The sequence below is a fragment of the Neltuma alba genome, unplaced genomic scaffold (assembly GCF_004799145.2).
Source record: "Neltuma alba isolate B1F8T4 unplaced genomic scaffold, ASM479914v2 tig00001301_pilon, whole genome shotgun sequence".
Lineage (NCBI taxonomy): Eukaryota > Viridiplantae > Streptophyta > Magnoliopsida > Fabales > Fabaceae > Neltuma > Neltuma alba.
The window spans coordinates 95772-238501 of record NW_021632408.1 but is presented as its reverse complement, the minus strand read 5'-3'; the positions used below and the strand labels follow the sequence as shown (position 1 = coordinate 238501).

The following is a 142730-nucleotide window of genomic DNA, read 5'->3' as shown; positions in this document are numbered from 1 at the left end:
GAATGCTGCTTTGAAAGAGATTGATAATCTACTTCATGCAAATGGGAAAAGTCTACATGAATTTCCTTCATTACCGTTACCAACAGAAACTGCAACAGTTGATCTACACAACCATCTCATACTGCAAGAATTGAGTTATGATAGACAAGCCTTATCAGAGGAAGCTAATACACTTTCCCAGAGTTTGAATGATGAGCAACTACTCATATATAATATCATATTGTCCGCAGTTAATCTATCTGACGGTGGGTTTTTCTTTGTGTATGGGTATGGTGGAACAGGCAAAACATTTCTTTGGAATGCATTGATAACAACATTACGTGCAAAAGGTGAAATTGTACTTCCAGTTGCATCAAGTGGAATAGCTGCAACATTATTACCATCTGGCAGAACAGCACATTCAAGGTTTGCAATCCCCATTCAAATCACAGAGTCTTCTGTATGTGGGATAAAGCAAAACTCAGCACTAGCAAATCTGATTAAGTCCACAAAGTTAATCATTTGGGATGAAGCACCGATGGTTCAGAGGTATTGTATTGAAGCATTTGATAGAACGTTGAAGGATATTATGCATTCTAATGCACCATTTGGTGGTAAATGCATTGTCATGGGTGGTGATTTTCGTCAAATTCTTCCAGTCATACCAAAAGGTACAAGAGCTACAATTGTTAATGCTTCAATTAATTCCTCATACTTATGGAATCATTGTAGAATTTTGAAGTTAACAAAGAACATGCGACTGACTTCAACTGCTATTCCCAGTCATAAAGAAAAGTTAGAATGGTTTTCAAATTGGTTGCTACATATTGGTGATGGAAAATTAGGTGAATCAAGTGATGGTGTTGCAGAAGTTGAAATCCCTAAAGAGTTGTTGCTCACAAATTATAACAACCCACTTCATGCGATTGTGGATAGTATATACACAAATCTCCTTCATAATTTAGCTTCTGGTGAATACTTCAATGATAGAGCAATCTTGGCCCCAACAATTGAAATGGTTGATCGAATAAATCACTACGTCTGTTCTTTGTTACCAGGAGAATCATTTGAGTTCCTCAGCTGTGATTATGTGTGCAGATCTGGTCAAGAAAGTGATACAATGGACAGCCTCTATACCACAGAATTCTTAAATAGTATTACATGCTCTGGAATGCCACCACACAAGTTACACTTGAAAGTAGGAGCACCAATTATGCTATTGCGAAACATAGATCAAGCTTCAGGTCTGTGTAATGGGACACGACTTCTAATATCTCATCTGGGACAAAGCGTGATTGAAGCCATAACATTGAATGGGTCAAAACCCAACCAAAAAGTTCTAATTCATCGAATGGATATGAATCCTTCTGAAAGTCGTTGGCCGTTTAAAATGCAAAGGAGGCATTCCCGATAATGTTATCATTTGCAATGACAATCAACAAAAGTCAAGGCCAATCATTAAGGCATGTTGGTCTATATTTGCCTAAGCCTGTTTTCAGTCATGGACAGCTATATGTTGCGTTATCCAGAGTAAAGAGCATGGATGGTTTAAGGATTGTTGTTGATGATAAAGATGGTTGTTTGAAGAGAACTACAACAAATGTTGTGTACAAAGAAATATTTACAAATGTAAATGGTACAAATATTTAGTCTGTAGTAAATTATTGATTGTCATCAATGCTATAAAATGTAATTATACATTTCCCGTGCATCGCACGGGCGAGTAAAATCTAGTTCCTAATAAAAGCTGTATTAAAACAGCAGTAGAAAAGTCGGCTTCCCATCATTTTTTGATAGAATATGACACGAACATCTCCAGTAAGCTGTTGGCAATGTGAATTGAAAATTATATTGACTAATAGAATATAATTAGCAAAATCCCTCATCATCCACATAAGTTTCTTAAGTAAACTTACAGACAAATAAATAATGTTCAATTTATACCAACACATGATTACTACAAATGAATACCAAAAGAAAAGGAAAAAATAAATTGAGAAATAAATGAAATGAAAAATGTAGGAATCAGTTAATAAGATCTTCATACACAGGCAACAGAGTTCTTTGACATGAATAGACTACCATTTTCAACTCACTAGCAGCCATGCCGATTACTAATTTTCTCTTTAACAATTTCTACTTTTTGTATCCTACTCAATTCAGATTCAGTTGATTTCTTGTTCATTTTAAGCAAATATATAGGGAAGAATTCCCTTTCTAAGGAAAAATTTAAAGAACAGCAAGTTGATCAGATGGCATGTGATTAATTAAAAAGAACAGGTCAAGCGTTACTTACTTGGACTGGTTTGTCAAAGTAATGGTCCAGACAAGATTTTTGGTATATTGCCGGATCCTCAGTGTCCATTTGGACTACAACACTAGCTTCCTCTAAATTTGATTCTTTTCCATCTTCATCACCTTCTACATAAGAGAGATAATAGCAAGGACTGTAGTTTTGCTGACATCCTTTCTTAATTCGTCTGCAGCTGCTCCTAATAATCTCCACTGATGGACAGTAGACTTGATTAGGAACCTATAAGAAAATAGGAATATAAGTAGAGAGATATCACTTGCTTTTCCAGAAGACGTCTCATTCAGGTATATTTAACGACCAAATTAGGAAGGGGGATTCAAAATACATGAACCAATCAGTATGCAAATTCTGATTCCATAGTGATGCTCATGCGGGGGACTAAATGTTTCTTCAAACTACCTTTGAAGCTTTGCTTCTTATTAACTTCATGTAATTTGGTTATGAAATATAAACAAACTTGTTCTGATAAACGAAAGATATATGTTTCTTCACCCTGTTTATATTTTTTATTAATCAAGTATCTGCCTTTCCTTGTACGCATATATCAATGGTTCTTTTAATAAACGGAAATATTGAACTCTAGTAAGTCTTCTAGTTCGAATCCTGGCCTCCGAAATTGAGATAAACAGACCTTCTGCATCTCTAAGATCACAAAGAAGATCGCTTCAACATTAAGTGTATCATAAAGCCGGATTCGCCTCAATTCTCTGCTACATGGTTGAGGCAAGCTCACAGTTACTGGTTCATTATGAATGCCTCTAGAAACAGATAGTATACTTTCCCAGTACCCTACATAACGACATTGGCTTGGTATTGACACCTGTTCCAACACCACAATAATGAGGTTAATTTCTCCTTCTTGGTGTTAACTTCAATTTCGTCTTGAGATGGAAGAATAGAAATTCAATAAGAAAAAACGAAAGAAAGAACAAAAAGCAGTAAATGGGAAACACGACACCTTCACATGGTAAAGAGACAGTAATGAAGACAGGCTGCTTATGTACTGAGAAAATGCATGAACCCACATTTTCTAAAATACTACAGTAATATGCTAAAGGAAATACTAACACATTATAATACCATGTTTGTACATTAAAATGAGGAAGAGAATAAATATTCTACCTCTTTTAAAGGAATATCAAGAGAAGAAATCTTGTACCTTGGAATTACATCCATATGCCTACTTATTATAGATTAAACGTTTTTTATTTTTACCCGGATATGATTAATGAAATGGTTGATTAACGATATGTTCATTCCTTGCAAATTCTAATTAGTCCTTAAGAACCTGTTTGCTTCAATTCCTAGGATTCCTAGGAATAACGTTGCCCATAGTAAGCATTTTTCAATGATTTTAATCCAATGTTGTCATTTTTTATTGACCATAACCATGGAAACAGCCTCTTCCATGGTAATCATTACTCCTTAAAAATTGGGAATTTAGTTTCGTAACCTTATGCATGTCAATCCTTATTAGTCCATTTTAGTCTCTATCAACCCATTATATACCATTCCTATCCTTTCCCACAACCTAATGGGCCATAAGTAAGTTCTGCCTTTTCACTAATTAAGGCTAGGAAACATGGAATTTTAACGTCATCACATATCACAGCCTGATTAGCTTACCATTCACCAAGTCATCATTGTTTTTAAAAATGATTAAGTGATACTATCGAAACTTGTGGGTTTCTGAAAACTTTGACAAGTGAACATTTCAAATTGTTGGGATTATACCTAACATGACTTACTCCTTCGTTATTGGTTGTCCGTCTATCAGCATACAATTGAAGAGCCTCATCTGTGGACATACCGCAGTAAACTAGGTATGAAGATACCATCAAGCCAGTTCTACCCTTCCCTGCCTGCATGATTTAAGTCATCTCGGTAAAAAGAAGAGGTGCTAGTGAAACAAAAACAAATAAATTTGTTGAGAACCAGTTTTGCACAAAATGTGAGCATTTGAATAATTCCAGTGAAGGAACTATTCTCAAACGTTTCTTTGCCACAGTTCACTAGTAAGAATGCAAAATGCATCCTCTAAATCCTGTTTTAGATATGCACAAAATAGTTGAACTGTATACTTATCGTTTTATAATTTGAGCTCAAGTCATCACTAAAGTACAACACCACAAATTATCCATAAAGAACATGCTGAAGCATCATTCATGAGAGTAGAATATCAATTTCTTAAGCTGTTCAACCAACTTGTATATCTATACTGGATTCAGACAAATAAAGATAAATATCCAAATCACACTAGGATGACTTGATTACTAACAATCCTAGTTGTACATTTGTCTGGGAATGAATTAAAAAACGTTCAATTGAAGAACCAATATAATAAGCTGTCAAAGATGATGCATTTAAAAAAAATCTCAAGATTCTAATAGTGAGTGTAAAATCTCATACCATGCAATGGATGACAGCAATATTTTTTGGGTCACTTGATAACCACGAATGCACACTTTCACAGAAGTTCTTGATCATTTCAAGAGGTGGTACATGGTTGTCATCAAAGGGATATACTTCCACACGACCATAAAAGTGTGATGGATCATAATTCTCTTCTATACATAGATTATATATCTGAAATATAAAAGAAATATGCTATTGAAATATGCTCAACAATGTATGGAGGGATAATGTGACAATATTTTATATTACATATGATCAAGCGTTAAAGAGGTGCACCTTATAGTGGTCATGGTGTCTCATATCCAGCACAGATTTGACCTGCCAGAGAGGATTTCTATACATTGCCCGCATACGTTCTGTAGGAAATGACACTGCTAGTAATTGATCTGTGATATATGACATGTCAAGATCATACCCAGCAATAAGCATTCTCCGCCGTTTCTTGGATACCAAATTACGAATATATAAATTTTCTGCGAGGTAATTGATCAAGTGATGATGTAAACTCAGGTTTTCAACTTTGGGTGGCCCCTCCTTTGTATGTTTCAACCCCATTAGGTTGTTAAGTTACAATCCTCAATGATGACAAGATACCTATGTGGGGGGAAAAAAATCGATTGAGATATCCAAAATATTGTACTAAAAATGCATAAATTCTAAGTTAAGGAAGTGACAAAGTGTTACCAACAATCAGAAAAAAGGAGGAATATAGGGTATTAAGAAAGATGGTTATGATATTTTAGGAAAAACGTGTCACATTTATTATAATTAACTAACTTACCTAACTTATCTAACTTTTTTAATCTAATCAAATTAGTTAAATGAGTCTTATATTAAGGATCGGAAGAATATATATATAATAACATGTCTTATTAAATATTTTCTCCCATTCTGAAAATAAGAGTTTTTGACGACTGATTCACATCAATTCTAAAAAAATTAGTTCTATTAATTATTTATAAAATAAAATTTTATTAAATACATGACAATGACCAGTTTTAAGGAAATAACAAATGGGAAAGACAGTGAAGATTTAAGTTTTTCATTTAAACCAAAACAAACTTCTCAGCCCCTGCATATAGTGCTGAAGGGATGGCATTATATAAATATATATATATATTATGGTTTGATTTTCTTAATAGAAATCATTTTTTATGCAAAACATGTTTTATCATATCGAGAAAATAAATTTGTTTAAATGTTGTTTTTAGAATAAGCTGCTTCAAAATGCATGTAATGTTATTTTAAAAAATGTCTGTCCGCCCCCTTGAAAATTTCATAAAGCACGTGTTTTACAGATATAAATTCTTTTTTGGTAAAAAAAATTCTTCTTGCGTTACTCACCAAAGTGAATTTTATATAATAAATAAAATATATATTAAGTTTTTAAAATAAATTCAACGTTGTGATTTTCATCACTCTTTTATTTTCCCCTACTATTAATATTAGTATTATACAGTTATAATATTATATTCATCACATCTCTATAAAACCCTGAGATAAATGCGGGCACAATACATACTTCGACAACACTCAAAAGCAGAGATTTTCAAAGACACCAAAGGTAAGAGAACAAGGTGCGCACATATGAAGTTAACGTAACATCACAGAGCCTTTCAGAACCTGAAAGGTGGAAAAGGTATCTGGGAAATAAAAGGAAACAAAAGGAATCTGCAGCATTTTACGAAAGTACTCAAAAGGCGTAACGTTAGAATGTTGTCTTGTTTTTACTTCGGCTTTAAATTTTGCCAAAAAGTGAAACGTGTTTCTCGATTCCACAATGGGACGATCAAACAAATAGCAATACAGATATATATATTCCTCCGATTCTTAATATAAGACCTATTTAACTAATTTAATTAGATTTAAAAAGTTAGATAAGTTAGTTAATTATAAGAAATATGATTTTTTTTTCTAAAACATCATAATCATCTTTCTTAATATCCTTTCTCCTTCACGTACTTGATTATAGCTGAGAAAGTATCCATAAAAGTAATTTAGAAAAAAATTAATTAATATGAGAAATAGATCTTATATTTAGGATCAAAATTAACTCAATAATTAGGTTTAATATTAAAGACAAGAGGAATATATATATATATATATATTTAAGTATTGGTGGTCACATCTGATGACACCTTTCTTTATTAATGAATTAAAATTTTTCACCTTTATGTTACTGTGTCTGCGACTGCAAACCAAAAAGTTGCTCAGATTCGATATTTTTATCTTCTTTTTTTTTGGCCAAACAAGATATTCTTATCATTTTGTAACTGCGTTTTAGCATGCATAAATATACAAAGAATATATTCATGTCACGCGTTGAAGTAAACTTAATTGATATTATATAATCCATCCTGTAATGAATGAATCGTTTCAACAAGTCGTGGTCAGCATAATTTAATTAAATTTAAGGGAGAGTTAGGATGGTTCTACTGCAGAAAAGAGTTTTTACTACACTAAACTACATCGGTTGGTAATATAAGGGACATAAAAAAAATCCCTTATTGAAAAATTAATTAATTATCAAATTAATAGTCTTCTAGAATAATGGATTGCATAAGAAAATATATAAATTACACATAAAAGACATTAAGTTGCGTAAAGAAAAGATGATTTGTACAAAATATTAGTTTGTACATAGAGGATATGTATTATACACGAAGGAAGTTAAATTACACATTAAAAAAAAATTAAGTTAGATAGGCTGCCTAGCTTTATCGATCCTACTTCATATATCTATGATTCTTCTCAAGAACTATTGGACGAACTGAAAAACCCATTTCTTCATTATTATTCTCCTTCCCTTTTCTTCGTGATCACATGCAAATAAATGGTTCTCGTTGTGATTCTCTTCTTTCTTTTATTTTTTTTGCTAGTAATTAAGTAAGCAAGGAATTAAATCAATAATGGCAGGTATTTTTTGTATAGACGTAGAAATTCCAGTTTGCAATAGTCTTTATTAATTATACCAAATTATTCCCCATCCAGAAATTAGAGCCATATTGAACTGAAGCCATTCAAGTTAAACTTGATAGGATAGCCAAAAGAGAGGTAAAAATCTAATGGGTTCTTATTGTAACTGCATTGAATTCCAATTCATTAATTAAAATAATAAAACATGGTTGATACAATTAAAATGATTGCTGACCTTATGGCCTAATGACATGGAAGCTGTCTTATAAGTGGAGGAGAATAACCTTACATTGTTAGTGACTACTCCGTTAGTTAAAAAAGAAGATATTAAGACGTGATTAACGTTTATGCGCTTTTGGGGCAGGATGTGATTAATCCTTAGGGTGGGTACCCGTTACAATTTGGAAGTTAGTGTTAGAGTCAAAAGTTGGGGAGGAGATAGAGAAAGGAGCAGGGAGACCTACGTGCGTTGCCTTTTAAATTGATTGAAAAACAGCGAAACAGCGTTGGAACTCAAAATATTTTGGAGTTTCCTTCTTAGTTACACAAAATTATACTACATTCGATCCTAATTATATGACCTAGTTTGTAAACTACAAACAAGATCTTATAATTATTTTGACTAAAATTTAGTAGTCTAATTTATTTCTTTGTTTTAAAAAAAGTTTAATATTTTATTCATAATTTTATAAAATATGAAATATGAAATGTTAAAATTTCAATCTTATCATTAAAATGAGAAGTGGATGAAAATGGAGGGAAAGGAAATCGGAAAGGGCCCTCTCCCAAACATTGGAGTTTCCTTCCCAGTTACACAAGATTATACTCCTCCGGTTCTAAATATAAGACCCTTATACTAGTGTGTATAAGGGTCTTACATTTAGAACCGGAGGAGTATATCATTATTATTATTCCGTGCATATCCCCATCATGTCTGATTGATCACTCACTCCATTATCATAGCTTCTCTCTTTTTCATTCATTCATTCATATTCACGTTGGCCCTCTGCGTCTTCAAATATGAATTGGAATTTTTTTGGCAGCGCTCGTAGTAATGATGACCATGACCATGATTGGAACCTTTTCTCTTTTTAACCTTTCATATTTATTCTTTGTGCCACTTTGTTCTTTATTCATCTCCAAAAAACTTGACACATCATTGATTGGAAGGTGATTCGTTGATGGAATTACGTTCTTATCAATGTCCACTCAATGTAAGAGTTAGCTGCAAGGCTGATTTAATCTTAAATATAACACCTCAATCTATTTTGTCTTTCCAAATTTATAACTTACTCTACAAAGTATTTCTATTGATTGATTACACATGCGTTTCCATTCAAGAATAATCATGAATAAAACAAATTAGTTTAGGAAAATCAACTCATATCTGTGACAAATAACTAATTTAATTAATTTTTTTTAATCTTTTCCAATTACTTAAATAACTCTTATATCAATGATCATATGGAGCACAAGTATAAGTATTACTTATTTAGATGTTCTGCTGCTACTCTAACTTCTCACAAAATTATCTCTCGTTTTGTTAATACTACTATATATATCGATATATAGTCTTTAATTTTATCTTATTCCGTTGATGAATGCGATTTGATTATTGATATTATTATTGTTAATTTTATCGTTGAAAATAATATATTTAGGGGAAAAAAATAACTATCGAGAAAATGATGAGGCCAGTTGTTAGCAGAGCTATTCTTATTTTTCATTATTCGAATATTACTTTTTTTTTTTGGGGGTGGTAAGCACACTTTTATTGTCCTAATTTTAGACAAGATTTTAGTTTGATATCTTAATTTTATAGAGTATATTTTTACTTTTAAAATCTTAACATCCTTATAAGGTATATTATTAAATGTTGGCATGTTAAATTTAACTTTAAAAAAATAAAAATGATTAGATTCAGAGATTATCATTTGTATAAGCTCGTTGTCAATAGTGTCAGTATTTTCTTTAATAAAAACTAATGATATTAGTATTAGAGAATTAAAAGAATATTTCATTAAAAAAATTGAATTGAAATAATTAAAATTCTATTTTATTTATTTATTTATTATTATTATTACATTAGCTAGCTTCAAATATCTCAAGTATAACCTAACATCATCTATGGTTGATCTCTTTTCTTATGATTTCATATGGTCGATATGTTAAAGCTTTTAATAACCCAAGATTTTAAATCTGGGGCGAATGATTTACTACATTGTGCCGTAAAATATAATTGTTTTTTTTTCCCCCTTTTTGCCTACAGATATAATTTTGCTCATTGAACACAGTCACGCAGGCACACAGAGAGAGAGAGAGTGAGAGCGCTCATGATGATGATATCCCTCTGCTTCCCTTACACACGCGCTCATGATGTGCGCGTGGGTAAAATTTTGGAGAAAATCAGAAGGGAAAAAAGGAGGAATAAACAGAAGGAAGGTCCATTTGTACAGGACTCATGATACAATATACAAATGGGGTGAATCTATCTTTTTTTCCCCAACAATGCCAACTCTATTTTTTTCTTTCTTTCTTCTTCATATATCATTCGGAGGAATGTGTCAAAAACTTAAGATGGAAACAGGTGGGATTTGTATTGGGTGTTACCGACACGAGGGCATTATCAAGGGAACCAGTTTCACTGCTAATAGAGCCGGGAAAACGGGCCTAGCCCGTCGGGCCGGCCTTTTTAGACCCTGAAATTATGAGGGTCGGGCTTAATATTTTTCTTTTAAAATGAGAAATAAGCCCTGGAGGGCCGAGGGCCCAGGGCCGGCCCTTTTAAGCCCTTTTATAATTTTTTTTTATTTTTTAAATTTTTTATATAATATTAATGTTATTAATTTTTTACATTGTTAATAATATTTTAAATATTTAGTTATTATTATCATTTTAAAATTAAATTTAGTTTTAGACAATAATTTATCCAGTTAAATTTTTAAAAAGTGGGTTAATTTGGACTTTAATAATGATTTGATTTATATTATATGCGTTGATATTTTTAAACTATATATATATTTGATAATAGAATATTTTTATACTTATATAACTTGTGATTCTATAATTTGAATTAGAAATTCATGAGTTTCAACAACAATGTTTCTCTCATTAAAGTAAAATAATAGTTAGATTGTAAAGTTTAAAAATAAAATTCTTATAAAGAAGAAAAACTTGATATTTTTGTTACGAAAGAAAAGCATACTTATGAAGAAAAATAATTAATTATAGTGATGATGAAGTTTCAAAAGATTAATGATAGTGTTTATTTATTGCACAATTGCATTATAGATAAAACTTTTAGATGTTGTTATCTTGTTAATGAATGTTTTAGATGTTCTTAGATGTTGATGAATATTTATATATGATAATATTTTATATTTGTGACTTAATTTTATTCATATTTATGTCTTTTATTAATAATTTATTGGTTTATTTTTATATTTTTATAAAAAAATATGATAAATATAAAAAATAGTATTTTTTCTTAAACGGGCCAAAAGCCCGCGGGCCGGCCCTGACCCTGTAGTTAAGGGCCGGGCCTAGCAAATTGGGGTATTTTTAAAATTTCAGCCCTGGAGGGCCGGCCCTTTTAAGCCCGCCAGCCCTGAAGGGCCGGCCCTGATTCCGGCTCTAACTGCTAAGCACAATAATAAGCACCAGGTATCGTTTCAATTAATAGCACCAGGCAGGGGTTCCATTCATTCAATTGCTACAGTGCTGCTAATAACTCAAACGAAGTCGTTTCACTGAGAAATAAATTATTACACTTTATATGCATCACGATTATTAGCAAAGGCACAGGTTTTTGAGGGGAAAACTTTCAGCCACAAATGGCTATCCTTAATCAGATTTTTTTCCCTGATATCTTTAATCAGAATTAATGGATATAAAAGTAAAACACAATGCGCGTTGAAATTCAACCGGTGTCCGCATGTAATTGCGTGTTTGGGATAGTGGTGGAATCCCTTATAAACACGTTTCATGTAAGTCGAGGCAAAACTCTTCTCACATGCTTGACTCATATTCTGTAAATCATTATTAAAAACTACTTATAAGATGTTCCAAATGAGCCCTAAGTCAGATGAAAATCAGCAATGTACCAATGCCAATGAGCAAGGCAAAAAACAATTTCACTGTCGGTAAATAGCTAACGTATAGCTTCCCTCTTTGCACCTACAAGTCTCAAAGCAAAGCTCGAAATCGTTATATGAAGTCCCAAAAAGAAACATCCAATAAATCTAAGTATAATTTATAACTAAGGGAAAACTTTTTCTTCTCGAGAAAATGCTACTTCATTCATTATTCTTCGAGAGGCCAACATCATCATCAAGGTACTGCAAGTTTTCCGACAAAAGTTAGATGACGTCGTCAAAAATTGAACTCTAAAACCCCTATAATCCCAAATCCTGCATCATAGAGTTCCAAGTTTCAGACTTGCCATAAAATTGGAGAGTCAATGCGCTGTCTAATGACAGCCACCACCGACAAGGCTCGCAGGTGATGAAGCTCACGGAAAATCCGCTCAACCAAGAAGAGAAATCGAGTCGCATGCAGCCTTTTCGCTATGAAAAAGAAATTTCAAATTTCAAATTTCAGAATTGAATGGTTAGGATTATTATGCAATTAGTAGCCAAGATTTCTCTCTTAATTATAAAAAGAGAGCGCTTTGGTGCTTATCAACTTCTTAGGAGGGAACTGGTTCCGTTATCAAGGGCGTTACATCCAGACCTCACACATTTATTATTAAGAAAATTTCAGTTGAGTCCCACAATGTGGCCTTAATAATTTTCAGTTAATTCAATCTCTCTGACACAAAATGAAATTAAATGAGTAGGTAAAAAAGCCACATTGTAACCTGAATTGAATTTTCAAAATCTTTTGGGACTGAAAATTTATCAAGTCCATATTGTGAGCCTTTGCTGAAATTTTCCCTTTGTAACTGAATTAATGTCTCCGTACAATATTCGAAGTACTTCTTTTTTTTTAAGGAGAATTACAATGAGATTGCAAACAAGGAAAATAATTAAAAAACAAATCTCAGAGGTTGTCATTCTCACTATAATTAAATAAGATAGTTTAAGAAAATTAACATATATTTATTGTAAATAGTTAATTTAATTAATTTTTTTGAACATCTCGTAATTAATTATATAAGGGGGGGGAGGAACGTAAACACGAAGCCCGAACAAAATTCGGCCGAAAAACCAAATAGTAGTAATAATAGTATTATTCTTTTAGCCGGAAAAAAGATAATACTAGTAATATTAATAGTAGGCCACCAATCTTCGTTTGGACAAGAAACAGGTGACGCAAGAATCGGGGGTTGACGCGCATAAGGGTGCTTGCAGGTTTTCCGTTTTGAACAGATACTGTGTCTGAGTCTCTGGGAGTGGTCTAGAGAGGTTCGATCAGCCCTCTATTGGACTCTGTCAAAGTTAAACCTTCAGCATGAGCAATCGGTTTGAATGATCTTCTTCTCAGACTTCATCTTCTATAATTCATCCTTACTTTTCCTTACTTTCATTATTTAATCCTGAGGATCGAGTTTTGATTCAGCTGACAAACAGACTGAAAATCCCCCACAGGGATTTCCATTGATTTTGTATCTTTTTTACTCTTAGAAGCCATATATATGCACATTCCATTTTGGATCGTATTTGATGGTGTGATTCTTAGACGTTTGGCTTGTTGAAAAAGATAAGTTTGACAAAATCTGGCAAATAACTGGAACTTATACAAGGAAAAATTCGTCTTGCCCCAGGTCATTTGATAATTCTGTACTTCCTTAGTCAAATTCTTTATCAGATACCATGTTAATGTGTATAACTATAATCCAGCTTCTACCTTTACGATGCTGTGGGTTTACTGAGTTGGGCTACTGTATCTCTCCAGTTCCGACAGTTCAGTCGGTTTATATGCTAGTGGCTACTGATGAAGCACATTATGATGTAAAGTTAGTTAAATTTGTATTACTCTCTGACCCCTGAATGATTGCCTGATATAATAAGAGCAGAATCTGAGAACCCAATATAGGTATTCTGACAGTAATATGTTTTATGTAAGGTAGGTTTAGGGAAATGGATCTGGTGCACATCTTTCGAGGAGGGTACCGTGTGTATTTTTTTTATTTATAAAGGGATGTAGAAAACCTGAAAAGATATATAATGGCGTGTCAATTAATAATGAAATAAGTTATGGGCATTGTGCACTTTTCGAAAGAAGTGCATCAAATCCAAATTCATTGGTATTTGATAAAATACTGCAAGTTTTCTACAGTTCTATGCCAACCTCAAATAAATACATATTTCTTGATTTTGATTTCTTTGTTCACTGGGCTGAGTTTTCGCTTCTTGGTAGTTTGTTTGGTTTATTTTATTAAGTGAATGTATTAGAAGTTTGACAATACGCCTTGCCCCCTTCATCTGAGGATAACAAGTATTTTCTTAACGAAAGGGTGTCAAATGCATGTATACGATTAACATGATTGCTTATGATGATGAGCTCATGGCATGGATGCTTATAGCAATTTTACTCGTTATGTTACCATCTGAAGATACTGACCCTTTTTGGGTTGTGATTTGAACTTACCATGGCTCTGCCCCTAATGAAAATGTTGCAAACTTGGAGTTTTGGGTCATGTGAAAATCACATTCAGGTCCAGATGATGCTCTTTTGCCTGGTTATGTTGATGTGATGCAGAATGTGGAATTTTGCATCAAGCTGCTTTGCTGGATGTGCGAGGCTGAAGAATGATTCTGCAAGTGTAAAGCAACCTCACACAGCTTCAGAATGCTCCGATGATGAGACATCTTCTGTTGTGGGCAGAGGGGAAGGGCTTGAATGCCCAATATGTTGGGAATCTTTCAACATTGTTGAAAATGTGCCCTATGTCTTATGGTGTGGCCATACCCTTTGTAAAAATTGCATCCTGGGGCTGCAATGGGCTGTTGTCAAAGTTCCGACGCTGCCAATTCAGCTTCCACTTTTTATCTCCTGTCCCTGGTGCAATCTTCTATCTTTCCGTTTGGTTTATAATGGAAATGTCAAATTCCCTCGCAAGAACTACTTCCTTCTTTGGATGGTTGAGAGCATAAATGGTGATAGAGTGAAGACACAATCAGCTTTCTGTGGGGATCATCATCTTCATCAGCAACCTCTATGGCCAATCAAAGACAATCGAACAATGGGAAGCCAAGTACGCCATGACAACCTGAGGAGGGGACGGCATGTTCCTCAGTCCCATACAGGGCCATCAGTTTCCAATCAATATAATGATTATGCTGATAATCACTTCACTATGGAAAGACTGCATAGTTCTGTTCTGAAGTCGCTGGTTTTTTTTGTCCACTTGACAGCTAAGTTCCCATTTGTGCTCATACTTCTTCTCATTACTTTGTATGCAATCCCAGCAAGTGCAGCCGTTTTGGCTTTGTACACACTTGTCACCATTCTGTTTGCTTTCCCATCACTTCTCATCCTGTACTTTGCATATCCTAGCTTAGATTGGCTTGTCAGGGAAATTACCACTTGAGATCACGAGGCAGTATATATGCTTCACTTAGTGGCTCTATCCAACAATTTCGGCATTGTAAATTACAGCTTCATCATTTTCTATTGCCATGTATAGTTCCTGCTCAATCTCAGTTTTTTGAGTCTTAATTTATAGCTTTTGCTTTGCTTGGATGGTGGATGAAGATTGTAACGTCAGTTGTCTGGTGGTGATGATGTTGTTTGCAAATGATTGTACTGACCTTCTTCAAGGATGTACGAGGTTTTTTTTTTTTACCAGAGGATGTACAAGGTTTCCCTGCTGAAGTGCAAATCTTTTGATATAATTATTCAACCTGTCTAAGGATTTAGTTGTTGATAAAGTACAATAATGTCGTGCAATTTAATAGCTGACTCCATCTAGTAGAATAAAGTTTATGGTTGTTGCATTCTACCGAATTTAAAATGCTCACGTGCTATTCTATGTGGACACGAATGAGCATATCTTACAGCCGTAGGTGTAGTAATTTTGTAGACTGCATTGCAAACAATTGGTTGTGTTATCTTTTGGGATACATTTGAACTGTAACTTCATCAGGTGTAAATGGAATAGTAAAATCCGCAATACACACAGATCTTCCATCCTCAACGCAACTTACTAGTATCTTCTATTCTTAATACAAGGGTTAAAATTAGTTAAGTTTATTATTTATAATACATGAGTGTTTATTTTTTTTAAAATATCTTTATATTAATCATGTGCATTAGAATGAAAATTGTTTTTTAATAGAAAAATGAAAATCATTTAACATGTGTAATCACTATGAGCCTATTTTAGGGAATGAACAAATATAATAGACAGTGTATTAAAACGATTATATTTAGAATTATATTAAATGTTTAATTAGCTTTTATATTGAGGATGAAATAATAATTATCTTTTTGGAGGGAAATGGAGCAAGAAGTTTAATATTTTTCCCGATAAGCTTCTTTCAACCGTTTTGTTCGAGAGTAGCCCCAATTTATCATGTAAGTTTCTCAAGTAATTTTCATTATTTTACTACTCATGTGCTTTATTTTTCATTTGATATAAGCATTCATAAATTATTACTACCTCCGGTCTTTAATATAAGACACCGTTTAACTTTTATTTTGATTCTAAATATAAGATCTCAATATACTTTTTCTCTAATATTTATGCATTTTTTCTAAGGGTATGTTTGGCTCAATGAGAGGAATGGGAGGGGAGGGATTTTAATGGAGGGAAGGGGAGGGAAGGGAAGTGGAAGGATTTTAATATTATCTTGTTTGGATTTATAAAAAAGAGGGGAGGGGAGGGAAAAATATTTTAATATGGACAATTTTGCTCTTATTTTATTTAAGGCGTGGGCATAATGGTCACAATATGACAAAATATAGACATAATGGTCATAATATGACAAAATATAGGCATAATAATCATAATATGACAAAATATTGCCTTTCCCTCCAAATCCTCTCAATTTGGAGGGGAGGTTGAGGAGGGGAGGGGAGGGGAAATTTTAAAAAATTTTCCATCCCCTCCTAAAATTTGTGTGTTGCCAAATAAGGGAAAATGATTAAAATCCCTCCCCTTCCCTCCCCTCCCTCCCTCCCTCCCAAATCCCTCATACCAAACACACCCTAAGACAGCTCTTCTAATAATGATAGTTCTAGCCAACACACTTGATTAGTAAGGATATTTTAGGAAAGATAACACCTATTTATTACAAATAACTAACTTAACTTGTTTTTTTTAATCCCCTCAAATTAGTCAACTAGTTCTTATAATTAAGATCGGAGGTGACCCTACTTTATTATTTACTATTTTATTATTTAATACGGACGAGGCATTTGACATGGATGGCTGTGTCTATGACTAAGATATCTTATTTATGTTGGGGTGTTGAAGAATATGGTGTAGTTATTTCTCTCGTTTTTATTCCCTTTCCTTCATATTTCTATTAGTTTTAAGGTTATTTTATTTTACACCAATAAGTTTTTTTTTATTTCATCAATTTATATTTGACTAGATGAAGCTCATTCTATTTTAAATTATTTACTGAATAAGTGATTTTTTTTAATTATCTTTCCTTCATGTTTCTATTACTTTAAAAAAAAATATCATGAAGATCATTAGATTACTTGAGTTTATAAAATTTATTTGTACATACAATCCTATACCGAATTTATGCTAATCAGGACTAAATTTTATCAACTTAAGTAATCTGACCTTAATTTTATTTTTATTGTAAATGAAATTCGGTAACTGGTATTATTTTCCTTAGCCGTTAAATTCGAGTAACTTGGATATGATGATAGCAAGTGAGCTTGAGGCCTAGTCTCGTGTAATCCACATCTTTTTCAAATGAAAGTCAATCCAAAGATATTAATTGGAAAACGAAACAGATTCCTTTATATTTTTATTTTGTATAACGTAAAAATATTTTTAAAATTATTAATTTTTATCTAAATACCTTCTAAGACTAAAAATTAAAAATAATGACAAAGGGGGTGTTGTTCTAGAAATTTCTCTCCTTCTCTGTTCGTTCTCTTCGCCTCCGCAATTAATCTAAGGCTCCCGCAAGATCCATGTAGGACAATCCAAGTCCAAAACGAGGTCCACGTGTCACAAGTATAACCGGCAATGTCTCCCATTTGGATCCTTCGTCCATGCACCCTGAACCATACTTTCTGGCGACGAAATTGCTGGCCTCGGGAAGATGGTAGCCATTGCCATTGCTTCTCCTAAATCTTCAGTTTTGCAGAATCCCATTTATTTCAATGAATCAAGTTCGAATTTCCTTGGTGGTTCTTCGAAGGGTCTTTGTTTACATCTAAAACCAACACAACACCGAAGGAATTTCACAAATTTGATTGTGGCTTCAGCTGGCACCAGCACCGCCGTCACAACACAAAATAGCGGAAACCCAAGTGGCAGATTTTACTTCAATTTCACTGGGTTTCCTTTCCCTTTGGGTCCTTTCCTCAATAGGCGCACTATAAGGACGGAGGTAAGCTAATCTTCATTGTACTGGTGAATTTGTGATCTCTTTCATTTCATATTCTCTGGGCATCTGTATGTTGAATTGGATTACTTATGTGTATCTATGATTATTCTTATTCAATCGCATGGGGGTGACACTAGTTTTATTCGTAACAGCTAACATTTTATAGTGTACTGAAGCTCACTCTTGAATCTTATGTTTTCTTGACTGTAATGAACGGCAACTCCTCCCCCTCCCCCCCCCCCCCCCCCCCAAAAAAAAAAAAAGAAATTGTTTCGGTTCTGAATATTCAACTAGAAATACATTTTAAATGTTGCGAACCTGTTGTGTTTTGCATGGCATGTGTATTGTAAAGCCAATAATAATATACTACCTCCAATGCTTAATATAATAACTCGTTTGATTTTTATTTTGATCCTGAATATAAAACCCAAATCTATTTTGTCTTTCATATTTATCTATTTTTTCTTCAAGATAGTCCTTATAACAATATTAGTTCTAGCTAATGTATTTAATTAGTAAGGATATTTTAAGAAATACAACACTTATTCATTACAAATAGCTAACTCAACTAATTTTCTTAATTTAGTTAAATTAGTCAACCAGCTCTTATATTAAAGACCAGAAGTAGTAGTTCATTCATACCACACGTACTATATGTTAGCTAGAAATTCTGTTTTAAAACTACTTATGCTTCCTTTTATTGCTATCTTGTTTTAGGCCGTGAAGGGATGCATATGGCTGTTTGAACAAGAGCAAGCCTTGGGCTTCAGCAGTGTTTCAACAAACATTAGGATGACTGTTATCAAACTCAAATCTGGAGGCTTATGGGTGCATGCACCGATTGCTCCAACTGATGAATGTATTAAGGTTTCATTTTCTTCACCAGCTCTCCTTACTTTGGATATGAAAACGTATAATAGCTTTTGCGACTGCAAATGCATGTACATGCCAATTCTGCTCTTCATTTTTCTGTAAAGCGGAAGATGTCCCCCTATATATTGAAGTTCACTTTTGTGTGGACCTTGGAGTATCGTTTAATTTGGAACTGGAACTAACTTGGTACGATGGGCTTCAGGGGCTGATTCCATATTTTCTCATATATTTAGTGCTGATCTTTTTTACAGCCCAAAACACATAGTGGAATAAGTGTAATCTGACTGACCTTTAATGAAATGATTAATAACTTTTACTGCAGGGAGAGATCTGTAATCTGAGTGTTCTTATTGACTAAAAATGAATAATTAATAAAATGATTAATAACACTTGAATGTTTTATTTCTGGCAGCTTCTAAAAGAGTTGGGGGCTCCCGTGGAATATATTGTTCTCCCTACTTTTGCTTATGAGCATAAAATATTTGTTGGTCCATTTTCTAGAAAGTTTCCACGTGCTCAAGTGTGGGTGGCACCAAGGCAATGGAGTTGGCCATTGAACTTGCCACTTGAATTTTTTGGGATTTTTCGTTCTAAGACATTGAAAGATGACGATTCATCTACCCCCTGGGCTGATGAAATAGAGCACAAAATTCTAAGCTCCCCAGAAGTTGGTAATAATCGCAGCATATCCTGTTACGAGAAAAAGAAAAAAAAATACAGTATATCATTATACTTCATCTCCAGGATTCCACATAGAAAGATCTCATTTGCTTGTAAATTATATCAGGAATTGGTCCGTATGTGGAGGTAGCTTTCTACCATAAGCGTTCAAGAACGCTATTGGTGACGGATGCTGTTATTTTTGTCCCCAGACAGCCACCAGAGTGTATAAGCAAAGAATCGCTGTTGGCATCCGCAAAAAATGGTTTGGCAGTAAAAATTCTTAGTAAAGGAAAGGAAGTTCCTGACGAACCAGTTATTGACAACAAAAGGAACCGTCAAAAAGGTTTATTTTTTTATTTCTGAAGTTCAGTCACAAATCATTTGTGGTCAAATTTAGCTTCATTGTTCTATACAATGTTATGTAGGATGGGAAAGAATGGTTCTACAAATCTTGTTTCTTGGTCCATCGAATCTCTTAGAGCCAAATGCTAGCTTTGAACAGATGTCACAGAAGTTGATTGTTTCGCCTATTGTGAAGACACTGGTATTCAGCAAAGTTCCGGAAAAGGTAATCCTGTTTATGTTGCATAATTTCTTGGGAAAATTACCCATAAGACCCAGTTAAAGAAATTAAATACAGATAGGTCTCCCGGATTTCATTTAATTGTGATAGGTCACAAGGAACTGAATATTTATAAGTTTGGCTTGTAAATGACACAACTTGACTTGTAAATATGAGAGTTTGAATTGTAACCATTAATTTGTAAATTTGACTAGTAAATGAAGACTTAAAAATACGAAAGTTTAACTTAGGACCTATTAGTATTCAATGAAATTTTAGGAAACTGTTTGTATTTAATTTTTTTAGCCGGAACTATGTATAATTTCCCCTCATTTCTTTTATGTTCTGAGATTTTGACCAAGCAGATGTTGATTGTTAATTTATCACCAAGCAACTATTCTTATCTGCATTGCTTTACTCTACATTTACATTGGTCGTGGTTACTTATATCCAAAAATTTATGCTTCATCCATTAAATCGGGCCTGAAAGTTGCCCAAACCCATCCAAGGGACAGATTACACAAGCTGGCTTACAGGCCTGTGGCCTGTTTTGACAGTAAAAATCCTGACACCAAATAATTGGAAGGTTGCATTTGTTTGTGAAACTGGATCAATAGTAGTTACTTTCTTGAGTCTCAGTTTGGTGATCTGATTATGAAATATGAATTTTCCATGTAGGTAAGTGACTGGGTTTATAGCATTTCTCGGGATTGGAGGTTCAAGAGAATAATCCCTGCCCATTTTGCTGCTCCAATAAATGCGAGTAGCTCTGATTTCCGGGCAGCATTCGCATTTCTGGATGAGCTTCTGGGCGAGCGATTTGTTAGTGAGCTTTCGCTCTCTTTCATATTCTCATCGATCATGGGAAAAGCTGCTAGCTATTTTCCTCCAGATGACATGAGGACCTTATCATCTTTAGACCAGTTCTTAGTTTCAGTCGGAGCTGTAAAGAAAACTGTCTCGGGCAGGAAGCAGTGAGACAGAATAGAACAACTTGTCCTGGTCACACTTTAAAATATGTACATATTTGTTAAAGTAGGAACCTTCTCAGGAAGATTTTGATGTCTTACATTTGAATAGGAAAAATGTTGTAAAATCCAGGAACGAATGGTTCCAATATCTGCATGATATCTGAACTTCATATAGGACAAAACTTAAGCTTGAAGTTTCTTCAATGTTTTTCCAAAGCAAAAATCGCTAGCAGAATTATGTTCAATTTAATTCTCAACTAACTGACCCCCCAGCTATAGAATATGGATAAGATGGTTGGCGTAGACAGGTTGTCTTTTACTATTATTTATTTGTTCTGCTTCGCAGCAGTGATTGTTTTGTATTGTATAACAATGAATTTGGTTTGGTTATCTGGAATCACTGAATTCATCTAATGTGTGGCTAAAAATTCTAATTAAATTAAGGGCCTATCTTGTTTAGCCTTAGCTTGTGTCAACAATGTTTAATTATCACTAACTGTTCTAACCAGCAGATTCATTCAGTCAAATTCCGCATCAATCCATCACGAACTAATTGATTTTGGTCAATTTTATTTGGTTAAAGTTACTGTTATTGGATATGCTCAACCTAACAAAGATTCAGCATATTTTGCATACCCAATTTGACCTTTTCAAAACCAAAAAGGGAAGAGAAGGACATTGAGTGTTGATTTTGTTGATCTTCAAGAGATAAACTGGAAACTTCCTAGTTGAAGGGTCACCCTACTTGATTAAGTTCTGCTACCTACTTATAATATTCACATATGCCAATAATAAACCACTATCTCTTATATTCACATAGCTTGTTCAATAATGTTTAATTATCACTAATTAAATTTTCAACTAGCAAGTACAGAATCTACATTTTTTTTTGGGGGGGGGGGACAATTCTTGCACTCTTATATATACATAAAGCTCATTCCTTTTTTCTTTTTTTTGCCAGGATACATAAAGCTCATTCATCGTTCTAGATTGAGACGAGAAATCCAAGGAGATTTGATGAATTATTAAATTGTGTATTTTTTGCTTTTTCCTTTTTGAATTGATGTCCTTCAGTTGCTTATGTGTGAGGTTGTTGTGAGAACCACAGCTTTGTTAGTGCCTAAAGATGTGCATTCATGCTTCCCTGCATTGATGCATCCAACTTTTTCCCCCTTTTCTTCTGTGGCCACAAATTAATCAACCAAGTTTGATTTGTCACATACACACACAAAATAAGGGACATTTTTTTTTTGGGGGGGGGGGTGTAAATGGTGGAGGCCAAATTCAGCTTCACAAAGTGGTTGAGATGGGACCATCTCCCTCTTTTCCCTCTTACACTGAATGCTTCCATTCAAATGGCCCCTCCCTCTTCACTTACCACAGCCAGCTTTTAACACCCATGTCATTTCCCTCTCTCTTTTGCTATATACTCCCTCCAGTATCTTCTACAAGAAGTAGACAGTGTTTATCATAAACCACTAAATGGGGTATTAATTATATTTTCCTAAGATTATCCCCATTTAAAATCTCATTAATTGCAACCCCTGTCACTTTGGCAAACTTGATTTTTCTTCACTTTTAGATAAAATTAATGGCTTAATCACTTTTTTTTTTTTAACTCTTGATGAGCTAGTTAGAGATGTCTTGTAATAAGAATGGGAGAGAGTATTTTTATTTTATCTGAACAAACCCTCTAAAGTAACTCTTAGAATACACAGGTACACACACCATTTCTAAAGTAAAAATAAAAGCATAAAGAGCTGACTTTTCTAAAATAAAACCCCCCTTCTTTTGACCAGTATAAAATAAAACCCCCTTAATTTCTTCAATGTTACTCATACTTTGAGTGGTGAGCACGCTTTGCTGCCATTAAAGAGGGTATTAATTAAATATATCTTTAAGAACTTTTTTTTTTTCATAGATATATCGTCACAATTCATGGTACGATATCACATTGATAATATTCCTAAAATATACCGACCAACTTCATTTTTATCAAGCTCTTGGCCTTGTTTGATTTAAAGATAAAAATCATAATTTATAAAATAAAGATTTTCTTGATTTCCTTGGCCAAAAACAATACACAAGCTACTCAAGCCTAGAACCTGATTTAAATATGACAGGTGGCACTATGATTGGAGCAATTTGTTGTTGACAAATATTTATTCACTTTAAATAAGTCTTAGATTCATATTTTGCCTACAAAAAAATAAATGTGGATGGCATGTTGTTAAATTTTGTCTTGAGGTGTTAATAAGGTTAGATCTGTGGCGGGAGAAGCAACAAACTTGGTCTTGAAGATATTGAAGGCAATTGTTATTAATGACAAAAGATTATCCATTCATAATTAATTAAGAAATTGCAAACTTTAGTGACCCACATATCTCAATTCGGTGATTATTTACCAATAATTATTTTGTTTATTAAGTCGGTAATAAACAATTAATACGAACTTAACGTGACCATGCATGCACATATAATTATATACGCTGGTGTACTTTTCTTCCTTTCTCGTTTCCTTTTCAACGGTGGTAGGCAGATTTTACCACTTCATTTTCTGGTACATAATGACCGAAGTGACATGTCATTAAATGCTATAATTAAACTATCATCACATATGCACCATTCATTAAACTATTCAACCAAACTTATGCCCTCATTTATTTTTAATTATTTTAGATGTTGAAACGATCTGTGAAGAACTTAAAAAAGTATTTTTTTAAAAAAAATGTTTTTAAAGGTATAACTCATCTCATATATTTACATACAATGCAAAATTAATTTTTTTTATGACAAATCCAAACAAACTTGGTTGAATAGCCACATAAATCAACGCATTTCGTGGCATTTTTTTTCTTTTTTGCTATATTTTTTCAATAAAGTTATCAAGAGTGATCAAACTTTTACATATGGCCTCAAAGTAAACCAAAAAAAAGAAAAGAAATTCAATTATGAGGTGATAGTTTTTTAAAATAGAGAATTATTTGTTTTTGATGATTTATTATGTGGAGTTAAGAGATGTACTTTTGAAGATTGGTATGATGTGAGGATTCGATTGAATGTGCAAACCAGAAAGGATGCACTTTTTCAATACATTGATTGGGAAATACTGAATACTTTTATCAAAAATGTGAATAACATTTTTGAAAAAAGGATCTCAAATTGAATTGTCTCAAAATAATGATTCCATGAATAATCTTTCCAATGAAATCAATTACCTTATCATTCTTTGGAATTTTCAACACTTACCCTCTAATCTCTGCCATAGCAAAATACCATATGGACATCCTATTTTATTTTTGAAATTTTTTGTTATATTCAAAATAAGGGATAATGCAGTTGGAAAAAAAACAAGATAAACAACTCGATTTTGTTTTTTATAAATTCCAAATTATATCATTAGGTATGAAAATAATGAAAAGTTTAAAAATCTAAATTTTTTTGCCAACCAAAAATCTATAATTTATAAGTAATCACATAATCTTTCAAATTAAAACTAGATTCATAGTCATATGCAAATCTGAAATCCCTTGCTGGGAAAAAATTGGAAACTAATTTCATATTTTTGACTAACTAATAAACCAAATACCTTAATAATCATTTTCAATAATAACTACTCATTACTTGTTTATTTTTGTCCCAAAATATAAATTCAAAATTCCTTGGTCAGTTTTGGGAGTGCGACCCACAACTCAATGCCCAAGGCTCACGCTTTGCACATTGCACCCCCTTCATCATCTCTCTCTTTGGATTCTGAAACCAACGCGAAGAGCAAAGCCCACTGAAATTGCCTGCACGTTCTCTGAAGCCAAATCTCTCACACAAATATAACAGTAAAAGGACTGTTCCCTCTACTCGTCTCCTCGAGCCGGCGTGTTATTCCGTTGCTTTTTCTCCGCTTTCTGGCTGAGCAGCCTTTACCAGAGCCCGGAATCATATGCAAAGGTGTGCTATTTGTACGTGTTGCTAAGCAAGGCGAAAGCCCAAAAGCTGTTTTTTTTTTTTTTTTTAAACCCTGCCTTTTGCTGAAATCTTTATCTGGGTTCCATTTCTCTTTCATCTACCCAAACGGGTTTGCGGAAAATTATGATTTTAGCGATTGGGATTGATCTTCTGAACTCTCTCTGAGTCCTATTTCTCTTGTGTTTGTTTGGTTTTGATTCGCTTTGTTTCCTTTTGGTTCATGGATTGAAATGTCTTTCGACATGGTTGTATACGGCGGTCCGTGAAGGTAGCTTAACCGTCACGCTTGCGATGGGTTTTTGATGTGGGTTTCTGCTGAATGATCAATAACGGGTAATTTTCAGTGCATTTTCTTTTTGCATGATGAGTTTTGCCTGGTGGCTCTACCATAATGAAGGTTTTGCACATATCAGTTACATGATAAAACCGTAAATTTAGTTTAGTAGTAACCAAGAGTCCTGCTTTTTATTCCGGCATTCCTAATCGATTTTGTCACTTCTCTTCGCCTTTGATGGTTTACCCAATTGTTGTATTTGATAAATACCTTTATATATTAGGGGCATTTAAATATTAGAAATGCCTGAGGACGATTATGATACATATGGTGCGACCATAATAGTAGTAGGCGATTCAAGGTTCGCAAAACATTACAATGCTGTTTACCGGGAATGTTCGGGAAACTGGATGTTTGGCTTAATCGCGGTTCTTGCACTATACTTTGATTCACTTTTTCCTTCGTTAAGGCTTTACTGCTGGCTCCTCCTTCACAAAAGTCACTTAGTGATCTGTCAGGTATCTTATTCATCGTAACAACCAAGAGATTTTGTTAATTTTGATTGAGTGGAAAAGAATGATATGCAAAACAAGATGAAAAGGCAGGCCAATTTGATGCTGTCTTATTTTGAATAATTGCTGGCCTAGGCCTTTCTTACAGTTGTTGCCTTGGCATTGCAGTCAAGATCCTATAAACTTTCCACTTAGAGACATTAACTATGAGATTCACATCAGAAGAGAGCACGAAAACAATTTTAATGTTTTTTCAGGGGGAAGAATTTCAAGAGAAGTCCATAAAATATTTTTCTTCCATGTTGTACTTTTAAAGATTCTGAACTGTTATTATTATTATTGCCAGGGCCAAGGTTTCTAATCTAAGGGTATGTTTGAATGTGTCATATTTGCATTCCTTTCCATCCCAACACTGGAAAAAAAAGATTAATTGTTTTGCTTTAACTTGTCTCCTACTACTGTAAGTTCTATTAAGGCTCTGTATTTTTGCTTCATTTAAAGTTATTGTTCTTTTTCTAATTTCAGGATTGTCTCTTTGTCCAGAGGTCTGTTCTTCACATCTCATCTCTTGTCTGATGGCTGAAAACGGTGTTGATTCACCAGTGACCCCAGAAATAACTAAGTCAAGTGGGGTTGAATTGAGAAGGCGCTCCACTGGAAAAGTAAGTTCTGGAAATAGTGAAGAAAAAGTTCTTCCTCGTTATCTCAGAGCTTCTACTGGTTCCTGTCATGATTTTTGTAAATATGGGAGGAAGCATGCATTTGAAGCTAATGAAAATCGATCCATACTCAAGAGAGTTGCAAGAAAACCAGGTCATCAGCAATCGCTAAGGAGTGTAGGTGTAGGTGGACGATGACATCAGTGGATGAGCTCAGAGCATCAACTGGTTCCAAGTCAACAAGGAAGTTATCTTCAGTCAAGCTCACAGCATCTGTTGATTCTGCACTGCAAATTCGTGGGACACTTGGGAAGCATGAGAATAAGCAGGAAATACTAACAAAACCAATTGAAAACTCAAAACAAGTAGTGAATGAATTTTCAGGAAACAAGAAGACAGCATTGATCAAGGTCAAACCATCAAACTCTCTGAAATCTCATACGGCTGATCTTTCCAAGACCGGGAGACAAGAAACTTCATCGGCATCAAAGAAAGTGGAAGCTTCATCAAAATCAAGTGCTGCCTTCAAAGCTAAAGAAATGAAGTTATCTTCAAAACCGAACTCTGTCACAGAGAAGACATTGTTTTTGAAGAATCCCTCTGAAGGTTTCAGTAGCCAAAGAAAAAGCGAGCTCAGAGTGGAGAAGAGAGTCGCCACCTCCAAAGTAGCTGGTAGAAAATTGAATACACCTTTAAGAGCTTCTTTGCCCCTCAAACCTTCCTTTCATAGAGTGGCAAGTATTAATGCAAGAAAGTACAAGAGCCTGAAAATTGGGCCTCATCTTAAGGATCATTCTGAAAACGGAAAAGACAAACCTAAGCAACACAGTGATGTTGAGGTTGAGCAGAAGATCAAAAAAGACAGACCTGTGCAACACAATGATGTTAAGGTTGAGGAGAAAACCAGAAAAGACAGACCTGTGCAACATGATGATGTTGAAGTTGAGGAGAAGACCATAAAAGACAGACGTGAGCAACATAGTGATGTTGAGGTCGAGGAGAAGACTTTGCATGTCATCAAGATCGCCGGAGAAAACAAAATTTTGCAATCCGATGAAAATGCAAGTCATGATGCTGAATTGCCCCTCCCTCAGTTGCTGGCGTCGCCCAAGTTTTCATGCTCTTCGTCTTCTCAATCCTCACCCCAAGATGACCAAGAGGAATATGAATATACGACCAGTGAAGTTGAGGAGGATTGGATTTCAGTAAAGGCTGAAGACGAGCACATAGAAAATGGAGATGATTTGGAGGTGGACCAGAAAGGCAATCCTAAAAAGGATGGGGTTGTAGATCCTCAAGACAAGGACCGCTCCCAAATGACAAAATTAAAGTTTAAAAAGGGAAAATGGGTTGAAGTTAACTCTGAAAAATCAAGTCCGAGGAGGCTTAAATTTAGGAGAGGAAGAATGCTGGGGGACACTGACACTGGGAAGGGTGAAGTTCTGAGAAGATGTTATAAAAGAAGGGATGGAAATGTTGATGAAAGCAATGATGCTAAAACTGGTGCTGAGAAGGTTGTTTTGAGACATCAAGATGTGCAGGGAAAGAAAGATGAACAAGGGTTGTTTAATAATGTGATTGAAGAAACAGCAACTAAATTGGCTGAAAGTAGGAAGAGCAAGGTCAAAGCTTTGGTTGGTGCCTTTGAAACTGTCATCTCTCTCCAAGAGAAAAAACTGTCTGCAAGCACCGGCATTTAATCATCTGGGGATCCCATTTCTGGTTTTTTTTTTTTGGCATTTGCTTTGTAAAGAACTGGTGGAAAAATAAATCTAATCTTGTGGATATAAGAATAATTGCCTTGAGTGTTTTTTTTTTTTGAAGCGCTGGATAGAGTTGAAAGGGGCATTGTGTTCATTTTGAAACATTAAAACGTCATATACTTTGTGTTGGTAGTCCATACATAATGTGATTGATTTTTTTTTTCTTTTAATGAAACAGTGATTCTAATGACTTCGTTCTTCTAATCGGAGAAAGGCAAACTCCCTAACAGTTGATGATCATGTCCCATATGTCCTTTTTTTAATTAATTTAAGAAAAGAAGAAGAAACTTTTTTTACATATAGGCTGTCCCAATTTGCTAATCGGGGAAGGATCGTTCCTGAGAGCTAATGCCTCTTATCTTCGAAGCCATAGCTCTTTTCTTTTGACGTCATCTTTAAATTAGAGTATTGAAGTCAACCTTCTTTTAACCAATTTAATAAGAGTTTCTATGTTTTAATCCCAATTTTTTTTTTTTTTGGCATTTTACTTCTTTCAGAATCTACTGTATTTGATTAGAGCCTTTTTAGATCTGAAGGGGTAGTTTTCTCCTCACGTTTTTTCCCCTTCAATTAAAGAAACATATAATACTTTTCATTCAATCAATTCGATCACTCTTTTTCAATCTTTTCCTAGTCACACTGTTTCCAAAACTGATGGCGTATCAATTCCATTTCCTGAACTTTATTATTCCGACTTTATTTTTTCCTCCATGTACACCTATCCTTGGAGGCAATCCTCTTTTTTTTTTTAAAAAAAAAATATGTATATATGTATTTTTCTATTGAAGGTAATCATATGTAAGGCACTATCAAGCATTAAATATGAGTACCTCTCTCAGTAGGGATGTGAGGTATTAATTTCTTTCGTTGTACCTAACTCCAACTTTAATTGTATAATTTTTTTCCATTTTATAAAATTGATCTTTTTATAAAACAAAAAATTCAATCACACTTGTAAGGCGTAGAAAAGGGGGATTGGCGGGGCCATGGCCTGCCTAATTTTTTCGATGCGATCGAGATTTATATAAACTTTGTACTATATATGCCTTTATAGCTTCATTATGTTGCTAATTTTCTTCTCCTTCATTAAATGAGCCAGTATCTTTCTTTTTCTTTTCTTTTTTGTTTTCGGTGACGGATGAGCCGGTCTCTTTCAGATCAACAAAGTTGCTCAATTAGAACTCAGACCCAAAACAAAAAAAAACAAAAAATTGCTCTATTAGAACGTCGTTTACAAGCTCCGTGGGGAAAAAGATCTTTTTCTTTCTCTTTTCTTTTCTTTTCTGTTTTTTTTTAAGTAAAAGGCGATGACAAAGCTTAACTAGAACAACATATCAGAAATACTACTTCCGATCCTAATTATAAGAATCAGTTGACTAAATTGAGAAGATTAAGAAAAGAAGTTAAGTTAGTTATTTGTAATAAATATGTGTTGTTTTTTCTAAAATATTCTTACTAATCAAGTGTATTAGTTATAGCTATCATTATTAGAAGAGCTACTTTGAAAAAAAAATATAAATATAAGAGACAAAGTAGATTACTGTCTTATATTTAGGATTAAAATAAAAATTAAATAAATTCTTATATTGAGAACTGGAGGTAGTATAATAGAAAGAATGAGCATATAATCTTTAACTTTTATGAAGGGAGGTGAAAGAAAACCAAGAAGAACATTTAAGGAAAAAGAAATCAGTAGTCGAAATCTCATAATTAATGGCTTATCGGAAGAATCGGTATTGAACAAAGGACAATGATATTTTGTTTTGGTGGTGACTAAGGACAATAATATCACGCTATTGTTGTAAATTGACACTTATTTAATCGGATAAGGTTATTGTTTTTTCTCGTAAGGTTGCCTCTAAAGACTAGTATCTTTCTTCGTACCTCAATCTGAATCCCAATCTTCTCATTCTGCAAAGTCCAACAAAGACAAAGCACGTTCTGGTAAAAAAAAAAAAAAACAAAGACAAAGCACGTCAATTTTTTACCCTGTAAAACTCTGCTCAAAGAAAAAAAAAAAATAATAATAAGAAGTAATTAGAAATTCAATTTAAAGATTAAATATTATTTTGAAGGTTCTTTACAAACTAGCTTTTTCTCTCTAATGATTTTTATTTTTTTCTGCAAGAAATAAAAGTTACCAGTAAATCTTAATAATAAATAAATAGTTGTTATTATTTATTTTAAAATTTGTTATTATAGACTTCTCAGTTATCAATAAAATTTTTTTAGTAATTATATATATTTTTTGGGATTTATAGCAATTCTTCTTAGGATATATTGCTTTAGAAATTTGTGCAAAATAATACTCCCTCCGTTCCTTATTATAAGAGACCTTTGATGTCTATGGCATGTTCCTATATATAAGAGACACTTAAAAGTTGTCTCTATTTTTTTGTATTGATTTCCTATTTTACCCCTTTTTATTTGTTTCCAACTCATACTCTCTCTCCCTCCCACTTCTCTTTCTTTTAATAATTTAATTGTTCTCTCTCATACTCTCTCTCCTTATTAATGGGGGCATTGTTGGAAAAAATATTATACTTTTTACACATTAATTGTCCTCAACTAATTTTAACTGTTTTTTTGATCAACGTAATTTGGTTATTTGTCTCTTATAATAAGGAACGGAGGGAGTATATTCTTTGTGACAGTGACATCACAATTGTAAATTCTGTTGGCTTTGGTAATTATGAAAATTTATATTTTGAATTAATCATATCATTTTGAGGGCATTTTATTTATTTTTTTATTTTAATCTTTCAGTAAAAAATAATTTAAAAATTTTTTAGCCACATTTTTTTTATTGTTTATAGTATCTTCCCATTCGAATAGTAAGAAACTAATTTTTCAAGATATTGTTAAGTGCCGTAGTGGGAACTCCTCCTAATAATATTTTTTCCATACACATTATCCAAAAAATCAGATCTAAGATATGATATTTAAGGTGTCTAAATTTTTTTTACTTAGATCAATACTTATTGGTAATTTTTTAGCCACTTGAATAAAGATGAAACTAAAATACGATAACTTAACTGGGCTGCGTAAGCCGGGAACAAAAGGACAATAAAGAAAGCAACAAGTTGGATCAGCCAGCATCAGCTATCGGACAAAACTGCGGAAAACAAAGCAGCAAGTTGCAGCATGGTAGAGTCGTCGTGGGCACAAATAAAAACGATTTTCGAAGCGGAAGAATTTTACCAAAAAATATTGATGAAAAAGACTGGCGGAAATTTGTGAGCCTGACACGTGGCATTCGTCGGGCTGCAAAAGAATCATTTCAACCAAAGTACAGGTCCCCTGGAGATACTTCTCTGAGGTCCAAACAGGATATTATAGTCGAGTCTTGACCCTTGAGAGGCTAGCTGCAATCGCTCAATTTACGAAAATGACCTTCTGTTCTTCGAATGCCACGTCTGAAAATGCGGACCCACTGAGCGTTAATCGCCCAGACGGCTAGACCAGATTCGTACGTGTCGTCATGTTATTTGTCGTTCATCTTTCCGATTTATCTGTACTGTTACTCTAATGCTGCTTTTGAAATAAATTTGTCAAAGAAAATGCTTTCCCTTGCTTCTCCATGGGACATTGATGGAACCCCCAGCCTAGCCTACCATCTCGTTCTCCCTCGCACTGTCCTCTTCTCCCCTCTGCATTTTCTGCCCGTGCTGTTCCAAGTGTATTTTATGCTCTTCTGGATCGAATTACCCCTCGAGACAGTTGAGATCACCGATGGGTGCTTGTAAGCAAGTTGCTTGTGTCTCTGTTTTCATCGATTTTGATATTTTTTCTACGATTCTCTTATTAATTTGGCTTTCTCTGTCGTTTGGGCAACCCTTTACGGTGGTTTTCAATTGCATGCAGAATTGGGTTTTCTAGAGTTTGGAGTCTATGCCGAAACTGGGTTCCGTTTCCGTAAGCTGAGTTGAGGGTACAATCGGGTTTTCTGACTTGGCTTCCTCTGTGATCTAGTCTACTTTCAGTTTCTTTGCTTCTCTTCTCTTTGAATTTCTTCGTCTGTGTCGAGGGTTCTCGCAAATTCTTCGTTTTGGTTGCCGATTCTGTGAAATCTCGAAGGGCCAATTGGGGGACACCCTGTATTGACGAATGGTGTTAACTTACGGGGTAGTTCATGGGAGTGTCTTATAATTTTACCTAGATGAACTTGTATACCTGAACTTGTGGAAGTGGTTAACATGCATTAAGAGAATGCGGTGGAAAAAGTAACCTTTTTGGATATTTTCGTGATTGTTAGGATTTAAATGCTGTCATTTGCCATTTGCCTTGACTGACGTGCTTTCTTTGACATGTATAAAAATGTCCTTTAGATTGTGGCTGTTAGTGGGATTCAAAGGTTGCCTCTTTATGGTTGAGTTGGGGATTATGGGATGACCGGAATTCGTATATGCGTGAAATTTGTTGTTAAATTTAGCTTGGTTTGATTGCTTTGGCATTAGTTTTATATTGCTGAATTAATTTGGGCCCATGCTTATTGAAATTAATTGACTATCTCTGCGAATTCTGGCCTAATAAATTATATTCCAGATCTATTACTCCCCTATTTGGAATTCTTCTGACGTTTTTCAATTCTACCCAAGCATCATTGCTTGCTTATACTATAGATATATCTTGTCTAAATGTATCTGTATCTCTCGACCTTTCTTAATTCTTGCTAAAATTTTGACCTTAGCCTTTACAGGTGATTAAAGCCTTTTGAGCATGAAAAGAGAGGTGGTACTTAATAGATCGTCTGACAGTCTTACTATCCCAATAAAAAGGACTTTAGTAATTTGATAACAATAAACGGAAATTTAATATATATCCAAAATTTCAAAAAAGAAGAGATTAGAAAATTTTTTATTTCTTTACCTTGAATTATACTGTAAAATGGGTCTTATATTTAGGACAGGAGGAGTATATTGTATTAACTTCACATGTGTCTTGGTGGTTTAATAGAATATATTAAACTGTGTCAACACCTTTATAAGCTATTACTTGGGTGAAAAATATTTCTTGTGCCTGGTGTTATCCTGACTAATACGGACCATCTAATGCAATGTGCTGACATTCGAAGGTATTCAAATGAGTAATAATTCTTTTTCTTCCCTCTTTGACCAGGTGAGTAAAATGATTCTTAACAAGCAATACCGTTGCGTACACTCAGCTAGCTGTCAATGCACTAAGGGGCATTTAAGTGAAGATGTGATATTCTTGGTATTTCAACGACTAAATTGGAATCCCAAGTTAATTGCTGCTCTGTCATGTGTATGCAAGTGGTTTGATGATCTTGCTAAGAGATTACTATGGAAGGAGTTTTGCCGAACCAGAGCACCAAAAATGATGCTTGATCTACAATCTAGTGGGAGCCACAGTGTTGATGGAAACTGGAGGGCTCTAGGGAAGCTGCTAATTTACTGTTCCGGATGCAACAAGGGTGGTTTGTTCAATAACATTCATATCCCTGGCCACTTTGTTTATCGGACTCGATTTTCTAGAACATCAGGCAAGAGCTTTCTTTTGCCGCAATGCAGAACTGATGTTTTATATGTGTCTGATCCTTGTGAGCATCTTGACCAAGGTGATATAGGATTCTTCCGTGGAATTTTTAAGTCATTCTCTACATCAAAGGTCAGGAAGATGCTTATAAAAAAAGGTGCAAAGCTCCATCCCACAGAAGTTTGCCCTTATTGTAAGGCAAAGTTGTGGAGCATGCTGCAAGCCAAAATGATTCCCCAAAGTGCTAGCTGCAGGGTGGATGCCGATGAAGATGGCATTGAGTATTATGTGTGCCTTAATGGACATGTGCGTGGCATCTGCACCCTCTTGCCATTGTCTGATTCAGAAGAGGTATCTGAGTTGGAGTAATATCTGAATGATCCTCAGGTACTTGCCTGTATTAAAAAAACCATGATTTTTGGCCTGTTTTTCTTGCTTTCTTTTCTAATTTATTTTGAAAGATATAAAAATTTAAGGCCATAAAATGTTTGCAATTGTTTTCAGAGAATAGTTCTCTTAGATAAATGGACAAGTTTTCACACACACTAAAATATATCTTTCAGTCAAAGTCATGCTCAATGCTTCACTTCAAAAAAAAAAAAAAAAAAAGGTCATGCTCAATGGACAATGCTCACTAAAGTGGGAGGTTTCACTAGGATGTAAAATCTTTTTATGTCTTCAGCAAGTCTTTATAATTTTTGTATCATCTCTCATCTTAGAACTATGCACAAAGCATAAATCTTTTAGACATAAGCTGATTCCAACTACCATGCAGAAGCTCTCTTTTCCTCATCCCAGTAATTTCTTAGGAATTCAGCCACAAATGTTAAATGGTTTGCCAATTGTCACCATTATGTCCAAGTCTTGCCAACGACCTTTGGTGGTTGGACTATAGGAGGATTCCTATTTCACATAGCCAGTCACTTGGGTGGAAAGATGTCTTCTGATAGGGTCTTAAGATTGATTGACACCCATAGGCCCTAAGTTATTCATGCTGATAATTGGATTTTTATAAGCTTGACTTTGAGTTTGCATGTAATATTTTCATTTTTAAAGCCTATAATTCTGTGCATTTAGATCTTAATTAGTTTATCATGGTTTGTGCAGTTATTGTTACTGTGGGTTCAATTGCTGATTGATAGAAGATTATGAACTATACGCTTTAGGTATTTTATTTGCAATCAAATCAATATTAAGTTTGACAATTTATAGTAAAGGAGACCAGAGGGTGCAGAGAAATTGAATGGATACAAAACTTACATGTATATTCAGGAAAGAGGAAAAATGATTTGTTTGTTTTTTGTGTTGGTGCTTTTGTGTATTGGATAAGTTATTAGTTTTGTGATCTATTAGCTATTTACCCACTGGATGCTGCGGTTAGATAAAACATATGTTACGTTTGTAATGAAGTATCTTGATATTAAATGGTGGCACGTAGCATGAACTATTAACTTAACATTGCTGAAATATAGGGTTAAAACTGAATGTAATGAATGAGAAGACTTGTGCGCGTGGTGGCACACCATACAGTGGCAGGTGGCTCCTCCCCCCCCCCCCCCAAAAAGAAAAAGCCAAAAAAACCCCCTCTTTTCTTTTCTTCTCATATAATACTTTGAAAACAGAGACTGATTATAAGATGAACTTAAAAAGACATCTAGACGATTGAAAAATCCTAACCTTGTAATAAGTAAGACCTAAAATAATTCATAAATTTCTCAACTAAGACATGTCGAATTTCATATCACTAATCTTCGCAGTATAGACCCTATTCATGTTAATACAATTTTTGGTTTTTCAAGTTTGTTCTTATTTCGGTTTCAAGTTTCAAATCATAGGTTTTGGTCTCTCAAGTTTTTTTTCATTTAAAACATTGGTCCCTATAATGTAATAAAAACTTAAACTATTTTGCCCCTAAAAGACCAAAACCTAGAATTTGAAACTTGAGGAACCAAAACAAAAATGAGGGCAAATTTAAGGGACCAAAGATTATATTAACCCTTACAAAACATAACTGCTAGTTTGATGACAGAGGCATTTCATAACTGCTGCTGAAGAAATTACTCTTGACAGCTAGGAAGTAGCATGATTTTGGGCTTGTTGTAAAAGTTGATGCATCGTATTGTTATTTGTAATACTACCACCGATTTTAAATATAAGATATAATTTGTAGTTTATACTTGATGCCTCTATCATGAACTACTCAGCATACATTCTGAGCATGCACTTTAAGGCCGTTTGATTTCTAATCGTAGTTAGACTTAGCAATAGCAGTTCACAGTCACGTCAAAATCTCTAGAGTATATAAATAGTTTCTTGATGTGGAGATGTTATCCCAGATTGCTTGTTAGGTTGTCTTCTATAATTATTATTTTTTTTTAATTGTAGGACAACTGAAAAATGGGAGCATATTGCTGTGACCCGTGAAAAGACTTGTATGAACTGAGAGTAGAAAATGTTTATTCTACATGCAGTAAGAGCTGTGAGCTGAAGTTATAATAACTTAACAAGCTATTTACTTTTTGTTTGGACAGATTCGCTACCAGTCCTTCCATGAAGTATGGTTAAACACACTGCCAGTGTGCCCACGAGTAAATTTGTGTTTCAGCAGCCAGCTGAGATCTGCAGTTATGATTTCATGCATCGAAAACTGATACTACTGCTGCTGTCTTAAACAACGCCAGTATTTCATGTGAAGAACTGGGGATGCTACCAACACTTTTTGTATGAATCATGAATTGAAGATCATTAGTTGTTACTGCAAACGATGTAATATCTTGTAGATGGGATATGTGGAATTGTGGATACCTCTGTACCTGGATGACAGATCGGCTTGTGCTATAACGCTTTTGTTCAGTACCAATCACGGTTCACTTACATGTAGTTCTGCTCTTTTCCGCATATTATTAGTTCTAACAATAATTCTAGAATCACAGACGGTCATTTATCTGACAGCCTTCTTTTCATTCCCACGTTAAGTTAATATGCCGATTGTTATCCCTTGTAAAAAAATTTCGTTCTTGGGGAGACCCGGGCTTCACCGCAATTTCTTATGGTCGATTCTTCAAGCTGGGTAGCTAGCATAGCTTATTGTGTTTCAATGGCCTGCTGCTTCATCCTGTGATTTAATTACGCGCTTTGTAGACCCCAACATTATTTTTAAGGTTTGAGTCAATGATATGAACACCAACATTCGATGTATCACAACTGCGGCCACTAATGCTGACTCTGTCTCCTGTCTTTAATCAATTAATAATTAAATAAAGATGCTCACATCGCACGTGTACACGTTCGTCTTGCCTTAACTCAGAAAGCCAAAATAACATTTTTTTTCCGTCACAACTTCCAATATAATTTAAGCATCAAGCCAATGGCTATTACGTCTGACATAAGCAGGTATGCTGTGTAGTACTAGCCAAATACTTGCGTGGTATTGGGGTAAAAACCTTTTTTTGTTTTTTTTTGGTAAATACTATGAACAAGACAGTATCTTTTCTTATTTAAAGTACCAGCCCAAATTACACGTCCAACTATATCGAAGACATCAAGAGGCGGAAAATACTGACAATAATGTAGAAATAAGTTATGAGAGGTTAAATCTTTAGAATCTAGTTAGGAATGATAGGTTAGGAAAGAAGAGTTGCTCCCTTTCCCTTGTTTGTTTGTTCGGTGTTTAATGGAGGGAGGGGAGTGAGAAAAAATATTTTTAACTACATTATGCTTTTCGTATTTTCAAAATTCCAAACTACCATGGTATTTTAAAAAAATTATCCCTTGTCTTCGACCCTCCTATAAAAAAAATCAGTTGTATCACCTAATGAAAGTCAACATATAACTTTTTTAACGTATAAAATTTCACTTTTTCTCATTAGACACTTTGATAAAGTTTAATATAGATATATGGGTGTTTCTAAAATGATATTATAATCTTTCAAATAAGAAAGTTTTGATAATTACAAAAGTATAATTTTATATATCAAATAACAATTATAATCATATTTTTTTATTCAACATTTTACAAAGTTTGCAAAGACCCATCAACAACTTAATCTCTCTCCTTAGTCCTTTCTTCTCCTCCTTTAAACCAAACAGAAACACAAACAAGCATGGGAAAGATTCAAACAAGAAGAGAAATTAAATCACAAGGAAGCATTGTTAGAATCTGCTTCCTCTTGCAGTTTTAACAGCCGTTCAAGTTGACCTTCAACATCTCCCATATCTGGCCTCTCATTAGGATCCTCGCTCAAGCAACTCTCTGCAATTTCCATGTACAATTTCGAGCACTCTGCGGCTATGTGTCCCACCAAAATCTCATCAATAATTCCCTCAGCTCTTCCTGTTCCTGCCAAATTACGTACTTTCTCAGCCACGCTCCACGTGAATTGGAAAAAATCTGCAGTATTCTCAAGTTGACGCCCCTCAGGCTCACTGATTTGAGATAACGTCTTTCCGCAAATGAGTTCTAACAAAACTACACCAAATGAATAAACGTCGCATTTGTACGTGACGTTACTGCCGCCGAAGCACTCAGGAGCTATGTATCCCTTAGGGCCCTTGACCGATTCCAGCCTGAGGGTTTCATGTCCTTCGCTGAAAACTTGGGTCCTCTTAGAGAGAACCCGAAATAGGAGAGTTTGGGAACCCAGTTCTCGCCCAAAAGAATGCAAGCCGATTTTATATTGCGATGAATGATGATGCGTTTTGTTCCTGAGTGAAGGTAGTGTAACCCACGCGCCACTCCGATGCTGATTTCCAGCCTCTTCTTCCACGTGAACGTCGGCGACTTGCTCCCAAGTAGACCCCGGAGTGATCCGTTTGGGGCATGCTCATAGACCACAATCATTTCATTCTTATCGTCGCAGAACCCAACCAGAGACAGCAGATTCGGGTGGTGGAGCTGGCACATGAACACGACGTCGTTCTTGTACAGAGTGAGACCGTCTGAGGAAATCGATGATCGGGTTCCCAGACGCTTCGCTGCAATATCTTTCAGTTGGCCGTTGATGGAGATGGAGCCCCTGTACGCCGGACCATGCCGGCCTTGGCCGAGAAAATGGCTTTCGTGGAAGTCGTTGGTGGATTTTCGAAGCTCGGCGAGAGAAAAGCGATGGCAGAGATATTCTACTGAGGTGGAAGGTTGTTTCGCAGATGTTGAAGCAGAGCCTCCGAAACACTTGAGAAGGATTCCCATTCCCAGAAAAGTCGCCTCGCAGCTGTGTCTTGGATTTGCAAGTGCTGTGAGGAGACGAGAATATATGAGACATATAAAAGATGCAAGACATTGACTTTGAAAATGCCTGATCCGCGTTCTGTAGAGCCCCTCTGATCAATTCACAGAGAATATTAATAAATAATTAAGAAGCTCACATCACATGCGAGGTCTTAGCTCCTGCCCTCTTCCATGCGTTCTGACAATAGATACGCCGCCATTGTTGAAGCCCAGCTTTAGTTCTGATTAGCAGGCATCCATCTTCCCAAAAGAAAATCCTCCTATGTTTTGCCTTGTTTGGAATTTGGATGAATGGTGACAAAAGTAACTTTTATTACATGTCACTTTTGAAAACCAAAATTTGAGATCAAAATTAATGTGTGATGTGATTTATATCCGAATAATTTTTTTGTTAAACAGTCAGTTTCGCATAAATTTATTCGGATAATATGTTAAAAAGGAAATTTCAAAATGTTCAAATCAAAGTCAAAAACTACAAACTTAAATAAAAGTCACTTCAACTAATTTTTATCTAAAAAGTTAATTGCTTCTAAAACCATGTCAAATATTATTTTTTGGAAAAATTGTAACAAAGTCCCACCTAAAAGAATTAAATACAAAAAGGTTTTTTGAAATCACTTATTTAATTACCAAGTTGTCTTTATTTTTATTTTTTTTGTAATAACAATTGAAAGAACAGTCGTTGACAACTTAAGTTGTAAGAATGGATAACAATTGTGATAGGTATTAATAGCTCATGCATTACATTTTGTGATGTGCTGAGAAAATGTGTTGTCAATACTTATCGCGATAGGTGTTGATCCTTACATTTTAAGTTGTCAATAACTATTCTTCAAGTTGTCAATACAGATTTAAAAAAAATTAAGAGTAATCTGGTAATTAAACAAATAAAGTTTATTGCAATGAGATCTCTTGAGACTTTAGAGTAATTTGATGATTTCAAGGGATCTTTTTATATTTAATTCCCTTGGACGGGACCTCATTACAATTTTTCTTTATATTTTTCATCCAACTTTGAGTCAAGTGTTTTCTACTAAATCAGTATCACCGCTAAAATCAAGATCATTTAATAGTGATACCATTCAGCCATTAGTTTGTTGGCTATAAACGAAAATATAAGCTATTACTACTATTGATTCATTAAAGAAAACTAATCATTTCGAGTTATGTGTTTCATTAAAAGAAAATTGAATATTTCCACCTGGGAACATGTCTAGGATTTTTAAGAAACCCAAAAATTAAAAAAAAAAGATCAAGTTAATAAACTTGAATGTATTGGCAAAAGTAAGCATACCAATTGTTATCTATGGAATATTTGCCCAAAAAAAAATTGTCATCTATCAAATACAATAATATTGTACTATTTTCAGTTCTTATTATAAGTTTTAAATAACTAATTCACATATAACAAATAATTATTTAAAATTAATTAAAAACAATACATAGGTTATAAATATTTTTTTCAAATATGCCCTTATAATAAATGAGAAATATAATCAAATAGAATGTGTGAAAAAATGTGATAAGAAATATTAATTATTATGGCAAAAGGAGAGAGAATAAATAATTAATGATAAAATTAAAAAATGCATTAAATATTAAGACAAATCCAAATTGAAAGTTATAAAATAAATTACATTTTTTTTATGAAAAAAAAACAAGAGATACAAAGAAACTGTACTAAGTAACAAGCATTAGTCCACATAGACGTAGTTGTTCCGGAACCTCAGTGAATACCAACATATCCATTCTCATCGAGCTGGCAAACTTTGCAAACGCATCAGCAGTATGATTCTTGTCTTTGTCGCAAATAGAGAGATCGACCATCTACTCTCGCTTCAGCATCTGTTGTGCCTCCATTGCTAGATCGACATCGAGATGATGTTCCTCCACCCCTATAGCGACAGCATTAACGGCCTCGGTGCAATCACTTTCCACGATAACGTCTCGAAAACCCTGATCCATGCAACCTTCAGAGCCCATAAAATTGCCCAGATCTCAGTAGTAAGAGTAGACCCATGAGTGGGCCGGAATAAGAACCCACACAGGGTCTTGCTGTTGTGATCTCTCACTAGGCCAATGCATCCTCGAGCATTCTTCTGAGCATCAAAAGACCCATCCACATTGAATTTGATGGTTCCCATTCTAGGTGGTTCCCATTGTTGATGTTGCTCTGCCGTTAAGGCACCGAGCTTCACTTGACCCCATAGGAGAGAGGCATGAGATCGAGCTAGAATGTCCTGGGGGTTTGGCACCACTCTGTTAAAGATTTTGTCATTTCGTGCGAGCCACAGGTTTCAACAGATGATCTCAAACCATTGTTTCCAAGCAAAACCTTCCACAGAAGCTGTAACACATATGTTGCGTCGAACCCACTCATCTACCTCCTGAGTTTGAAAGAAGTGGTTTCTCCATCTCCTTGGAACACAAAGACGCCAAACTATAGAAGCAATAACACAATCACGTAGCACATGCAATGTCGTTTCAGTAGAGATGCCACAAATCTCACATCTTCCTGTAGTATGAAGACCTTTCTTAAAACGCGACTTGTTAGTTAATAACTTATTTCGGGCTCCCATCCAGAGAAAAGTGAGGCACCTCTAAGGGACTTTGATCTTCCACAAATGTCTCTAGAATGACCATGGTTCGTGGCCGTCCTTTGAGAGCAGACTATAGGCAGATTTTAGAGAAAAATTGCCATCTGGAGAAGCAATCCAAATAGGCAGGTCACATCACTTGTGGTTCGAACTTCTCGATTCACGAATAAGTCTTAAGGCTGAATGAGAAAGATAAGAGTCAAACTTCTCCTAATCCCAACCCCCTAAATCTGATATGACATCGACCACTCTCCAACTTCTCGCTTCCTTAGGAATCTCACAAACAATGTGGTCAATGAGTTTGACACCATGCGAGAGCCATGGGTTAGACCAAAAGTTTACAAGGTTCCCCGCACCCAATTTAAGTCGAACATGTTGGTTCACATGATCCCAATTATTGGATATACCCACCCAAGTTTGGGAACTATCCCTTCTCTTCTCCACTCTAGGAATAAAATCACTTCCACACTTATACTTCTCCCGTAAAAAACTGACCCAAAGAGCATCCCTTCTTTTGACAAGACCCCAGCCTAGTTTAATCATATAAGTTGAGTTTTGCCTCTTCACCGGCTGAAGCCCTAAGCCCCCTTCAGTTTTCTTCCTACGCACAGCTTCCCAAGAAACCAAATGGGGTCGCCGAGTAAGGCTAGTGCTACCCACAGAAAATTTCAACACTGCTTGTCAATATCCTTGCAAGTATAAGCTAGGAGCGATGTAGTCTGCATAGCATAATTTGGGATTGCCAAAACCACTGACGAGACTAAGGTCTGCCTAGCTACAAAGGAGAGTACATTCACCTTCCAGCCCGAGAGTCTAGAATCCATCTTGTCTAAGATAAAGTCAAAGGTATTTTTTGAGACCCTATCATGAAAGAGGGGCATTCCAAGGTAGCGACCCACATTAGAAGTAGCTTGAAACCCTAAGAAGTCACGAATCTCTCTCCTCTTGGTATGATTAATGTTATTTGGAAGAAGATCCTGGTCTTAGAAGCATTGACCTCTTGTCCCGAAGTCATACAAAAATCATCAAGCGTTGCTTTAATAAGACCAGCCTGCTCCAGATTTGCCTCAGTGAATAGAAGAATATCATCAGCAAAAAACAAATGAGAAATAGCCGTACCTCTTTTGTGTAATTTAAAGGGGCACCACTCGCTGTGCTCAACTTCTCCCTGAATAAGGTGGCCTAATTTTTCCATCGCAATGACAAAGAGGTAGGGTGATAGAGGGTCCCTTTGCTGCACACCTGTCGACGGATAGAATTATTGGCAAGTTCTCCATTCCAAAGTAGGCACATAGATGGACTGGAGACGCAAGCTTCGATAATGTTGATAATAGAATCCGGGAGGCAAAGTTCTTGAAGGCAAGCGAAGATAAAGCTCCATCTAATACTATCATAGGCCTTCTCCAAATCAATTTTTATAGCCATGAACCCCTTTGTCTTTTTTTTGCTTTTCATACGATGGATAATTTCTTGGGCTAGGATGATATTATCTGAGCTTTGGCGGCCCTTCGCAAAGCTGCATTGGTTAGGGGCAATGATCTTGGGCATGACATCTTTAAACCAGTTTGTAACTATCTTGGTCACAATCTTATATATGACGTTACATAGACTGATTAGGCGAAATTCTTTGATAGTTTGGGGGGTTGTCAACTTTCAAGATCAGCACAATATGAGTATCATTGATGAGTTTGACCAGAGATGGGCAATCAAAAATTTCTCTTACTTTTTGTATTACCGTATGACTCACCACCTCCCATTGACTCTGGAAAAATAGGGGATTTAGGCCATCAGGTCCTAGCACCTTTAAAGGGCTCATGTCAAAAAGAGCTCCCCTAATTTGCTAGTCCGAGATTCGTCTTCCCAAGTGGCAAATATCCTCCTCCTCAATCTGAGGGAAATCAATGTCAAAATTAATCACCTGGTCGGTAGATTCTTCTTCAGTATAGAGCGTTTCAAAGAACTTAGTGCTCATCTCCTTAATCTCCTGTGAGTCATAAGACTACTCTCTAGATTCCAATTTGAGGGCTTTGATTCTGTTGTGTTGTTGCCTACTACTTGCCATGCTATGAAAGTACTTAGTATTGCGATCACCCTGTTGGTACTAGTTACACCATGACTTCTGTAACCACATGACTTCTTATGCGAGAACCTCCTCAATCTGCAACCAAAGTTCTTTTCTAGCCTGATCGAATTGATCTGAGTTCCCATTCAAGCTAACCTTTTTATTTAAGTCATCAAGTCTTCTATATAAATACTCCTTTCTTCTATTAATATTATCGAAGACTTTTTTGTTCCATTGGAGAAGGTGATTCTTAAATTCCTTAATATTCACGTTCTACACCCCTTGGCTCTGCCAATTATTTTTAACAAAGGATCTAAACTGATCATGCATAAACCACAGTGCAAAAAAAGGAAAAGGATGATCCCCTTTCCCAGGCTTGAAATTAGCTTCCAGAGATATTAAGAGCGGGCATTAATCAGATTTGAACATAGGCAGATGAGTGATGGAGGCGTTTGGAAACGTCTTATGCTAATGACTATTAACCAGAGCTCAGTCGATACGACTGCCGCTAGAACCTCTGCACCATGTATATTTAGGACCACTGAAGCCAATATCAATCATCTCACTTTCATTAACCCAGTGTCGAAATGCAGCTTTTGGATTGATGTATTTACCCGACAATGATTTACGATCAGTTTGCTTAAGAGTAGCATTGAAATCCCTCACCACAGCCAATCTTCCTGTGATACATCTATTTAAATCCATGAGACCTTGCCAAAGAAGTTGGTGTTTCGTAAAAGATGGGTCACCATACACAATAGTAAGGGCCCATTCATCAGCTTTGCCTCTGTTAACTGTGCCATGGATGAAATAGTCAGTCTTGAAGTCTATACTCAGAGCCAAAGAGTCATTCCAGAACAGCCAGATAACACCACTAAAACCCCCTGCTTCCACGAATTCCATATTGCGCCAACCCAAGCATCGGCTTATTGAAAGTGCTTTATTAGATTTTTGTCTTGGTTTTAGGAGTGCTATGAGAGTCAACTAATATCGAGACCGAATGTCACACAGAAACCGGCTGAAAACTTTGCTTCCTGCTCCTCATGAGTTCCATATCAATAGTTTTCTATCCATAACAACTGAAGGTAATTAGGTGACCACGCACGACCCAAGATTGTCATACTTCTTTGGGCATGGGTTTAACCATCCCCCCATTATGTTCAACAGTAGTATGAAGCACACCCTCTGATAAAGGATTTGATCTAATAATAAAACCTGCTCCATTGCTTGTGCCAGGATCTAAGAGGTTGACTGTTCCGATGAGGAAGCTAGCAGATTTGGCGTGAAGTCGTTTAAGGTTGGGTGGAGTGGCAACTGTTTGGGTTCATGAGAGAGAGAAGTCTCCACTTCCATGCTGACTTGGTGGGTTGATGGTTGACTGGTGGAATCTGCATGCTTTTTAGATAGGTCCACATGATTTTTAATTCGTATATATTCCTCCATTGGGCTAACTCTTCCTTTGTTTTTGTCCGCTTCTTTCCCCATGGGCTCAGCTCTAACCACTAGCCCACTTTTACTCCCATTCTGTTGGGCACGTAATTGACCTCCTCTAGTACGAGATTTGGAATCATGTGGGAATCTGTTATTAATTGTGATTTCATTCGACGTGATTTTTGCTTGATTTGTGTTCCCTATAGTCATCTGCTCATCATTATCATCCGCTATTAATGTTGTGAATCTGGATCCCTTGATGCTTGGGATCTTCTTATCCTTTGGGTCTTGCATCTCAATCTTACTGTTTTTAGGGTTTCGATCAGGTCAGCGACTATTGCGACGTGCTTTTGGAACCATCCAACCACTGTACAGGGTATCACCGTTCTCCGCGGTCAGCGACGCACCCATCATGGACTTCGTGACATGTTGGCTTGCACCTCATGTGCCCTCTATTGCAGTTGATCGACAGGGACAATGGTCAGCATCGTGACCATATTTACCACAACCGAAACAGATTAGGTATAGCCCCTCGTACATTATCTTCTTCTCTTTCCCATTAATCAAGATGGCTGGTAGTAGAGGTTTGTTCAGATCAAGCCCGATACACAGCCTCGCAAAACGACCTTTGGAGCAAGAGAGGGTGTTTTTATCCACCCTAAGGATCGTGCCAATTTGACTACCCACCACGTACAGAATCCCCATGTCATAGTAATCCATTAGAAACTTTGGTATCCTTACCCAGGCCGCAACTTTCGACACCTCTTCTTCATATGGATCAAAGTCTGGCTTCCATGGTTGTACAGTTAAATAATGACCCAGAATAAGCCAAGGTCCACCCGTAAGAGCATATTCGTAGTCATTTGTGTGAGTAAAATTAATAATAAAGTAACCCGACCCAATCTCTAAGGTTTTGACGTCCCCATTGAAGCCCCCTAGTTTTTGTAATTTTTTCCTAGGTATTCTTCCCGGACCATTGCCCTAGTAGTCTAACGATCAAGGAAAGTCTCCATTTTTTTAGCTAGCTTCTTTTTGAACTCCGGCATCACTGTGACGTTAGGGCCCCTCATTGTTTGTTCAACCCTAACCCTGCTCCTCCGGCCTTCATCAAACCACCAAGCTTCCTCTTCCTCTTCATCACAGCTAATCCCATCGTAATTTGACAAGCAGGCTTGATGATAGGATTTCTTATGTGGCTCAGCCTTCCTTGAGTCCCTTGATTAATATGCAACGTCAGGGCATGCATCTTCAGCCATCTAGTCTTCCTCACGATGGACCACTACATGCTCATTCCCTATTGCCAGGTCTCCCATTCTGACCTTTTTCCGACTCCTCTCCAGTGCACCAGTTTCCTCACTTGACGGTGGAGCAGCACCCTTACCACTCGTGTTTTCGCTCATTCTCTCTGTCACAAGTCCAGTCAACATATATATTTAGTTATAAAGTAAATTACAGCCCCTCTCAGTTTTTTTTTTTTTTTTTGGCCTGAGCATCCCTCCCCAGTTTAAAGCTTATGAATAGATATTTTAGCTTGCGTTAATAGTGCGGTAACTTAATTTGTTCTTAGTATCTGATCATATAATCATAGTCTTTACATATGTGTACAATTACCATGACTAGGATCATGTCTTTTCTGCGTAGTGGAGGGAGAACATTTCCAGGCCTTCGAAGAGACCCCAAAAAAAAAAATGATCAGTTGATCAGTTCAAAAGAATTTAAACAAGGATACCAATTGTGATATAATTTTAGCCCGCGTTAACTTATTTGTGAAAGTTGATCGGGATAGGGTATTGTTATTAATATACTCTACCGGTTTTTAATATAGGAGTTAATTAGAAAGTTGATGTTGGTTCTATATATAAAACTTGTATTTATCAATTTTTCTTAAATTAACCTTATTAATATTTCCCAACAATAATCATGTAGAAAAAAGAGGGAGAAAATTAAGGAAATTGCTTGAGGTATTTTATAAAAAAAATTATATTAACTAATTTAACTAGCATTTTTAATCTACTCAAATTAATTAATTATGTTTTATATTAAAAACCAAATTAATATGTATTTTTGAGCTTGCACTTTAAGGCTGTTTGATTTCTAATTGTAGTTAGACCTAGTAATAGCTAGAGTTGGTAATATGAGTTGAATCCGCGGGTTCAACCCGCCAACCCATAAAAAATGACGCATTAGGGTTGACTAAAAGCAACCCATCAATAAACAAGCCTTTTTAATTCGTATTGCCAGGCCTACAGTCGGCCACGGGTTAGCCCACCTAACCCACATCTTTTTTTTTTTAAATTTTTAATTGTTATAATTATATTATTATATATTATATCCTATCTAAAAAATTAAAAAATACCTATATAATTTATTTGGTGCTTTCAATCAAATATTTCAAGGAAAAACAAAAATTTTATTATTATTCTTGGATATTGTATAAGAAAAAAATATTAAAATGTAAAAAGAATTCAAAAATAAATAAATAAATATGTGTTGGTAGGTCAGCCCACCAACCTAACTTTGGCGGGTTAGGGTTGGTTAAAAACCAGCTCATCTTCAAACGAGCTTTTTCAGCCCGACTCATATAAGTTCAAGCCGGTTGCGGGTTGACCCATATTGTCAGCCTTAATAATAGCAATTCACATTCACGTCAAAACCTATAGATCAATAAATAGATGCTTTCTTGATTTATGTTGAGATGTTATCCCAGATTGCCTGTTAGGTTGTCTTCTACCATTGATAATCTGTGCTGTGTCTTTATCGTACGACAAGTGAAAAATGGGAGCATCTTTGTATGACCTGTATTGTAAAGAGACTTTTAAAAAATGTTTATTCTATTCGCAGTAAGACCCGTGATCTCAATTTAATTATACCAAAGCTATTTACTTCTTGTTTGCTCAGATTTACCACCAGTCCTCTGTTTCGGCAGCAAGCTGAAATCCACCTTTATAATTGCATCCAGCCAAAAATATTTTTAAAAATTACTTTTTTTTAAAATCAAAACAAATTTTTTATATATTTACTTCGTATGTTGTATAATTATTTTTAAAATCATGATTTAATTTCTATCTAAATATCTACTAAAATTAATACTACTGCTACTGTTTTAAACAACACGAGCATTTCATGTAAAGAACTGGGAATTAAAAGGGAATAACTAATTAACACCAACATTTGATGCGTCACAACTCACAGCTACAGCCACTAATGTTGACTCTATGTCTCCTGGTTTTAATTAATTATTCATTAAATTAAAAAGCACACATCGCGTGTGTACACGTTCGTCTTACGTAAGTTATAGAAAGCCAGTATAATTTGTTTCTGGGCGAAATGTCCAACATAATTTAACCATATCATGCCAATGGCTGTTGCGTCTGAGATAAGCTAGTAAGCTGTGTAAAATCAGCCAAATATATACCTGCGTAGTGTGGGGTAAAATCTTTTTTTTTTTTTGGGGTAATATACTATGAACAACAAATTATCTTTTCTTATTTACAAGCATCAACCCAAAATTAAATGTCCAACTATATCCAATACATCACGAGGAGGAAAAGACTGGCGATAGCATAGAAACGAATTATAGGAGGTTAAATCTTAAATCTAGTAATTAAGATAGCACTCTTCGGCTGGCGGTTTTTGGGAGGGAGCAACTACTCCCCTTCTCTTGTTTGGTTAGTCTTAAAAATTTGTTAACTACCATATCAGCTCCTTAATATAAGAGTGAATTGATTAATTTGAGTAAGTTAAAAAAGTTTGTTAAGTTAGTTATTTGTAATACTCCTCCGGTCCTTAATATAATATCTATTTAACTAATTTAATTAGATTAAGGAAGTTAGGTGAGTTAATTAATTATAAAAAATATGACATGTTTTTTGTAAAACATTATAATCATCTTTCTTAATATTCTTCTTTCTTCTTCTACTTGATTATGATTGATGGAGTATCCATAAGGATAATTTAGGAAAAATAGATAAATATAAGAAATAGGTCTTATATTTCGAATCAAAATCAACTCAATAATTAATTCATATATTAAGAACTGGAGAAATAAATAGGTACCATCTTTCTTAAAATACCCTTATTAATCAAATATATTAGTTTCTAAAATGATATTATAATCTTTCAAATAAGAAAGTTTTGATAATTACAAAATTATAATATTATATATTAAACATCAATTATAATCATATTTTCTTAATTCAACATTTTACAAAGTTTGCAAAGACCCATCAACAACTTAATCTAAATGGGGTAGGACGTAATATTAAAATCTCTTTCCTTAGTCCTTTCTTCTCCTCCTTTAAAGCAAACAGAAACACAAACAAGCATGGGAAAGATTCAAACAAGAAGAGAAATTGAATCACAAGGAAGCATTGGTAGAATCTGCTTCCTCTTGCAGCTGTAATAGCCGTTCAAGTTGAACTTCAACATCTCCCATGTCGGGCCTCTCATTATCATCCTCACTCAAGCAACTCTCTGCAATGTCCATATACAATTTCGAGCACTCTGCTGCTATTTGTCCCACCAAAGTCTCATCAATAATTCCCTCAGCTCTTCCTGTTCCTGCCAAATGACGTACTTTCTCAACCAAGCTCAGCGTGAATTGGAAAAAATCTGCAGTATTATATTCTCAAGTTGACGCCCCTCAAGCTCGCTGATTTGAGATAAAGTCTTTCCGCAAATGAGTTCTGACAAAACTACTCCGAATGAATAAACGTCGCATTCGTACGTGACGTTACTGCCGCCGAAGCACTCCGGAGCTATGTATCCCCTAGGGCCCTTGACCGATTCCAGAGTGAGGGGTTTCATATCCTTTGCTGAAAACTTGGGTCCTCTTAGAGAGAACCCGAAATAGGAGAGTTTGGGAACCCAGTTCTCGCCCAAAAGAATGCAAGCCGATATTATATGGCGATGAATGATGATGCGTTTGGTTCCGGAGTGAAGGTAGTGTAATCCACGCGCCACTCCGATGCTGATTTCCAGCCTCTTCTTCCACCAGAACGTCGGCGGCTTGCTCTCAAGTAGATCCCGCAGTGATCCGTTTGGGGCATGCTCATAGACCACAATCATTTCATTTTTATCGTCGCAGAATCGAACCAGAGACAGCAGATTCGGGTGGTGGAGCTGGCACATGAACACGACGTCGTTCTTGTACAGAGTGAGACCGTCTGAGGAAATCGATGATCGGGTTCCCAGACGCTTCACTGCAATATCTTTCAGTTGGCCGTTGATGGAGATGGAGCCCTTGTACGCCGGACCATGCCGGCCTTGGCCGAGAAAGTGGCTTTCGTGGAAGTCGTTGGTGGATTTTCGAAGCTGGGCGAGAGAAAAGCGGTGGCAGAGATATTCTACTGAAGTGGAAGGTTGTTTCTTAGATGTTGAAGAAGAGCCTCCGAAGCAGTTGAGAAGGATTCCCATTCCCAGAAACGTCGCCTCGCAGCTGCGTCTTGGATTTGCAAATGCTGTGAGGAGACGAGAATATGGTAGACATATAAAAGATACAAGACATTGACATTGAAATGCGTGATCCGCGTCCTGTAGAGCCCAGCGTCGTCTTCATTGTCATACAAAACTAAGGATGCCACAGTACAATAATATTGTACTCCTTCCCATGCTTATTATAAATTTTAAATTAATTGGGGAATAATAAAAAATTGCTATCTGGAGCTCAGCGTCGTTGTCATAAGTTTCATGGATAGAGTCCCTCCACTAAATCCATAGAGAATATTTGCTGAATTAATTTGACTTTTACTCCGTAGAAGATATCAATTTATTTTTTCCTTCATATTTATCTATTTTTTCTGTCTTTATAATAATAATAATTCTAACTAATATATTTAATTAGTGAAGATATTTTCTATAAGTCTAACTACATATTTTTGCAAAAAAAAGAAAAGAAAAGAAAAGAAAAGAAATTCAAGCTATATATATACTACTTCCGATACTTAATATAAGAGCTCGTTTGACTTTCAGTTTGGTTCTAAATTTAAAACTCCAATTCACTTTATTTTTTATATTTATCCATTTTTTCAATATAGTCCTTGTAATAGTTATACATATTAAATGTTTCATCAAATAGTAATTCAAGGTAATATATATTATTGGCAAGGATATCTTAAAAAAAAATAATAACTATTTATTATATGTAACTAACTTGATAAATTTTCTTAATCTATCCAAATTAATGAACTAGTGCTTATATTAAAGACTGGAGGTAGTATTAATTAGTAGTAGCAATCACATTCTTTCTCTAATAAGAATAAAATAGATATCAATTTAAAACTTATTTGATAATTTGACTACATTTTTTTATTTGTGAAAAAAACTTAACTAATGTCTCATATAATGGACCGGAGGGAGTATTAACGATGCACCACTGCAATGCGTCCTTTTATGCCCACCAGGGAACATATATACGTTTAATGTGTCACTAACTTGACTAATGTCATATTCTTTTAATGAACTCTAACATTGCCTACTCTTCCTTTTTCCAATACAATTAGGAGAGAATTCAAAGAAGGAATTTAATTATCAAAAAATTTTAATGATAAGTGACCAGTATAAAAGTATTGTTATTACCTACTCTGAAACTTGTTATTATATACGTTTTAGTTGTTAATAAATTTTTGGATATAATTGAATCCCTTTCTTGGGATTCGACTGTAATTCTCCCGACAAATAACTTTACTTTTTGTACGGACGTATACGTTTAATATGTCACTAAACTTCACGGTAAAAGTTAATAGTCATGCCTCATAATAATATGCTAAATCAAACGAAACAGAGACACAAACAAGTATGGCGGAAGCTTCAAGCAATTGCCAACATTCTCCTCCTATTTCTCCCGCCAAACTCTCATCATCAACAACTCCCTCATTATTTCTTGTTCCTGCCAAATCGCGTACTTTCTTAGCTACGCTCCACGTAAATTGGAAAAAATCTGCAGTGTTCTCAACTTGACGCCCCTCATGCTCACTGATTTGGGATAAAGTTTCCGCGGATGAGTTATAATAAAACTACTCCAAATGAATTGATGTCACATTACTCCCACCATAGCACTCAGGAGCTGTGTATACGTCATTAGGGCGCTTGAGGGATTCCGACTTGAGGGGTCTCATATCCTTCGCTGAAAAAAGAGAGAGAAAAAGTTACTCTAGACCTATAAAATAGAGCCTATACATACAGCGGCTCATTAACACTCTGCACCAAGAGAGAAAAAGTTACTCTAGACCTGCAAAATAGAGCCTATACATACAGAGGCTCATTAACACTCTGCATCAAGCTTTTCACTTTATTATTATCCAAAACCAAGATGTAGTAGCTTTCGACAATCCTCTCTCTTCTTTTTTAAAATTTTGCTTTTGCATTTTTCTCTTTTCCTTTCCTCTCTCTTTCTCTCTGAAAGACTCACTTCTTCAATGGGTTTCAATGGGTTTCAGCAAGCAAAACTTAGCACAGACGTGGCTCTCTATGAAAACAATCGGCAAGTTACTCTCTTATTCTTTATCTCTCCTTCTGGTCCTGCTCTTCCTCCTCCTTACTTTTCTTCTCAAATCTGATATGTTTTACTGTGACTCTCCTCCTTTTCCTTTTCTTCCTTCCTGAGACATGAAAAAAAGAAAAAACGGGAAACTCAATTCAGCCAGCGGTTACCTGTTTTAAAACTGATTTTTACTGGTTTAACCTATTTGTTGCCGGTTCGTTTCATATCCGATCTAACAAGCAAACCAAACCAAACTAGTTTTTCAGTTGAATCGATCAGTCTAGCCCGGTTTTTTTTACCTTGACTATAACCAAGATATCAAGAGATGGAAAAGACTGATAATAATATAGAAATAAATTATGAGAGGTTAAATTTTAAGAATCTAGTAAGGAACGATAGGATAAAATTTCACTATTTTCTCATTAGACACTTCGATAAATTTTAATATAGATATATTGGTGTTTCTAAAATGTTATTACAATCCTTCAAATAAGAAAGTTTTGATAATTACAAAATTATAATTTTATATATTAAATATCAATTATAATCATATTTTTTTATTCAACATCTTGCAAATTTTGCAAAGAGCCATCAACAGCTAATCTAAATGGGGTAGGACGTAATATTAAAATCTCTTTCCTTAGTCTTTCTTCTCCTCCTTTAAAGCCAACCGAAACACAAACAAGTATGGAAAAGATTCAAACAAGAGAAATTAAATCACAAGGAAGCATTGTTAGAATCTGCTTCCTCTTGCAGCTGTAATAGCCGTTCAAGTTGAACTTCAACATCTCCCATGTCGGGCCTCTCATTATCATCCTCACTCAAGCAACTCTCTGCAATGTCCAAATACAATTTCGAGCACTCTGCTGCTATTTGTCCCACCAAAGTGTCATCAATAATTCCCTCAGCTCTTCCTGTTCCCGCCCAATTACGTACTTTCTCAACCAAGCTCAGCGTGAATCGGAAAAAATCTGCAGTATTCTCAACCTGACGCCCCTCAAGCTCACTGATTTGAGATAAAGTCTTTCCGCAAATGAGTTCTAACAAAACTACTCCAAATGAATAAACGTCGCATTTGTATGTGACGTTACTGCCGCCGAAGCACTCCGGAGATATGTATCCCTTAGGGCCCTCGACCGATTCCAGACTGAGGGGTTTCATATCCTTTGCTGAAAACTTGTGTCCTCTTAGAGAGAACCCGAAATAGGAGAGTTTGGGAACCCAGTTCTCGCCCAAAAGAATGCAAGCCGATATTATATGGCGATGAATGATGATGCGTTTAGTTCCAGAGTGAAGGTAGTGCAGTCCACGCGCCACTCCAATGCTGATTTCCAGCCTCTTCTTCCACCATAACGTGGGCGGCTTGCTCCCAAGTAGATCCCGGAGTGATCCGTTTTTGGGGCATGCTCATACACCACAATCATTTCATTTTTATCGTCGCAGAATCCAACCAGAGGCTGCAGATTCGGGTGGTGGAGCTGGCTCATAAACAGGACGTCGTTCTTGTACAGAGCGAGACCTTTTGAGGAACCGGCTCCCAGACGCTTCACTGTAATATCTTTCAGTTGGCCGTTGATGGAGATGGAGCCCCTGTACACCGGACCATGCTGGCCTTGGCGCAGAAAGTGGCTTTCGCTGAAGTCATTGGTGGATTTTCGAAGCTGGGCGAGAGAAAAGCGCTGGCAGAGATATTCCACTGAAGTGGAAGGTTGCTTCCTAGATGTTGAAGTAGAGCCTCCGAAGCAGTTGAGAAGGATCCCATTCCCAGAAACGTCGCCTCGCAGCTACGTAATTGGATTTGCAAGTGCTGTGAGGAGACGAGAATGTAGGAGACATAAAAGATACGAGACACAGACTGAGAAAGTCCTTGATCCGCGTTTTGTAGAGCCCAGCGTCGTTTCCATGAAGTTTCACGGATAGAGTCCCTCTACTTAATTCACAGAGAATATTAGTACTCCTTCCCTTGGGCTTTCTTTCGTAGCGTAATTTATAGTATAAAAAACTCTTATATTTAGAACTAGAAGAGTAATAATTAAAAAGCTCACATCACATGTGGCGTCTTAGCTCTGGTCCTCCTCCATGCGTTCTGACGATAGATATGCCGCCATTGTTGAAGCCCAGCTTCTCTTCTTTGTAGCAAGCATCTGTTGTGAAATAATGCAATATGTGTGTCAAATAAAGTCCCACATGGGAAAGATGAGAAGAAGTCTAAGTGTATAAATGAGATCAAGCATCCTTGGGGGGGTAAATGGGCCAAGAGGGAAGTGGGCCTCGCGCACACAACAACAGGCCACCAGGAGGGAAACGCAGTTGTAAACCAGCGATTTCTCCCCCTGCGCGTGAATTAAACGCGGTAAAGCCTCATTTTACGAAAATTATTTTAGACTTTGTTGAATATTTTTTAATAAAATTATGCTTACCAGAAAAGCCTTATTTTGGACCTGTTAAAAGTCAAGAGGCTTACTGTTTCGTTTTGTGGCCGACCGGACGCATCTCGCGGGGTGTAGGCGAACGTTGTGTGCACCAACGTTCGCGTCGTTCCGTCTCCAACGGAACCTTACGTTACTTCGGTCGTACCCGCTCGGCGAAACAGAGGGATGCGTCCTCTGGGGATGTGGCCATTCGCGCCTATATAAGGGACTGTCCAGGCAGCGTGAAGGGACACTGTTCCATCCTCTTCCCCTTCTCTCCCGCTGTGTTTCCTGTTACAATCGCTTTCGCTGTTCTGCTACCTTGCTTCGCAGGAAGGGTTCGTTTGATCCTGGGGAGTGCCGCTGCCTGTTACACCGAGGGGCTCCGGAATATCTCTCAAGGACAGTGTCCTTGTGACGCGACTCGAACCGGATTTGCTGTTCCTCCTTTGCTGCCGCCAACAATCTTGAGAGATATCCTGAACAATGGCTGCAAACAACGACGCTGCTGGCTCCAGTGCTGTTCCTGTCAGCGTTCCCCTGAACGTCCCGGCAGCCATACCGCTTCCTAGGCCATTCCCTGACACATCCAAGATAGAAATGTTCGATGGAAGCAACTTTAGGCGGTGGCAAGAACGTGTCTACACAATTCTGGACATGCATGGAGTTGTCAATGCGCTAACTCAATCAGAACCTGCTGCAGATGCTGATCAAGGACAGAAGGATATGTGGCACCAGGCCAACAAAGTATGCAGGCACACCTTGATCAGTACACTCTCTAATGATCTGTTTGACATCTACAGCGTCTACAAAGAGGCCAAGCAAATATGGGAATCATTGGTTCTCAAATATACTGCTGAGGACGCTGGGAAGCAGAAATTTGTGGTCGGAAACTTCTATAGGTGGGAGATGACCGATGACAAAGACATCAAGCTTCAAATCAATGAATACCACAAATTACTGGAGGAACTTCGGGCTGAAAAGATCAATCTTCCTGACGAGTTCATCGCTGGGGTCCTGATTGAAAAGCTACCAACCTCATGGAACAACTACAAACAACAACTCAAGCATAAACAGAAACAATTGTCGCTTACCGGCTTGATCACTCACATCATCATTGAAGATACCAACAGAAGGACAATACAAGCAGCGAAAGAGAAAGAGACGGCTGCCAAAGCAAACCTAGTGGAAACAAAACCACGCAACAAGAGGTACGACCCTAACTCAAAGAAACAGAAAAATAAGAAACCTGATTACAAACCCAAAGGCACTAACTCCAAATTCAAGAAGAAGGGCAATTGTTTTGTTTGTGGCAAACCTGGACATTATGCAGCACAGTGCAGGAAGAGGGCTAAGGGAAGTTTTCAAAAGGATGAAAATCCTCCCAAGCCAAATGTGAATTTGGTTGAAGGAGATGACAGCGACAATGATGAAGTAATTGCTGCAATGCTTTCTCAGGCCCTCCTCATCTCTGATGTGAGAAAATGGGTGGTAGACTCTGGGGCTACCAAGCACATATGTGCAAACAGGGAAATGTATACCTCCTTCGAAGAAGGGGAAGATCAAATTTATCTCGCTGACTCCCGAACTGCAAAGGTTCAGGGAAAGGGAAAAGTGGTGCTGAAACTCACATCTGGGAAGTCTCTAGTGCTAAATGATGTTCTGTACGTGCCCGATATGAGAGCAAATTTAATTTCTGTGGCTCTCTTGGGAAAGGCTGGGGTGAAAGTGTCATTTGAGTCTGACAAAATTGTGATGACAAAGAACAATGTTCTTGTGGGGAAGGGTTACTGTAATCAAGGTCTCTTTGTACTGAGTGTCGATATGAATGATAATGCATCTTCTTCTGTTTACTTGGTTGATTCTTATGATCTATGGCATGCTAGATTAGGGCATATTAATAGGAAATACATCAAAAGGTTGCAACACCTTAAATTAATTTCTGAAACTAAAAGTAATAATATTGGTAAATGCGAAATTTGTGCAGAAACCAAAATGACGAAAAAATCACATTTTCCTACACAAAGAGAGACTGAGTTATTGTCATTAATACATACTGATTTAGGTGATTTGAAACAAACAGAGACTAGAGGTGGTAAAAGATACTATATCACTTTCATTGATGATTATTCTAGATACACTAGGGTGTACCTGTTAAGAAATAAAGATGAAGCCTTTGAAAAATTTATCTTATATAAGGCAGAGGTAGAAAATCAACTAAATAGGAAAATTAAAAGAGTTAGATCTGATAGAGGAGGAGAATATTTATTACTAAATGATTTTTGTGAAAAAGAGGGAATAATACATGAAGTAACACCTCCTTACTCACCTGAATCTAATGGAGTTGCAGAAAGGAAAAATAGAACTTTAAAAGAGATGATGAATGCTTTGCTTGTGAGTTCTGGTGCACCTGATAACTTATGGGGTGAAGCCTTGTTATCTGCTTGCTTTTTACAAAATAGAATACCTCATAGGAAAACTAACAAAACACCTTATGAGTTGTGGAAAGGTTTTGTACCTAATCTTAAATATTTGAAAGTGTGGGGGTGCCTTGCAAAAGTTTTATTGCCTGATTTTAAGAAAAGGAAAATTGGTTCTAAAACTGTTGACTGTATGTTTATTGGTTATGCTCAACAAAGTGCTGCTTATCGTTTTTTAGTTTTGAACCAAAACACAATTACTGAAACAAAGGATGCTGAATTTTTTGAAAACATTTTTCCATTAAAAGTTGAGCATATTCCCAAAGGTGTTGAAAATCCTTCTGCCTCTTTCCAAGAAAAAACAAATCAAGTTTTGACTGAAGAATTACGGAGAAGTAAAAGACAGAGAAAGGAAACATCCTTTGGAGATGATTTTTACACATTTTTAGTACAAAATGAACCTAGAAACTTTTATGAAGCAATCTCTTCTCCGGATGCAGAGCTTTGGAAAGAAGCAATTAAAGATGAAATAGACTCCTTAAATAAAAATAAAACTTGGGTTTTGGTAGACTTGCCTTCAGGAGCAAAACCTATAGGTTGCAAATGGGTCTTTAGGAAAAAATATTTTCCTGATGGAACCATAGATAAATACAAAGCACGGCTTGTAGCTAAGGGTTTTACCCAAAAGGAAAATATTGATTATTTTGATACATTCTCTCCTGTTACAAGGATATCATCTGTTAGAATCCTTATTGCTTTAGCATCAATTCATAAGCTATTTATACATCAAATGGATGTCAAAACAGCATTTCTAAATGGTGATTTAGAAGAGGAAATTTATATGGTACAACCTGAAGGGTGTGCTGTTCCTGGGCAAGAAAACAAAGTATGTAAGTTAGTAAAATCTCTATATGGCTTAAAACAAGCACCCAAACAATGGCATGAGAAGTTAGATCAAGTTTTAATGAGTGGTGGTTTCTCTACTGTCGAAGTAGAAAGATGTGTTTATACCAAAGTTATGAATAATGATTGTGTGATTATTTGTTTATATGTGGATGATATGCTTATTTTTGGAACCAGTATGAATGTGGTGCTTGAAACAAAAATGTTTCTTAATTCAAATTTTGATATGAAAGATCTGGGTGAAGCAAAAATAATCCTAGGTGTTAAAATCACAAGAAATGAAAATGGCATCTTACTTTCTCAGGAACATTATGTTGAGAAAATACTGAGAAAGTTTGAACATTATGATGAAACTCCTTTGAGTACCCCTTATGATGCTAGTGTGCATCTAAAGAAGCATAAAGGAGATCCGATTGCTCAATCTATGTATGCACAGATTATTGGGAGTCTGTTGCACTTGATGAATTATACCAGGCCAGACATAGCATATGCTGTGTGCAGATTGAGCAGATATACTCACTGTCCAGGCAGTGAACATTGGGAAGCTCTGAAGAGATTATTACGATATCTGAAGGGTACCATGAATTATGGTATACTATATAGTGGATTTCCCGCTGTATTAGAAGGATACAGTGATGCTAATTGGATCTCAGATTCAGACGAGACAAAGTCCACTAGCGGTTATGTTTTTACATTTGGTGGTGGAGCTGTCACTTGGAAGTCAGCCAAACAAAGCATCATAACTCGATCCTCAAGGGATTCTGAGTTAGTTGCTATGGAATTGGCTGGTACAGAGGCTGAGTGGTTGAAAAACTTCTTAGCAAATATCCCATTGGGAGACAAGCCAACGCCATCAATATCATTACACTGTGATAACCAGGCATCAATAGCCACGGCCAAAAATAAAACATTTAATGGCAAAAGCAGACACATTCGATTGAGACACAATATTTTAAGGCAGCTGCTAAAGGACGAGGTGATCTCAATCGATTTTGTGAGGTCAGAAATGAACCTAGCAGATCCATTAACAAAACCCCTAGGGAGGAAACAAATTATCGAAACATCGAGGGGAATGGGACTAAAGCCAGTATGATTACGACAGCGATGGCAACCCAACCTTTGTGATTGGTGATCCCATGAAGAAGGTTCAATGGGTAAGAACAAGTCGCTCGTTAGTACTGCTAGCACTAAACCAAAATTACTAGTCCCTTCCTATGATGTGTGAGAAAGTGCTAGATTGCATATTGGAGGGTTGAGCAAAGCTCTTAATGATTTCAAATCCTACGGGATGGTGTATTCAGTGCAGGTACACTTAAATGAAATCACCTCTACGAATGTGGAGTGGGGCCGCTCCTATGAGATCATGGCAAAATCTCTAGAGCATTCGTTATGCACCAGGCACGCGCACGGCCGTTATAACGCGCAAAACCGTCGTTAACAGCGGAAATGTGGGGGTATAATCTGACTTTTAATGCCTCTAGTACACGCCGAAGAGATGACAGTTCATAGAAGCAGGCTTCACTGGCATCTCTGTGTACTAAGTGTTATCAGTCTAGGTCTAGTTCATAGTCGCAAGAACCACTAGATACAATGATTATACCCATGTGTGTAACTCTGGCTCTTTATTTGACACATGTGGGGGATTGTTGTGAAATAATGCAATATGTGTGTCAAATAAAGTCCCACATGGGAAAGATGAGAAGAAGTCTAAGTGTATAAATGAGATCAAGCATCCTTGGGGGGGTAAATGGGCCAAGAGGGAAGTGGGCCTCGCGCACACAACAACAGGCCACCAGGAGGGAAACGCAGTTGTAAACCGGCGATTTCCCCCCCTGCGCGTGAATTAAACGCGGTAAAGCCTCATTTTACGAAAATTATTTTAAACTTTGTTGAATATTTTTTAATAAAATTATGCTTACCAGAAAAGCCTTATTTTGGACCTGTTAAAAGTCAAGAGGCTTACTGTTTCGTTTTGTGGCCGACCGGACGCGTCTCGCGGGGTGTAGGCGAACGTTGTGTGCACCAACGTTCGCGTCGTTCCGTCTCCAACGGAACCTTACGTTGCTTCGGTCGTACCCGCTCGGCGAAACAGAGGGATGCGTCCTCCGGGATGTGGCCATTCGCGCCTATATAAGGGACTGTCCAGGCAGCGTGAAGGGACACTGTTCCATCCTCTTCCCTTCTCTCCCGCTGTGTTTCCTGTTACAATCGCTTTCGCTGTTCTGCTACCTTGCTTCGCAGGAAGGGTTCGTTTGATCCTGGGGAGTGCCGCTGCCTGTTACACCGAGGGGCTCCGGAATATCTCTCAAGGACAGTGTCCTTGTGACGCGACTCGAACCGGATTTGCTGTTCCTCCTTTGCTGCCGCCAACAGCATCCATCTTCCCGAGAGAAAATCCTTCTGTTTCGCCTTGTTTGGAATTGGGATGAATGTTGAAATAAGTAGCTTTTATTACGTCCCTTTTAAAAACCTATGTTTGAGATCAAAATTAATGTGTGATGTGATTTATATGCGAATAATTTTTTGTTAAAAAGTTAGTTTTACAAAGATTTATTTAGATGATATGTTAAAAAGGTAATTTCCAAATGTTCAGATCAAAGTCAAAACTAGAAACTTAAATAGGAGTCACTTCAACTTCTTTTAAAGTTAATTGCCTCTAAACCCATATCAAACGATATTTTTTTCATCCAACCTTAAGTGTGTGTGTGTGTTTTTTTTTTAAATACTAGATCAGTATAACCGCTCAACTCAAGATCATTTATTACTATCGATTCATTAAAGAAAACTAATCATTTCGAGTTACGTGTTTCATAAAAAAAAAATATTTCCACCTCATGGAAGAGGAACCCAAAAAAAAATCAATTTCAAATAAATTTGACCATGATTTAAGTGGGACGTCACCACAATATTAATTTTAAAAAAATAATCTGAATTTTTAAAAAATAATCTGAAATTATAGTTTAGACCAAAAGCACTTGAGAAGAATTCACATTCCAATCCTTGTATTGCTGGCGATCAAGACTTGGATTTAGAGCTGCGAGGAGACAAGAATACACGAGGCATAAACAAAAGACAAAGGACATTGACTTTTAAAAGTGCTAAGGGAAGGGTCCACCCATGTGCGGTGAAATTGTATCCTCCTCTCTCACTTCTAATATCTTTTTAATTTTATTTTTATTTAATATATATTATAGAGAAAATGACAGATAAAAAAATTTGAAAATGTGAAATGCCAATTTGGGATGTTAAGGAAATATAATTATAGATAGGGAAGTCCTTTCCAAATTAAAATTTTGAAATTTAGTGAAATGAAAAAAATGCTTTTTATCTTCTTTTGTTTTTTTTAAAAATCTCAGCCCCTCACCGGTGGCCGGCGACTGGCCTCCAGCGGCCGCTGACTGCCTCTGGCCACCGGTAAGGCCACTGGTGTGGTGGTTGTCGATGAAGGATTTTTGTAACAATATTTTTTTTTTGAATGGGATAATATGGTTTAAAGTGGCAGGGGTGGGATTTGATCCCACAATCCCTTGGCCACTTAGGCCAACAAAAGGGAAGATGGCCATTGGGTCATCAAAAATTTCTCAACCTTATAATGCAAACAAAAATATAAGTTAACTCTTTTACTATGACTCCAGCGCGTGACAACAATTTATTTGAAGATGACAAATCTTAATTGAGAAATAACAAGTCTAAATTTAACATTAACAAAGCAACTTTTTCTTATACATAACAGGTATCAGCATGTACGTTAACTAAAAATGACCATAATTGATTTAAAAACGACACGTCTTTACTGAAAAATAACAAGTCTAAACTTGATACTAACAAGGCAACTTTTTCTTATACATAACAAGAAATAGCATGTACGTTAATTAAAAATGACCATAATTTATTTGAAAATAACACGTCTTTACTGGAAAATGACAACAATTTATTTGGTATTTCTTGTTATGTATAAGAAAAAGTTGCCTTGTATTTCTTGTTATGTATAAGAAAAAGTTATCTTGTTAATATCAAGTTTCGACTTGTCATTTTCCAATAAAGACGTGTTATTTTCAAATAAATTATGGTTATTTTTAATTAACGTACATGCTATTTCTTGTTATGTATAAGAAAAAGTTGCCTTGTTGTATCAAGTTTAGACTTGTCATTTTTTAGTAAAGACGTGTCGTTTTTAAATCAATTATGGTCATTTTTAGTTAATGTACATGCTAATACTTGTTATGTATAAGAAAAAGTTGCTTTGTTAATATTAAATTTAGACTCGTTATCTCTCAATTAAGACTTGTCATCCTCAAATAAATTGTTGTCACGCGCTGGAGTCACAGTAAAAACGTTAACTTATATTTTTGTTTGCATTATAAGGTTAAGAAATCTTTGATGGCCTAATGGTCAATTTTCCTTTTGTTGGCCTAAGTGGCCAAGGGGTTGTGGGATCAAATCCCACCCCCGCCACTTTGAACCACATTATGATATTATCCCATTCCAAAAAAAAAAATATTGTTACAAAAATCCTTCATCGGCAGCCACCACACCAGTGGCCGGTGCCGGTGGCCAGAGGCGGTCGGCGGCCGCCAGAGGCCAGTCACCAGCCACCGGTGAGGGGCTTAGATTTTTTAAAAAAAAAAAAGACAAAGGGTATTTTTGTCATTTTACTAAATTTCAAAATTCTAATTTGGGAAGGACTTCCTTATCTGTAATTACATTTCTTTAGCTTTCCAAATTGGCATTTCACATTTTCAAACTTTTTTATCTGTTATTTTCCCTATATTATATCTTATATTATATATTTATACAAAAGATTTTTTTCAAAAAATCTTCTTTTTCTATTTTATATTTACAAATAAGAATAGAGGAGTATTGCAAATTGCTTGATCCGCGCCTTTGTAGACCCCAGCGGCGTTTCATTATGTTCCACGGACAGAACCCCTCTATTTCTTTGTTTGTGAAAAAAATAAAATGATAATGCATTAAAAATGAAAAAGTTACAAATAGAAGACCTAACAAAAGGCCGGAAAGTTCACATACAAGTAGGAAAATTCTCATTAGAGCCTCGAAGAATATCATCTTCGTTTAGTTTTCTCTACACCTCTTTTCATTTGTTATCTCTATTATTAAAATAATATTATTATAACATATAAATAATTTTAATTTATATAAATAAATACTATTATATTATTATAATTAGACAGGACAGGGTAAAAAAATTATAAAATATTTTAATACAAATCTATAAAAGAAATATATACATATTAATTTCTAATTACTTATATATATTTGTTGTTTAATTAATATTATAATAATATTTTTATAATATATTAAATTTTAACTATTGGCTGTTAATCCAATAATAAAAATAATAAATAGAGAGGGAATTTCTCTCCCCATCACATCTTGGGAGTTGTTTCTAAACCAAATCATAATTTTTACTAGATATATAAAATAAATATGTAAAAAAAATTTATTTTGATTTTTATAAAAAATATTTTTTAAATGTACTTTTTGCCTTATGCAAATATCGCGCAAGTCATCTAACTTTTGCCAATGGAAATTGATCCTCTTTTTGAGTGACCAATCATAGAGAGAGGCTGTTGCGTGCGAGAATAACAGATTAGTTCTTAGAGATTTAAAAACAAATAAAAAATCTCCCTGCTACAATTTCTTCCGCATAGAGTATAACAGACGCTCTACTTAAGTGACAGGGAATTAATACTCCTCCGGTCCTTAATATAGGACCCAATTGTTGAGTTAGTTTTGGTCTTAAATATAAGACCCATTTCTTATATTTATCAATTTTCTCTAAATTACCCTTATGGATACTTCCTTAACCATAATCAAGTAGAAGAGGAAGAAAAAGTATTAAGAAAGATGATTATGGTATTTTAGGAAAAATGTGTCACATTTATTACAATTAACTAACTTACCTAACTTCTTTAATATAATCAAATTAGTTAAATAGGTTTTATATTAAGAACCGGAGGAGTACTAAGTAATTGAGAAGCTCACATCACCTGTAGTCTTACCTTCGGCAGTCTTACATGTGTTCTAACAAGATGCCGCTACTGTTGAAGCCCAGCTTCAGTTCTTTGTTGCATCCATCCTCCTGAAAGAAGTCCTTCTTTATATGTTTTCGCTTGATTGAATTAATGTTGACAAAAAGCACTAATTTTTATGAAACCTGACAAATTTGAGATAAAAGTTAATTTATTCATGTAATGTGAGTCATGCGTAAATAAATTTTATGAGAAAATAAAAGTTTGTTTAAACTATTGGATGTTAATCCAATAATAAAAATTATAAATAGAGAGGAAACAGGGAGGGAATTTCCTCTCCCGGTCACATCTTAGGTGTTGGTTTCACCCGAGGGATCAGACTAATGACCACCCATGACTTTTGTGTACCACTAGTGTCACAGAGATTTTTGTGACAACAAATCATGATTTTAAAAATAATTTTATTATATATAAAATAAAAGAAAAATGACAGTAAAATATCATATGAATTTTAAAAAGATAAATAAAGTACCTGAATAAACAAAATGATAAATAGGGCACTAGGTACCAATTTAGAATTTAGATTTTTGGCCTAATGACCGAATTGCCTTGATTGTCTCTGAACACTAAGCAGTGTATTCATACGATAGAGAAAGAGAGAAACTGATTTCCTTCGACGAAACTAAATCCAAGTTCCTGCAGTCACCAAAAAGGGTTCTTCGAAATCACGATGCCACCGTTGTAGGAGTAGATTGCCGTCACTGAATTTACTTACCATCGTTGAAATACATTGCCCTGTCTGAAATAACTCGCACTCCCTGAGATTGTCGCCGTTGAAGAGGTTGCTGAATTATTTGGATTATTCATGAGTGAGTAGAAGTTGATGGCAGGATTTGGATCATTAATTTTTGTGGCTGTTTCATGGTGAAATAGGAACAGGATTATTGCATATGAGGGTTCATATTCAGTATTTGGTGAATAATGAAGCAGAAATAAGAAAATAGTGGCAAGCAATTACATAATGTAACTGCTGTCATACGCTTGCTGGTTTTTTATAAATCCCATTACGTGAATGGTAGATTTTATTATACATGTAGTTAATTATGAAAGTTAATACATTGCCCTGTCTGAAAGAACTCGTACTCCCTGAGATTGTCGCCGTCAAAGAGGTCGTTGAAGTAACACTAACTGTGATAAACAAGTAGGAAGCTTAAATATTATTCTTCATAGAGCATTTTCGATGGGTCCTCACGGCTTAAAATGTTATTGCCTAGCATTCCTCTTGTTGGTTCTGTCTCTGTTCTTTGCATAAAACCATTTTCAGAGAATGTGAAACTGTTTGATTTTCTAGTATTATTAAAATATTTGTCCTGAATTTTACAAAACACATATTTTGATTTATAACTTTCGTAGTGAAAGTGACCACTTTGTTAATGAGTTTTGCAACCTGTTTTCAAGAGATAAATAACTTGTTTGTAAAAACTAATAAAATTTCACGCTAAATTTGACAAAATATATAGTGGGATTTACAACTTCTGTAGTGAAAATGATCACTCATTCAATGGGTTTTGTAACTTGTTTTCAGGGGATGAGCAACTTGTTTCTAAAAACTAATAAAATTTCAATTTGACAAAAAACATAGTGAGATTTACAACTTTTGTAGTGCAAATAATCACTTCTTCAATGGGTTTTGCAACATGTTTTCAAGGGATTGGCAACTTGTTTCTAAAAACCAATAAAATTTCATGCTGAATTTTACAAAATATATAGTAAGATTTACAACTTTCGTAGTGAAAATGACCACTTCTTAAATGGCTTTTGCAACCTCTTTTCAGGGGATGAGCAACTTGTTTCTAAAAATCAATAAAATTTTACGCTGAATTTTATAAAACACACAGTGAGATTTACAACTTTTATTGTGAAAATGACCACTTCTTAAATGGCTTTTGCAACCTGTTTTCAGGGGATAGGTAACTTGTTTCTAAAAACCAATAAAATTTCACGTTGAATTTTACAAAACATATACTGGGATTTACAGCTTTTGTGATAAAAGTGATCGCTTTGTTAATAGGTTTTGCAATATATTTTCAAGGGATGAGTAACTTACTTTTCACCACCAATAAAATTTCATACTGAATTTTACAAAACACATAATGGGATTTACAACTTTTATAGTAAAAGTGACTGCTTTTTCAATGGGTTTTGTAAACCTGTTTTCACCGGAAGGGCAACTTGTAAGCATAAATAAATCATTCAGTGAACGTGCACCTGAAGTACATCACAATAAATATTGAACTATTAACTTTCATAATTAACTACATGTACAATAAAATCTACCATTCACGTAATAGGATTTACCAAAAACCAGCAGGCATATGACAGCAGTTACATTATGTAATTGCTTGCCATTATTTTCTTATTTCTACTTCATCATTCACCAAATACTGAATATGAACCCTCAAATACAATAATCCTGTTCCTATTTCACCATGAAACAGCCACAAAAATTAATGATCCAAATCCTGCCATCAACTTCTACTCACTCATGAACAATCCAAATAATTCAGCAACCTCTTCGACGGCGACAATCTCAGGGAGTGCAAGTTATTTCAGACAGGGCAATGTATTTCAACGATGGTAAGTAAATTCAGCGATGGCAATCTACTCCTACAACGGTGGCATCGTGATTTCGAAGAACCCTTTTTGGTGACTGCAGGAACTTGGATTTAGTTTCGTCGAAGGAAATCAATTTCTCCCTTTCTCTATCGCATGAATACACTGCTTAGTGTTCAGAGACAATCAGGACACTTCGATCATTAGGCCAAAAATCTAAATTCCAAATTGGTACCCAGTGCCCTATTTGTCATTTTGCTTATTTAGGTGCCTTATTTATCTTTTTAAAATTCACATGGTATTTTGCTGTCATTTTTCCTAATATATATATATATATAATTTATCTTGACTTTTATAAAAACATTTTTTAGAGGTATTTTTTGCCTTATCCAAATATCGCGCAAGTCATCTAACTTTTGCCAATGGAAATTGATCCTCTTTTTGAGTGACCAATCATAGAGAGAGGCTGTTGTGTGCGAGAATAACAGATTAGTTCTTAGAGATTTAAAAACAAATAAAAAATCTCCCTGCCACAATTTCTTTCATATAAAGTATAACAGGCCCTCTACTTAACTGACAGGGAATTAATACTGCGTAATTGAGAAGCTCACATCACCTGTGGTCTTTCCTTCGGCAGTCTCACGTGTGTTCTACCAAGATGGCGCTACTGTTGAATCCCAGCTTCAGTTCTTTATAACATCCATCTTCCTGAAAGAAGTCCTTCTATATATGTTTTAGCTTGATTGAATTAATGTTGACAAAAGTACTAATTTTTATGAAACCTGACAATTCAAAACTATTGCAAACTGAAATTTGAGATAAAAGTTAGTTAATTCATGTAATGTGATTCATGTTTAAATAAATTTTATGAAAAGATAAAAGTTTGTTCAGATGATAGACGAAGAGTCAGTTCTAGAAACTTCAAATTTTAATGAGTGTCAAAAGCTGACTCGGGAATTTTCAAAAATCACTTTAACTGATTTCTTTAGCAAAAAATCAATTGCTTTTAAAGCCATGTCAAACCTGATTTATTTGAATTTAATTTAAGTAGGTGCTTTTTATATTTAATACTGATACCATTGATCCATTAGTTGCTGGCTATAAATTATAAAACAAAAATATGCACTCTTATAGTCCTATTTATTAGGCATTATTTTCAAAGTTTTTTTCTAAAATATCTTTACTATTTAAGTGTATTAACTAAAACTATCATTATTATAAGAATTACATTTAAAAAAAAGAAGAAGATAAATATAAGAAACAAAATAAATTGAGATCTTATATTTAAAATTAAAATAAAAATCAAACAAATTTTTATATTAAATATATCCGAGGTAGTATTAAACAGCGGATGCAGTCCGTTACAATAACAGAAATTAAATCAAGGAATCATTATATTGTTAGAATCTGCATCCTCTTGTAGCTGCAATAGACGTTCAAGCTGCACTTCAACGTCTCCCATATCAGGCCTCTCATTGGGATCTTCATTCAGACAACTCTCTGTAATGTCCATATACAATTTCCAGCACCCTCTTCCTATTTCTCCCACCAAACTCTCATCAATAATTCCCTCAGCTCTTCCTGTTCCTGCCAAATCACGTACTTTCTCAACTACGCTCATCGTAAATTGGAAAAAATCTGCAGTGTTCTCAACTTGACGCCACTCATGCTCACTGATTTGCGATAAAGTCTTTCCGCAAACTAGTTCTAACAAAACTACTCCAAATGAAAAGACGTCACTTTTATACGTGACATTGGTGGCGCGTAAGCATTCAGGAGCCGTGTATACCCAGGGACCTTCAATGGATTCCAACTTTATGGGCTTCGCATCCCTTGCTGAGAACTTCGGTCCTTTTAAAGAGAGCCCGAAATATCCGAGTTTGGGAACCCAATTCTCGCCCAGAAGAATGGCAGCCGATGTTATATGGCGATGAATGACGGTGCGTTTGGTTCCTGAGTGAAGGTAGTGCAACCCACGCGCCACTCCGATACTAATTTCTAGCCTCTTCTTCCATGGCTTTATTGGCGAATTGCTGTCTATTCCGTGGATCTGATGATAGAGTGATCGGTTGGGGGCGTAGTCATAGACCACAATCATTTCATTTCGATCATCGCAAAATCCAACAAGAGACAACAGATTCGGGTGTCGTAGCTGGCACATAAATATGATTTCGTTCTTGCACAGTGAGATCCCGTATGATTCTGGTTGTCGGAGCCGCTTCACTGCGATATCCTTGAGTTGGCCGTCGATGGAGATGCAACCCCTGTATGCCACACCGTAGGGTCCTTCACCGATAAAACGGCTGCCGTCAAAGTCGTCGGTGGATTCTCGAAGTTGCGCGAGAGAAAAGCGATGGCATAGATCTTCTACTGTCGTGGAAGGTTGTTTTCTCCGAGGTGAACCAGAGCCTCCGAAGCACTGGTAAAGGATTCCCATTCCCTGTATCGTCGCCCCGCAGCTGAGTTTGAGGCAATCAAGAGACGCTAGACATTGAGTTTGTAGGTGCTGGAGAACAGGTCCACTAGCGCGTTGCTTGATCCGCGTTTCGTTGACTTCAGCGTCGTTTTCATAATCATGGATAGAGATCCTGTAATTAGTTAACAGAGAATTAGTAGTTAAGAAGCTCATATCGTCTTGGCTCCGGCCGTCTTACTCACGTTCTTACGAGATGCCTTCATCGTTGAAGCCCAGCTTCAGTTCCGTACTTATTTTTCTTAATCATAAACCACAATCCTTTCATTTTGTCATGGAGAACCCCCAAAACACTTCAGAAGGCTTCTAATCCCCAGAAGATGACTTGGATTTTTAAGAGACACAAGACGATGACTTTTCAGTGCGAGGGAAATGGGTCCACCCAAACGCGGGGGAACTGCGGTTTGGCTATCCGCGTTTTGGACAGCCCAGCGTCGTTTTCATCATGGATGGAGAATTACTACTAATTAAGAAGCTAGCTAACGTCACACGTGTGGTCTTTACTCCGGCCGTCTTACCTTCGTTCTGACGAGATGCCGCCATTGTTGAAGCCCAGCTTCAGTTCCTGTTGGCGAGGATCCATCTTTCCAAAGTGAAATCCTTCCACGTTTTAGTTTTTTATTACTCCTCCGGTCCTTAATATAAGACCCATTTAACAAATTTGATTAGATTAAGGAAGTTAGGTAAGTTGGTTAATTATAAGAAAAGTGACACATTTTTCCTAAAACACCATAATCATCTTTCTTAATACCCCCTCTCCCTCTTCTACTTAATTATGGTTGAGAGAGTATCTATAGGGGTAATTTAGAGAAAATTGATAAATATGAGAAATGGGTCTTATATTTAGAACCAAAACCAACTCAAGAATTGGGTCCTATATTAAGGACCGGAAGAGTACTATCGGTTCATCGAAAAAAGTTGACTATTTCGAGTTGTGTTTCACTAAAAAGAAATTGAATGTTTCAGCCTAGCGGAGGGAGAACAGTTCTACGTCTTTTAAGAAACTCAAAAAATAAAAAAGATCAGTTCAAAAAAATTTAAACTAATATTTCAACTTACTTAAATTAATTAATTAGGTCATATTTAAGACTGAATGAGTATATATTTTTAAGATTGCACTTTAAGGCTGTTTGATTTCTAATTGTAGTTAGACCTAGTCATAGCAATTCACATTCACGTCAAAACATGTAGATCAATAAATAGATGGTTTCTTGATTTACGTTGAGATGTTATCCCAGATTGCTTGTTAGGTTGTCTTCTATTATTGATAATCTATGCTCTCTTTTTATCGTACAAGTGAAAAATGGGAGCATCTTTGTATGACCTGTACTGTACAGAAGAGTAAAAAATGTTTATCCTATACGCAGTAGGAGCTGTGATCTCAATTTAACTATAACAAAGCTATTTACTTTTTGTTTGGTCAGTATAACTATTTGGTACAATTACAAATAATACTACTACTTTTTTTTTAATTATAAATTACAAATTATAATGTATGGGAAATGAGAGGGCAAAAAGTTTGGTACAGGGACCTGTAGCTATATACCTATTTATTTGCGTATTGGTCGGTTTCATCCATTTTAGCTTAGGCCATTAACTGCCAGTTAATTCCGCACTGAGTATTGTTTCCCTTTTGAATGGACTACTAGGTACGTCGGTAAATGGGAAAAAGATACCCAGAAGATCTGAGCTGAAGAATTAAAATAACGAAAGGGACAAAATTTCAGACTTGCCTCTTCTCTCCTCAGCTACGTCGAGGTACATTTCATTTTTTTAATAGTAATATAGATATGCATATACATCAAGTTAAATTATAAACAACAAATAGAAATATATACATATTATGAATGTGACGGATATAATTAGTTTACGCAGTTCATTAATATAATTGGGATGGTTACAGTAGCATGGAGAAGACTGAACTGTAATACTAACAACAGGTCCCACATCTGGGGGCAGATGAGAGTTTCTCAAGTTAGTACGAGAAGAATATAATGATCTGGGATTGAATGAATGAAGGTGGGAGATTAAAAAAGGTTTTCTCCAACCCCATGTGAGTGATGCAGAAGCAGAAGCCACTTTATTCCTCTTCTTTTTCGTGGAGAAAGGGGTTCAGCTACATAAAAGCAAACCAGTAAACGATAAAACTCCCAGGTATAGATCATTGGGTTTCTTCTGGCATTTTTGAAACGGCCTCATAAGTTATAGAAAGCCAGTATAACCTTTTTCTGGTGGAAATTTCCAACATAATTTAAGCATATCATGACAATGCCTGTTGCGTCTGCGATAAGCTAGTAAGCTGTGTAAAATTAGCCAAATATATACTCTCTCGTATCCTAATTATAATACTTTGTTTGTAGTCATTATAATACTTTGTTTATAGACTACAAACGAAGTCTTATAATTATAACAAAAGGTAGTACTTGCCTAGCGTGGGCCGGGGTAAAAAAATTTTTTTGGGTAATATACTATGAACAACAAATTATCTTTTCTTATTTACAAGTACCAACCCAAATTAAATCTCCAACTCTATCCAATGCATCACGAGGAGGAAAAGGCTGGCGATAGTATAGAAATGAATTATAAGAAGTTAAATGTTAAATCTGGTAATTAAGATAGTACTATTCGGCTGGCAGTTTTTGTAAGGGAGAAATTACTCCCCTTCTCTCTTTTGGTTAGTATTGAAAATTTGTCAAGTAATTGACTAATGTGAATAAGTTAAAAAAATTTGTTAAATTAGTTATTTATAATAAATAGGTATTATTTTTTTAAAAAAATATTCTTACTAATCAAATGTACTAGTTTTAATATTTAATGAAATATTTAACATGTATAATTAACTATAAGAACTAATTTGAAAAAAAATAAATAAATATTAAAAACAAAATAAATTAGAGTATTATATTTAAAGTTAAATTAAAAGTTAAAAAACCTCTTATAAGAACGGTACGTAATTCATTACAACAAGGGAAATTAAATCAGGGAATCGTTGTACTGTTTGAATCTGCATAGATATTCAAGCTGCACTTCAACGTCTCCCTTATCAGGCCTCTCATTGGGATCTTCACTCAAACAACTCCCTGTTAGGTCTATATACAATTTCCAACAGTCTCTTCTTATTTCTCCCACCAAACTCTCATCTATAATTCCCTCAGCTCTCCCTGTTCCTGCCAAATCGCGTGCTTTCTTAACTACGCTCCGCGTAAATTGGAAAAAATCTGCAATGTTCTCAACTTGACGCCCCTCGTGCTCACTGATTTGGGATAAAGTCTTTCCGCAGATGAGTTCTAACAAAACTACTCCAAATGAAAAGACGTCACTTTTATACGTCACATTACTTCCACCATAGCACTCGGGAGCTGTGTATCCTTCATTAGGGCACCTGAGGGATTCCATCTTGAGGGGTTTCATATCCTTTGCTGAAAACCTGGGTCCTCTGGGAGAGAACCCGAAATATGAGAGTTTTGGAACCCAGTTCTCACCCAAGAGAATGGCGGCCGCTGTTATATGGCGATGAAGGATGATGTGTTTGGTGCCGGAGTGAAGGTAGTGCAGTCCACGCGCCACTCCGATGCTGATTTCCAGCCTCTTCTTCCACGAGAATGTTGGCGGCTTGCTTCCGAGTAAACGGTGGAGTGATCCGTTTGGGGCATACTCATAGACCACAATCATTTCATTTTTGTCATCGCAGAATCCAACAAGAGACAGCAGATTCGGGTGGTGGAGCTGGCACATGAACACTACGTCGTTCTTGTACAGTGTGAGCCCCTCTGAGTATGAGGGAATCGATGATCGGCGTCCGAGACGCTTCATTATAACATCTTTGAGTTCGCCATTGACAGAGATGCAACCTCTGTACGCCGGGCCATGCCATGCCGTCCTTGGCCGAGAAAATGGCTGTCGTCGAAGTCGTCGGTGGATTTTTGAAGCTGGGAAAGAGAAAAGCGATGGCAGAGATATTCTACTGATGTGGAAGGTTGTTTGGTAGAAGTCGAAGAAGAGCCTCCAAAGCACTTGAGAAGAATTCCCATTTCCAGTCACGTCGCCTCGCATCACAGGCTATCAGGATTTGGATTTACAGCTGCCAGGAGACGAGAATATAGGAGGCATAAATAAAAGACACAGGACATTACCTTCTAAAAATTAAAAGTGCTCCCCAAGGGCCATCCACCCGTGTGCCCTGGAATTGTATATTGCTGCTTGACCCGCGTTTTGTAGACCCCAGCGTCGTTTCCATCAAGTTCCATGGATGGAGACTCTATTTCTTTGTCTGGGAAAAAAAATCAAAATGATAATATATTAAAAGTAACAGAATTACAGACAAGACCTAACAAAAAGACAAGAGCTAGAAAGCTCAAACATACAAGTAGAAAACAGAAACCAAAGATTTGAGGATATATATATGTACCTCGGTCGGTTACGCCCTGCGAATTGGCTTCTCCCGAGGCATCGGAGTAGTGATCAAGGTTGACTTAGTGCCTGTTTGGGTCAGCGTTTGCTGGCCCAAACGTGGCTTATAAGCACTTATAAGCTTGGTGGAAAATTTGGCCCGTTTGGCAGAGCAATTTGGCAATTGGGCTTATCATTTTTTAAAGCCCCTGAACGCACGATTGGCATAAGCTCGTGCCTACCAGCTTCTGGCCCTTGAGAATTCAGCTTATGACCGTTCTGACACTCTACCTTTTTTTTTGTCTTCACATCTGCCTTCCTTTATTCCCTAACTCGTGACTCTCTTTTCCTTTTACCCGAGCTCCCAGCTTGCTTCCGTCTCTGCTCGGCTCGAGAACGTCCGTCGGTGGTCGCGTCTGAGAAGGTCGTCGCTGGTGACCGTGAGCTCCGTCCGATCATCATCGCGAGGTCAGCTATTGGGGTGAGGTGTCCGTGGCTTGGTGGATGCCGTTCGTTCATCACAAGTCGGAGCTGCTCTCACCGTCTGCAACCGACGTCGCCGGCGTCTGCCTCTGCGTTTGAGCCGTGCGTGGAGATCTTGGCTTCCCAGTGCAATATACCGTTGGATCTACCTCTGGCAGCTTGGATCTACTGCAGGTTGGCCGGTTATGTCACTTTTCCGGTTTGATCCCCGGTCCTCCTTCAATTTGTTGTCCTCCCTGAATTTCCTGTCGTCCTTGAATTTCCTATCTTGCTTGAATTCGGATTTGTTCATGATTGCTGCATGTTGAGGAGGGACTGGTTGTGACACCGAAACAGGGACCGAATGTAGCATGAAATTTCTACTTGCATATCGATTTTCTTCCTCTGTTTTCCAAGGCTGAAACAATGATTAATGGTTCAAGAATTTCCTATCGTGTGTTAGTTCGGATTTGTTAATGATTGCTGGATGTTGAGGACCAACTGGTTGTGACACCGAAACAGGGACCGAATGTAGCATAAAATTTGTACTTGCATATCGATTTTCTTCCTCTGTTTTGCAATGCTGAAACAACGATTAATGGTTCAAGGAAACGGCGTATAGGATTCTCTTGATTTTTATGGTTATAGGATTCAAGAAATTGTTGCGTATATACGTTGTTAATGGCGAGATATGGACCTCTGGAATTGTAATTTTCGGAATTACAATGGTTGTTGTTTTGCATGTCCTTAGCTTCGGTCTCTTGATTTTTTTGGTTATAGGATTTGATCTCTATGAGGGTAAGGTAGAAGAGAATGAGGTGGTAACATGGTGTATATATGTGTATATATGTGTGTCCGGATGGTTCATTTGATAAAGCTAATTAACGGAGTTGATAGAGCAAAGTAAGAAGACATTAATTTGTACTATACAAAGAAATTAAGGACTATGTGGATAATTACTTAAAAATCATTTGGAATTAATTTGGGGAAGTCTCAATCAAAATAAATTTAATGTTATTCTTTCTCCTGTTATATTCTCTTACTTCTCTCTAATATGATATTTATTTAACTAATTTAATTATATTAAAAAAGTTAGGTAAATTAGTTAATTATGATAAATATAACTTATTTTTGTAAATAATCTTGTTCATCATTCTTAGTTTGGTTTTTATTTTACTCCTACATAGTTAAATTAGGATAAAAATTAATCAATGTAATGTAGTTTAGGTTCAATTTATATGATATATTGAAAATTTAATTTCAAAATGTTCACAATCAATTACCACTGGAAAATAGTGGACATTGACAATGTGATTATATATTTATAATTTTAAAAAATTTTGAATAAGAAAACTAAACAGCTTATGCAATTAAAATGTGTTACTTGGTGATATATGTTTGTTTGGTTACAATGTATGTGTTATATAATACGGCTTTCATTATTACATATTTAGGGCTTTGGTTGATTTAGTTGCTCTTATCTCGATCAAAGGGCGTAGAGAAATGGATAATGACAAGGGAAAAGCGACATGGGATCATTACACGACAAAAATTCTAATCGATGTTTGTGCCGAGCAAATAGTGCACAAAGAAAGACAAGGAACATCGTTTACAAGACCTGGTTGGTTGAAAATTGAAAAGAATTTTCGGGAAAGGAGCGGGAAAATGTATGACAGGAAGCAACTGAAGAACAGATTCGATGTATTGAGAAAAGATTGGAAGTTGTGGGAAAAACTGATGTCTGGGGAGACTGGCATTGGTTATGATGCAGCCACAAATAGGGTGTTGGCCTCTGATGAGTGGTGGCAACGAAAAATACTGGTAATTATTTGTGTTAGTTGAGTTTTAATTTTGAATATCAGAAGGAACAGTGCTTAATTATGCCTAATTATGTTCATGTAGGTGGACCCTAATTTCAAGAAATTTAGACATCAGGGGCTGATGTTTGCATCAGATCTGATGAGAATATTCAAAGATGTTGTGGCTTCGGGAGAGTATGCGTACGCACCATCAGCCTCACAGCCTCAGCCAGCGTTTGCTCCACAGCCTGACACAGAAGAGGAGGATGTTTATAGAGTCGGGCTAGACCAACAAGAAGGGTCAGGGGATAGTGAGGATGAAAACTTTGGTGTGGACCCAACAGCCAGTGCCTTCACAAATGACTTCGCTGCTTGCAACATAAACACCCCCGCAAGTACTGGACCAAGTGGCTCAGGAAGCTATGGAAAGAGAAAGAGGGGTGAGACATCAGATGCAAAGAAGAAGAAGAAAGTTGCTGCAACTACATTAATTCTGACAGCCTGAGTGTCATAGCAGCTGCTTCTGACAAGCGAGCAGCAGCATTGGTCGAAGATCCCCAAATAGTTGATAAGGTTTTGGCACACCTGACTACCGTTGAGGAGCTTAATGATGACAATCAACTATATTATGCATGTGCCAAGATGCTTACGCGGTTGAGGTGGGCTAGGCGAGCCTATTTGGGGCTTATGCATGATAGAAGCAAGTTGTTGAGGTGGTTGATACCGGCAGCACAAGACCCAGACACATGGAAGTGACCTGCAGAATAGGATTTAGTTTAGGACTTAGCTGTTTAACTATTGTTATTGCACTTGTTAACCTGAACTACCTGCTGTTTTAACCTAAACTGATGTGGCATGTTGTAGGAACTTTATTAATCATTATGTAATATATTTACGCTAATTTCTACTTGTCATCTATGCGTTTGGTTTTTTTGTTTGCAGTATGAAAATTATTTACACTTTGTTTAGTGTAATTCTTATAATGCTTACATTTTGTTTTCACCATAATTACAGGGTTAATTCCAGAAATGGCTAATTGGAACGATGATTCACCGTGGAATGAAGATACTTTATGGAATTGGAATAACGATTCACAGCCAAATGAAGATGACCATTCAACCATAATTAATGAGGAATTAACACAATATGAAGCAGTAGGTGCATTGGTTGGTCATTATTGTGAAATGTACTTGCTTAAACAACCGTGCAGAACTAGTGAGCAGACAGGAAATTTATGGGTACAAGGCATTATGAATGGGCATGATGATCGATGTCATGAAATGTTTAGAATGGATAAAGATGTTTTCCACCTCTTATGTACTAAATTGGTGGAACATGGTTTACAAAAGTCTAAGTACGTAGGAATTGAAGAAATGGTTGCGATGTTTTTAAACACGGTTGCACATGGACAATGCAATAGGATGATCCAGGAACGATTTCAACGATCAGGGGAAACTGTAAGTAGGCACTTTCATAATGTACTGCAAGCTTGTCTTAGCCTATCGAGTGAACTTATTCGACCCATAGATCCAACATTTCGTGGAACTCATAGAAAAATTGAGAACGATCCACGTTACTACCCATTTTTTAAGGACGCAATCGGAGCAATTGATGGCACTCATATACAGTGTGTTGTCCCCGCTGCAAAACGAGACAAATTTATTGGCAGAAAGGGATATCCATCACAAAATGTCATGGCTGTATGTGACTGGGATATGTGTTTCACTTTTGTCTTGGCAGGATGGGAGGGATCTGCACATGATGCTCGTATATTTGATAGTGCTATTACAAATTCATCTCTTAATTTCCCTCATCCACCTCCAGGTATATGTTTATGTGTTCCAATCATGCATGTTCTTTTAATTATTTCATACTTTTATTCATTTCACAATCTCTCAAATTGTTTCATGAATCATTAGGGAAATATTACTTGGTTGATGCGGGATATCCAACACCAAATGGATATCTAGGTCCATACAGATCTGAGCGCTACCACCTTCCAGACTTTCGACGACAAGTAGGATTCCGAAATAGCAACGAAGCCTTTAATTATTATCATTCCAGTTTAAGGTGCACAATAGAAAGAACATTCGGTGTTTGGAAGAATAGATTTCAAGTCCTCCGAAATATGCGCAGTTACGACTTCCAAACACAAGTGTATCTGGTTTGTGCAACAATGGCCATTCATAACCTTATAAGGAGACATTCGAGCTCCGACTTGTTTTTTGAACAAGCTGAAAATGGTAATAATGTGGGCGAACATGATCAGGCTGAAGCTAGTCAACCATCATCTTCAAATGCTACATCACAGTCTTCATCGCATATGAATCGCGTCCGTGATGCAATCAGAGACCAAATTATCCATAGCTTATCTATTGATTAGTTATGTAATATTATTTAGTTTCACTTTATTGCAATACTGTAAATTGGAGTTAAAAACATGTTTATCCATTCAAATTATGTTTCGTTTTATATTTGCAATTTTTTTTCCATTTCTCTTATGTTTTCAAATTTAATTCCCTCGATCAATTTCACTTCTTCATATCAAATTAACAATAATTCACTATATTATATCAATTCATTTTTTTTCATGTTTCACATTATATTTAAAATATTTGTTATAATTTTTTTAAAATTTTAAAATTTAATTCACTCATTAATTTGACTTCTTCATAATAAATTATTTTAATTTCATTGTATTATGTCAAATCATTTTTTTTTATCATATTTCATTATTTATTAACACCTATACCCATTTTAGTCATTTTATAACCAAACTCACTTTTACTCAACTATAATCCAAACACCTTTTTACCAATTTCACTTCTGCAAACTAGCTTTTCTGAACTCCAATCCAAACACAATTCAGCTTATCCAATTTAGCTTTTACCAACTTCACTTCTCCATAAGCTACTTTTCCTATAAGCTGCTTTTCCAATCGCTCATCCAAACGGACCCTTAGGTGTACCGCTAGTGCCTCAAAGGCTGAGTCATCTAAACAGACTTGGTCTGAAAGATTTAGGAAAAAAGAAAACCTCTCTCAGGTACAATTTTTTTTATATACTCCTTCAATCTTATTTATAGATCATGTTTCATGTAATTAAAAAAATTTAAATTTTATTAATTCTTATTTAAAATTTCATAATTTCATAATTTTATTTTTATTTAATATACGTTATATCTCACATAAATAAAATTAACACAGTAATAAATAAAAAGTTTAATTATATATACGTATAAAAAATTTTTCTTATTACCTTGTAAATATAATTAAAAAAATACTTTCTCTGTCTATTTATTTGACGTCCAGCTTCATCAGTTCTCATTAGCATCCACCTTCCTAAAAGAAGTCCTTCTGTATGCACTTTTTAGCTTGATTGAATTAATGTTGACAGAAGTGCTAATTTTTATGATACTTGACATTTCAATATAATTTTTTTCCGCCACAAGTTCCAATATAATTTAAGCATCAAGCCAATGCTATTACGTCTGACATAAGCAGGTATAATTGTAGTACTAGCCAACAGTACTTGCGTGGTGTCAAGGGAAAAGCTTTTTTTTTTTTTTTTTGGGTAAATACTGTGAACGCGTCAGTATATTTTCTTTTACAAGCACCAACCCAAATTACAGGGGTGTTTGGATAGAAACCAAACCATGGTTTCAGAAATGCTTTTACGGATTACGAAGTAAATATGTGGAAGAGATTATCTCGTTTTGCGAAAAAGTGCTTCTGAAACCATGGTTTTGGGTTTTCCAAACACCCCTTACATGTCCAACCATAACCAAGATATCAAGAGAAGGAAAAGACTGATAATAATATAGAAATAAATTATGAGAGGTTAAATCTTAAGAATCTAGTAAGGAATGATGGTTTTTTTTTACCAAAATACGAAAAACAATAAATTATATATCAATATATTATACTTTTAAAAATATTTACTAATATACTGCATTTAAAATTATTTTTGACAAGAACGACTTACATACAAGTCGTTCTTGACGTGAACGGTTTCAGAAATCGTTCTGCGTGTGAACGATTTCACTTTTTAAATTTTTTTAAATTAAAAAGTGAAATCGTTCACGAAGAATGATTTCTGAAATCATTCACGTCAAGAATAATTTCATTTTTTCTTATTCACTCTTCATACGAGAGAATCTCTGCCAATTTTGCATGTAAAAATAAAAATATGTGACAATGCTTCCATGAGGCTACAACATCTATGGCTTTATATATATTACATGTGAATTACTTCATCTGAGACTTATATTGGATTAAAATTTGAAAACCCCAATTTTTTAAATAGAGCGTGATGAAATTTTCTATCATTTCCTCTTCCTTTTATTTTTCTCATACCAAACAGTATGTAACAAAAAAAGTTATGCTTTGATTGTAAATTTTTAATTGTAGCAATTAAGTTGTAGGACTATATTATTATTATTATTTTGGTCACAAGCATAAAAGGCCCATGCCCAATACTTGATTTCTCGTCAAACTAAACAAATGCCACACGATAGGCTTTTTTACCAAAATACTACAAATAGTAAAATTATATACCAATATGCTGCACTTTTAAAAGTATTTACTAATATGCTACATTTAAAATCATTTTTCAAGTGAATAATTTTTAAAGTCATTTATCTGGTGAACGACTTCTTCATAATTTGTCCTCGATATGCGTGAGGTGAATGAAAATTGTTCTTCTAGTTAACGACTTCAAAACTTCATTTGCTGCTGAACAACTTCTCCTCTTCTCTCCTAATTAAAATGATTAGTATAATGATTTATCAATCATTTGAATGACAAAATCATGACTAAATAATGAGAGAAAAATGTTGATAATTACGTAATGATGTTAAGACTAATTGTGAAATGAGTATAAGATGTGTATTAATTAAAAATAAAAAGTAATAAATATTTTATTGTAAAAAATAATAAATAAAGTTTAAGTTTAGAAAGAAAAAATTATCCACCTTAGTGATACTGGCTTCCAGCACCACATCTTGGCCTTCTTCTCAAACAATATGGTCATTGTTGTTGTATGTTAATTTCTTGAAATTCAAGTGTCTCATTTGTTTGTGTAGTTGGCGTATTCAAATCAAACTAAGGTGATTCATTTAAATTTATAGATTGTCAAGGAGTTCAAATGGTTGGAAATTTTCTATGTGATCACTAAATATAGATTCTTGTTCCATCATGTTCAACCTATTGCTACTTGATGAAAGTATATTTCTGATATAATCACCTATGGGTTGTGACTCAACATGGCCATTATCTAGTAAATCACATACATTAGCATACAACACGACACATGTTAATTGAGATGAAAATCTTCTGGTCACTTGTCATATTTGTTTTATATCTATATTATCTTCCAAATTGCATGATTGGTATTGTGGTGGATTTATGCATGTAGGATACTTATATACTAAATTGGTCACATTTTCATAGGGAGGAAGCCGCAACTTTTGTCTAATAACTTGCTTCAATTTGCCCAAGGTAATGTTTTCATCAACTTTGATAATTTTCACATTATCAAACTCAAATGTTACACTGGCTAGGCTATTAAAAATTCGTCTATATGTGAATACACACACAAACTCCTTTATATGATCCATTCTACTTCCTAATCATTTCATTATAATCATTAGTCAAGCAAGATTAAGTTATACAAATAAATTAAGTCCACTATACCATTACTTTTTTTGCAAAATCAATATTTATTATTAGCTCAAAATATCCTGTATAACCAAACACATAATGGAATCTATATCTAAGGAAAAAAATATAATGAAAATTGCATAAACCCAAATTAGAACTACTATAAAAGATGTTTTATTGCTATTATTGTTAAAATCTATTGAAATATAGTAAACAAACTTGATTACAGATTTAATAATTTTTAGAATTTTTTAATCATTTTTTGTAAATTATTTCTTCGTAATTAAAATAAAAAAATAAGTTTAAGAAATAGATATTTTTTCCTTTTGTTTATTTTGTTATTTCTTTAATTTTATTTATATCAAGTATTAATTAATATATTATTGCACTATATAAAATACATTAAACATATTTTGATATTAAAATTCTTTCTTGTGATATTATTTTAATAATTAACATATCATGAGGATTTTTTTATTTTACGAATACATATATTATTTATACCTTATAATACCTATTTATTATTTCATTATTTTTGTAAAATTTAATTTAATAAATTTCAATTTATTGTATGAAATTAAAAATTTAATTGGGCTAAAATCTTTTAGGCCATTGGGTTGAAATAAAGGGTTCAAAAATAAAGATTTTTTCTTCAATTTATCACATTCATTAAAAATTATTTACTTTGATTTCTTTTAAATTGTAAAAATATATTTCAAATTCCTATTTTTTATTTATCATAGAATTTAAATGATATAAGTTTAAAAGATTTTATAAGTTATTTCAATTTATAATTCAAAACTTTTAAACACTTCTTTATTGCAAATATTTATAAACATAATTAGTTAAATATATATTTATTAAAAAAATTACTTAAAATTTTAATAAAGTCTTTTATGTTTGCCTTAACTGAATGAAATTAATGTAACTATAAAAATATAAATCAAAAATTTATTAGAATCAGAAGTAAAATAATAAATAAATTTTATTTTAATATAAATTTCAGTTAAAAATAATATTTTTAGAATCTTTTTAGAATACGCCGATCAACAGAATTAACTAATCGGACTAAAACTGTATGCTTTTAAAATAGAGAAAAAATCTATGTAATTAATACAAACTAGAAAGATAGTCAGAGTATTTTATTCTTGATTCAAAATACTCATGTCATGACATGTCATCACCAATTAAAAAAAACAACATAACAAATAGCATGAAAAAAGCAAAATGAAAAAAAGAAATTATGAGTGCCCTTCATTCATTTCGTTTTTTCATTACTTACACCTTATTTTTACCTAAAAAATATACCAAAGCAATAGTTCATTAGAAGTGGGTAGAACATTTTTTATTTTAATTTACCAACTTAATGTACACCACATATTTGATATTTAGGGTTTTAGTTTTATCTTACCAAATTTAAACTTCTTAAGAAGTATACTTTCATAAGAAAAAATAATAATCATATACTAAAAAATTATATCAAAATCTTAACATCTTAAAATAATATAACAAATTATAGTTTTACTGTTAAAATAAGAGATACCTAGTTTAGAAAGAATACAAATATTCCAGATTGTTGAACCCACCACTCACCTTCTGAAAATTAGAATAATGAAATATTAACTCATCAAGGGTAGTATGGATGAAAAATCAAATTGTATATCACAACTGTAAATTTTTTAAAAGAAAGAAATAGAAGAGAAACAACATATACACAGCAGCAGTAAAAGAGCTTGTCTTGCTTAGAAGTAAGAGTAAAAAAATAATAGTGCAAGAGAATAAGAAAATGAAACAAAGACGAAGAAGAAGAAGAAGAGAGAACTCGTATTTTAGAGATGAAGTAAAAGGAGAAGAATAAGAAGAAGAGAGCAAGGCATGAAGTAATTCACATGTAATACATATAATGCCATAGATGCTGTAGCCTCATAAGAGCAATGGGATTCTTGCATGCATTGTCAGAGATTCTTATTCTTGCACACATAATTGACAAAGGTTCTCTCGTATGAGGAGTGAATAGGAAAAAGTGAAATCGTTCTTGGCATGAACGATTTTACTTTTTGAATAAAAAAATTTAAAAAGTGAAATCATTCACAGTAAGAACGAGAACGATTTTAAATGCAGCATATTGATAAATACTTTTAAAAGTATAGCATATTAATATATAGTTTTACTGTTTATCGTATTTTGGTAAAAAAGTCAAGGAATCATAGGTTAGGTAAGAAAAGTTGCTCCCCCTTCTTTTTTGTTTGGTATTTAATGGAGGGAGGGGAGTAAGAAAAAAAATTATTTTTAACTAAATTATCCTTTTCATATTTTCAAAATTCCAAACAACCCTTGGTAGTCTAAAAAAATTATCCTTTATCTTCGACCCTCCTATAATAAAATCAGCTTTATCACCTAATAAAAGTCAACAAATAACCTTTTTAATTTATAAAATTTCACTATTTTCTCATTAGACACTTTGATAAATTTTAATATAGATATATTGGTGTTTCTAAAATGTTATTATAATCTTTCAAATAAGAAAGTTTTGATAATTACAAAATTTTAAATATTAAATATCAATTATAATCATACTTTTTTAATTCAACATTTTACAAAGTTTGCAAAGACCCATCAACAACTTAATCTAAATGGGGTAGGACGTAATATTAAAATCTCTCTCCTTAGTCCTTTCTCCTCCTCCTTTAAACCAAACAGAGACCCAAACAAGTATGGGAAAAGATTCAAACAAGAAGAGAAATTAAATCACAAGGAAGCATCGCTAGAATCTGCTTCCTCTTGCAGCTGTAATAGCTGTTCAAGTTGAACTTCAACATCTCCCATGTCTGGCCTCTCATTATGATCCTCACTCAAGCTACTCTCTGCAATCTCCATATACAATTTCGAGCACTCTGCTGCTATTTGTCCCACCAAAGTCTCATCAATAATTCCCTCAGCTCTTCCTGTTCCCGCCAAATTACGTACTTTCTCAACCAAGCTCAGCGTGAATCCACCCTAAGGATTAGGTGTAGCCCCTCGTACATTATCTTCTTCTCTTTCCCATTGATCAAGATCACTGGTAGTAGAGGTTTGTTCAGACAAGCCCAATACACAGCCTCGCAAAACGACCTTTGGAGCAAGAGAGGGTGTTTTTATCCACCCTAAGGACCATGCCAATTTGACTACCCACCACATACAGAATCCCCATGTCATAGTAATCCATTGGAAACTTTGGTATCCTTACCCAGGCCACAACTTTCGACACCTCTTCGTCCTCTGGATGAAAGTCTAGCTTCCATGGTTGTACAGTTAAATAATGACCCAGAATAAGCCAAGGTCCACCCGTAAGAGCATATTCGTAGTCATTTGTGTGAGTAAAATTAACAATGAAGTAACCCGACCCAATCTCTAAGGTTTTGACGTCCCCATTGAAGCCCCATAGTTTTTGTAATTTTTGTCCTAGGTACTCTTCCTGGACCATCTGCCCTAGTAGTCTAACGATCAGGGAAAGTCTCCATTTTTTAGCTAGCTTCTTTTTGAACTCTGGCATCACTGTGACGTTAGGGCCCCTCATTGTTTGTTCAACCCTAACCCTGCTTCTCCGGCCTTCATCAAACCACCAAGCTTCCTCCTCCTCTTCATCACAGCTAATCCCATCGTCATTTGACGAGCAGGCTTGACGATAGGATTTCTTATGTGGCTCAGCCTTCCTTGAGTCCCTTGATTACTATGCAGCGTCAGGGCATGCATCTTATTTAGCCATCCAATCTTCCTCACGGTGGACCATTACACGCTCATTCCCTATCACCAAGTCTCCTGTTCTGACCCTTTTCCGACTCCTCTCCAGTGCATCAGTTTCCTCACTCGATGGTGGAGCAACACCCTCACCACTCGTGTTTTCGCTCATTCTCTGCAAGTCCAGTCAACATATATATTTAGTTATAAAATAAATTACAGCCCCTCTTAGTTTTGTTTTGTTTTTTTTGGCCTGAGCATCCCTCCCCAGTTTAAAGCTTATGAATAGATATTTTAGCTTGTGTTAATAGTGCGGTAACTTAATTTGTTCTTAGTATCTGATCATATAATCATAGTCTTTACATATGTGTACAGTTACCATGACTAGGATCATGTTTTTTCCGCGTAGTGGAGGGAGAACATTTCTAGGCCTTCGAAGAGACCCAAAAAAAAAAAAAAGATCAGTTGATCAGTTCAAAAGAATTTAAACAAGGATACCAATCGTTATCTAATTTTAGTCTGCGTTAACTTATTTGTGAAAGTTGATCGGGACAGGGTATTGTTATTAATATACTCTACCGGTTTTTAATATAAGAGTTAATTAGAAAGTTGATGTTGGTTCTATATATAAAACTTGTATTTATCAATTTTTCTTAAATTAACCTTATTAATATTTCCCAACAATAATCATGTAGAAAAAAGAGGGAGAAAATTAAGAAAAATGCTTGAGGTATTTTATAAAAAAAAATTATATTAACTAATTTAACTAGCATCTTTAATCTACTCAAATTAATTAATTATGTTTTATATTAAAAACCAAATTAATATGTTTTTGAGCTTGCACTTTAAGGCTGTTTGATTTCTAATTGTAGTTAGACCTAGTAATAGCTAGAGTTGGTAATATGAGTTGAACCCGTGGATTCAACCCACCAACCTATAAAAAATGACGCGTTAGAGTTGACTAAAAGCAATCGATCAATAAACAAGCCTTTTTAATTCGCACTGCCAGGCCTACAGTCGGCCATGGGTTAGCCCACCTAACCCACATCTATTTTTTTATTTTTTAAAAATTTTTAATTGTTATAATTATATTATTATATATTATATCCTATCTAAAAAATTTAAAAAAATACCGATATAATTTATTTGGTGCTTTCAATCAAATATTTTAAGGAAAAACAAAAATTTTATTATTATTCTTGGATATTGGATGAGAAAAAAAATATTGAAAAGTCAAAAAAATTAAAAATAAATAAATAAATATGTGTTGGTAGGTTAGCCCACTAACCCAACTTTGACAGGTTAGGGTTGGTTAAAAACTAACTCACCTTCAAACGAGTTTTTTCAGCCCGACCCATATAATTTCAAGCCGATTGCGGGTTGACCCATGTTGTCAGTCTTAATAATAGCAATTCACATTCACGTCAAAACCTATAGATCAATAAATAGATGCTTTCTTGATTTATGTTGAGATGTGATCCCAGATTGCCTGTTAGGTTGTCTTCTATTATTGATAATCTGTGCTGTGTCTTTATCGTACAACAAGTGAAAAATGGGAGCATCTTTGTATGACCTGTATTGTAAAGAGACTTTTAAGAAATGTTTATTCTCTATGCAGTAAGAGCCGTGATGTCAATTTAATTATACCAAAGCTATTTACTTCTTGTTTGCTCAGATTTACCACCAGTCCTCTGTTTCGGCAGCAAGCTGAAATGCATCTTTATAATTGCATCCAGCCAAAATTATTTTTAAAAATTATTTTTTTAAATCAAAACAAATTTTTTATATATTTACTTCGTATGTTGTATAATTATTTTTAAAATCATGATTTAGTTTTTATCTAAATATCTACTAAAACTAATACTACTGCTACTGTTTTAAACAACACGAGCATTTCATGTAAAGAACTGGGAATTAAAAGGGAATAACTAATTAACACCAACATTTGATGCGTCACAACTCACAGCTACAGCCACTAATGTTGACTCTATGTCTCCTGGTTTTAATTAATTATTCATTAAATTAAAAAGCACACACCAGGTGTGTATATACTGTGAACAACAAATTATCTTTTCTTATTTACAAGTATCAACCCAAAATTAAATGTCCAACTATATCCAATACATCACGGGAAGGAAAAGACTGGCGATAGCATAGAAACGAATTATAAGAGGTTAAATCTAAAATCTAGTAATTAAGATAGCATTCTTCGGCTGGCGGCTTTTGGAAGGGGGCAACTGCTCCCCTTCTCTTGTTTGGTTAGTATTAAAAATTTGTTAACTACCATATCAACTCCTTAGTATAAGAGTGAATTGACTAATTTGAATAAGTTAAGAAAATTTATTAAGTTAGTTATTTGTAATGCTCCTCCTGTCTTTAATATAAGATCTATTTAACTAACTTGATTAGATTAAGGAAGTTAGGTGAGTTAGTTAATTATAAAAAATATGACACATTTTTCCTAAAACATTATAATCATCTTTCTTAATATTTTTCTCCTCTCTTCTACTTGATTATGGTTGATGGAGTATCTATAAGGATAATTTAGGAAAAATAGATAAATATGAGAAATAGGTCTTATATTTCAGACCAAAATCAACTTAATAATTAGTTAATATATTAAGAACTGAAGAAATAAATAGGTACCATCTTTCTTAAAATATTCTTATTAATCAAATATATTAGTTTCTAAAATGATATTATAATCTTTCAAATAAGAAAGTTTTGATAATTACAAAATTATAATATTATATATTAAACATCAATTATAATCATATTTTCTTAATTCAACATTTTACAAAGTTCGCAAAGGCCCATTAACAACTTAATCTAAATGGGGTATGACGTAATATTAAAATCTCTCATCCTTAGTCCTTTCTTCTCCTCCTTTAAACCAAACAGAAACACAAACAAGCATGGGAAAGATTCAAACAAGAAGAGAAATTGAATCACAAGGAAGCATTGTTAGAATCTGCTTCCTCTTGCAGCTGTAATAGCCGTTCAAGTTGAACTTCAACATCTCCCATGTCGGGCCTCTCATTATGATCCTCACTCAAGCAACTCTCTGCAATGTCCATACACAATTTCGAGCACTCCGCTGCTATTTGTCCCACCAAAGTGTCATCAATAATTCCCTCAGCTCTTCCTGTTCCCGCCAAATTACGTACTTTCTCAACCAAGCTCAGCGTGAATTGGAAAAAATCTGCAGTATTCTCAAGTTGACGCCCGTCAAGCTCACTGATTTGATATAAAGTCTTTCCGCAAATGAGTTCTAGCAAAACTACTCCAAATGAATAAACGTCGCATTTGTACGTGACGTCACTGCGGCCGAAGCACTCCGGAGCTATGTGTCCCTTAGGGCCCTTGACCGACTCCAGCCTGAGGGGTTTCATATCCTTTGCTGAAAACTTGGGTCCTCTTAGAGAGAACCCGAAATAGGAGAGTTTGGGAACCCAGTTCTCGCCCAAAAGAATGCACGCCGATTTTATATTGCGATGAATGATGATGGGTTTGGTTCCTGAGTGAAGGTAGTGCAATCCACGCGCCATTCCGATGCTGATCTCCAGCCTCTTCTTCCACGAGAACGTCGGCAGCTTACTCCCGAGTAGATCCCAGAGTGATCCGTTTGGGGCATGCTCATAGACCACAATCATTTCATTTTTATCGTCGCAGAATCCAACCAGAGACAGCAGATTCGGGTGGTGGAGCTGGCACATAAACAGGACGTCGTTCTTGTACAGAGGGAGACCTTTTGAGGAAGTCGATGATCGGGCTCCCAGACGCTTCACTATAATATCTTTTAGTTCGCCGTTGATGGAGATGGAGCCCCTGTACACCGGACCATGCTGGCCTTGGCGCAGAAAGTGGCTTTCGCTGAAGTCATTGGTGTATTTTCGAAGCTGGGCGAGAGAAAAGCGCTGGCAGAGATATTCCACTGAAGTGGAATGTTGCTTCCTAGATGTTGAAGTAGAGCCTCCGAAGCAGTTGAGAAGGATCCCATTCCCAGAAACGTCGCCTCGCAGCTACGTAATTGGATTTGCAAGTGCTGTGAGGAGACGAGAATGTAGGAGACATAAAAGATACGAGACACAGACTGTGAAAGTCCTTGATCCGCGTTTTGTAGAGCCCAGCGTCGTTTCCATGAAGTTTCACGGATAGAGTCCCTCTACTTAATTCACAGAGAATATTAGTACTCCTTCCCTTGGGCTTTCTTTCGTAGCGTAATTTATAGTATAAAAAACTCTTATATTTAGAACTAGAAGAGTAATAATTAAAAAGCTCACATCACATGTGGCGTCTTAGCTCTGGTCCTCCTCCATGCGTTCTGACGATAGATATGCCGCCATTGTTGAAGCCCAGCTTCTCTTCTTTGTAGCAAGCATCCATCTTCCCGAGAGAAAATCCTTCTGTTTCGCCTTGTTTGGAATTGGGATGAATGTTGAAATAAGTAGCTTTTATTACGTCGCTTTTAAGAACCAACGTTTCAGATCAAAATTAATGTGTGTGATGTGATTTATATGCGAACAATTTTTTGTTAAAAAGTTGGTTTCACAAAAATATATTTAGATGATATGCTAAAAGGGTAATTTCCAAATGTTCAGATCAAAGTCAAAAACTAGAAACTTAAATAGGAGTCACTTCAACTACTTTTAAAGTTAATTGCCTCTAAACCCATATCAAACGTTATTTTTTTCATCCAACCTTAAGTCATCAAGTGTGTGGTTTTTTATTTTATTTTTAATAGTAGATCAGTATAACCGCTCAACTCAAGATCATTTAATAGCGACACCATTCAGCCATTATTTTATTGGCTATAAACGAAACTATATAGCTATTACTATCGTTTCATTAAAGAAAACTAATCATTTCGAATTACGTGTTTCATTAAAAAAAATAGATTATTTCCAACCTCATGGAGGAGGAACATTTCTAGTCCTTTCAAGAAACCCCAAAAATAAAAATTAAAAAAAATCAATTTCAAATAAATTTGACCATCTCTAATAAACTTGGATGTACTGGCAAAACTAAGCACACCAATCGTTACTTAGAGGCCTGTTTGGGTACCTCTCAAAATCATAATTTAGGAGGTAAAATCATAATTTGAGTGTGATGTCTAGTATTAATTTTAGAGAAATAATCTGGTTTCGACCAAAAGTATTGCCGGTGATCAAGACTCGGATTTACAGCTGCGAGGCGACAAGAATGCACGAGGCATAAACAAAAGACAAACGACATTAACTTTTAAAAGTGCTCAGGGAAGGCTCCAACCATGTGCGGTGAAATTGTATCCTCCTCTCTCACTTCTAGTGTCTTTTTAATTTTAATTTTATTTAATATATATTATAAGAGAAATTGTGAAAAAACCTTGAAATTGTAAAAACATATACAGGGACCCTTAACAATTTCACTTTGGGTTTTGACACTTCATGACATATTATTATAATCAAAACCCAAAGTGAAGTTGTCAAGAATCCTTATCTGCGTTTTTACAATTCTAAAGTCTTTTTTTATAATTTTCCCTATGTTATATCTCATATGAATAAAAAGCCGGAAAGTTCACATACAAGTAGGAAAATTCTTATTAGAGCCTCGAAGAATATCATCTTCGTTTAGTTTTCTCTCCACCTCTTTTCATTTGTTATCTCCATTATTAAAATAATATTATTATAGCATATAAATAATTTTAATTTATATGTAAATAAATACTATTATATTATTACAATTAGACAGCACAGGGTAAAAAAATTATAAAATATTTTAATAAAAATCTATAAAAGAAATATATACGTATTAATTTCTAATTACTTATATATATTTGTTGTTTAATTAATATTATAATAATATTGTTATAATATATTAAATTTTAACTATTGGATGTTAATCCAGTAATAAAAATAATAAATAGAGAGGGAAGTTCTCTTCCCATCATATCTTAGGAATTGTTTTTGCACGAAGGATCAGACTAATGATCACCCATGACTTTTGTGTACCAGTAGTATCACAAAGCTTTTTTTTAGAGTGTTTAGGTGAAAATCAAACTATAATTTTAAAAATAATTTTATCATATACAAACTAAATATATATATATATAAAAATTTATCTTGATTTTTATAAAAATATTTTTTAAAGGTACTTTTTGCCTTATCCAAATATCGCGCAAGTCATCTAACTCTGGCCAATGGAAATTGATCCTCTTTTTGAGTGACCAATCATGGAGAGAGGCTGTTGTATGCGAGAATGACAGATTAGTTCTTAGAGATTTAAAAACAAAAAAAATCTCCCAGCTACAATTTCTTTCATATAAAGTATAACAGACCCTCTATTTAATTGACAGGGAATTAATACTACGTAATTGAGAAGCTCACATCACCTGTGGTCTTGCCTTCGGCAGTCTTACATGTGTTCTAACAAGATGCCGCTACTGTTGAAGCCCAGCTTCAGTTCTTTATAACATCCATCTTCCTGAAAGAAGTCCTTATATATATGTTTTAGCTTGATTGAATTAATGTGACAGAAAGTACTATAACTTTTATGAAACCTGACAAATTTGAGATAAAAGTTAATTTATTCATGTAATGTGATTCATGCGTAAGTAAATTTTATGAGAAGATAAAAGTTTGTTTAGATGATAGATGAATAGTCAATTCCAGAAACTTCAAATTTTGAAAAGAGTCAAAAGCTAACTCAAAAATTTTCAAAAATACCTTAACTAATTTCTTTAGCAAATAATCAATTGCTTTTAAAGCCATCTCAAACCTGGTTTATTTGAATTTAAGTAGGTGCTTTTTATATTTAATACTGATACCATTGATCCATTATTTGCGGGCTATAAATTATAAAACAAAAAATATGCACTCTTATAGTCCTATTTATTAGGCATTATTTTCAAAGTCTTTTTAAAAAAATTCTTGTTATTCAAGTGTATTAGCTAGAACTACCATTATTACAAGGATTACATTTAAAATAAATAAATATGAGAGACAAGATAAATTGAAATCTTATATTTAGAACCAAAATAAAAGTCAAATAAATTTTTATATTAAATATATCAGAGGTAGTATTAAACAGCGGATGTAGTCCATTACAACAAGAGGAATTAAATCAAGGGATCATTATAGTGTTAGAATCTGGATCCTCTTGTAGCTGCAACAGACGTTCAAGCTGCACTTCAACATCTCCCATATCAGGCCTCTCATTGGGATCTCCATTCAGACAACTCTCTGTAATGTCCATGTACAATTTCCAGCACCCTCTTCCTACTTCTCCCACCTAACTCTCATCTATAATTCCCTCAGCTCTTCCTGTTCCTGCCAAATCGCGTGCTTTCTTAACTACGCTCCGCGTAAATTGGAAAAAATCTGCAGTGTTCTCAACTTGACGCCCCTCATGCTCACTGATTTGGGATAAAGTCTTTCCGCAGATGAGTTCTAACAAAACTACTCCAAATGAAAAGACGTCACTTTTATACGTCACATTACTTCCACCATAGCACTTGGGAGCTGTGTATCCTTCATTAGGGCACCTGAGGGATTCCATCTTGAGGGGTTTCATATCCTTTGCTGAAAACCTGGGTCCTCTGGGAGAGAACCCGAAATATGAGAGTTTTGGAACCCAGTTCTCACCCAAGAGAATGGCGGCCGCTGTTATATGGCGATGAAGGATGATGTGTTTGGTTCCGGAGTGAAGGTAGTGCAATCCACGCGCCACTCCGATGCTGATTTCCAGCCTCTTCTTCCACGAGAATGTTGGCGGCTTGCTTCCAAGTAAACGGCGGAGTGATCCGTTTGGGGCATACTCATAGACCACAATCATTTCATTTTTGTCATCGCAGAATCCAACAAGAGACAGCAGATTCGGGTGGTGGAGCTGGCACATGAACACGACGTCGTTCTTGTACAGTGTGAGCCCCTCCGAGTATGAGGGAATCGATGATCGGCGTCCGAGACGCTTCATTGTAACATCTTTGAGTTGGCCATCGACGGAGATGCGACCTCTGTACGCCGGGCCATGCCGGCCTTGGCCGAGAAAATGGCTGTCGTCGAAGTCGTTGGTGGATTTTCGAAGCTGGGAAAGAGAAAAGCGATGGCAGAGATATTCTACTGATGTGGAAGGTTGTTTGGTAGAAGTTGAAGAAGAGCCTCCAAAGCACTTGAGAAGAATTCCCATTTCCACTAACGTCGCCTCGCATCGCAGGCAATCAGGATTTGGATTTAGAGATGCTAGGAGACGAGAATATAGGAGACGTAAATAAAAGACACAGGACATTAACTTCTAAAAATCAAGAGTGCTCAACAAGGGGATCCACCCATGTGCAGTGGAATTGTATATTGCTGCTTGATCCGCGTGTTGTAGACCCCAGCGTCGTTTCCATCAAATTTCATGGATAGAGACTCTCTATTTCTTTGTCTGGGGAAAAAAATCAAAATGATAATATATTAAAAGTAACAGAGTTACAGACAAGACCTATTAACAAAAAGACGAGCTAGAAAGCTCAAACATACAAGCAGAAAACAGAAACAAGAGAATTGAGGATATATGTACCTCGGCCCGTTACACCCTGCGAATTGGCTTCTCCCGAAGCATCGGACTAGTGATCACCCATGACTTCTGTGTGCCACTGGTGCCTCAAAGGCTGAGTCATCTGAACAGACTAGTTCTTAAAGATTTAACAACAAAGAAAAAAATCTCCCAGGTACAATTTCTTTTATATACTCTAATCCTATTTATAACACAATTATAACATGTTTCACAGTCAAAAAAATTTTTAAATTTCATTAACTCTAATTCAAAACTTAGTAATTTTTTAACTTTATCCCTATTTAATATATATTACATCTCATGTAAATTAAGTCAATATAATAATAAATGAATGATAAAATTGTACATACACGTAAAAAAGTTTTTTTTGTTACCCTATGAATAAAATCAAAAAATATTTTTTCATGAATAGGATTAGAGGACTAAAATATAACGGACTCTCTACTTAGTTGACTCACATCACCTGTGGTCTTAACTTTGGCAGTCTTGCGATGTGCTCTAACAAGATGCCGCCGCTGTTGAAGCCCAGCTTCAGTTCTTTATAGCATCCATCTTCCTGGAAGAAGTCATTCTAGACACTTTTTAGGGTGTGTTTGGATGAGACCAAATCGTGGTTTGGAAAAGTGATTCTGGAGAATAGATTCTGGGGAAAATAAATTCTGTGAAGAATAGATTTTATAAAAAAGTAATTCTGAGAAGTGAGAGTGTTTGGATATAGTTGTTATCAGAAGCACTTTTTATATATACAAATTACTAAAAAAAAAGACATAAGTTAATATGATAATTACAGAAAAAATAGATTTTATGATATATTTTAATTTGAAGGAATAAAATTGTTAATAACATATTTTTTACCAACATAATTAATAATACATAAGATAATATAATTAATAAATAATTAATGTGTATATATATTTATAAAATATAAGATTAAATATATTTATAAAAAAATATGCTTATAAAAAAAATAACAAGATACATATCATATAGGCCCTCACACTCTCCCTTTTTTCTCCAAAAGCAAAAAAATTTTGCTTTTTCCAAAACCATAGTTTGGTTTTGACCCAAAACCATGGTTTTGATTTTTGGAAGGGGTGTTTGGGTGATCTATTCCCCAAACCATGGTTTGGGGTGTCACCCAAACACACCCTTTTGATTGAATTAATGTTGATAGAAATACTTTCTTATCTTTGATATAAGATGTATTTAACTAATTTGATTATATTAAGAAAGTAAGATAAGTTAGTGAATTATAAGAAATGTGACATATTTTTTCTAAAACACCATAATTATCTTTCTTAATATCCCTTAGCTTTTCCCTCTTCTATTTGATTATGGTTGAGGAAATATTTATGGGGATAATTTAGAAAAAATTAATAAATATAAAAAATGAGTCTTATATTTAAAATTAAAATTAACTTAATAATTAGGTCTTATAACAAGAATCAGATGAGTACTAAGTTTTATGATACCTGACATTTCAACATAATTTTTTTCCGTCACAACTTCCAATATAAGCATATGGCTATTGCGTCTGACATAAGCAGGATAATATGTAATACTCCTCTGGTCTTATTTATAAAGTAGAGAAAGAAGGTATTTTTTGATCCTATTTATAAGGTACTGAGAGAAATTTTTTGCATAGATGTACAATTTTACCCTTCATTTATTGTTGTATTGACTTTGTTTATATGAGGTATAATGTATATTAAATAGGGATAAAGTTAGAAATTCATTAAATTTTTAATGAGAGTTAATGAAATTTAAAGTTTTTCTTGGTCTGTGTGAAATATATTAAAAATACCTTATAAATAAGACCAAAGGAGTACTAGCCAACGGCACTTGCGTGGTGTCAAGGGAAAAGCTCTCTTTTTTTTTGGTAATTACTGTGAGCAAGACGGTATCTTTTCTGATCTATGGTTTGAAAAAAGTTGAAAAAAATAACTTTTTATTTAAAACACGCATTTAGACTGAATGTTGAGGTAAATGAACTCGTGTCTAAAATGAATTTTTTTCTAAAAGTTCCAATTTCTTGCTTCCAGCTTTCTTACTCCACGTCTGGATAGGTTGGAACCCATGAGTGAGAAGAGAGAATGCTTTATGCATGCTGTGTGTGTGTTTTTTTTGTGACCCAGCCACTTGAGTTAAGTTGGTTCTTAATATTAAAAAAATTATTTTTTGAATAATAAACTATTTTTTAAAAATAATTTTTTTTATTTTTCTATCATATTTATAAAAAGAAAAATTACAAATAAAGACCTTCCAATATATAAAATGACAATTAAGTACTCTGAATTTGAAAAATTACTACAGAAGACCCAGTTCTAATTTGCAATTATGAAATGTGTGTTAAATGGCTGAAATACCCTTTACTGTTTATATCCCTTTCTCGTTTTGTCCCTTCTCTCTCTCTCTCTGTGCCTCTCTGTCCACGTTTGTCTTGTCCTTGAACCGAACCACTCCCTGAGGCCTTGGCATCACTCCCTTCGGCCATCATAGCCAACCTCTCTCTCTAGGCATGAGCTCTGTCTCGGTAAATAAAAATTTGCAATTATAAAAAATATATACATGTTACTTATTTGTTTAAAAAAAAATTAGTTTCATGGTCTGTTTCTATCCTCTCTCTGACTGCACTCCCTGGTTAACCCAAATCACAGAAAGCACTACTTATAGACTTGGCTTCATTGATTTAGAGTGCATATAAGGTTTTTGTTGTGCCTTCTTTAAGAACTCCTTTGAGAATCAGTAGTTAATAAGCCAATCCATAAATGTGTACGGCTTTGGGGGGAAGGATATCGATGGTTTGGATTGGAAATCTATTTAGAAGATGTTCAAGGACGAGTTTGATGATAACAGCCTCCTGTTAAATGACCAGTCTTTATGTTTAAGACTTACCAGGTTGAATATTAATTGCCCAATTTGTTTGTTTCCCATTTCAAGGTCGCCTAGTACACTTCCAGGTTCTTGTTTGATAACTACACGCTGGTAGTGAGCGAGTGCTTAGAATTAGGGGAGCTGTTGTTATTGGAAGCATTTAGAATTATTAGTTAACAAGTTTGTAATTGTTAATTAACAAGTTAATTAAAATAATAAGTCTACCATTGCTATTTGGCATCCAAGATTTATTAATGGCAACTAAATTGTAAAAATAATGTTAATTAGATTAGTTATTTCTGATTATAAACTTATCAAATTCTTATACTAAACTTGTTATTTCTAACATTAAGTTGTCAAATACTTATACTAAATTTGTTATCCTCAATTACTTAATAAACTTGTTATTTTTAATTATAAATTTGTCAAATCTTTATACTGAACTTGTTATTCCTAGCTACATAACAAATTTGTTATTTTCATTTATAGAGTTGTTATTTTCAATTATAAACTTGTCAAATCTTCACATTGAACTTGTTATTCCTAACTATTTAACAAACTTGTTATTTCTATTGATAAAATTGTCAAATTCTTATATTAAACTTGTTATTTTCAACTACTTAACAAACTCGTTATTTCTAATATAAACTTGTTAAATTGTCATGCTGAACTTGTTATTCTCAACTACTTAACAAACCTGTTGCTTTCAATTGTAAACTTGTCAAATCTTTATACTGAATTTGTTATTCCTAGTTACTTAAAAAATTTGTTATTTTTATTTATAGACTTTTTATTTTTATTTTATTATAAACTTGTCATATTCTTATATTGAACTCGTTATTCCTAGCTACTTGACAAAGTTGTTATTTTCATTTATAGACTTGTTATTTTCAAATAAAACCTGTCAAATCTTCATGTTGAACTTGTTATTCCCAACTATTTAACAAACTTGTTATTTGTATTAATAAACTTGCTATTTTCAATTATAATCTTGTCAAACCATCATATTGAACTTGTTATTCTCAAGATAATACTTGTTATTTCAAACAAACTTATCATTTTCAATTATAAACTTGTTAAATTCACATATTAAACTTGTTATTTTTAAGTAAAGACTTGTTATTTTAACTAATTTGTTATTTTTAATTACAAACATGTTAGCTAATAACTTAGTTAAAATAAATAAATCTTTACTTAAAACTAACAAGTGAATATGAATATTTGTTTAAAGGAATGATGTTGTTGATCGAAGTGCGATCTTAAATGTTTCATTGCATAAATCTGGAGTTTACCTATTATTTACTTTGAATGCACAATAGAATGCATAGTTAGGTATGAGTTAAGGAATATTCTCTTCATCTATGACTCATTAATAGAGAAATTCTCTTCTCATTTTTTAAATCCAGTACAAAGAAGCACATTTTTTACAGTCAAGTGAAGCCTGCAATTTTCTTTCTATTTTCCTTCTCCAGATCTCTAAATCCAATGGTTACTCTTTTGCCCAGCACATAATACAATATCACTCTTGGTTCGATCACCCCCTTGTCAAAACACTAATTTTTGTCATATTGGAATTTTGCTTTTTAATAAAAAACAAGTTTCTACTGGAATTCTACTTCAAAATTGATGAGATCACCGACTTTGGCCACTCTCCTCCACTCCAAAAGATGAGAATTAGCAAGTCATCGGAAAAAAAAAAAAGAGATGAGAATTAGCAGACAGAATAAAACATCTAATGTATATAATTTATGTCTTGTAAATATGACTCACTTGATCTGCACCCACAACTCTTCAAAGAACATAAAATGCAATATTTGTTGTGCCAGTCTCAATTTAACACGTTTGCAAGTACCAAATCATATTAGCCAACCAATTGAGAACAAAATACTTGGCAGGTTTCTCAATTTATAACTGCATGAAAAACACCTCCAGCATATATCAATGTCAATTATGAACCGCCAAAAATGTACATCATTCATAGTCAAGAGTTTCATAGTTTTAAAAAAAAGAGAACTTACTGCTTAGTGGAAATCTCAAGTTACAAAGTATTGGTCCTTGATCTCAAGTTACAAAGTATTGGTCCTTGATGATATTGTTGGCCAAAGATTTCAAACATCTCACAGAAACCAAATGAGGAATCATATATTTGCATAGCTTGATCTGGTGTTAGAAAATGAATCTAAAATTTATTGCAAATTAATTACGAAGGAAAAAAAATTCACCAAAAGCAGGCATAAAAATGCACTTTGCCTGAAATCCACACAGAGATAAGCCCAAATGATTGTAAATTGCAGAGATTAAAAATATATCAACAGGAATGTTCTAAGATTACCCCCAAGACTGCCATTTTTCTCACAGGAGAAAACGACTCTCCTTTCGACTCTTGCCGCTGAATGTTGAAGAAGAAGAATCAACCTCATTTTCCTCTCAGATCTGGTCGCATCCTCTAGTTTTGTCGATGGCATTTGTCCCTCTCACCCATGATGATGAAGACGATGAGGTCGGAACATTTTGGAGGATCTTGAAAGACAAAAACGGATTGGGAAAGAGGCGGAGAGGGAGAGGGATATAGTGGGAGGGATAGTAACTGCAAGTATGATTTTAGGATATGGGTTTGTGAGAACAAAGCAGAAGAGAATATGCGAAGCCAGTGGGTATTTTTGTCTTTTAATCAACATTTCATAATTTTCATTTGAGACCGGGTTTTCTGCAGCAATTTTTCAAATTCAGGGTCCCTGATTACCATTTTATATATTGGAAAGTCTTTATTTACAATTTTCCCTTTATAAAATCCATGAAAAATTGAGAAAAATATTCTATTAAAAATTTAATTACATCTAAACTTACTCTTTTAATTAATCATTCAAAAAGTTTTAATTTCTCAAATTGACTTTTTTTACAAAGATCAGTTTAAATATAAATCGTATTATACTATCTGACTTTTACATAATCTGATTTTTACAAAAATCAGATTAGAAAAAAGTAACTTCTCCCACCACTGATTGAACCACATCCTTACATGTCCAACTATAACCAAGATATCAAGAGGAGGAAAAGACCGATAATAATACAGAAATAAATTATGAGAGGTTAAGCCTTAATAGAGCCGGTAATGGGCTCAACCCACCAACCCGCCAACAAGTGGCGGGTTGGGTTGATAAAAATTAGGACCATTTTAAAATGGAAGTTTTGAGCCCATAACCGCCAAGCCCAAACCCGCGGCGGGCTAACCCGCAGGGTTGGCGGGCCAACCCGTTTAACCTTTTTTTTTTTTTTTTGGCAAATTTTTCCCTTTGCCTCTTAGTCTCTACACTCTTAGCCTAGTCCACAGCGCAATAGTGAGCAGTCCATGTCCAATAATCTAACACGACAACACCAACACGGTCCCATTTTCACATTTTGCTTGCGTGTCGCACTCCTTCCAGACTCCCAACTCTCCCAAACCCAGTCTCCCAATCGCCCTCGGCCAGTCCTAACTCCCAAGTTCCAAGTCCCAAGCCCCAAGCTCTCTGCTCTTTGTCTTTGCTTTGCGCCTTTGCCCTAGCTCATGAGTGATGATTGAGCACTTGATAGTTGATACTTGATAGTGATTTGTGTAGTGACATTGTGTTTGTGACTTTGTGGTAGTGTTAATTTGGATTGATGTTTTAATTTGAGATGTTTGTTAAATTATTAAGGACATATCATGTTCATTTAATCATATGTTAAATATTTTAATATATTTGAAACTTGAAACTTGGAACTTTGGATGGGTTCCATGTTTTATTTATGATAATTTCTATTTGCATGTTTTATTTTAGATAGTTAGGAATTTGAGACTTTGAGTAGGTTTTATTAAAAAAAAGTTTAAAAACAAAAAAACAAAATTTGGCGGGTTGGCGGGCTGGGTTGAAAAAATTCCAGCCCGTCAGAAAGCGGTCCTAAAAAGCCCAGCCCGCCAAGCTTCAGGCCCGCCACGAGCCAACCCATAATCGGCGGGTTGGCCCATATTACCGGCTCTAAGCCTTAAGAATCTAGTAAGGAATGATAGGTTAGGTAAGAAAAGTTGCTCCCCTTTCTTTTTTGTTTGGTATTTAATGGAGGAAGGGGAGTAAGAAAAAATTATTTTTAACTAAATTATCCTTTTCATATTTTAAAAAAAAATTATCCCTTATCTTCGACCCTCCTATAATAAAATCAGTTTTATCACCTAATAAAAGTCAACATATAACTTTTTTAATGTATAAAATTTCACTATTTTCTCATTAGACACTTTGATAAATTTTATTATAGATATATTGGAGTTTCTAAAATGATATTATAATCTTTCAAATGAGAAAGTTTAGATAATTACAAAATCATAATTTTATATATTAAATATCAATTATAATCATATTTTTTTATTCAACATCTTACGAAGTTTGCAAAGGCCCATCAACAACTTAATCCAAATGGGATGGTAGGTAATATTAAAATCTCTCTCGTTAGTCCTTTCTTCTCCTCCTTTAAACCAAACAGAGAGACAGAGATCCAAACAAGTATGGGAAAAGATTCAAACAAGAAGAGAAATTAAATCACAAGGAAGCATTGCTAGAATCTGCTTCCTCTTGCAGCTGTAATAGCCGTTCAAGTTGAACTTCAACATCTCCCATGTCTGGCCTCTCATTATGATCCTCCCTCAAGCAACTCTCTGCAATGTCCAAGTACAATTTCGAGCACTCTGCTGCTATTTGTCCCACTAAAGTTTCATCAATAATTCCCTCAGCTCTTACTGTTCCTGCCAAATTACGTACTTTCTCAACCAAGCTCAGCGTGAAATGGAAAAAATCTGCAGTATTCTCAAGTTGACGCCCGTCAAGCTCACTGATTTGATATAAAGTCTTTCCGCAAATGAGTTCTAGCAAAACTACTCCAAATGAATAAACGTCGCATTTGTACGTGACGTTACTGCTGCCGAAGCACTCAGGAGCTATGTGTCCCTTAGGGCCCTTGACCGACTCCAGCCTGAGGGGTTTCATATCCTTTGCTGAGAACTTGGGTCCTGCTAGAGAGAACCCGAAATAGGAGAGTTTGGGAACCCAGTTCTCGCCCAAAAGAATGCACGCCGATTTTATATTGCGATGAATGATGATGCGTTTGGTTCCGGCGTGAAGGTAGTGCAAGCCACGCGCCACTCCGATGCTGATTTCCAGCCTCTTCTTCCATGAGAACGTTGGCGGCTTGCTCCCAAATAGATCCCGGAGTGATCCGTTTGGGGCATGCTCATAGACCACAATCATTTCATTTTTATCATCGCAGAATCCAACCAGAGGCTGCAGATTCGGGTGGTGGAGCTGGCACATAAACAGGACGTCGTTCTTGTACAGAGTGAGACCTGTTGAGGAACCGGCTCCCAGACGCTTCACTGTAATATCTTTCAGTTGGCCGTTGATGGAGATGGAGCCCCTGTACACCGGACCATGCTGGCCTTGGCGCAGAAAGTGGCTTTCGCTGAAGCCATTGGTGGATTTTCGAAGCTGGGCGAGAGAAAAGCGCTGGCAGAGATATTCTACTGAAGTGGAAGGTTGCTTCTTAGATGTTGAAGCAGAGCCTCCGAAGCAGTTGAGAAGGATTCCCATTCCCAGAAACGTCGCCTCGCAGCTACGTAAGTGGATTTGCAAGTGCTGTAAGGAGACGAGAATATAGGCGACATATAAAAGATACGAGACACAGACTGTGAAAGTGCTTGATCCGCGTTCTGTAGAGCCCAGCGTCGTTTCCATGAAGTTTCACGGATAGAGTCCCTCTACTTAATTCACAGAGAATAATAGTACTCCTTCCGATCCCTAGGTTTTTTTTAGCGTAATTTATCATATAAAAAGCTTTTATATTTAGGATCAGAAGAGTAATAATTAAGAAGCTCACGTCACATGTGGCGTCTTAGTTCTGGTCCTCTTCCATGCGTTCTGACGATAGATATGCCGCCATTGTTGAAGCCCAGCTTCTGTTCTTTGTAGCAAGCATCCATCTTCCCGAGAGAAAATCCTTCTGTTTCGCCTTGTTTGGAATTGGGATGAATGTTGAAATAAGTAGCTTTTATTACGTCGCTTTTAAAACCCAATGTTTGAGATCAAAATTAATGTGTGATGTGATTTATATGCGAACAATTTTTTTGTTAAAAAGTTAGTTTAACAAAAATATATTTAGATGATATGCTAAAAGGGTAATTTCCAAATGTTCAGATCAAAGTCAAAAACTAGAAACTTAAATAGGAGTCACTTCAACTACTTTTAAAGTTAATTGCCTCTAAACCCATATCAAACGTTATTTTTTCATCCAACCTTAAGTCATCAAGTGTGTGGTTTTTTTTTTTTTTAATATTAGATCAGTATAACCCCTCAACTCAAGATCATTTAATAGCGACACCATTCAGCCATTATTTTATTGGCTATAAACGAAACTATATGGCTATTACTAATTTACTATCGATTCATTAAAGAAAACTAATCATTTCGAGTTACGTGTTTCATTAAAAAAAAAAAGAAGAAGATTATTTCCACCTCATGGAGGAGGAACATTTCTAGGCCTTTCAAGAAACCCCAAAAAAAAAAAAAATCAAATAAATTTGACCATCTCGAGTAAACTTGGTTGGATGTACTGGCAAAACTAATAAACACACCAATCGTTATTTAGAGGCCTGTTTAGGTACCCCTCAAAATCATAATTTGAGTGTGATATCATTCAAACAGTATTACTTTTAAAAAAATAATATGAAATCATGGTTTGAACCAAAAGTATTTGAGAAGAATTCCCATTCCAATCCTTGTATTGCCGGCGATCAAGACTCGGATTTACAGCTGCGAGGAGACAAGAATACACGAGGCATAAACGAAAGAGTGAAAGACAAAGGACATTAACTTTTAAAAGTGCTCAGGGAAGGGTCCACCCATGTGCGGTGAAATTGTATCCTCCTCTCTCACTTCTTCGGACGTATTTCACACTTCTGATTTAAAATTTTTTAAAATTTTGTTAATTCTTATTTAAAATTAAACGGCTTTCTAACTTATTAGAGCCTCGAAAAATATCATCTTCCTTTAGTTTTCTCTCCACGTCTCTCCACTTGTTATCTCTACTATTAAAATAATAATATTATTATAATATATAAATAATTTTAATTTATATATAAATAAATACTATTATATTATTATAATTAGACAGCACAGGATAAAAAAATTATAAAATATTTTAATAAAAATCTATAAAAGTAATATATGCATATTAATTTCCAATTACTTATATATATTTGTTGTTTAATTAATATTATAATAATATTGTTATAATATGTTAAATTTTAACTATTGGATGTTAATCCAATAATAAAAATAATAGAGAGGAAGTGGGGAGGGATTTTCCTCTCCCCGTCGCATCTTAGGAGTTGGTTTCACCAAAAGGATCAGACTAATGACCACCCATGACTTTTGTGTACCACTAGTGTCACAAAGGTTTTTGCAAGGAAAAACCATAATTTTAAAAATAATTTTATCATATACACAATAAATATATATATATAAAATTTATCTTGATTTTCATAAAAATATTTTTTAAAGGTACTTTTTGCCTTATCCAAATATCGCGCAAGTCATCTAACTTTTGCCAATGGAAATTGATCCTCTTTTTGAGTGACCAATCATAGAGAGAGGCTGTTGTACGCGAGAACAACATATTAGTTGTTAGGGATTTAAAAACAAATAAAAAATCTCCCTGCTGCAATTTCTTTCATATAAAGTATAACAGACCCTCTATTTAATTGACAGGGAATTAATACTACGTAATTGAGAAGCTCACATCACCTGTGGTCTTACCTTCGGCAGTCTTACACGTTTTCTAACAAGATGGCGCTACTGTTGAAGCCCTGCTTCAGTTCTTTTATAACATCCATCTTCCTGAAAGAAGTCCTTCTATATATGTTTTAGCTTGATTGAATTAATGTTGACAAAAATTACTAATTTTTATGAAACCTGACAATTCAAAACTTTTGCAAACTGAAATTTGCGATGAAAGTTAGTTCATTCATGTAATGTGATTCATGATTAAATAAATTTTATGAAAAGATAAAAATTTGTTTAGATGATAGATGAAAAGTCAGTTCCAGAAACTTCAAATTTTAAAAAGAGTCGAAAGTTAACTCAGAAATTTTCAAAAACCACTTTAACTAATTTCTTTAGCAAAAAATCAATTGTTTTTAAAGCCATGTCAAACCTGATTTATTTGAATTTAATTTAAGTAAGTTCTTTTTATATTTAATACTGATACCATTGATCCATTAGTTGCTGGCTATAAATTATAAAACAAAAATATGCACTCTTATAGTCCTATTTATTAGTCATTATTTTCAAAGATTTTTCTAAAATATTCTCGCTAATCAAATGTATTAGTTAAAACTATCATTATTATAAAGACTATATTGGGAAAAAAAAAGATAAATTTGAGAGACAAAGTAAATTGAGATCTTATATTTCAGACCAAAATAAAAATCAAACAAATTTTTATATTAAATATAGCAGAGGTAGTATTAAACAGCGGCTGTAGTCCATTACAACAAGAGAAATTAAATCAAGGAATCATTATATTGTTAGAATCTGAATCCTCTTGTAGCTGCAATAGATGTTCAAGCTGCACTTCTATGTCTCCCATATCAGGCCTCTCATTGGGATCTTCATTCAAACAACTCTCTGTAATGTCCATATACAATTTCCAGCACCCTCCTCCTATTTCTCCCACCAAACTCTCATCAATAATTCCCTCAGCTCTTCTTGTTCCTGCCAAATCACGTACTTTCTCAACTACGCTCATGGTAAATTGGAAAAAATCTGCAGTGTTCTCAACTTGACGCCACTCATGCTCACTGATTTGGGATAAAGTCTTTCCGCAAACCAGTTCTAACAAAACTACTCCAAATGAATATACGTCACTTTTATGCGTGACATTGGTGGCGCGTAAGCATTCAGGAGCCGTGTATACCCAGGGACCTTCAATGGATTCCAACTTTATGGGCTTCGCATCCCTTGCTGAGAACTTCGGTCCTTTTAAAGAGAGCCCGAAATATCCGAGCTTGGGAACCCAATTCTCGCCCAGAAGAATGGCAGCCGATGTTATATGGCGATGAATGACGGTGCGTTTGGTTCCTGAGTGAAGGTAGTGTAATCCCCGCGCCACTCCGATACTAATTTCTAGCCTCTTCTTCCACGGCTTTATGGGCGAATTGCTGTCTATTCCGTGGATCTGATGATAGAGTGATCGGTTGGGGGCGTAGTCATAGACCACAATCATTTCATTTCGATCATCGCAAAACCCAACAAGAGACAACAGATTCGGGTGTCGTAGCTGGCACATAAATATGATTTCGTTCTTGTACAGTGAGATCCCGTATGATTCTGGTTGTCGGAGCCGCTTCACTGCGATATCCTTGAGTTGGCCGTCGATGGAGATGCAACCCCTGTATGCCACACCGTAGGGCCCCTCACCGATAAAACGGCTGCCGTCAAAGTCGTCGGTTGATTCTCGAAGTTGCGTGAGAGAAAAGCGATGGCATAGATCTTCTACTGTTGTGGAAGGTTGTTTTCTCCGAGGTGAACCAGAGCCTCCGAAGCACTGGTAAAGGATTTCCATTCCCTGTATCGTCGCCCCGCAGCTGAGGTTGAGGTAGGGGTGAGCAACAAACCCATTACCCGCTAGCCCGTCCATGACCCATGAAATTTTTACTCATTTAAGCCCGCCCAATTAACCCAACTAAGAGATTATAAACGGGCGGGTTTAAATGGGCTAGGTAGCCCATTAAACAGGTTGGGCTATGGGCAAGGTATTGGGCTGCCCATACCCGCCCGTTTAAGTTTTAATTTTTTAAAAATATTTTTATTCTTCATTTAATTGATGATATTGTTTTTCATTCATCTTTTATCAAACCTTCATGCTTGTCTAAGCTTTTATTTTATCCTTTAGGTGAAAGTTGGAACTTTCAAAGTTTATGAGACTTTATGATTAGTGACTACTTTTATGATTTTATCAGACTTTGATTGTTTGCGAATCTAAGTGAGGTCGTGTGATTGAATATGATTGATGTTATTTCATATTTGATTTGCTATTTGGCATGCAAAATTTATTGACAGCTTCATAAGATTACATATACAAAATAATTATACTGAAAAAAATTTAAAAAAAATAAATGGGTTACCCCGTAACCCGGTTAGCCCAAACGGGCTGCCCCGTAACCCATTTAATACGGGTTAAATGGGCTACTACCGGGTTATGGGTTAGCCCATGCCCATTTATGAATAAATGGGCGGGCTATGGGCTAACCTTCGGGTTAGCCCACCCCGCCCATTGCTCAGCCCTAGGTTGAGGCAATGAAGAGACGCTAGACATTGAGTTTGTAAGTGCTGGAGAACAGGTCCACCAGCGCGTTGCTTGATCCGCGTTTCGTTGACTTCAGCGTCGTTTTCATAATCATGGATAGAGATCCTGTAATTAGCTGACAGAGAATTAGTAACTAAGAAGCTCATATCACATGTGTGGTCTTGGCTCCGGCCGTCCTAGTTACGTTCTTACGAGATGCCTTCATCGTTGAAGCCCAGCTTCAGTTCCTTACTGGCAAGGAAAATCCATCTTCCCAATGTGAAATCCTTCCATGTTTTAGCAAGGAAAAATTGAGGAAATTTTATAGGGTTTTTATTGGTGAAACCGGAACCACAATGTATTGTACCGGGGAACAATAAGGAGGAATAATTGTTTCATAAAGGCTATAAGCAGGACTAATTGTCCTATCACACTATGCTTGTCAGGATCGGAGAAGGGTGGAAGACTATAAAAAAATTGATAGAGTAATTTTTTATCCTAATTAATGTAATAATACATTTGAAATAATCAAATTAACAAATTTTATATATTCTAAAAAAATGAAATTTTATTTTTTTAAGGCTATTCCTGTTTTCAGCTTTAAAATATATTTAATAAACAATATATTTATTGAAAAAATTAATTTTATAATATTATTTTTTTATTTTGATTATTTTTTATTATAATATACTTTTAAATTAAAATAATTTATATTTTTTTATTTTTCACTTAAGATAATATATTTATTATTTGAAATAAATATTATAATAATATATTTTATAGGTAGTAGTTGAATATCAAGAAAAACACACGTGTATGATGGTCTAAAAATTTAACTTCTCTCCAAAAACTCCAAATTTGGTAGAGCTAAAATGAAGGTACAGGAGGAAGGGGAGGGAACATTTTAACTTATCTTCTTTTCAAAATTTTTAACCAAATGAGAGGAGGGCTCATTTCCCCTCCCCTCCCCCACCCCTCTTTCCAACCAAACAAGCCCTTAGACAACATAATCCTTACAAGGGATGACATACAAGAAATGGAGAGGATAAAAGTTGCTTTGGTAGAAGAGTTTGAGGTTATAGCCACGGAAATTACAAGACTAGGCCTATTGAAACCAAAGAAACTAGACTGGGCCTAGTGAAACCAAATAAAACACCTATTAGGACCAAGAAGACCAAGATGAGCAAGAGTGGCCGCAACGCTATTGGCAAAACAAGGCGATAGTTGGTATTAAAAAGCAACAGCAATAGTGTGAATTAAGTTTTTATTTTTATTTTGTCAATTTCGGTGAGAGAAATATGGCTTCTAAATTGTCATTTTTTAAAATAAAGGAATTCTCTTTCCAAACGGGAGAGAATAACTTGTTTTTTTTTTTTTAAATATCTATACACACCCACACACACACACACACATATAGTCATGTACATGAACGCAATGTATAGAGTTGGTTTCATTTCAACAAACAATTATAAAAACCCAACAAGGAACTCCTCCTAGAAAAGCATCACCTATGAAAACTCTGTACATAGTTTACTGTCTCAGAGGAACCACCTCCGTATAACTAGCATCACAATCTTCACCAGGCCCATTTCTCAGCCTCTTGTGACAACCAGACAATAAAGCAGATAAAATTTGAGTGATGAGGAAGTTTTTGGCAGTTAAAAATCATGTTAAACTGAATGAGAGTGTAACACTTGATCAACCAGGAAAGATGTCATCTTTGATGTCTTCCGCCGGGAGTGCTATAATATTACACAAACACACTTGCTCCGCCTCGGTTCACTTCTTGCTTTCTTCTCTGTTTTAGACGAGAAAAGTCAAGAACATTAATCATCGAATAAAAACTAAAACAAAACATACTCAAAATAATGGAGAACTGAAACAATCTTGTGTCTCTTACGCAAGTAGGTGATTTAGATTTGTTAGAAATATATAGGAGAGTCAATTTGAGCAGCTCAGTGTCCTCCCAAAAGTGAACGTTAAGTGATGTGCAGAATTAGAATTAGAAATGTTTCTGTCACAAGTGAAATAGAACAATATACAGTTCAATAACACAGACAACATTAACAGTAACTTTCTAATGTGACTGCAAAGAGAAACCAGACCTTTGTCCCCAGCAGGGGGTTGAACGACCACATGCGTTGCTGTAACTCCACCAGGGATATCACATAATGGACTCTGGCACTGCCTGTCTTCCAGTACTTTTCTGGGACTAATTAAATTCACACCTTTTACAGTCCTTGGACCACTCTCCTTGTCTTCAACACAAAAACAGATTTATGGTGGGCTAATTTGATCCCAAATGTAAGATCATATTCATCATTTTGTTCTCGATCTAGTAATTAAGAGACACAAGCAAGTACTTTCTAGCCTCAGAGTAAGCACGGAAGATTCAAACAAGAAGAGAAATTAAATCACAAGGATGCATTGTTAGAATCCGCTTCCTCTTGTAGTTGCAACACACGTTCAAGTTGAATTTCAACTTCTCCCATATGTGGCCTCTCATTGGGATCTTCACTCAAGCAACTCTCTGTAATGTCCATATACAATTTCCAGCACTCTCCTCCTATTTCTCCCACCAAACTCTCATCCCTAATTCCCTCAGCATTTCCTGGTCCTCCCAAATTACGTACTTCCTTAACGACACTGAATGTAAATGGAAAAACACTTGCAGCTTCAATATGACGCCCCTTATGCTGACTAATTTGGGATAAAGTCCTTCCGCAGATGAGTTCTAACAAAATCACCCCAAAAGAATAGACGTCGCATTTATAGGTGACATTAGGAGCACTAAAGCACTCAGGAGCTATGTATCCCCAAGGGCCTTATGTATCCCCAAGGGCCTTCAACGGATTCCAACCGTATGGGTTTCATATCCTTTGCTGAAAACTTTGGTCCTCTTAAACAAAGCCCGAAATGTGCCAGTTTGGGAACCCAACTCTCATCCAAAAGAATGGAAGCCGGTCTGATATCGCGATGAAGGATGGTGCGTTTGGTTCCCGAGTGAAGGTAGTGCAACCCACGCGCCACTCCTATACTGATTTCTAGCCTTTTCCTCCATGGTCGTATTGGCGACTTGCTCCTTGTTTCGTAAAGTTGATTATAGAGTGATCCGTTTGGGGCGCAGTCGTGGACCAGAATCATTTCATTTTTATCATCGCAATATCCAACAAACGACACCAGATTCGGGTGGTGTAGCTGGCACATAAATATGATATCGGTCTTGTACCGTGAGAACCCGTTTAAGGAAATCGCTGCTTCTCGTCGGAGTCGCTTCACTGCAATATCTCTCAGTTGGCCATCGACGGAGACGCAAACCCTGTACACCACACTTCTGGGCCCTTCACCCATAATCCGGCTTTCGTCAAAGTCGTTGGTCAATTTCCGAAGTTGGGAAAGAGAAAAGCGATGACATAGATGTTCGATTGTTGTGGAAGGTTGTTTACGAGAAGTGGAACCACAGCCTCCAAAGCAATTGTGAAGGATTCCCATTTCCAGTTAACGTCGGCTCGCAGCTGCGTTTGAAGCAATCAAGACTTGGATTTTCTAACGCTTCACAATGGGCACGCCACGGCCTTTTTCATCTATCAAATCAAATTCGTCAACACCCTGGAACTTGGATTTTCACGCACACCTTCCACATACCCAATCTGGAGATTGATCCCTGAATCTCCCTGAGGTAAAGAGGTGGCATGATGCCGCATCGACCATCAGTTGACGAACAGTACTTCGACCAGAATACATTCTAATTCTATGCAAGGGTGAAGACCATCGATTACATGTCCCCCTTTTTTTTATTTTTGTTTGTTTGTTGGGCAATGTCCTAATGGGTCAACTTAAGCGGTGGCGTGATGATAATTCGGGATTTGGATCATCTTCCTGTGATTAATTAACAGAAAATTACTAATTAAGAAGGTCACATCACGCCTGCGGTTTTCACTCAGGCCGGCTCACAAGTTTCTTATGGGATGCCACCACTGTTGAAGCCAGCTCTATAGCTCTTGTTAGCATCAATCTCCCCAAAATAAAATCCTCCAATGCTTCAGTAATCAATATCCCTGCTAAAATCAAAATCAAAATCAAAATCATCTAATACTGATATCATTAATTCATTATTTATCAGCTATAAACGAAAATATATAGCTATTACTATCTATACATTAAAAAAAGTTGAATATTTCCATCTCATGGAAGGAGAACATTTCTGGGCCTTAAAAAGAAAAATCATGATCAGTTCAAATGCATTTGAACATTTAAATCAATTTCTAGGTATTTTCTCATTACCAAAAAAGTTACTCATTTGGTCCCAAAAATAAACAGCAAAAAAATACTACTTCTCATTCTAAATACAAGAGCCAACTGAAAATTTAATTTGATCCTAAATATAAGATCTAAATTTACTTTGTTGATCATATTTATTCATTTTTCTTCAAAGTAGTCTCCATGGGGATTACAATTTACAAATGTTAAATGATTTCTTTCTTCTTCTTCTTCTTTTTTGGTAATCACTGAGGCAAACGTTAAATGATTTCTATTCTAATGTCCATGATTAAAAAGGTATTTTAGAAAAATTGTACTCATGTATTATAAATAACTAACTTAACCAATTTTTTAATATTCAGAAATTAATTATTTAGCTTTTAGATTAAAGATCTGAGGTAGTATATCTCAAACACAAAGGATAAAATATTCTCCTTAATTGAGTAACAATTGAAAAGGCACAAAAGAGCAAGAACCATGGAAATCCTCCGCAGACTGATCTTGCCATCCAAGAATGCTACAAGGCCACTGCGCACTGATAGAACACATAACAATATGGTCAGTACGTATAGTTAAATGAAAAGTTCATCAGCATGTGTTGCAGAAAGACTACTGATTTAACAGTTAAGAGGACACGTATGTACCTATTCATCAGATACTTTTGGCTGATGGATCTTCAAGAATCATGGAAACTGGTACTTACACCAGACATGACCAAGTTTGAGTAACCACGAGTAATTTGAAATGTTAGACAATGTGTAGTTTGATTGCCAGTCACCAACCGAACATAACCTATATATTTAACTTGCTTGTGCCTAATAGTTGCATCTAAAATGGAATTCAAACATCATGAATAATTCTGCTGAATGCAAAGACCTTGAAAACCATGTGTCAAGACCATCGGTATTTCATCATCATTTCTAGTGAGTAATATGCACTCTTCACAGTAAAACTGCCATCAATTGTTGCATTCCAAGTTAAAATATCATTCCCTACTGCAGCCATAGGACTAAATTAACAAGAAAGGCATCTGCAAGCACAATTGTGGCTTGTTAAAATATCATCTAGATATGCTGTTATTGACTATTGCATATGTGACTTTCCAGAACATGTGGTTCTGGCACATACTATATACCAGCAATTTGCAATGGATAATGGTGACGGTTAAGCCTGGTTCTTGCCTTCTTGGTAAGTAGAGTGAGGTCTGATGCCTGATGCTAAAGCGCTGTCTCTGTGAAGGAATTAAAAAGTTCTTTCAGCAGATTTTTGCCTCTAGCATATTGCAGAAGTAAAACAAGCGAGCTAAGATAAAATTTGCTTGCATTTGGTTCCCAAAAAAAACAAAAAAGTTAAAAAAAAAACACTTGTAATTACGTGAATGGTGAAAGATAAATGTTTTTTGAACATTTTGGTACCATATCAAGAACAAGAAATTATATTTCTTATTCACAAACACCAATCCAACTAGACGCAAGAAATCACGAGAAGGAAGACAATGGCAATGATATGGAAACGGATTATGAGAGGTTAAATATAAAGAATCCAACAATTAAGAGACACAAACAAGGATTTTCTAGTGGAAGAGTAAGCGTGAAAGATTCAAACAAGCAAAGAAATTAAATCAAGAAAGCATGAAAAGCATGGTTGGTACCTGCTTCCTCTTGTAGTTGCAACAGACGTTCAAGTTGGACTTCAACGTCTCCCATATCAGGCCTCTCATCGGGATCTTCACTCAAGCAACTCTCTGTAATGTCCATATACAATTTCCAACACTCTGCTGCTATTTCTCCCATCAAACTCTGATCAATAATTCCTCCAGCATTTCCTCTTTCTTCCCAATTACGGACTTCCTTAACCACACTCGTTGTAAATGGAATGACACTTGCAGTCTTGTCAACATGACGCCCCTTATGCTGAACAATCTGGAATAAAGTCTTTCCGCAAATGAGTTCTAACAAAACTGCTCCAAAAGAATAGACGTCACTTTTATACGTGACATTAGTGCCACTAATGCACTCAGGAGCTATGTATCCCACAGGGCCTTCAATGGATTCCAACTGTATGGGTTTCACATCCTTTTCTGAAAACTTTGGTCCTTTTATAGAGAACCCGAAAAAATTGAGTTTGGGAATCCAATGCTCGCCCAGAAGAATGGCAAACGGTGTAATATCGCGGTGAATGATGGTGCGTTTGGTTCCTGAGTGAAGGTAGTGTAATCCACGCGCCACTCCTATACTGATTTCTAGCCTTTTCTTCCATGGTCGTATTGCTGGCTTAGCCTCTGTTTCGTAAAGTTGCTGATAGAGTGATCCGTTTGGGGCGTAGTCATAGACCACGATCATTTCATTTTGATCATCGCAAAATCCAACCAGAGACACGAGATTCGGATGGTGAAGCTGACATCTAAATATGATATCGTTCTTATACAGTAAGAGCCCGTATGAGGAATTCGCCGCTTCTCGCCGGAGCCTTTTCACTATAAGATCTTTCATTTGGCCATTGACGGAGATGCGAGCCCTATACCCCACACCAAAGGGCCCTTCACCTATAATCCGGCTGTCGTCAAAGTTGTCGGTGGATTTTCGAAGTTGGGAAAGAGAAAAGCGATGGCACAGATATTCTATTGTTGTGGAAGGATGTTTCCGAGAAGTGGAAGCAGGGCCTCCAAAGCACTTGTGAAAGATTCCCATTCCCAGTAGCTGCGTTTGAGGCAGTTTACGGACTGCAATCAAGACTTGGGATTTTCTAACGCTTCTTTGTCAGCAGCCTCAGCGAACCAACTCCAACACAAGGATTATAAATTTAGTCAAATGAATTTCTTCGAGTGACAACGAAGATTGGCCAGAAAACTCGATCCTTCAACCTCCGGGTAAAGAGAGTCGCATGAGGCCACACGGACAAATAGTTGAAAAACATTATAATGTGCTACCTACCGTCCTAATCCCATACAAGGTTGAAGACCATCAATTTTATGTTCGAATTGGTAACCTTAGACTCGCGTGAGGATAATTTGAGGGTTTAATCGATTCAATTTGAATGATCAAACCATTAATATTTTGACAATTTAATTTGATTGATTTACTCAAATTGATCTCTGGAAATTGGGCCATGCAACACTTCGTTTGATTAATTTCCTCAAATTAATCGCAATTTTGGGCATTATATTTAAACTTCATGTTCTTCTAATAATACAAGGGTTAAAACTGAATGTAATGAACGAAACTTTCACACACACCACACTTTGGCAGGTGGCTGTCCCCTCCTTTCTTTCGTATATAATACTTGGAAACAGTAGACTGATCACAAGATGAACTTCTGCAAGTGATGATGTAAGATAACTAAAAGATTCCTAGACAATTGTAAAATCCTAACCATGTAATCTGTAAGACTTCAATGAATACATTTCCCAACCAGGACATACCAAGTTCTGTTACTAATCTTCATGGTAGAGACTTCATTCATTTTCCAAAACAAATAGCACTAGTTTCATGACGGAGGCATTTCATAACTGCTGCTGAACAAATTACTCTTGACAGGTAGGAAGTAGGATGATTTTATTGATGTTATTTGTAGTAGGGAAATTAATCTCGCAGTTCTTATAATTTCCTCTGGTTTTGAATTAGGTCCTGAATTATTTTTTTCCCCCTTTTTAGAAGATGCTTTGGATTTATTTTGTTAAATACACAAGTCCTTCCGTCAAACATTCCGTTCAAGTGGTATGAGGTGGCGTCACTCTGAAATATTTGCTCTGATTAAGCGTCCAGCTTCACTCATCATCAACGACCATTATCACCAGAGCGATCCGTTGGTACCTACACCCACCCACTATGAGAGCGTTGGTGAGTAGCTATCCCTTCTAACAAGTTAATCGTATGGCCTTCTATGAATGTTATTCCAAGAAATCACATTTCCAGAATGCACATTGATACAAACTCGAAGAGATAACAGATGAAGAATCATCCATATTACGCATGAGAGCATCTGCTTCATCAGTGAATTAGTCTGCTTAAAGTAATCACAGCTTGAAAACCAAGCGTGAAGACCATCCGTGCTTTATCAGCATTTTGAACAACTAGTATCTATTGTCTTTTCCATCAATGTACCAAAGATTCCCCACCACGGTTTTCTGCTTACACACCAATCCTTATGTTGGGAAGCCAGTCATTGTAAATCTGTCATTAACACAAATCAGAAAATGCATTGACAACATAAACACGGCGAGACATATCAGATCGCACAGTAACCTTAGGCATATACTAAGCAGTTGTACTTACAACATGACAGGTCGGAATATGCTTTCAGGTTCCATTAGATAGGCTACATCACAACAAAAGCATTTTTTTTTTTGGGGGTCCCCCGGGGGGGGATACCTAAATCCTTTTTTTCTTTTTTGCATCAAATAGGGCAAGCCAGAGCTTGTACAAAAATACACAATCCTACTAAGGACTAACAGATAGTCCCTCTGCTTTATCCCTCAGCAATCTATCCCAACAAGCCGGGTGAGGATCACATAGCAAGACCATCTTGTCTTCATTCTGGTGGGCTTACTTCGCCAGGAAATCTGCACAATGTACTGCATCTCTTGAGACATACTTCAGTTCAAAGCTTCCCTCTGAGTATAGGGCGTTTCGAATCGTGGAAATTTCTTCCCTTAGAGGGTGGTGAATCATACTATCACACACATGGTCATCCGGAATGCTTCAGTGGAATCTGTATAGATCTTTACCATCTTTATTCCTTGTTGTTTGCACAGCATAGTACCTGTCATCAACGCATTGACTTCGGCTGCGGTTGGAGTCATGTAGCCTAGCTTCTTTTGGAAACCCAGTATCCACTCTTCTTGTGAATACCTGATCATTCCAGGAATACTGTAAATAGTGTAATCCTAACATGAACTTTTGTACGCATTTTTTAAATGAATAGTACATGTTTAAATGAATAGGACAGATTTTTTATGATTAATTATAGATAATCTATGTTCTTTTTTTTTTGTCGGACGACAACCTAAAGATGGAAGCATCTTTATATGACCTGTAAATAGACTTGTATTGATTGAGAGTAGAAAAGGTTTACTCTATACGCAGGGAGAGCTGTGATGTCAAGTTATAACAACTTATCAAGCTATTTGCTTTTTGTTTGGACCGATTTACCAGCAGTTCTTCCATGAAGTATGTTTAAACACCATGCCAGTGTGAAGTGATGTTTGGGTGATGACCAGCTTAATTATTTTGAAAACCTTCTCTTGATTAGGATTTTGTTTTTGAAGAGATAAACATCTCATGGTTGATTCTTCAAGTTGGGAAAGAGAAAAGTATTGGCAAAGCTCTTCGAGTTAAGTTGGTCGTAAATATAAAATCATATTTATTATTATTTTTCTCAATGTAGTGATTAAGAGACACAAATAAGTGTTTTCTAGCCTCAGAGTAAGCAAGCACGAAAGCTTCAAGCAAGAAGAGAGATTAAATGAAGGAAGCATTGTTAATTTGTTAGAATCTGCTTCCTCTTGTACTCCCTCCGTCCCTTACGAGACCAGTTTCGGTGCTCGTTTGATGATCACTTTAAACTCATCAATTCTGGATTATCTACATCTGATTTGAACGGTCCAGATTTAAAATCTTTAATTAATTATTCTAAATGAAAAAATTATTTTTTGAAAAATTGATTAGTTAAGAGATTATCTTTAATACCAAAATAATTATTTTGAATAAATAAAAAAAATCAAATTCTGACTATCAAAATAAGATATGGATGGTCTAAATTTAATGAGTTTAAGGTGCTCATCAAAATGATGAGTACCGAAACTAGTTCCGTCCCTTATTATAAGATCCAATTTTTTGAATGGATATATTTCTTTTTATAAAATCTTCTTTAAGTTTGTCTGAGCATTTAATGCATTATTACCTATTTTACCTCTAATTTAATACATTAAATACATTCTCTTCCTTCGTTTATATCACTATTACTCTCACATTTTTCCATTTATATATAGGGGTATATTTAAAAAAAAAAATACATTTGCTACATATTAATTGCTTTTAACTAATTTTAACTGTTTTCTCAAACCGCACAATTTAATTAAAAGGATCTTATAATAAGGGACGGAGGGAGTAATTCCAATACCCCTTCAAGTTGAACTTCAACTTCTCCCATGTCTGGCCTCTCACTGGGATCTTCACTCAAACAACCCTCTGTAATGTCCATGTACAATTTCCAACACTCTCCTCCTATTTCTTCCACAAAACTCTCATCAATAATTCCCTCAGCTTTTACTGTTTCAGCCAAATTACGTATTTCCTGAGCATAACGGAGTTCTTGTCGCTTCATCATTTGGGATAGAATCTCTCTGCATTTGAGCTGTAAGAAAACCACACCAAATTAAGTGATTACTCGCATGGCGGCCGCCTGGATCCGATGCACTGTAACATCTTTGAGTTGGCCGTTGATGGAGACGCAACCCCTGTATATGTCACGATGGGTCCCTTTACGGATAATCCGGCTTTGGTCAAAGTCATCGGTCGATTTTCGAAGGTGGGCAAGAGAAAAGCGATGGCATAGATCTTCTTCTGTTGTGGAAGGTTGGTTGGTAGAAGTTGAAGCAGAGCCTCCAAAGCACTTGAGAAGGATTCCCATTCCCAGTAGCTGCGTTTGAGGCAATCAAGAATTGGATTGGAGAGTGTTAGAGAAGGTGGATTCCACAGGCTGTGTCTCTGCGTATTGGTTGATCCATCCTTTCAATTGCGCGTTTTGGAGACCAAAGGCTAATGCATTGTTGTTACTGCTGGGGAACATAGTTGACTCGAGCGTTCCCCTGCTCTACGTGTTGCCATATTTTCCAAGGAGAAGAACGTCACGGTAGGCAAGATCATTATATTCATATAGCTAGCTTGGCTTCTTGTTTTCAATAGCATTATTTGTTCCTTTTGATTTACTCCAACATTATTTCTAGGTCTTGATGGGTCACAACTACAGTTGCTAACGTTAATTTTATGTCTTCTATGTTTAGTTGCTATTTAAGTAATTAAATTAAGGAACTCACATTACATGCACGTTCGTCTTAGCCCAGGCCAGAAGGCAATCACTCGCAATTGCACTGTGGCCTTCCATACATATAATGTGTTTAATCGCATCAAATGAGTTAATATACTCCTCCGGTCCTTAATATAGGACCCAATTACTGAGTTGGTTTTGGTCCTAAATATAAGACCCATCTTTTATATTTATTAATTTTCTCTAAATTACCCCTATGGATACTCTATCAACCATAATCAAGTAGAAGATAGAGAGGGGTATTAAGAAAGATAATTATGGTATTTTAGAAAAAACGTGTCACAATTTTTATAATTAACTAACTTACCTAACTTTCTTAATCTAATCAAATTAGTTAAATAGATCTTTATATTAAAGATCGGAGGAGTATAAGTTAAGCACCATGCCAACGGGCCTTATGCAATATTAGCCAAATAGCCTTGCGCTTGTGGGATCATATGTCCAAACGGAAAGACGAGATGTCCAGTAATACAGTCAGTATTGGTGAAAGTTGATTTCTTTCTCCTCATGATTTTTTTTTTAAAAAAAATTGGGTTAAACCACTTCTGGGTACCTATACCTTTAATACTTTTTCGATCCTTAACGTAAAACATATTTATTTAAGTTTAAAAAATTAAGTTAATAATAAGAAATATGAAATGTTTTTCTTAAAATACTATAATCATATCTTTTTAATATCCTTTCTTTCTTTCTTACTTCATTATAATTGAAAGAATATCAATAGAGATAATTTTAAAAATTAATAAATATGAAAAATAGGTTTTTATATTTAAAAGTAAAATTAACTCAACAATTAGGTTTTATATTATAAACCCAAGGTGTATATTTTAATTTTGGTTTTCATACTCTTTTACAGCGTGGATTGACTCCTAAACACTTCACATTAACCTAGTTAACCGTATTAGTGCCGCATCAATGAAATTAATATCATTAAACTTAAATTCAATTATATGACTACATAAAAAATAGGGATGAAAAACAATAATAAAAAGATAAATGCCCCAAAATGAAAAGGAAAAATCACCAAAAAAACCCTTAAATATATAAAATTATAAATGGGTTCTTGAATTAACATAATTACTTGAAAAGACTAAGTCTTACATTGTATTATCTCCAATCCTTAATATAAGACTTCATTTGACTTTTATTTTAGTCTTAAATATAATATCCTAATTTACTTTATCTTTTATATTTATCTATTTTTTTCCAAGATAGTTTATATAATAATAATAGTTCTAGCTAATACACTTAATTAACAATGATATTTTAAGAAAGAAAAGATAACATCTATTTATTACAAATAATTAACGTAACTAGTTTCCTTAATATGCTTAAATTAGTCAACTAGCTTTTATATTAAAGATTAGAGATAGTAATTATGAAATGATAGGGAAAAGACTAATATACCCTTTCGTTCTTCTCTTCCTCCTCCTCTTTCCTCATTCTCTTCGTCTCTCTCACTTCCTCCTTCTCTCTTTCTGCTCCTCCCCCAACCCTCTTTTATAATTAAGAACAGAAGCACTGCTTATTATTAATGCTTCATCTCAAATCAAACAAAATCCTTCCATCTAATAATGGCTTTTGTAAGGCTATCTACAATCTGTCTCTCTTATTTACCTCCCTTCTCTGTAGCTGCTCAAACTTTAGTCTCTTCAGGTTCATGTGTCCAAACGAAACGGAAAGACATGTCCAATACAGCCAATATTGGTCAAAGTTGATTTCATTGTCCTCACGAGGTTCTTTTTAATATATTTCAATTTTGGTTTCTATATCTTTTTTAACACGGTTTGACTCCAGCACAAAGTAAATACATCACATTAACCTAGTTGACGGTATTAACAATTAGGAATGAAAATAGACTAGGCTAGGTTAAACTTTAGCTAAATAGGCCTGGGCTTGCATCAAAGATCTAAAGCCTGGGCCTGAGCCTGCATGTAAGCTTTTTTTTTTTAACTCGAGCCTGAGCCTTCAAAAGGCTTGATAAGGCCTAAAGCCTTTTTTAAAAGCCTACTTAAAATTTAAGTATTTAAATAGGCTTAAAAGCATATGTCTCCAAATTCATATATAACTCTTCAAACCTATTTTAAAATCTACGTTATGTTTTAAAAGCTTAGGATCTATTCTCACATACAATATAAGATAATAAGAGTCCAGTAAGGAAAAAAATGCTTAGTGACAACAAATTTTCCAGCAAATGTGAATAAGAAAAACCAATTATTTGTTGACTAAGGAAATATATTTTCTAAAATCAACCAAACCCAACAAGTGGCATTAAAACTAGATTTTACCTCTTGCTTTTCTAGCAGTATTATAATATTTCATTTGCGCATCACTAAAACAAACTTACTACAATTATTATGCTTTAGTGAACAACACAAGTCAAGGGAGAGAAAGTGAGTTAATGTAGTCATCTTGAGTGATCAAAGAAAAGAAATGTAGAGGTGAAAGATTGATTAATGAAAAGGTTGCATTTGTGTGTGAATGATGGGATATGAGACTTGGGATTATGACTAAGTTAGTAATTTTATAAATAATTTATAAAATTAATCTAGATTATATTATATAATAGTGTAAATTAAAAAAAAAAACTAAATAGGACAAACTTATAGGCCTTATAAATATAGGCCTGGCCTATTTGCCTAAATAGGTCTTACAATAGGCCTAAGCCTGAGCCTGACCTATTTACTAAACAGTATTAGACTCAAAATAGGCTAGACTGTAAGCCCTCGATAGGGGTCTAGCCTACTTCCATCCCTATTAACAATTAACGTCACATCAGTGAAATTAATGTCATTAAACTTAAATTCAATTTGTTACAAAATTATACGAATACATAAAGTATAGGGATGAACAACAAAAATAAAAAGATAGATGCCCCGAAATAAAAAGAAAAAATCACAAAAAAAGGAGAAAATCTCAATTAAAGACCCTAAAATTGAAAAATGCAGATAGGAACCCATGATAACTTCGTTCTAGGTTTTGAAGTTGTCACAGGTTCTTATCTGTGTTTTTTAAATTCCAAGATTTTTTTTATGATTTTCTCAAAAAAAAAAATCACTGGATGTATAAAATTAAAAAATGAGTTCTTGAAATTAATATAATTGTTTGAAGAAACTGAGTATTAATTAAATTGTAATTATAAAATGATGGGAAAAAAATATCAATATGCACTTTGCTTCTTCTGTTCCTCCTTCTTTTTCCTATGCCTCTCCCCGAAACCCCTTTTTATAATTACGAAGAGAAGCATTGCTTGTATTAATGTTTCGTCACCTTCACTCTGTGTAGCTACTTCTGTAGCTACTCCCTAACAACGGTAAAAGATGGATCATCATTCTGGGCTTCACCATTCGAAGACTTATATGATTTTGGTGATTAAATCATGTTTCTTTGCTGGTTAAGTTTTGCATATTATTATTATCCTATAAATCTTGAATTTCTGTTGCAGTTGATTGATAATGGACTTGCCTCATTCTTCCTCCTCATGAGTTTTTTTTTTTTTCCTTCCTAAATTGGGCTAAACCACTTCTAGGTACCTATACTTTTAATATTTTTTTAGTCCTTAATGTAAGACTTATTGAACTAATTTGATTAAATTAAATAAATTAGATAAATTAGTTAATAGTTAATTATAAAAAATATGATATGTTTTTTCTAAAATACTATAATCATCTTTTTTAATATCCTTCCTCTCTCTTACTTCATTATGGTTAAGACAGTATCAATAAAAATAATTTAAAAAAATTAATAAATACAAAAAATAGATCTCACATTTAGAACCAAAATCAACTCAACAATTAGATCTTATATTAAGGACCAAAAGAATACATTTTAATTTTGGTTTTATACTTTTTTTTAACGTGGTGGCTTGAGTCCAGCACAAAGTAAACAGTTCACATCAACTGAGTTAATGATATTAACGAAATTAATATCAGTAAACTTAAATTCAAATATGAATATATTTCTTTTTTTGGGTGCAGTTAAAGGGGTTAGCCCAAGAAGAAAGCTAGCCTACACTGGGATCATAAAGTATAGGGATGAAAAACAATAATAAAAAAAATAAAGGGCCAAGATAAAAACTCATTAAAAATATAACAACCTAGAGTGGGTTTAACTCTTCAAAATATGCAGTTGTTACCGTCGAATATGGATTTTTTTTTTCTTTGGGGGGGGGTGGGGAAGAGAGACAATTTTCGAGTTGTGTTTCATTAAAAATTGGGAAAATGACATTGAGGTCCCACAGAACCAAAAATACAGCAAAAAGGTCCCCTGAAATCCCATAATTTTTCTGAAGTCCCAAAGGGACTTAGATGCAATTTTCAGAATCTGGAAATTACCCTCTTGCCCTTGCTTATGAGATTCGAAAATGCTGAAAGGAGATTAGAGCCTCTGTTTTTTGTTTGACCGGAAGAAAGCTGAAACCCTGTTGTGCTTTTGTGCTGCTGGAAATCTGGTGAAAACCCATCGCGATGCTCAAATTCCCCTCACAACCCGCTGAAAATCGTGAGCCTTCGTGCTGGTTGGTGTGTGTTGTGATTTAAGTTGGGTGTGTAGAATGATAATGGGTGCTCTGTTTTTGGGTTGTTTTTGGGTGGTTTTCCTCTGTTTTGACGTTGGTTTAGTGGCAAAGGAAGAAAAAGATGAAGGTTAGTGAGGGTAGAAACCCTTAGCACGAAATGGGACTGTGTTGTCAATCAGGCCGCGATTGTTGTCAATGTGTGCCGCTACACTTGTCAATGTAGCTCTTTAAGTTGTCAATGACAGTTGCGTGCTTCTTGATGCAGGTTTAAGTTACTGATGGTTTTTCAAAGCTTTTGTTTTTGGTTTAGGATTCAGAAGTTAATGAATGGAAAAGCTGTGTTTTTTGTTGGTGTGTGTTGTGATTTAAGTTGGGTGTGTAGAATGATAATGGATGCTCTGTTTTTGGGTGGTTTTCCTCTGTTTTGACATTAGTTTAGTGGCAAAGGAAGAAAAAGATGAAGGTTAGTGAGGCTAGAAACCCTTAGCACGAAATGGGATTGTGTTGTCAATCAGGCCGCGATTGTTGTCAATGTGTGCCGCTACACTTGTCAATGTAGCTCCTTAAGTTGTCAATGACAGTTGCGTGATTCTTGATGCAGGTTTAAGTTACTGATGGCAAGTACGTCTGGAAAACATCTATTTTGCTTTGTTCACATAAGGGGAAAGTTTATAAATGATGGAGAAGATAATATGAGATATGTGGGAGGTAGTGTAAGAACAACCAATGTAAAGGAGTGCACAAGTTATGAAGAATTGAAGGAAATTATATCATCAATTGTTGGAAAAGAAAGCAACTCATTTCTTCTGAAATTCTCAGTTGTGCTTGATAAAAAAACTTTTGTGGAGTTGGTAGATGATGATGGGGTGGAACATTTGATAAAGTTCAATGAAGAAAGTGGTCATGTGTATGTCAAAGAAAATGAAAATGAGGACCACATAGAAGCAACAAGGGATAATATATACAATGGAGGAGCAAGTTGTGTAAGTATAGTTGAACAAAACTGTAAATTGGTGTGAAAGGAATTTTTTGTAAATGGATACACACCAATAGTTAGTTTCTCGTAATTACATGCAACCCCTGTGTTTTTTTGGAATGGGTTGTGAAATAGGTGTAGTTTCATGTATATGAAGGTGTAAATGAAAGTTGACTATGAATTGGCATGTTAGATTCTGCTGTCATTTAAGTTGTCATACCTGCACTCTGTATTGTCATTACACCTGTTATGACTTATCAATAGAGCACTGTCACTTGTCAATTAATTTGCTGATGTAAGTTGTCAACAATATGAATTCAAGTTACATAACTTGTTTTAGTAACATATGATATTTTCAATCACTCTGTCATATTATATTTTTGGTTATTTGTCATATATAATCATTATTAATAAAGTGTCAATGGTGGTACTGTGACTTGTCAATGGTGGCATAGTGACTTGTCAATGGTGGCACTGTGACTTGTCGTTGGTGGCACTATGACTTGCCAATGGTGGCACACTGACTTGTCGTTGGTGGCACTATGATTTGCCAATGGTGAAATGGGCTAAAGTTTATGTGCAGAATGATACGTGAGTGTAGTTGTTCTGTTTGATTGTGTTATGTTGTGTTTGTTCACAATAAAAATTGCATGCTGCTTACATATTGAATTTGCTTGGCAGTGATTCATGTGGAGTTCATGTCCTCTCTTAGCTACAAGAGTGGGATGGCGCTATTCGTGATGCTGCAGGATATACCATGCCACGATACTCCAATGATGAATTGCAAGAGTTGAAGGTTGGCTGTTTGTGGTGGTTGGTTACCCATCCACAAAATGAACATAGGGATGAAGTGATGTCAATGCTATTGGACTTCAACAAGAGCAAGAGGAGGAGACAGAGGAGTCCATTAATTTTTTGTTCTGTTATGCCAGGATGTGTTATGAGATGATTGGCACCTAAGGGTGTGAGCCATGAGGGCAATAGCTTAATGGTCAATAGGTCCTTTTGTAAGAAACTGATCAAATTATGTTTATAATATTATTATCTTTGTTATCAGATGTTATGATACCAATTTCTTGGGGACAACTCACATTTTTATTTTTGTTGTTTTATATCTTTATTGATATCGACAAATTTATGTAATATTAATAAGTAATATAACATGAGTTAATGACAAGTGATATAACAAATGAATATGTGGATATTAACAATTGATATTCAAAATTTTTACAACTGAAGGTGTTATTTATTTGTAATGTTAAGTAATATTTATATTAAAATATAATTAATCAGAAGGTGTTACTCAGAGTTATGTTCAATTAACAAGTCACTCTGCTCTATTGGTAAGTCACAGTGCTACCAGTGACAAGTCACAGTGCTCTATTGGCAAGTCACAGTGCCACCATTGATAAGTCACGGTGCGACGATTGACAAGTGAAATTGCCACCAATGACAAGTCCGTGTGCCACCATTGACAAGTCATAGTGCCACTAACGACAAGTCAGTGTGCCACCATTGGCAAGTCATAATGCCACCAACGACAAGTCACAGTGCCACCATTGACAAGTCACAGCGCCACCATTAACAAGTCTTAAGGACATGATTGACAAGTCACTATGCCACCATTGACAAGTCACAGTACCACCATTGACACTTCATTAATAATGATTATATATGACAAATAACCAAAAATATAATATGACAGAGTGATTGAAAATATCATATGTTACTAAAACAAGTTATGTAACTTGAATTCATATTGTTGACAACTTACATCAGCAAATTAATTGACAAGTGACAGTGCTCTATTGATAAGTCATAACAGGTGTAATGACAATACAGAGTGCAGGTATGACAACTTAAATGACAGCAGAATCTAACATGCCAATTCATAGTCAACTTTCATTTACACCTTCATATACATGAAACTACACCTATTTCACAACCCATTCCAAAAAACACAGGGGTTGCATGTAATTACGAGAAACTAACTATTGGTGTGTATCCATTTACAAAAAATTCCCTTCACACCATTTACAGTTTTGTTCAACTATACTTACACACTTGCTCCTCCATTGTATATATTATCCCTTGTTGCTTCTATGTGGTCCTCATTTTCATTTTCTTTGACATACACATGACCACTTTCTTCATTGAACTTTATCAAATGTTCCACCCCATCATCATCTACCAACTCCACAAAAGTTTTTTTATCAAACACAACTGAGAATTTCAGAAGAAATGAGTTGCTTTCTTTTCCAACAATTGATGATATAATTTCCTTCAATTCTTCATAACTTGTGCCCTCCTTTACATTGGTTGTTCTTACACTACCTCCCACATATCTCATATTATCTTCTCCATCATTTATAAACTTTCCCCTTATGTGAACAAAGCAAAATAGATGTTTTCCAGACGTACTTGCCATCAGTAACTTAAACCTGCATCAAGAATCACGCAACTGTCATTGACAACTTAAGGAGCTACATTGACAAGTGTAGCGGCACACATTGACAACAATCGCGGCCTGATTGACAACACAATCCCATTTCGTGCTAAGGGTTTCTAGCCTCACTAACCTTCATCTTTTTCTTCCTTTGCCACTAAACTAATGTCAAAACAGAGGAAAACCACCCAAAAACAGAGCATCCATTATCATTCTACACACCCAACTTAAATCACAACACACACCAACAAAAAACACAGCTTTTCCATTCATTAACTTCTGAATCCTAAACCAAAAACAAAAGCTTTGAAAAACCATCAGTAACTTAAACCTGCATCAAGAAGCACGCAACTGTCATTGACAACTTAAAGAGCTACATTGACAAGTGTAGCGGCACACATTGACAACAATCGCGGCCTGATTGACAACACAGTCCCATTTCGTGCTAAGGGTTTCTACCCTCACTAACCTTCATCTTTTTCTTCCTTTGCCACTAAACCAACGTCAAACAGAGGAAAACCACCCAAAAACAACCCAAAAACAGAGCACCCATTATCATTCTACACACCCAACTTAAATCACAACACACACCAACCAGCACGAAGGCTCACGATTTTCAGCGGGTTGTGAGGGGAATTTGAGCATCGCGATGGGTTTTCACCAGATTTCCAGCAGCACAAAAGCACAACAGGGTTTCAGCTTTCTTCCGGTCAAACAAAAAACAGAGGCTCTAATCTCCTTTCAGCATTTTCGAATCTCATAAGCAAGGGCAAGAGGGTAATTTCCAGATTCTGAAAATTGCATCTAAGTCCCTTTGGGACTTCAGAAAAATTATGGGATTTCAGGGGACCTTTTTGCTGTATTTTTGGTTCTGTGGGACCTCAATGTCATTTTCCCTTAAAAATTTAAATATTTCTTCTCCTGGAGAGAACATTTCTAGGCCTTCCCCCCCGGCGGATCTAAATTTCATTTTAATAAATTTGGAATGCATTTGGCAAAAACAGCTATATATATATATATATCAAATACAATAATTTTTGAAAGATTGTATAAGTAATTTCACGATAAATATCTATGATGAAATTTGAGGAGTGTGATTTGACCAAGCATTATATTAAAATCTTAAATCATTAGTTTAATCATGATAGATTTTCAAAATTGTTCTTTATTGTTATATTGAATCAAGTTTTATGATATATCATAATTAATGGAACTTTGATATTGCATCGTTAGAAATTTAAATTAAATTTTTTCAATAATTAAATTTTATGTCATTTTTATAGCATCAAGGCATGATATAAGCTCCTAAATAAGGTGAAGGATATATATATACTCCTCCGGTCGTTAATGTAAGACCCATTTAACTAATTTGATTAGATTAAGGAAATTAGGTAAGTTAGTTAATTATAAGAAATGTGACACATTTTTCCTAAAATACTATAATTATCTTTCTTTATATCCCATCTTTCTCTTTTACTTGATTATGGTTGAGGGAATATCCATAGGGGTAATTTAGATAAAATTGATAAATATGAAAAATGGGTCTTATATTTAGGACCAAAACTAACTCAACAATTGGGTCCTATATTAAGGACCGGAGGAGTATATATGTATATGTATATGTATATATGTATGGTTGAAGGTATATGTGCTTTTAAACCTATTTAAAAGTTTACATTTTAAATAGGCATTAAAAAAGAGTTCAGGCCAACGTTTCAAAAGCTCGTGCTTAAGTATAAAAAGAACAAAAAGCGGTTCAGGACTTCAGGCTATTCATTCCACCCCTTTGCCCCGCTTTACGTCTATATATTATTGACCGTGCAGTAAGTGAAGCTATTGATTGCCCAATTTACAATTAGGCATGAGAATGACTTTTTAAAAGCTAACGAAAAGTTCTATGTATGAGCAAGATGATAAAATATGATTTAGAGGAGCGGGGAAAGATATACGCACCAAAGAAAGCCAGCAAAATTTCAAATTTTGTCATTGAGTCCGATCATGTTGATGCAGTCAACTTCCTGTTGATAAATTTGAAAAAACATATATTAAGAATTACAATAAATCCCATGATGTAATAACTGAATTTTAAATATTACGGTCATATAATATAAATAATGAATTAACTTTAAAGATCGCTTTATTTTCAGAATAAAGACATTCCCCCAAAACCAAAGGCTAGTTCAAACTTTAGTCCAGTTTCCTTTCTCTGTTTTTGTTTTTTTTTTTGGCCTCCTTTTTAACTCAAATACGGATGATTTTGAGTATATCCTCCAAAGTCAAAAGTGTAAGGCTGTTGAACCAATATCTCCGGCTGGTAAAGGCGAGCTTTGCTAGCTTAAATGCACCTTAACATCATGGCAAGGAGGGGGAAAATCAGGTAATATTATTGAAATTAAGGCAAGAAAGAAGGACCAGAAAAAATCACCATATCAAAACACCTGCCATTACATGAGCTAAAGCAGCATGAGAATCATTAAGGTTGTGCAACATCTAGCTATAAAACTAAATCTAAACGTAAATTTCCTCAACAATCTGGTAAGGGTAGAATGTATAGTGAATCTTCCCTTACCCTTGGTAAACAGAATATACACTTTTCCCAACTTTTAAAGCTCCATCAGAATGAGGAAAGTGTCATGTTAAATCAAGACACCATGTTAATATGGTCATGCCATACTAAAAATGTAATAAATGAGTCCAATAATTTTCAAGATAAACTAAACACGTGAGTCTTACTCCAAGAAATCACATTTCAGGAATGTACCCTGATGCAGACAAGAGGAGATGACAGATGAAGAGTTATCTACAGTTATGTATGTTATGCAGGAGTAAGGCCAAAGACGGAACAGTAAAAAATGCTGTTACCAAGGAGCAGCGGCAAGCAAGCCAGACACATAGCCTGTCTCAAGCATGTTAGTTAGATAGAATCGTTCAAATCCTCTGCAGACTGATCAGTCCATCCAACGGTGATAAAAAGCCACTATGCATTGCACTCATCAAGTAGATAACAATATGGTCAATACATATACAATAATAACAACAAAGCTTTATTTCGCTAGGTGGGAAAAATGGTCAACACATGTAACAAAAAGAGAAGTTCAGCATGTCATGAAGAAAGAATTCTGATTTAACAGTGAAGAAAGCAAACAGTAGCATAATATGCTTCCAAAAGAGAATTTCATCTGAAAAGTAGTACTATATTCAATCCATGCAAAGAGGAAACGCAGAAACAAAGCTATGGAAGCGAATAACTAAATGTTGATACACCCAAAAACACACCAACTGCATAAATTGTATATCTCAAGCTTACCATCGGATTTATAGTCACATAGTGATATATCTCTGCACCTTTACCTCCAGAGATAGTAGGCCTTAAGCCTTTCAGCTTCCACAGAGAGCTCTATCAATGGCATGTTTAGATATATCCCCCACAGCCAGCTGGTAATAAATGGGAAATGCAACAACTTCAACGCTAGTATTTCCTCACATCATTTCATTCTCTCAGGAGGACATCCTATGCTTAGTTAAGTTGGTAGCTGATTCCTATCATATTATTAAACTTCATCAATATATTTGAAACACCAATATATTTCCTCACATCACTTGTTGCTAACGCATTAATGCAGTTAATTTCAATTACAATGACAACAAAAACCATGATTAGCCCAGTCCTACCGAGGTGCTCAAGCCCATAAAACTCTCCTACCTTTGGATTCACTACGAGAGCTACATCAAATAAAGCCCTTGGTTGTGTTGTCTCCACTGTCAAGAAATCACTCCTACAAGGTGATTAGTTATCAATATCACTGCTCACAGCAACAGAAATTGTTAAAGGTGCAACCACTGAGAAAATAAAGTTCATCTCAAAATTTGACAATCAAATTCAAGTAATGTTAGCATAATAACAATTTCTGGTCATCATGCTTCTACCACGTCATATGACATGAAGATTGCCAATACATGAATTCCATGGTGTGGTGACTGAAAATATGCATCCAGCACATTACACATTAGCTTAGAACATGAAGAAAAAGCAAGAAAACAGATCTGAAATTCTAGACTAGATCAAGCTAAAACTTTTTTGAACTATCTTGAGATCTCTACTCACAAGGTCTTCTAAGAGATTGTTTATGTAACGCTACAGGTGCCAGAACACCACAACCATTGATATGTTGCTCATGGATAAATGACTACGCATATTGACAGTTGAAGACTCTGACAATTATACAAAAGTCCAGAAAGATACCTGAGCCCATGTGTTGAGGGCATTAACAGCTCCTCCAATATTAGTAAATAAAGCTTATGTTCGTTAAATATTTCAAAAAGTGAAAGTCATGCACCAGGTGACTAAGAGAAATCACCAGCAGTCTCCAAACAGGAACGCTTTATTTTCCCTTCTCACCTGCCACAAGACGTTAGTACTATTTGTATATTAAGAACTGCTACAGACGAAGAAATCCATGCAAAAGTCGTTGCAAGACATCAAAAGTGAAAAAAACAAGTGAACTGAACAAAATTACCCAAATATTTATAAATCAATGTCAGGAAGCCAAAGTGTTGGCCTTTCCCTTCAAGTGGTGGTATCTAACCATAGTAGTCTGCAAGCCAGAGCATTTATCAGAACAAAATCCGATATTTCACTACTGCAGCATTTTAACACAAACACCAAAAGATTAAAGCCTCCGAACAGAACACATTAATAGACCTAAACAAACATAACTGGGAAGCAGGAAGTCACTGCTCCCTGGTTTTGGCCTAAATTACGCTTGAGACTCCCACCTAGCAGACAATAATTTACAATTAAAGCATTGCATGAATTAACAGTATAAAAATTGAAGACTATAAAAAACCCTTCCAAATCCAACCACACAACAATAGAAAAAACTTTGCAATAATGTAGCTTGCACATCCAAAAGAAAAATAATAATAAAAACAAAGCAGCTCACAAAAAAACAAAGATTAATTCATCTGTTTCCCTCGATAATCTGTGCTTTTACCGTCAAACCACCAATGTTATCATCACCGAAGTTGCTCCACCACGCTTCCAGGACAAACCAACGGCTCCTCATCAGGTTCATTTACGCCCCAATCAAATTTTTAATAGCTCCACAACCACAGCCACAGGAGAGCTATTGACTGCCGAAGGACTTGCTCCACAAGAGAGATATTTAATTTAATTTAATTTAAAACTAAATCCCAAAGCAAAAACAAAAAATATTGGCACAATCATTGATTCCCTAGAGAAAATACTATGTAAAACATTAGCAAATTACAGAAACATAGGCTTTTACTATCCACAGGGGGGGAAAAAAAAAACTAATTATATAAACGCTTTTCTGCAGTAAAGTCGAATGTGAAGGCACCATTCTCTAATGCAGTAACTGAAATATAAAAACGGACACCAGCCATCGCTAAAGAATGAAATGCTCCAATTTCGGCAAACAGGAAACTTAAAATTTAAGCCTACCAATTTGGTTTTGAATAAACAAAAGCAAAGAAAAAGGTGTTCGGTTCTTTTTGAGGAAGCAAAATATGATATTAACAATGAAACGATCAAGATACAGCCGCTCTAGCGAGCAGATGTCCCTAGAGAGGAAAAGGAAGTGATTGGGAAAAAACCGTTTAGGCAGTAACATTAAAATACTCGACAAGCATACGACAAGTTAACGAATAGATGACCAGCAAACAATGTCCCCTCAAATAGCAAAAGGGACACTGAAGAATGGCGGGAAAGAAAAACAAGTACCTGCAAAATGTCGAGGCCTCACCCAATTGAAATGCCAACGAGAAAGTCGAATATTACGGCGTATTGCAAGCGAAGAAAGGCGAGGAGAGAGAAGAATCAGAGGACAACCCGTGGAGTATCATCGAACATCGCTGGCTGGGGCCTTTAAGAAGCACAGCTGGATCACACATTGACACTCGGCGATGAAAATCATCGGGTACATAATCAAAAACAGAAACTTTCAATGTCGTCAAACGTTCTTAGATTTCTGGTGAGTCTTACGTCTATTTGTTTTTGTCAACGTTCAAAGTTCCTGGAATGCTGGAAATTTCTCATGCTACCGTATTAGGATTGCTCATCGCTACAGTATGATTAAGATACAGCCGCTCTAGCTAGCTAATGACCCTAGAACTGCATTTAAAGCATTATTTTTACAGCAAAAGCAACTGAGGGACACAAAAATAGATACCATCACATTCAAGAACATATGGTACCAGCAGTCTCTATAACAGGAACGCTTTATTCTCTTTTCACATCTGCAACAAGATATTAGTATTGTATCCAGAATTGAGAACCACTGCAGACGAAGAAATGCCTGCAGAAGTGAACTAAACAAAATTGCACAAATATTTAGAAAATCCCACAGTTTCAGCGACGAAGCAGAGTTGCAATACCATCATCAATCAATGCCAGGAAGCCAAAGTATTGGCCTTCCCTTCATGCGGTCGTATCTAACCATAACAGCCTGGAAGTCAAAGCATTATAAGAACAAAATCAGATATTTGACTACTGCAGCATTTTAATAGAAAAACCAAAAGCTAAAGCCACCAAACAGAACACGCTGATGACGCTAAATGACTAGGAAGTCACGGTTCTCTAGTCAAGGTTTGGCGTAAATTACTCGAGACTCCCACCTAGCAAACAATAATTTACCATTAAAGCATTGTATTAAATAACATTATATAAGATACTGTTGTCAAATTGTTTCGAATCATCAGGTTTCAAACAGTAAGCAATGAACTAGGCATGCTATGTTTACAATATTTTGGTGTGCTTGACTCGAAAGAATGCTAGAAGTTTGAAATCAGTGTTTTTCTGCACCTTTACTTCCACTTATAATAGGTCTTTTGGCTTCACCAGAGAGCTCTCTGCTAATGACACATTCAGATATATCCCAACAGCTGGTATTGAATGGAAAATGCAAAAACTTCAGCACTAATATTTCTTCACTTCCTTTCATTCTTTCCGGAGGGCATTCTATCCCTGGTTAACTTGGTGTCTGATTCCTGTCATGCTAAACTTCATCCATATATTTTCCAATAGAAACATGAGTGCATGTATAGACAAAATATCATAAACACGTGACCTGTTGCTAATGAATTATGGACAGTTCATTTCAATAACAGTGACGGCAAAAAAACATGATTGATTAGCCCAGTTCTACTAATGTGCGCAAGACCAAAAAACTCTCCTACCTTTGGATTCACTACGAGAGCTACATCACCAAATAAAGCCATTGGTCGTGTTGCAGCCATCGTCAAGAAATCACTCCAGGCGATTAGTTTTCAAGATATCATTGCTCACAGCAACAGAATTTTTAAAGGGGAATCGGCATAGAGAAGATAAAGTTCATTTCGAAGCTTCACAATCAAATCATCATATCCAAATGACATGATCATAATATCAATTTATGCATCCCCTGGGTGTAGTGATTGGGACCAAAAACAAAAAAAGCATAACAACATATTCGCTTTAAACAGGGAGAAAAGCAAGAAAACAGATTTGAAATTCAAGACCAGATCAAGCTATAATTTTCTAGTTATACGGCTGCCAGAAAATCGTAACCATTGATATAGTCTTGAATAATAGCTCCCCCATAATGTTTATTGATTTTATCAAAAAAGTCAAGGTCATACACCAAGAAACTGAGGGATGCAGAGAGAGATACCATCACATTCAAAAAGATGTAGCATATTTGCTGGGAGAAAAACCACCAGCAATCCCCATAACAGACGAAGAAATTCCATGCAAAAGGTTCATGTAGCGGTATCTAACCATAATAGCCTGCAAGCCAGAGCATTATAAGAACAAAATCAGATATTTCACTACTGCAGCATTTTAAAAGAAAAAACAAAAGCTAAAGCCACCAAATAGAACACATTGATAACTCTAAATAAACATTACTAGGAAGCCACGGTTCCTGTCAAGATTTGGCCTGAGTTGCGCTTGAGACTCCCACCTACAATTATCAAAAACACTTCTAGATCTAGCCACACACCAATAGAAAACAGAACAAGGAAAAGCCACATTCCAGTATGCCCGCATGCCACTATACAGAGGAGTCACCGACCCAAAAATTATATAACCGTGCGCTTCATTCTTCAGCACAGCCATTCAGACTCAAAACATTTTGCAATAATGCAGCTTGCGTGTCCAAAATAAATAAATAAGAACAAAACAGTTAACAAAGAAATTTAGATGAATTTATTTGTTTCCCCTCGATAATCCGTGCTTGTTAATAGCATAATTCCCACAAAATTCACAATACCACATAACAGATCTCCCTAGAATCTCAATCTTATATTTACCTTCAAACCACCAGCATTATCATCACAAAGTTGCTCCACCGCACTCCCAGGACAAACCAACAGCTCCTCGTCAGGTTCATTTACGTGCCAATCAAATGTTTAATTGTTCCATTACCACAAGAGACGTATTGACTGCCGAAGGACGTGCTTCACATGAGAGGTATTTAATTTAATTTAAAACTAAATCCCAAAGCAAAAACAAGAATATCAGCACAATCATTGACTCCATAAAGAAAATACTGTGTAAAACATCAACAAATTACAGAAATATAGGCTTTCAGTATTAGTAGTAAAAAAATGCCAATTATAGATACGCTTTTCTGTAGTAAAGTCGAATATGAAGACGCCATTCTCTGATGCAGTAACTAAAATATAAAAACGGATGCCAGTCATTGCAAAAGAATGAATTACTCCATTTTCGCCAAAGCTAAAAGCTATTATAGCTATTGACATTTTTAACTACCAAAAAACTAAGTTCATTGAAAGAGTTTAGAATTTCGCTTTCCGGTGAGAATTAAACTATTCTTCCCGTCAAAGAGGAAAGTTAAAATTTTAGCCTACCAATTTGCTTAGAAAACGAAGGAGCAAATGATCGGATTAACAATAAAGCGATCAAGATACAGCCGCTGTAATGCCCAAGACAAGAAAAAGAAGTAATGGAAAAAAAGAAAAGCTTTCATCCAGTAACATTATAAATAAAATTCCACACACGTCCGACAAGTTGCCTAATAGACGACTAGCAAACAACCCCCAATCTGCACAAATAGCAAAATAGATGCTGAAGATAGCGGCGGAAAAGCAAAAACAAAGTACCTGCAAAATGTCGAGGTCTCGCTCGATTGAAATGCCAACGAGAAAGTCAATGCTCCGGCGTATTGCAAGCGGAAAGAGGAGAATCAGAGGACGACCCTTGGAGTATCATTGGACATCGGCGAGGAAAATCACCAGATGCATAATCAAAAACAAAACTTGTCAAAGATTTTTAGATCTTCAGTGTATCTTATGCCTCATGGTAAATGCATTTTTACGAACCTTCTCAAATCATTCTGGGATTATGGCCACCTTTTTCTTTTGAACGGCTTGAATAGCTTTTACCACAAGGGGCTCCATACTACCAAACCACTTCTTACGAACAAGTGGCTCTGTTACGTGATTAAATAAATGAAGACAATCTCTTAAGGTAAGCAAGCATAAAAAAAAAAAGTATTAACATCACCATGAGAAGATTATAATGCAAATAAATAAGCCTGATCCGAGAACATGCAAAGTATGTGGCTCCTTTTTCTCATCTAATCCTGTTCCCCAAGCACAGCCCCCACTCGATGATCCCTGGCGCTCAATGGAGGGGGGAAAATCACCCATCGTTAACTATATACGCACATAATGCGTGGGTCTCAAGCAATCAATCAGAAGCCGTTATTGAACTACAGCTTAGAATCAATCAATCAAACCAGTCACGTAACGTTCAAATTACCAATTAGGAGCATTTATTGAACTGCCGTTTAGAATAAATCAATCACTAATCAATCAAATCAATCAAGTAACATTCAAATCAAAAGCATTGTTCAATGCAAGCTTATTTTTCCCTTATTAAATTTGCGGCTCTGTTATATTGGGGTTATTAATATATTAAAAGAAAATTCGTTGGCAAAAAAAAAAAGTTAGAAAGAAAATTCCTTTGCAAAATTTTTTAGGGGCTAAATACACTTAAAAAATATTTTAGAGTATTAAATATATTTTTCAAGGTGACAATGTACCTTTTTTTTTTATAATAATACTGAATATACCTTCCCTAGATAAGATATAAAATAAACTTTGAGAAAGTCCATGTTCATGTTGTTCTTTTTGAAAATAAAATTTTTTGGGTTGACTATAATAATGTTAATTTAATTACACATATATTATTTTCTTAGTATTGCATAAAGGAAAGAATTATAATGATGCTAGTTGGGGAAAAAAAGAAGAAGGAGGAATTCTGGCAAAAAAGAAGGACAAGAATTACAAAGTGGCTTTTTTTTTTTTTTTTGCAATTATCAAAATCAATTGATACAAAATCACGAAGCCATGGGGAAAAAATAAAATTGGAATGGAAATATTGTGTATTTATTGAAGGGTGTTCAGAAAATCTGTGTAGCGTGTGATTTAAAGGGTTTTTTTAACAAATAGTTTCATGGTTAATATCTATGCTGAGAAAACAGATTCAGTTAATGATTAAATTAAAGCTATTACCTAATAAAAATAGCAATTTGATAAAAATTATACTACTTAATTAAATTATTAGAGCGCTGGCAAAAAATTAAGTTATTAGGGCTGTGTTATATGAAATAAATAAAAGTTCTAAAGTATGCTCTAATGATCATATGCTAAATTGTATATTTATTAAGAATTTCAAACTAGTCCATCATTACGTCATTTTTTGTAGAAAAATAGTGTTTTTATGAATGGTTTTAAACTTTTATTGATATAACTCATTAAATTGTAGATTTTGTTTAATTAGATTATTTTTTTTGAAATATCTATTTTATTAATAATTATTATTTTTCACAGATGGATCTTACAAAATTGGGACTATATTAGTTAGTCCAAAAGACATCTCCATCATTGGATGTCAACTGTCAAGAATTTAAAATATATTTTCATAACTCACTATTGACATTTTACTCAAATAAAATATAAATATTCACAACCAAGGGACGGAGAATATTTATAAGTCTCTTATCATAGAGGGGAAAAAAGCATCAGAGTTCATAGAAAATTTTAATCTTTTGATGGATTTATTTAATTTTTTTCAGAAAAAAATTGGTTATTAAATAAATATGAATCGTTCAAATCAAATGCATTATAAATGTTATCTCAAATTAAAATAAATTATTTTTAAATTTACAGAAAAAATCTAAAAATATGAAGTCCTGAAATTACTTTCTGAAATTTAGAACGTATTATAGGAAGTATAGAAGAGAAGCTGTTCGAGTTATCACATCTATAAAGAGGGAGAAAAACTTCATAATTTACCTAACAATCATGTTTCTATACATTGTGAATTACCTCAACTCTGATTGTGTCACGAGTTCAAATATTTTTGATAAAATTAATTCTTTATGTCCTAAGATCACTCGGAAACAAGGTCTATGACCTTATATTAGTTTTGTGATCTATAAGCAGCTATTTACCCACTGGGTGCTGGGGTTAGATGAGACATATGTTACATTTGTAATAAGGTCTCTTGATATTAGATAGATGGTGGCACGTAGCACTACTTAAATAAAGGGTGCAAACTGTGAATGTAATGAATGAGAAGACTTTCACACACGCACACATCATACCGTGGCAGGTGGCTGTCTCCTCCTTTCTTTTGTATATGATACTTTGAAAACAGAGACTGATTACAAGATGAACTCCTAGACATTTGTAAAATTCTAAACATGTAATCCATAAGACTTTAAATAATTCGTACATTTCTCAACCAAGACATATCAAATTCTGTATCACTCATAGTAGAGACTTCATTGTTTGTTCATTTTTCAAAATGTATACTAATAGTTTCATGACACAGGCATTTCATTACTACTGCGTAAGAAATTACTCTTGACAGCTAGGAAATAGCATGATTTTGGGCTTATTGTGAAAGTTGATACATCGTAATGTTATTTGTAATATACAGTTAGTAGTTTAAACTTGATGCTTCTATGCTGAACTACTCAGCATATATTTTGAGCTTGCACTTTAAGGCCGATTAATTTCTAATTCTAGTTATGCTTAGCAATAACAGTTTGCTTTCACGTCTAAGCATACAGAATAGATAGTTTCTTGATGTTGAGATGTTATCCCAGATTGCATGTAAAGCGGCTTCTATTCTTGATAATCTGTGCTCCTTTTTTATCGTACCACAAACTAAAGATAAGGGCATCTTTCTATGACCTGTAAAAATATTTGTATTAATTTAGAGCAGAAGATGTTTATTCTAAGTGAAATAAGAGCTGTATCACAACTCAACAAGCTATTTACTTTTTGTTCGACCAGATTTACTACCAGTCCTAGTATGGTTAAATACCATGCCAGTGTGCTACTGAGTAAATTTCTGCTTTGGCAGCCAGCTGAAATGTTCCTTTATGATTTTATCCAAAACTGATACTGCTGCTGCGGTCATAAATAGCGCCAACATTTCATGTTGAGAAGCTCGGATGCTACTAACGTGCAATTTCTGTATGAATCATGAATAATAGGTTGATAGTTGTTTATGTGAACGATGTTATATCTTGTATATCGAACATGTAGATACCTCTGTACCTTTTGACCAAAAAAAGATACCTCTGTACCTAGGCAACAGCATTGTTCTGCATCAGTCTTCTCATTATCCCATAAGTCGAGTTGCAATTACGTCACTGTTAAAAGATAAGTGTATTTTGAATATTCTGGTACTATCAAAATGTGTCTTGTGTTTCAATGGTACTGCTTCATCCTTCTGATTTAATTAAGCTCTTCTGTAGACTCCAAACATGGTCATGACCACAACTACAATTCGCACCCTACTCAACAGGCATAATACCACATATGAACAGGACATCACGAGAAGCAACGGAATGCTATATAATATTAGTCAAATACTTGCGTTTGGCCGTCGCAAATGAGTTCTAATAAAATTTATAAGCTTCATGTCAATGGCTATTATGTTTGAGATAAGCAGGAATGGTGTGTAATAATAGCCATGTACTTTGCGTGGTGTGAGAGTACAATCTTGTTTAGTAATATACTATGAACAAGACATCAAGAGACTGGCAATAGTATAAAAAGGGATTATGAGAGGTTACATCTAAAGAACCTGTGAATTAAGAGACACAAACAAGTATTTTCTAGTGGAAGAATAAGCATGAAAGATTCAAAGAAGAAGGGAAATTAAATCAAGAAGCATGAAAAGCAAGGTTGTTATCTGCTTCTTCTTGTAGTTGCAATGCACGTTCAAGTAGCACCTCAACTTCTCCCATATCTGGCCTCTCATCGGGATCTTCACTCATGCAACTCTCTGTGATGTCCATATACAATTTCCAACACTCCGCTGCTACTTCTCCCATCAAACCCTGATCAAAAATTTCCTCAGCAAGTCCTGTTTCTACCGAATTACGCAACTCCTTAACATCGCGAAAATCAATCTGACGCCTAACTCGGAATCGAGGCTTTCCGCAAATTAGTTCAAACAAAACGGCCCCAAAAGAAAAAACGTCACTTTTATGCGTGACGTTAGTGCCCCTATAGGACTCAGGAGCGATGTATCCAATACTACCTGCAACGTTTGCCTCTATAGGCCTCACATCCTTTTCTGAAAACTTTGGTCCTTTTAAAGAGAACCAGAAAAAACTGAGTTTGGGAACCCAATTCTCGTCCAAAAGAATGGCACTCGGTGTTGGATTGCGATGAATGAGGGTGCGTTTGGTTCCGGAGTGAAGGTAGTGTAATCCACGCGCCACCCCTATACTGATTTCTAGCCTTTTCTTCCACGAGATGGTTGCTAATTTGCTCTTCAGTTGATTATAGAGTGATCCGTTTGGGACGTAGTCATAGACCACGATCATTTCATTTTCATCATCGCAAAATCCAACCAGAGACACCACATTCGGGTGGTGTAGCTGGCACCTATATATGATATTGTCCTTAACCAATTGCAGGTCTGAGTACACAAACTTTCGTTCGAGCCGCTCCACTATAACATCTTTCGGTTCGCCATTGATGGAGATGCAACCCTTGTACGCCAGATAAAAGCCGACTTCTTCGATAATCAGGCTTTGGTCAAATTGGTTGGTGGATTTTCGAAGTTGGGCAAGAGAAAAACGATGGCATAGATCTTCTATAGTTGCGGAAGGTTGTTGCATAGAAGTTGAACCACAGCCTCCGAAGCACTTGAGAAGGAACGCCATTCCCCTGTATGTGGTGAGAAGAGAATAGACGAGAGGTTGAAAGGGCTTCCCCTGTATGCGGTGAGAAGAAGACAAGAGATTGAGGGCCGTTTGGCAGAGCGTTCAAAATCTTCCATAAACTAGTTTAGTGTAAGTCGATATAAAATTCTTCTTATATATTTGTCTCAAATTCTATAAATCACTATTAAAAAGTAATTTATAAACTATTTATAAACTGCTCCAAACGGTCCTGAAAGGGCTAGAGGAAGAGTCCCAACGTACCCATTTTGTAGACCTTACTATCATTTTCAACTCAATTTTAATTCTTCCTATAATTAATTAACGTTTAACTCTTAATTGAGAAGGTCATCTTACAATAGTGCAATATCACTATGTTTTTTTTTTATTATAGGTCACCTATACTTTAAAAATTTATTTCAAAATATAAGTTACTTGTAGTATAATTAATGATTTTTTTCCAATTTTACCCATATTAATTTAATAAAAAATTAATTAATTAAAGTCTAAAATAATGGCTCCTCAAAACATGTCCTTCTCTCTCTCCCTCTCCATATCTTTATTTAATAAGGATAAATGAGGAAAAACTAATTAATTTAATGTATTTCTTGGTTTGCAGATTTAAGATATAAGTGACTTATAATCACTGTTGTCAAACTCGCGAGTTGACTCTCTGAATTTAACGTTTTTACGTTTTTAGTTAACAAAATCGTGTCGATTCACTTTTAAACTCATGATAACTATAAACTCAATTGAGTTTACGAGTTCATTTACCAAGTTTATCGTTTTTACGTTTTAAGCTTACAAAATCGTATTAATTCGCTTTTAAACTCATACTAAATTTTTGAATTTGATTATATTTAGTGACTTTATATATGAATTTTATAAAAATTTCTTGGTTGAATGTGATAAATTATGAAAATTAATGGATATAATTTTAATTTGAAATTTAAAATATATTTAAAGGAAATTATTCTCATTTTTTATATATTAATTATTTGATTAAGTATTTTTAATACTATTTTATTAATAAAAATAAATTCTTACAAATTCACGATTTGAATTTATGATTTGAGCTTATATTATATTTACGAGTTTGTTCAAACTCACAAGTTTTGAAAAACAGAGTGACACTTACCTTAATCTTACAAGACCCCACCGTTGATGCCCATTAGCTGTCCTTTCACAGTTCAGTAATCAATATCCCTCCCAAAATTAAAATCATCTAATACTGATATCATTCATTCATTGTTTTAATAAGTTTTAGAAAACCAACAAAATATATATAATGACCAAAATCAAAACTCATTAAAGCATACTAAAAGTGTTTAACACTTGAAAATATACACTACTATTGCCATTGATTCATTAAAAAACTGACTATCCCGAGCCATGTGTTTGATTAAAAAAATTGAATATTTCCTTCACATGCAGGGAACATTTTTTGGCCTTTTAGGGGGAATCAAGATCAGCCTAAATTTGAACATTTTAATAAATTTGGATGCATTAACAAAAACAAGTATATCAATTGCTGTCTATCAAACACAATAATGTTTGAAGTTCAACATCCTTTTCTGAAAACTTCGGTCCTTTTAAATAGAGCCCGAAAAATGAAAACTATTATTATAAATTTAAATAAAAATATATAACTAAATTTAAACGGTGAAAACTTAAAAAATGAAAATTTTAATAATAATTTAGAGTTATGAACTATTTAGATTATAGATCAATTTTAATAAATTAGATTTATTTATATATTTTTATATAAAATTGTAATAATAATTTGATAAAATATTAAATCCACAATATAATTAGCAGTGATGAGAAGAGACAAAAAGAGAATAAGGGAAAGGAGAAAAGCCCCCTCCACGAACCTTCTCTGAAGTTTGATCCCTCAACTTCCGTTCTATAAAGAGGTAAAGAGGTGGCATGGATGATTAGTTGAAAAGCTCGTTTGATTACCATACATTCTATGCAAGGCTGAAGACCAT

At 35.2% G+C, this 142730-nt stretch overlaps 19 protein-coding genes and 1 pseudogene across 33 annotated transcripts in view; 6 read left to right on the top strand and 14 right to left on the bottom strand.

The window, feature by feature from the left end:
* Window positions 1-1393, top strand: part of LOC114754868 (uncharacterized) — a 6135-nt gene extending 4742 nt beyond the window's left edge. Inside the window, exon 7 of the mRNA XM_028943709.1 lies at window positions 1-1393. This exon is cut by the window's left edge and continues 28 nt beyond it. Coding sequence (XP_028799542.1) covers window positions 1-1393 — 1393 coding nt within the window.
* An 85-nt stretch (window positions 1394-1478) lies between these two features.
* On the bottom strand, window positions 1479-5298 carry LOC114754858 (phosphatidylinositol 3,4,5-trisphosphate 3-phosphatase and protein-tyrosine-phosphatase PTEN1-like; annotated as a pseudogene).
* A 7627-nt stretch (window positions 5299-12925) lies between these two features.
* LOC114754935 (uncharacterized) lies at window positions 12926-15286 on the top strand. Its single transcript, XM_028943794.1, has 2 exons — window positions 12926-13086; window positions 14327-15286. Exons 1-2 carry the CDS (start codon window positions 13076-13078, stop codon window positions 15156-15158), a joined length of 843 nt encoding a protein of 280 aa, XP_028799627.1. The 5' UTR covers window positions 12926-13075; the 3' UTR covers window positions 15159-15286.
* Window positions 15287-17824: 2538 nt separating this feature from the next.
* Window positions 17825-21458, top strand: LOC114754681 (uncharacterized). 2 transcript variants are annotated; one of them, XM_028943488.1, is made up of 6 exons: window positions 17825-18147; window positions 18862-19011; window positions 19430-19688; window positions 19805-20023; window positions 20106-20248; window positions 20921-21458. In XM_028943488.1, exons 1-6 carry the CDS (start codon window positions 17857-17859, stop codon window positions 21218-21220), a joined length of 1362 nt encoding a protein of 453 aa, XP_028799321.1. In that variant the 5' UTR covers window positions 17825-17856; the 3' UTR covers window positions 21221-21458. The 2 variants fall into 2 exon arrangements, with proteins under 2 accessions (XP_028799321.1, XP_028799325.1); XM_028943492.1 differs by lacking the exon at window positions 20921-21458 and adding an exon at window positions 20758-20849.
* A 3474-nt stretch (window positions 21459-24932) lies between these two features.
* LOC114754658 (uncharacterized) lies at window positions 24933-28522 on the top strand. Of its 4 annotated transcripts, none has more exons than XM_028943459.1 (3): window positions 24933-25158; window positions 25449-25509; window positions 26488-28522. In XM_028943459.1, exon 3 carries the CDS (start codon window positions 26816-26818, stop codon window positions 28319-28321), a length of 1506 nt encoding a protein of 501 aa, XP_028799292.1. In that variant the 5' UTR covers window positions 24933-25158; window positions 25449-25509; window positions 26488-26815; the 3' UTR covers window positions 28322-28522. The 4 variants fall into 4 exon arrangements, with proteins under 4 accessions (XP_028799292.1, XP_028799300.1, XP_028799284.1 ...); XM_028943467.1 differs by having other exon boundaries at window positions 25445-25509; window positions 26506-28522; XM_028943451.1 differs by having other exon boundaries at window positions 25445-25509.
* Window positions 28523-31975: 3453 nt separating this feature from the next.
* On the top strand, window positions 31976-36824 carry LOC114754888 (EID1-like F-box protein 2). Of its 6 annotated transcripts, none has more exons than XM_028943747.1 (4): window positions 31976-32126; window positions 32249-32315; window positions 33503-34267; window positions 36412-36824. In XM_028943747.1, exon 3 carries the CDS (start codon window positions 33512-33514, stop codon window positions 34247-34249), a length of 738 nt encoding a protein of 245 aa, XP_028799580.1. In that variant the 5' UTR covers window positions 31976-32126; window positions 32249-32315; window positions 33503-33511; the 3' UTR covers window positions 34250-34267; window positions 36412-36824. The 6 variants fall into 6 exon arrangements, with proteins under 6 accessions (XP_028799580.1, XP_028799595.1, XP_028799586.1 ...); XM_028943762.1 differs by having other exon boundaries at window positions 32249-32355; XM_028943753.1 differs by having other exon boundaries at window positions 31976-32134.
* Window positions 36825-38016: 1192 nt separating this feature from the next.
* On the bottom strand, window positions 38017-39068 carry LOC114754850 (receptor-like protein kinase ANXUR1). Its single transcript, XM_028943694.1, has 2 exons — window positions 38605-39068; window positions 38017-38482 (listed from the first exon to the last, which is right to left on the bottom strand). Exons 1-2 carry the CDS (start codon window positions 39066-39068, stop codon window positions 38017-38019), a joined length of 930 nt encoding a protein of 309 aa, XP_028799527.1.
* Window positions 39069-49554: 10486 nt separating this feature from the next.
* Window positions 49555-50612, bottom strand: LOC114754842 (receptor-like protein kinase ANXUR1). The gene is made up of 2 exons (XM_028943686.1): window positions 49835-50612; window positions 49555-49757 (listed from the first exon to the last, which is right to left on the bottom strand). Exons 1-2 carry the CDS (start codon window positions 50610-50612, stop codon window positions 49555-49557), a joined length of 981 nt encoding a protein of 326 aa, XP_028799519.1.
* Window positions 50613-53394: 2782 nt separating this feature from the next.
* On the bottom strand, window positions 53395-53838 carry LOC114754836 (receptor-like protein kinase ANXUR1). The gene has a single exon (XM_028943681.1). The coding sequence runs from the start codon at window positions 53836-53838 to the stop codon at window positions 53395-53397; it is 444 nt and encodes a 147-aa protein (XP_028799514.1).
* Window positions 53839-53930: 92 nt separating this feature from the next.
* LOC114754830 (probable receptor-like protein kinase At5g38990) lies at window positions 53931-55299 on the bottom strand. The gene is made up of 2 exons (XM_028943674.1): window positions 55255-55299; window positions 53931-54461 (listed from the first exon to the last, which is right to left on the bottom strand). The coding sequence occupies exons 1-2, from the start codon at window positions 55297-55299 to the stop codon at window positions 53931-53933; spliced, it is 576 nt and encodes a 191-aa protein (XP_028799507.1).
* A 13099-nt stretch (window positions 55300-68398) lies between these two features.
* On the bottom strand, window positions 68399-70073 carry LOC114754822 (receptor-like protein kinase ANXUR1). The gene is made up of 2 exons (XM_028943664.1): window positions 70009-70073; window positions 68399-69605 (listed from the first exon to the last, which is right to left on the bottom strand). The coding sequence occupies exons 1-2, from the start codon at window positions 70071-70073 to the stop codon at window positions 68399-68401; spliced, it is 1272 nt and encodes a 423-aa protein (XP_028799497.1).
* A 2390-nt stretch (window positions 70074-72463) lies between these two features.
* On the bottom strand, window positions 72464-73543 carry LOC114754817 (receptor-like protein kinase ANXUR1). Its single transcript, XM_028943653.1, has one exon. The coding sequence runs from the start codon at window positions 73541-73543 to the stop codon at window positions 72464-72466; it is 1080 nt and encodes a 359-aa protein (XP_028799486.1).
* Window positions 73544-75844: 2301 nt separating this feature from the next.
* LOC114754807 (L10-interacting MYB domain-containing protein-like) lies at window positions 75845-76645 on the top strand. The gene is made up of 2 exons (XM_028943645.1): window positions 75845-76162; window positions 76244-76645. Exons 1-2 carry the CDS (start codon window positions 75845-75847, stop codon window positions 76643-76645), a joined length of 720 nt encoding a protein of 239 aa, XP_028799478.1.
* An 11819-nt stretch (window positions 76646-88464) lies between these two features.
* On the bottom strand, window positions 88465-89902 carry LOC114754800 (receptor-like protein kinase ANXUR2). The gene is made up of 2 exons (XM_028943636.1): window positions 89846-89902; window positions 88465-89538 (listed from the first exon to the last, which is right to left on the bottom strand). The coding sequence occupies exons 1-2, from the start codon at window positions 89900-89902 to the stop codon at window positions 88465-88467; spliced, it is 1131 nt and encodes a 376-aa protein (XP_028799469.1).
* Window positions 89903-92785: 2883 nt separating this feature from the next.
* On the bottom strand, window positions 92786-93682 carry LOC114754793 (probable receptor-like protein kinase At5g38990). Its single transcript, XM_028943624.1, has one exon. It carries the CDS (start codon window positions 93680-93682, stop codon window positions 92786-92788), a length of 897 nt encoding a protein of 298 aa, XP_028799457.1.
* A 7799-nt stretch (window positions 93683-101481) lies between these two features.
* Window positions 101482-102669, bottom strand: LOC114754785 (receptor-like protein kinase ANXUR1). Its single transcript, XM_028943615.1, has one exon. The coding sequence runs from the start codon at window positions 102667-102669 to the stop codon at window positions 101482-101484; it is 1188 nt and encodes a 395-aa protein (XP_028799448.1).
* A 2830-nt stretch (window positions 102670-105499) lies between these two features.
* LOC114754777 (receptor-like protein kinase ANXUR1) lies at window positions 105500-106630 on the bottom strand. Its single transcript, XM_028943607.1, has one exon. The coding sequence runs from the start codon at window positions 106628-106630 to the stop codon at window positions 105500-105502; it is 1131 nt and encodes a 376-aa protein (XP_028799440.1).
* Window positions 106631-108898: 2268 nt separating this feature from the next.
* On the bottom strand, window positions 108899-111026 carry LOC114754923 (receptor-like protein kinase FERONIA). Of its 2 annotated transcripts, XR_003741268.1 has the most exons (3): window positions 109384-111026; window positions 109179-109292; window positions 108899-109076 (listed from the first exon to the last, which is right to left on the bottom strand). XR_003741268.1 is itself a non-coding variant. In XM_028943779.1 (2 exons), exon 1 carries the CDS (start codon window positions 110768-110770, stop codon window positions 110078-110080), a length of 693 nt encoding a protein of 230 aa, XP_028799612.1. In that variant the 5' UTR covers window positions 110771-111026; the 3' UTR covers window positions 108899-109076; window positions 109384-110077. The 2 variants fall into 2 exon arrangements, 1 of the variants encoding a protein (XP_028799612.1); XM_028943779.1 differs by lacking the exon at window positions 109179-109292.
* Window positions 111027-111085: 59 nt separating this feature from the next.
* Window positions 111086-114338, bottom strand: LOC114754689 (receptor-like protein kinase ANXUR1). 5 transcript variants are annotated; one of them, XR_003741235.1, is made up of 4 exons: window positions 113190-114338; window positions 112183-112230; window positions 112015-112073; window positions 111086-111339 (listed from the first exon to the last, which is right to left on the bottom strand). XR_003741235.1 is itself a non-coding variant. In XM_028943502.1 (3 exons), exons 1-2 carry the CDS (start codon window positions 114226-114228, stop codon window positions 112190-112192), a joined length of 1080 nt encoding a protein of 359 aa, XP_028799335.1. In that variant the 5' UTR covers window positions 114229-114338; the 3' UTR covers window positions 111884-112073; window positions 112183-112189. The 5 variants fall into 5 exon arrangements, 2 of the variants coding, with proteins under 2 accessions (XP_028799335.1, XP_028799350.1); XR_003741234.1 differs by having other exon boundaries at window positions 111086-111336; XR_003741237.1 differs by lacking the exon at window positions 111086-111339 and having other exon boundaries at window positions 111884-112073; window positions 112183-112769.
* Window positions 114339-139581: 25243 nt separating this feature from the next.
* On the bottom strand, window positions 139582-140768 carry LOC114754770 (receptor-like protein kinase ANXUR2). The gene has a single exon (XM_028943597.1). The coding sequence runs from the start codon at window positions 140740-140742 to the stop codon at window positions 139732-139734; it is 1011 nt and encodes a 336-aa protein (XP_028799430.1). The 5' UTR covers window positions 140743-140768; the 3' UTR covers window positions 139582-139731.
* Window positions 140769-142730: the final 1962 nt, after the last annotated feature.

Bases quoted from the DNA above. Each gene is read 5' to 3' on its own strand.
- LOC114754681 (XM_028943488.1), top strand. From the start codon at position 17,857: ATGGTAGCCATTGCCATTGCTTCTCCTAAATCTTCAGTTTTGCAGAAT. The intron at 18,148-18,861 runs GTAAGCTAATCT...ATCTTGTTTTAG, and splicing joins GGCGCACTATAAGGACGGAG to GCCGTGAAGGGATGCATATG. The intron at 20,024-20,105 runs GTTTATTTTTTT...AATGTTATGTAG, and splicing joins CAAAAGGAACCGTCAAAAAG to GATGGGAAAGAATGGTTCTA.
- LOC114754658 (XM_028943475.1), top strand. From the start codon at position 26,816: ATGACATCAGTGGATGAGCTCAGAGCATCAACTGGTTCCAAGTCAACA.
- LOC114754850 (XM_028943694.1), bottom strand. From the start codon at position 39,068: ATGGGAATCCTTCTCAAGTGTTTCGGAGGCTCTGCTTCAACATCTGCG. The intron at 38,483-38,604 runs GTTACACTACCT...TCTCTCTAAGAG, and splicing joins AGCATCGGAGTGGCGCGTGG to GACCCAAGTTTTCAGCGAAG.
- LOC114754842 (XM_028943686.1), bottom strand. From the start codon at position 50,612: ATGGGAATCCTTCTCAACTGCTTCGGAGGCTCTTCTTCAACATCTAAG. The intron at 49,758-49,834 runs GTCAACTTGAGA...GTCATTTGGCAG, and splicing joins AATCAGCGAGCTTGAGGGGC to GAACAGGAAGAGCTGAGGGA.
- LOC114754836 (XM_028943681.1), bottom strand. From the start codon at position 53,838: ATGAAACCCCTCAGTCTGGAATCGGTCGAGGGCCCTAAGGGATACATA.
- LOC114754830 (XM_028943674.1), bottom strand. From the start codon at position 55,299: ATGGCCACATCCCCAGAGGACGCATCCCTCTGTTTCGCCGAGCGG. The intron at 54,462-55,254 runs GTACGACCGAAG...CCAATTACGTAG, and splicing joins CCCTCTGTTTCGCCGAGCGG to CTGCGAGGCGACGTTTCTGG.
- LOC114754822 (XM_028943664.1), bottom strand. From the start codon at position 70,073: ATGGATCCTCGCCAACAGGAACTGAAGCTGGGCTTCAACAATGGCGGC. The intron at 69,606-70,008 runs GTAAGACGGCCG...AACTAATTACAG, and splicing joins GGCATCTCGTCAGAACGAAG to GATCTCTATCCATGATTATG.
- LOC114754817 (XM_028943653.1), bottom strand. From the start codon at position 73,543: ATGCGAGGCGACGTGACTGGAAATGGGAATTCTTCTCAAGTGCTTTGG.
- LOC114754807 (XM_028943645.1), top strand. From the start codon at position 75,845: ATGGATAATGACAAGGGAAAAGCGACATGGGATCATTACACGACAAAA. The intron at 76,163-76,243 runs GTAATTATTTGT...ATGTTCATGTAG, and splicing joins GGTGGCAACGAAAAATACTG to GTGGACCCTAATTTCAAGAA.
- LOC114754800 (XM_028943636.1), bottom strand. From the start codon at position 89,902: ATGGATGCTTGCTACAAAGAAGAGAAGCTGGGCTTCAACAATGGCGGC. The intron at 89,539-89,845 runs GTCAGAACGCAT...CCAATTACGTAG, and splicing joins ACAATGGCGGCATATCTATC to CTGCGAGGCGACGTTTCTGG.
- LOC114754793 (XM_028943624.1), bottom strand. From the start codon at position 93,682: ATGGGAATTCTTCTCAAGTGCTTTGGAGGCTCTTCTTCAACTTCTACC.
- LOC114754785 (XM_028943615.1), bottom strand. From the start codon at position 102,669: ATGGAAACGACGCTGGGCTCTACAGAACGCGGATCAAGCACTTTCACA.
- LOC114754777 (XM_028943607.1), bottom strand. From the start codon at position 106,630: ATGGACGGGCTAGCGGGTAATGGGTTTGTTGCTCACCCCTACCTCAAC.
- LOC114754923 (XM_028943779.1), bottom strand. From the start codon at position 110,770: ATGGGAATCCTTCACAATTGCTTTGGAGGCTGTGGTTCCACTTCTCGT.
- LOC114754689 (XM_028943502.1), bottom strand. From the start codon at position 114,228: ATGGGAATCTTTCACAAGTGCTTTGGAGGCCCTGCTTCCACTTCTCGG. The intron at 112,231-113,189 runs GTACCAACCATG...TGTAAGTACCAG, and splicing joins GCAACTACAAGAGGAAGCAG to TTTCCATGATTCTTGAAGAT.
- LOC114754770 (XM_028943597.1), bottom strand. From the start codon at position 140,742: ATGGCGTTCCTTCTCAAGTGCTTCGGAGGCTGTGGTTCAACTTCTATG.